We start from the raw sequence: 101,198 nt of genomic DNA, 5'->3' as shown, positions 1-101,198 counted from the left end.
CCTTGTGGAGAAGTCAGTTTCACATTAATTATTTATTTTTTTGAACATTATCGTATGGGAGAGAAACATTTAACTGACTGAACCAAAATATGGCCAGATCAGAAGAATGATTCAAGAGAAAATCGAGCCACGTTTTTAAGAAATAGACTAATTGCCTGTACGCAATAAACTTTAAAAGTATGAAACTCAAACTTAATCACAATTCATAAATCATTAATTATTCTTAATTATTTATTAAAAAAAAACTCTTATCTCATTTTTTTTATTACATACGTATATTTATTTGTCTAATTTTTACCATAATGAACTATATAATAAACTTTTGTCGTATTATGGATAGACTGAATCTTTAGGAATTGACTTTGAGACATTCGTTCCAGTTTGTCTGTTGCATATATAGGCATGGCAATTAAATATATATATAATTATTGTAGAATTTGGTATTAGTTATGTGAAAAATACTTTTATTTAATAAAGAGTTGCTGTTATTAATAAAATTATATCACATAATACATTATATTAATTTGAGATATATTATCCCTTACTATATCAGATTGAGAGAGACACAGAATTATTAGGAATCATTAGTAAATGCAGGAGATGACCCCCCTTTTATCAATTATTGAATCCCAGGAATCGATCTGTCTCAATCAACACAACAAGTCCCATCCATGTGCAACACCTACAAACTGCAAGTTATTGGCTCCATTCAATAATGTTTCGAGATTTTTATTACCGTTGGATGATTGTGTGTTCCTTAATACCGGAGTAATTACATTTAAATTGTAACTAACAATAACAAACGATAATTGTTTCTCGAGGAGATGGTAATAATGGTGATTGGACATCAGTCAATTCCTACTTTTCCTGCTTTTTCTGATATTGAAGCTTTTACATGGATCTTGAGCCAACTCTTACGTGCCCAGTTGCCAACCTGCATTATTGCTTCTCTTGTATCTCCATCAACATATATAGACGAATTAAATGCACAAATAATTATTTTGATTAGTTATATATACTTGTAATCTCTTTCGTTTATACGATTTTGCGGATACGAAGATTGTTTGCACGTTTCTGTCATCCAGTTTTACAGGATTATAATTTATAAATATGTTAATACATGCTATGTGCAAGAGTCACAGAGAAAATGGCAAGTCTGAAAGAAGGCACCAACAACACTGACACTGACACTGTCACTGTCTACGCCGCCCAAGCTCTTCCTCTGCTTCACACTCTTCACCCCCTCCGTCGCACCTTCTTCAACCGCGTGTTTGCTTTGGTTTACGCGTGTGCCATCCTAGCTCTTGTCTATCGCCATGCACAAACACTTCTCAACTGCAAAAACTTGGCTTCTTTCTCTGTAACGCTCTCTTTGTTGCTCGCTGACCTTATTTTGGCCTTCATGTGGGTGGCCACACAGTCGTTTCATATCCGTCCGGTTCATCGTAAAGAGTACCCAGAAAACCTTGAAAAATTCCTGAAACCAAGAGATTTTCCTGCTCTGGATGTGTTTGTTTGCACCGCCGATCCTTATAAAGAACCACCCATAGATGTTGTGAACACGGCCTTGTCTGTTATGGCGTATGATTATCCCACCGAGAAGGTTTCGGTTTATGTATCGGACGATGGAGGCTCGGCACTCACTCTCTTTGCTTTCATGGAGGCTGCTAAGTTTGCAAGCCACTGGCTACCGTTTTGCAGGGAGAAGAATATCATGGTGAGGAGCCCAGAAGTATACTTCAGTACATCAGAATCAAATCATCCTTGGTGCTTGGAGACTCAGAAGATTAAGGTGTCATATTCTTTATTTACAGTTTTTTTTCTTGATGTTCAATTTAATATACTAGTGAACAATTTTTTCCCGGTTTCGATATGGAAACAAAAAAATTCTATACAGTAATATACCAATAAGGATAGTAAGATGGTGATCTAAGCATCACAAGGTCGATATGTCCGAGTAGTTAAGGAGACAGACTTGAAATCTGTTGGGCTTTGCCAGCGCAGGTTCGCAGCCTGCTGTTGACGTACTTAGTTTGTACTTCAACTTATTTTTTCAGCCTTGACTCTGGGAGTATTGCATCACATCTTCATGCATACTAGCAGATCTAAATCAGTATGACTTATTGTCATCTACAGCACAGCTGCCCTATCTTAATCTGATTCTTCGTTAATCTTCTACTGTGATCCGATCCATTATAGGCTTTATAAGATATATATATATGTATGTATGTATATATATGTATGTGTGTGCGTGTATATATATATAGTTCTTGATCAAATTAATGACCTTTAGCTCTTGATCATGTAACAGGCTCTGTATGAAAGCATGAAATTTAGAGTAGAACATGTCGTTGAGACTGGCAAAGTAAGCGATGAGTATATCAATGGTGATGAAGAACGTGAGGCTTCAAAGAAATGGACAGACGGGTTCATTCGCGAAGATCATCCCACTGTTATTCAGGTCCATCTTCATTCAACCCACCTGTATCCATACATTAATTTGTTCTCAGTCTCACACATTTAACATCAACGTACAGGTCTTATCAGAGAATAGCAAAGACAGAGACGTTACTGGACATTTGTTGCCCAATCTGGTTTATGTATCCAGACAGAAAAGCAAAACTTCACGCCACTATTTTAAAGCCGGTGCCCTCAATACCCTGGTATGTTACATGTAAATTAAAATTTATAACATGCTAGTCTAATAACTTTTTGACTGCAGTTCGTTATTGGATTTTGCATCCTAAGATGCGTACGGTATCATCATTTGAGGAACTCGCGAACTATTTTAATAATTGTCTTACTGTTTCTAAGTGATTTAAAATGTCTTACTTCTATATAAATTATATGTCGATAAAATAATTAAATATGTTTAAGTATCTTACATAATTCACTTTAGATAAATATCACATCGATAAAACACAAAAGATTCCATATCGTTCACCTTTAAGAAAAACTCACGTCAACATAACACAGCGATTATATTTAATATTTTTATTATGTTTTAGTTACGGGAGATTTGCCTAAAAGGTTTTATATTTTACATTGTTTATAAATGATATGACAAAATTAATTAAACAACTTGTGAATTATTAACTGCCAAAATATGTTTTAAATTGCAAAACTTACCATAAAGTTAACAAATTACATAATTTTTTCTTACTAAAAGTTTTTTAATTTTTGGGATGCAGCTCCGAGTGTCAACCGTTATGACCAATGCACCAATAGTGTTGACGCTTGATTGTGACATGTACTCAAACGATCCCAAAACACCTCTCCGTGTACTATGTTATGCTTGTGATTCTGCAACTCGATCTGACTTGGCATTCGTTCAGTTTCCTCAGCGTTTTCGTGGACTTAACAAGAATGACTTGTATGCCTGTGAGATCAAGCGTTTGTTTGAAATCAATTTTCTGGGTTTCGATGGGTTAAGGGGTCCAAATTATGTTGGAACCGGAACCTTTTTCCGTCGACGAGCATTCTTCGGTGACCCTTCCTCTATTTGGTCACCTGAAATCCCTCAACTCCACCCAAACCATGCTGTGGATAAATCAATCAGGGCCCCATCTGTCCTGTCATTGGCTCACCATGTAGCAGGCTGCAACTATGAGAACCAAACCTACTGGGGATATAAGGTTAGTAATCCATTAGTCATTCATTTGAGTTTTCTTTTAAATATGAGTGGATTTTATCCGGATCGAATTGAATTTGGGACTGCCTCAGGTTTGGATTAAAGTTATAGTATTTAGTTTGAACTTATTTGAATTGATATATAATATCAATACAAGGTTAACAATGGGATAAACATTATGTTTGATTCGAACCCAAATCAAAGTCTTTGGCTTGTTCTCTCTTTTACAATATCTTTAAACATTTAAATATTAAATTATTTTTAAAAATTTTAAATTATTATAATATGTTTTAAAAGTTAATAAATATTTTATTATTTTTGGAAATAAAAGGGAAGGGTAATAGAAATGTGGACAAAAAGTTAAGAAAAATTTTGTTTACAGTGAAGGGATGAGAATTACCAATCATCCCTATGTTGAAGTCAGATAAAGGTTTCAAAGACATAAATGATAGTATTCCTTCTTTTGTCTTAATACTATTCTTAGTTAATATATTAAATAGTATTGATAATGTGATAAATCATATAATTAAATAAATAAAAAAATTGATTTTAAATTAAATTATTTAAATTCAAAATCAGTTTGGTTGAGTTTAATAAATTTAATCTGAGTGAGCTTGGATGGGATCCAACTGTACTTTTATCAATACATTGATGATTATATCTTTCTGACTTTGTTTCCAATGGAAAGATGGGCTTTCGATATGGGTCATTGGTAGAGGACTACTATACAGGTTACAGGATGCATTGTGAGGGATGGAGGTCCATATTTTGTCATCCTGAGAGGTCAGCATTTTATGGGGATGCACCAATATGCCTTGTTGATTTGCTAAACCAAAACAAGCGATGGGCCATTGGTCTACTAGAGGTCACCTTTTCCAGATACAGTACCTTAATCTTTGGGATCCGCAGAATTGGTCTAATGGGTCTCTGTTATGCTTATTATTCATGCTGGCCCTTCTGGTCCATTCCCATCACTGTGTATGCATTTCTCCCCCAGCTAGCTCTCCTCAACGGAGTCAGTCTCTTCCCGAAGGTATTTTTGTCCATCTGCATTCGCTAAAGAGAAAATAATAACCGAAGGTATCGGATATATTGAACTGTCACATTTTTTCCTATTAAAAAGACCATTGAACTCTCAAATTTTGTGATTGAAAGTTCCATATCCTTTGCTAAAATATCATTTATTAACTTAATGAAAAAATGTCCTGCAGGTTTCTGAGCCATGGTTTCTCTTATATTCATTTCTATTCATTGGATCCTATGCAAGAGATTGCCTAGAGTTTATATTAGAAGGTGCAACTTTCAGAAAATGGTGGAATGATCAGAGGATTTGGATGATCAGGGGACTGACATGTTTCCTTTTCGGGTCCTTTGAGTATTTTCTCCAGAGCATTGGCATTTCTGCAATAGGTTTCAACGTGACCAGCAAAGTGCTTGATGGCGAACAAAGCAAGAGATATGAGCAAGAAATCTTTGAGTTTGGAGTCCCATCTCCCATGTTTGTGACGCTGGCAACTGCAGCAATAATCAACTTCCTCTCATTCTTTAAAGGATTCTTGGACATTATCAGTGGAACCAATATGGAAGGACTGTTTCTGCAGTTGCTTTTATCCGGTTTTCTCATGGTGAATTGCTTGCCGATTTATGAAGCCATGTTCCTGAGAAGTGACAAAGGGAAAATGCCAACCAGAATTACTCTTATTTCGACGTTTCTGGCAGGGGCTCTATATGCAGCAGCTTCTCTCGCTTTTTAGTGACACAATTAAGGCTTTCTTCTTATTTTGCTTACTGCTTTACTTTATTAGCTGCAAAAATTGTATTTTCCAGAAATAATCAGGGGAAATCTACGCTGCATTAGTCTATTACCAATACAATATATTGTTGATTATATATATAAAATATAAAATGTTTTATTACAAAAATTTAGGGGTGGATCATATCTGAATTGACTGACTCAAATCATTGTTTTACTTAAATAAATAGAATTTGAGCTAGAGCTTCAATTTAACAATTCAAATTGAGATTAACTTATTTATTTATGTGATGACATTGTTCATCCAACTAGAATACTATTTATTCTCTCTAACGACTTTATGTATATTGTCGATAATCTTCTGATGACATTATACACCAGTTAGAACGAGCTTAAGTTAGACATTATAGATTTGATATAAGCTTGAGTTGACCCTAAGTTCGGTTCATCTTCGATTGAATCCACCATGAAAAAATCTCATTATTCTCCCGGAAAAAAACAGAAATAAAAATGAAGGAAGATTACATTACCTCTTGTAAAATTGGCAATTGCAAAGACCTATCTAACATTATCAAGGCATGCAGACCATTTGTAAGATTTTTCTTATCCACTATTCCATTAATGTCCTCCGAATAGATGGAGCTTAAAGAATATAATGCATATAGCATAGATCTATGGTGCAAAAGTTCTGTATATCCTAGTCCATCTTTCATTCCCACTTAAGTTCAGGGAAAAATTTTGCTTCAACATTCATGAATTTGTACTATTTAAAGTACTTGATGAGCCTTCAATTCGTATAACTAGCTGCTCTCTACATACATTAGCAATATCTGAGCTACCACCATCACCATCAAGTTGCTGCTGCTGCTGCTGCAGTTGTTCTGATCGGACGTTGGAGTTAGCGTCTTCTTCTTGCTGTTGTGATTCTGATACACCAGGTGTAGCAGCTGGATTGGAAAGCTTGATAATAGGGATGACTGAGCATCTGCAAAGTGGACAAGTTGTGTTTGAATGAAGCCAGTGATGTATGCATTCAATATGAAACAAGTGTTTGCATAATGGAACTTGGAGCAACTCCTCTTTGATCTCAAATTCACCCAGACAAACACAACACCTGTACAAGATTTCAGCAGTTTCAATAAGGTACTCCACCCTGGTCCAAGCATTCATACATAACCAGATAATCTTGATAAAGTAGTAAATATTCTATCAGTTGAACTCTTCAAGCTCTGCCACTTTAGTTTCAATCTTAGGGTGGATTTGATCCGAGTCATTGAGTTTGGGATCAATTTTAGTTTGGATCGAAATTATAACGTCCAATTCAAATTGGAATTTGAATTCATTCAAACTAGTATAATAGGGTGAATAGTATCATCGGAAGGAAGAATAATATTATTGATGAGATGAATATTATCGCTTGATTAACAAATGAGTCAATCTCGAACTGAGTGATAGTTTAAAATCGACTTGTTTGAGTCAACTTAGATTGGATCCATCCTTAGGTACAGTGCAACCCCAACTAAGCCAAGTAAAATGTTTCATTCAATAAGCTGAAAATGTTGATGAGGTAACATTTTCAACTTTGAAACTTGATCTTTGGCACTATAACTTGACAGTAACACACTGTTTACAACACCTAGTTGATTGTTAGAGACTCCCTTCAACTTCAAGTTGAGAGAAGTTTTAGTTGCAGGCTACAGTGAAAGCGAATTATATTGACCCCATATTGATAAGGCATCTTACAAGTGGCCAATTTATAAGAACTTCAAAGCCAAGAACTTGTGCACATGATTTATGTGTTCTTGAAGTTCTAAAGAGCCATAAATTCTTTCTAAAGAATCTTAGACCAAAGGCCAAAACATTGCAAAAAGCACCTTTGGAGAAAATTAGTGGAAGGTAATGGAGATTCTCACTGGCAAGTGAAAAACAGATAGGGACAGGTGGCTTATAACTATGCATGGCTTTTGGAAGATTGCAGAAGTGTGTCTTTATCTGAGGCCAATTTCAATGTCATTTCTTTTCATTAAAATGATCTTGTCAAGTGTATTTAAGAACCTAATTTAACACAAGCATGTGTACACATGTTGTAGGGCATGGCATGCTGCATATTGGCCTTATTGATCTCTGGTAAATTATTTGGAGACAGATTTGAAATGAGAAAAATACAGTTTGTACTTACTGTGAATCCCTTTCCCTTAGTTCTTCATCAAATAAAATAACTGGAAGCTTGCCTTTGATCTCCTCATCCCAACCCATCTGAAAACGCTATTAAAATTATACCAGGAAAACACAGAATTAGATATACATGATGAACATAAAAATTGATGCTTTGTGCCTGTGTTTTTAAGAAGAGCGAGGTCTTACAGGATGAGCATGGATAAATGGAGAAGCCTGATTAGAACTTGTTGGAAGTATTGGAGTTGAGGAGAGACTGGAGGCCCTTCTCTTGAGGTAGAACAAGTAAAACAACAGGAAGAGAATAATGGAGAAGAGTATAGGAATTGAGAAAATGAAAGCCTGGTAAAGTTTAAGTTGCAGGGCTTGAGGATACAGGTGAGGAGTAGTAGTTGGACTTTGAGGCATCCCCATCAATCAGATTTTTCTTAAAGCTTCAAAACACCTGACAGATTTACTCCCCAGGATTTGAAAATTCAAGATAGCAGAGGCACCAAGGCCTTGTTGAGAAAATTTATGGAGACTTGCTGCAGTGGGAGACACAGAAATAATAGTATATAGTTAACCTGGAAACAGGACATATAAATAAACATTTTGTAATGATAAAGAGGTCTGGTCTGCAGTGAGCTTTTGAGATCAAATTCACAATAAGGTATATATTCTTCCTTCTTAGATGATGGGACAAGCTGGAGACTCCCCACTAGTCTATGGACCCTCACAGCCACACACCAAGCTCCATTATGATGCATTTCATATATGAAAACAAAGAGATAGAACTGCTGAAATCAGTTGCTTATTAATAAAATCAGAAGTAAAAATGACAGGGTTTGGTATAGATGTATGTTTCTGTTTGGTGAAGTGTTAGCTAAATCAATTGCTAATTATCCAACTTCTGCAATCTTATTATATCTTGCTTAAAAAACAGTTTGATGGCTACCCCACCTGCAACAGCAGGTTCATTAAACTTCCAGGATAAGGTTGATCTTGTTCAAGTGAGATATTAGTTTCATACATTTGTTGGCAGGTCAGTGGCCTAAAAGCTTTCAAATTGGTATGATTATGGAATTTTCCGAAGTGGGTTTTACTCAATTTCATTGAACTGACAAGTGTCTAACTTACAGGTTGATCAATTTGATTATTTAGGTGCAACAGTTAGGCTTGCATAATTCTTAAAGACCATGAGGTTGAGGGGCCAATTCAAGTTTAGATTGAAGTAATAGTGTTTAACTTAATTTTGTTTGAATTGGTACATATGTCACAAGAGAGTCATTAATGTGTAAACAATATTATCGAACGAGTGAACAATTTCATCTAATAGATAAAAGAGTCGATCTTAACATGATTTATAATTATTTTATAACTTTGACAAATCACCTACTCTTTTTCATATTTCTATAGTTTTGAGAGAAAGAGGTGAAAAAGATAGGCCTTCCAAATAGATTAAAGTGTTTATTAAAAGCCAATTATGTTGTTTTTACCTATACTTACAAATTTCAAAGAACTTGTTCTTGTTGAGAATGAAAGAATGGATTCTTTTTCATATATTACACAAAAGATGATGTTTATGCTTTGAGCTTTTTATCATTACTTTGCTTTAAGTTTAGGCCAATGAAACATTTCTCAGAATGACAAATTAGTACTAATAGAAACCTAAACCTGTTAAAAGATATCGTATAACATATGTTAATAATATATTGTAAACAAAAGTTTTCAACTATCAACCCAAATTAAGTTAAAAATTTGTTGTCTCATTTATTTTCTTATTACTTTACTCATATCATAATGAATCAGAAATAAAGGTTTTATATCCGATCTCAGTATTACTATTATATCCCAATATGCATAAGATTCTGAATTACATAAATTATGTGGTGATAAGAAATCTCATCGACAAAACTCATAGGATTCGCCGTTAATTTCTTTGAATAGTTTGGGTTTATGTTGAGTTCAAAGTTTCTGCATAAGATCACCCATCCACCTCATATTCTTTTATCAACAAAAAGCCAAGGATGATTGATGCTCCAGACAGAAAATTTTAATTATACTTTTTGCTCTTAAAGAAATTCCTGCATTGGGTTAAGTCAGTTTTTCCTGCACCATGTGAAATGAAGTCCAAAATGCTATGATAGCAGGTATTATCTGCAGCAAATGAGCAAAGTGTCTTGTTTTATCAGAACTCAGCTTTCAAGCAGACCAATCAATGATGTAAGCAAGCCAAAATATCAATGTTAACAATGTCTTGATCACCATTATTTGAAACCCACCTGCTTTACTTTTCACTTCACTATTTTAATGAATATCCTTCATTATATAATTCTGCATAGTGCAGCTTGTCCTCTTTTTAATAATTTTTTCCGGGAAGCAGTATGATTTTGGGATGTCTTTTAATTGGATTGAGCAAATCTCACTGCTGGTGGTGGATCATTAAGATAGCTCTCTCACACAAAGTGGGCATAAGATAAGATCTCAAACTGCACCACTATATCAGATTCTCTACATATAAATAAAGTGTTAATGTTCTGTTTCACACATTTTTTTAATTCAACAAAATGCACCAACTTTTTTTATTCCTAGTAATGCCCAGAAATTGGCAGCTGGAGAATGACTTACAGATGGAAAAAGTTGACTCCAAAATTATTACATGGTGACTAAAATCCTGCCATCATGCCTTACTGTATCATGGTTACTTTGATATCATTGGCAGATGGTGACACAAGGACACTTTCATTATCTAACTATTAACTAAATGCTAGTAGTTTATGATTAGTGCTCTCAAGGGAAGATCAAGAATCTTATCAAGATCCAGTTTTGGCTCTGGATAGAGATTTGAGAGTAATCCCAGGCTAGTACCATTGATGCCATTTGGAAGCAGGATCCTGTATTTTTAATGGCCCATCACATGCATCTGTCTTAGCCAACCCACCAAATGAAGATACAAGACTAACAATGGCTGGTATTTGTTGACTTCAGAAGAGACTCAGTGGTAGATTTATTGACCATACAATCACTGGAGAAGGATAAAACTTTGACAAAAGCCGTACCAGACACAGAGAGGGGAAAAGAAAGGTTTAATAATTATCATTCTCGTTAGATCCTAGATCCTACCATCAAGGCTTGATGTAAACCAATGACTCATCTTTCAAAATTGATGAACAGTTCAGATTATTATGAACTCACTGAAGTTCAGAGTATTATAAACACAGCAAGTAAAATGACCACATTTATACAGAAAAGTACCTTCTTCAGATGAAATTTGGTGGCCTTGTCTGGGGAAACCAATACAGATGGTACAGAGAAGCAAATTCATCTCTACTGGGTTTACCCTTTTGAGTGTTAGTAAAGATGAGCCAACATTTTGGTTCAATTTCTGCAGGAAATGGTCAAAGCTAAACAAGCTGGATAATAGATAAAATAATCAGAAAATGTTAACTGTATGCAGCTTTTATAAACGGAAGATTTTCATTCTATTTGCTTTGATCCAATTTTGTGATTAAAGAAACAAATGGAATTCAAATACTCTGGAACAAAACGGTTTCTACCATATGACATTACATTGCCGAAGTTAACTTTTTCTTGATACACAGGATTATAATCTAGCGCTTCTGTTTCCTAAATTTAAAACTGGATGCTCGGATAACATCATCATCAGTGTTCATTGTCACCTCAAGAGCCTTCATGGACTCAGGTTTAGTGAAGTAGGTGAAGAGAAGGTAGATACCATCCAAGTAAGTATTGCTCTCCCCTGCTTTGTTTCTCTTCTTTATACTGTAGGCTAGTGGAATCACCCCTCTATTGAATACCTCCACGTACATGCCACCCCCAGCAACAAGCAACTACAAATAACACTGCTGTTAGCAAAACCTAAAGAAAACTTGCAATGAAATAACAAAAGAATATTCCTGAAACTCGATTGTGCCTGCAACACTCCTTCGGTTTCGCTTTGTACAAACATATTGACGCCAAAAGTTCCTGGCTTAACTCCACATATAATAAAATTAGTAAAAAATATGAAGTTCGCAAACTTGCAATGCAAAATTACATAGTTTTCCAGTTGAATAATTTAAGTCTCATTCTAAATATATATTTACTACATCACAGTTGCATAAGAAATTCAACTGAATCTCCTAAAGCCTCAATGGCAGCTCGAGTTTGAGCTTAAGCCTGGGCTGGAAGAAGAAAGTTACTGCAGAAGAAGAGTAGCCAGGGAAGAAGAGGTCTGGTGTGGCGACACCGGCAAGCCCTCAAGCCCTCAAACTCAGGCCAAGTTGCCAGCTCAAATTTGGCTCATTTGAGCTAAACATGGATTTGAGCCCCTTGTAGAATTCTATATAAAATTAACTGGATTATACAGCAAAAAAGAATTTAAGTGCAGGAAAATCTTGAACTTTGAATAGATTGGTAACTCAGGGACATATATTGCTAGCAATGCAACAGAGTTTCAGGTCAGCAACTTAATCTTTTCTGAGTTCTAACATGTAATATCAATTCATTCGTTTCGAAAAACATTTGAGCTTCAATATAACAATTATAGCATTTGTTTTAACATAAATTTCTCCATTTTAACGATAAGTTTAGTAAGAACAAGAGGATAAGTATTAACACATCATTACCTCCTCGTACTTCTGCGTAAGAGCGAGTCTTTCATCTTCAGACATGTCGGGTCTCAACACCATCATCGTCTCATACTGTCTTAACCCAGGTGGGCATTGGGGCAGCTCTTTCTCTTCAACAGCAGTCGCAGTTCCAAACGACTCGGGTGGCCCGGATTTCGGATCGTCATCTGAACCAAACCCACCACCTTCGAAAAAAGAGCCAGAGAAGTCTACGGTTTGGGCTTTGACAACTAAAGAAACTGAGTTGCCGTTGGGGAGAATGACGGATTTTGTTTTCATACGGAAGGGCTTGAGTATGCGAGTGAAGGAGAGGAGCGCTGGAGATGGAGATTGGGAAAAAAAATGAGGGTAAACTGGGGATTTTGAATGAGGGGTGAGAGTTGACAGTGAAGAGGTTGCCATTTTTTTCACTTCTGCTGGGAGCCGTAGGAGGTTCAGGTCATGAAATTGGGAAACTTGGATAAGGAGGGTAATACTACACATATCGGCGCATGTTAGTATATTTAGTAAATATTTACTATGTTTTAGTGAATATTTATTGGTGCAGAAATATTTTAATTCAAATAAATTCAAATTAAATATAAAATATTTTTTTTAATCTAATTTAAGTCTCAATTTATTAATGTTAAGTTGGATTCAACTGAGTCGTTTATATTTGAATTTGTTGGGTGTGACTAAAATGGAGGAAGAGAAGAGGCCATATTGGGGCATTTGGGCCTTACTTAGAATGCCCCAAATCCAAGTCTGCCCCGTAACCCTTGCAAATCTGAAGCCCAAGGAAAGAAGATACTGAACAAAAGGGAGCACATAAAGCGAATAACACTACAGAGGACGAAAGAGAGATGGATCCAAAACTAACAGAAGTTTCTCAGCTATTCGATCGCTTCAAAGCTGCAATCACCAGAAAAGAATACGACTCGTGTACCGAACTCCTTTCTCATCTCAAGGTTGGTTCATGTCTTGCCCTAAATTTTCGCTTTAATAAAATAGGAAATAGTTTGTGTTTGGTGGATTTTATTTGTAATCGGTGCTTCGGTTAGCGTTGAGTTGATTTGTTTGGTATCTGGATTGTTTTAGAATTGTTCAGGTGCTAGCTGTTTTTGCCTCCATTAAGGATTCAATTTGTTTTTGCTTTGGACATACTCTATATCGATACTTTTAGGTTCCAGTCCAACTATACTGGTAAATTTTTTCTTGCTTCCCTAGTATAGATGCAGGACATTTTGAAGCAATGTAGAATTTTGAACATTGTACGCAAGACTTGTCATATTGAACACAAAATGAGTTGGGTACAAGCTAAAAGTTTCATTCTACAAACACTGAGGTATAATGTATGTCTGCTATTTTAGTCATTTCTCAAATTTTATGACTTAGATTATGTAATTTTCTTAGCTTAAAACAGCGAGCGTAATGTTTGGGTTCTACGATTTTGGGCTTTGATAGGGTTAAGCCTACTTGCTATGTCCTATTTGTTGGTGATTATGAGATATGTGAGGAGCGTATGATGATGACGGAAGCATTTTTTCAGGTTAATATGCTGCTTATTGGTTTTTTCTATCGGTGTGTAACATGGGCCGGCTTGGTTTTCATTTTTTGTAGGTTTTGCTGACCTCCTTCAGAAGCCTTCCACCATTATTTGAAAATACGCCTAACTCAATTCACGAATTGACATTAGCAAGTAATGTACTTGACTTGAGTGAATTCATAATGATTTCTTTATATATATATATATATATATATATTGGATGAAGTTTGGATCTTTGAGACGCTATGCCATAAAGAACATGAAGACACAAGTTTGGAAAGGAAGTATTATGGGCTTAATAAATAGTGAGAACTGTTATGGAACCATATTTATTGGATAACATTTATGCGACCGCTGAAGTAGAATGCTACATGTGCTTTGAAAGTTTGAGCCTGTTCAGAGTAATGAACATAGGGTTAAATTGATGCGAGAATAGAAATGATTCTGTTATATGCATGTAATATATGAAGTACAATGTTCTTCCTTTTCTACAAATCTACGTGTATCAAAAGATTATAGTGAAGGCTTTCTCACTCATGGTGTTCTTGTTACTCTTGATTTCCAGGGGATATATATGAGCATGCTGTTCTCTTAAGTGTGAAGATTGAGGATCAAGATGCATTTGAGAGGGATTTCTTTCAATTGAAGCCTTTTTATACTGATGCTGGGTAAATTAATCTGTTTCTTTCAACTAAAGCCCTATTTTGTGGAAGCCCTGTTTATGTGGTGTAAGTTCTGTTTAAGTTTGCAAATTAATCTGATTGTTTGATACTTATACACTCATAAATATAGAAAATTTAGGACACATGCGATACAAAACTTTTCTGCTACTCGATTTAACCAATATGTTTAATTAGTTGCTGAGGTGTATTCCTACATTTTTGTTTGCTATTTCTAAAGATGATGGTAATGACTTTTCTGTTGATGGAGCAGGAGTCATCTTCCACCGTCCCTTAATGAGTACATGATCTTGGGTCTTAACCTGTTGAGACTTTTAGTGCAAAACAGAATTGCTGAATTCCATACTGAACTGGAATTGCTTTCTTCTACTGCTTTGGAGAACCCTTGCATCAATCATGCCGTGGAGTTGGAGCAATCCTTTATGGAAGGGGCTTATAATCGTGTTTTGAGTGCCAAACAGAATGTACCTCATGAAACTTATGGGTATTTCATGGACCTCCTAGCAAAGACAGTGAGGTAAATTGTTTGACTTAAGTAAATTTGTATAGTTTGATGGATGGCAAAAACTCAGTAACAAGTAGCTGCAAGTAGGAATTGGGAGGTAGTTACATCTAGGAATGAGCTTTGGATTTGGCTGGTGACCTTTGAAATTGTGTTTTGATTGTTATCTTGATTATCCAAATCATTCAGAATTGCATTTTAGACTCTAATAAGTACATAATTTTTTCATACACTCCATCGTTGTTTGTTTCCGAGTACTCATTGTTTTTTGACCTTTTCCTGTAACTTCTAGAGATGAGATAGCTGGATGTAGTGAGAAGGCATATGATTACCTTTCACTTAATGATGCCCGCCAAATGTTGCTGTTCACTTCTGACAAAGAACTTTTGCAATATATTGAGGAGGTAAATAATTGAAACTTAGCTCATGTACTGGCCAATATGTGAATGGATGTGTTTGTCTGTGTTTTACAGTGTGCTTAGGGGTGAATATGACCTAGCCAAGCCTAAACACCCCTGGTTGGAGTTTGTCGCTCAAGTTCGTAGTTCATTGATAAAATGACGTCATTTTATCTAATAATGGGTAAAAGGACGTTATTTCAACAATTGATTGACATGATTTGAATTAAGTCATGTGTCAAACTTGAACCAAATCTAGTCATCCGTTTGGCTTGTGAGTCAAACCTAGCAGAATTTCCTTTAGCTTGAGTCCAGTTCGGTTTAAAAAATGAGCGGACTCTTCTAGCTCAAAATCGGCTCAAATTTAACTTAAACAAATTCTAGTTGCGCCAAATCAAACCAAGTCAAATCGGCTTTTGAGACTAAGCCAACTCAATTCTAGCTCAGCTATATGTGCCTGAATAAAAATATTAAAAAAAAAACAAAACAAAACAAAACAAGTTGTGGATTGTCTTCATTACTGAGATATAAAGATCCTTTTTTTCCTGATCTACGTATGAATGCTTGAATTTGCAGGAGCATCCTGAATGGGAGATAAAGAATGGATACGTATTCTTCCAGAAGGCAAAAGAATCTGCACCTTGCAAGGAGATCCCATCACTGCAACTCATTAACCAGACTCTGAGTTATGCAAGAGAGCTGGAGAGGATCGTGTAAAGAAATTGCTCCAAGGTTGCTTGTGTTGTGTCCCTGTCTTCAACACTGCAAGTTGTTGCTAGCACAATTATTGAAATGTTATTTCTTACACCCATTTAGTATAAAACTTTAAAATTGTTGTTTATTTTTGTACTTCATTTGTCAATTTTCCTTGTTTCACATGATCCCATTTTGGCGAAGGTTCTAATCCTTATTATGTTGTATCCATTCAACTTGATGTTCATTTGTGACTTGTGAAGCAGGTGGAGCCAAACAAGCACGCACTTTTGACTGAGACATTACAGCTCAAATTATAAAAGACCTAATGGCCGACTGTTGAAAAGGGACGATCGATCACAAATTTATTATCATATATAATAATCCAACTGTTTTATAATGAATTCTCAACCACTCTATTCATCTTCTTAAATGCCACACTTCCTGCTCCACTTCAACCAAAACAAGAAAATGTTATTGGCAGCTTTTCTTAAAGTTGTTACCAGAGGAGTTGTATTATTTCAATTGCAGAAACGTCTTGCAGGGGCAAAGAGTGTTACAATGACCACAACTAAAGCCTCAAAGCATGATGTGACTCTTTGGCCGATGTTCATGTATTCATGTTCATGGCAACTTCATTAATATTTGACTGACACTCAGACCATGTTTCAATAACCCTTTTTAATTATTGAGTTAGGGTTATCTTTTTTTCAAGTAATGGGCTTCGTGGTTAGACGCTGGGGATTTATTGTACAGTGACATTGGAAGGTGTGTCTTGAGATTGAAAATGGACTGAATCTATATTCAAATCCAAGTATGAAACCCAAATTGAAACTCTAATTGAACAATTTGATTCAAGTTTGAGAGTATAATTCTTCACCAAAGCAATTCTTATTCAATGATTTTTCTTCTTTTTTAATTCTATTCTGATGATTTTTTTTTTATTCTCTTTCTTTGATGGCTCTTCATTTTTATCAATATCATTGCTCACTATTTGAATGCGCTCAATTTCATTCTTTTAACCCTATCCATCCCTTATTGGCAAGCCATAAAACCTCACAGCTAAAAACTGTCATGATTGTTACTGATGAGAAATTATACAAACAAAATGGAGTTAGTTGTCATGTTATGAGACGCATGCATTGAACTCATTCATGGGAATTTGCATGCTTTCTAGCGACTCTCCATCTACCAAATTCAATCTCTCAGAAACCACAGAAAAACAAAATTAACTCCTCCCTCATCAATTAAAAAAAAAAAACTTGTTTCTTTTAGAAAATGGTAGGTCCCTATTTTGTTGACAATAAGCAAACATAGCGCACGGCTGCCTTACATGTGGCTGATTTTTATGAATTTCATGCTGTTTCATCAACTGTAGAAAAAAAAAAAAAACAATATCTTTCTCTTCTGCTTGCAAAAAAGGAATTGAATTTTGTTTCCTTTGCTTTCAGAAAGTAAAATTGAACATTTTCCTTCAATAGGTAAGCTATGTTCCTGATTTTCCCACCTTTATTATTGTCCCTTGTTGATCCTTGTCTCCTTCCAATAATTATATAAACTATCCCACAAACAGAGACAGGCACACTGCCCTAGCCAACACCAAATAATCTCCTTAAGCATTTGAGTAACCATGGAGACTTAACACTGAGATGTGGCTTCTGCATTTCAGTTGCTACTAACAAGAACGACCGGGTGCCTTTTTCCATTCTACATAGAGAGAAGAAGAATATGTCTTCAGCATCTTCAGTTTCTGGTCCTGAAAAAACTTCAACATATGATGAGTTCTTCATGCAGCAGAGCTTACTCTTTGCGGATACTCTCAAGGTCTGTTTGGTCTTTATTCTCAGAAAAAACTTCTTGTTTTTGCTCTTATTCTATTTAAGATAGATGGGTATTCATTGCATTTCAGGATTTAAAGAACTTGAGAAGACAACTCTATTCGGCAGCAGAATTTTTTGAAACATCTTACAGAAAAGATTCCCAGAAACGAATGTGAGTTCTACAGCTACAGCACAATCTCTTATTGACGATGTAGTAAGAAAGAATTTTTACTTTCTAAATCCTTTCTGTCAATATCTTTTCTCTTCTTCAGAGTGGTGGAGAGTGTGAAAGATTACGCCATCAAGGCCTTGATCAATACTGTGGATCATCTGGGTTCCGTAGCATTTAAAGTCAACAATCTTTTTGATGAAAAGATCGGTAAAGCTTCTGAAACAGAACTCCGCTTGACTTGCCTCGAACAGGTGCCGGACCCTTTTCTGAAAATTTTAAAATTTCTGAAATCTCGAAGTTCGTCTTTTATAATTTGATGTTTCTGGCAAGTTAGAGAGTAAAATCATGCCAAGAGTTCATCAATGGAGGGGGGCTTTCGCAGCAGTCATTGGTGATAATAACTCCCAAGCACCACAAGCGTTACATATTCCCAGGCAAATAAATAATCCTCCTCTGCTCTTCTCTTTCACCGAAACTCTTCAGTTTTTTAGCAGAATGAAGAGAATATTTTAATAAATTTACCTGGTGATGCAGATGAAGAGACCACTGATGATCTGGGACAGAACCCATCAAGCTGTGAAAATAGCAGCGTGAGTGCTGAAGAGGATTCAACTCAACTGAAAACTGGTAATTGATCTCTTCAATTTTGTTCCAACAAATACTGGGAAAAACCTGATAATCTTTTCAATATGTTTGTTCTGTCAGCTGCTCAAGTAACAACTACAGAGAGCCCTTCAACATATCTCAGGTAATCTTTGTTTCTAAGTGCACCTAGAAATAATACCTATGGGGTAATGGCAAAAAAATGAAATTTAGAGATCATATTGACATTTCATTTATATTAAGCTAAAAGAGTCAAGGGATACACAACCCACAGGGCTTTTTAAGCCTCATAGTCATTGCCAGGTCTTTCATTGCAATTAACTCTGATGCAGAGAAGTGCAACACACGTTGCAATCTCCACAGCCTTCCGCGAGACAAGGAACCTTTACTTTCCCAATAATTTCACGCAACAAAACGCCAGGTTTGTGAAAATGAATTTTCTTTATTTATTTATCTGAGGATTGTTGACCTCATCCGCAATGCACATTATCAGAGAGAAGAGCAGCCTCTCCGCTTTACCTTCCATTTGTTCGTTCAGGCTCTCTTCTTAAGAGATCTCCCTCTCCAAACCTTTCTCGTGCCAAACGGCGGGTAAGAACATGCATTAGAGAATTTTATACGTATTTATTCAATATAAGCTGCCCGCGTTTAAATTTAAGTTGAGATGTAACTAAATTTAAATTTAAGTTAGACCATAAACAAATTGATTCAAGCAACCAAGTTAAAACTTGTTCAAATTTGATAAAGTTTAATTATTTTCAAACTAAACTTGAGTCTCGATTCATTGATTTGAAACAACTCTTTTGGATTTAAATTGATTTCCAAAATTGAATTCAGTTGTAACACTAATATACTCTTGCTAAGTTGTTAAGAAAATTTCTTTAATTTCCCAGTATCCATCAGAGCCTCGGAGAACGGTCTCATTAACTACATTTGCTGAAGGAAACATGAACAAAGATTTTGAACAAAATTCTGGGAAAAGCAAAGGCCTCTTTAAGGCCTTTCTTAGCCTGCGCAAGTCCAGAAAAGAAGCCACGTTATACAATTTCTTGGACGAAAACTGAGGATGGATAAATAAATAAATGCATGTTGTTTTAGGAATTTAGTAGCAGTTTCAGTTAAGGCTTATTATTTTTGGTGATAATTTGTATACTGGTGAATTTTGTTTCACTAGTGATAGCTATAGTGCTAGTGCTTTTTTATTGAATTTTTTTCGCAGTTAAGATTCGACTTCTTGAATTTGATTCAATGTTCACAAATGACAGTTAATCAAGTTGGCAATATAGAATCCAACCTGTGTTAGACCTTGATCAAAATCCGAGGTCAAAACTTGGGAATCCGTTTATTTTGGTTTCACTTTCACCCTTAGGCTCTTCAAAGCTGTTTCTTTCACCATCACCAGGGCCATGGGAAACACAGATTTCAACGCCTAAAGGAGCCTGCAAAAAGCAAATTTAGAAGCCAAATCAGCACAATAACACATCAACACTCAACAGGTTTAATAAAGCTAAAACAAACTACTTGAACAGCTAAGAACAAAATAGCGCTGCAGGGTGAACCTGGTCGATGTTTCCAACATAACTGTCCTTGGAGATTAGACTGCCACTACTAGTACTAGTAGATGTTGCTGCAAAATCCAACTGGCATTAGTTTTTTTGTTTTTAATCAGAATGTAGAAAATAGAGAATTTGAAATCCCCACATATAGTGGATTCGGGGTTGAGTACAAATGAAGACCGGTTTAGATTTGATTTAAATCCAAAATGTTTAACTTGAGCTCACAAATTGAATTGACAATAAATTTGCCAAAGAAACTGTTGAAAAATATTAAAAATTCCATAAATTAAAAAAAATGAATCGTTGAAGATGAAAATGAAAACAAAAATCATTAAAAAAGATGAATTTATCAAAAATTTTCTGATAATTTACTCAAATTATATGATAGTTGGAACAAACCTAATTTAGAATTTGACTTGATTTCGCTCAAATCTACCCTTGCACCCAACAGTTAATATTGCCTAAGATTACCTTTAGAAGACATAAGATCGGGACAATTCCCAATGTTCATGTCTTCTTCTGATCTACTTTTGTTCAAGTTTTCATAAGATTCATCTTGTGGCACCAGTAATTCACTATCATCCGGAGCACTTATCACAGCATCAGAAACTTCAACAGTTTTAGTGGACGAAGATTGCCCCATAAGGCTGTTACCAGTCGACCCAGCATCACCGCTTCCTGGAGTCTTTGGTCTTTGGAGAATGGTCAAAATCTGAATGGCTGTATATATAACTTATCAACAGTAGCAGGTTAAAACTATGCAGCTGTAAACCGCTAATATTTGAAGGACAGTTCACTTGATGCAAGTGATGTTTGATAAGATGAGTGAAGAAATTGTTTTTACAGAATGGGACGCCATTGACCATTCCAACATAGGACATTTGCAAAACATTCCGTCTGGAGGAATTGGGAAATCAATACGTAACAAGCATTTTAAAATTAAAAAGCAAAAGGCACTACCCCTCATTGTGCATGAGCCATGACAGAACTTCTTCAAAACAATAAAAAGTTCAGATAAGTTATGCAAAAGTTACTACTATTTACAGACAGTATGTAATCACAATCTCTTAGACGATTTGCTTGGAAGCCAGAAGACAAACGGTATTGACCTTCAATAAAACAAATAAAAAGCTTATGAACCTTGTGCACAGTTTTTTGTGTCTTTTATTTAATATTTATTTGGCAATAAAACTATACACATTAAGAATGATTATTGATTTGTGTACTGACATGATGAATCACTGTATATTGTATAGGTTTGCATTATTTATTTGGCTTGTGGGATGTATTGCACATAGAAACTATATATTTTATATGAAAATGATGGGGGATTTAAACAGAACTGTATATCATGATGCCGGGTAAGCATGGACTCACCATTTCGTAACGGTTTGTTTGTAGGGACACTCTTGCTCCATTTGATTCCGTCTACACTGGAGATGCTAAAAGCTGAACCTGCATTCTCCCTTGAAGAATCATTTTGGAGTTTTCCTGCACAGTAAAGCCATATTATTTCTGGAAGTATCAATCAAGTTTAACAAAAGGATAAAATGGGGCCGTAAAACATGCAATAGTAAAAATTAATCTTGAAAGTGATAAAGAAGATAATGACAAGGAAACCAGAAAAAGCAAAGCCAATTGGTATAACTGCTATTGAAGAGTAAAGCAATTCATAGTCTGTTGTTAGACATTATAGGGCCTAATATAATCTTGACTTGCATGATTCTATATGGCTAGCTTCAGAGTAAGAACCTTCATACAAACAATGTAGAATTTTACCCCATCATTTTTAGCATATCAGTTCTCCCTGTACAGCAATAACCATTACAGACCAACATCAGAATATAAGCTTGTCTTAAATCTAGATTTGAGGGTCCAAGACATATTGAAAAGCTGCTAACTAAAATGAAAACACAAGCTGTTGAAGAGCACGGGATGACACTTGCTTCATAGACAAGAGGAACACAAGAATTTGATAGATAAGAGCAGACGCTATCTAACCTTTTTTAACAAATTTATCAGCTTCGAAACAGTTCTGCTGTTCATGAGTTATCATTGTTCTGCCAACCATGTTGCCATTGTTTCCTTGACCAATCAAATCCATTTGCGATTGATGGTCTTCTTTAGGGTCCCCAATATCCACTAAATAAGCATTAAATGCTATTGTTTCACCAGAACTTATATTTTCATCTTTTTTGAGGAATCTACTATTTAAGAGTTTTCTGCTTTCATCATATAACATGACCTAAACAAAGACCCGAAAGATGAATTATTAGCAGCATTCTTGCTAAGTGGAAAGCAAATAAAACATTTACAGCTTCAGTAATCAATAAATAAAGGAGTGGTAGTATTCATGAAGAAGTGACTTAAGAATTTAGTACCTCACTAAATTTTCAAGATAAAAAGAAAATTTACGATAGTAGAGGCTGTTAAGTTAGATATTAATGAGCAAGGCAATCAGCCATTGGAGAGAAATAAGGAGTGGTGGAAATCAACCTGCCTCTGTAGGGATCCGATAATTGCAAGTCTTAAGAAACCATCATGATACTTCTTGGCTTTCTGAGTCACCTGTGTAGTGTACATGACCTTCCATTCTACATTGAAAGTGGAATTGTTAAACAAGAGAAGGATAAAGTAATAATGAACAGGAGAATAAAGAAGATTGAGCAAAATTAAAAAAAAAAAAAAGCACAATAAACCTCAGGGACCACTGTGATACTTGTCCTATTGTACATAAACCATCGAAGTATAAGAAATAGAAGAAAAGAAAAAGAAACAACGGAGGCAACCCATTCAAGTATTTATATTGTTTCAACTACACTCATTGAACAATCATATGAGCTGTAACATTAAACTAGTCATGTTTGCAAATGGTAAGTTTGCAGATCATATATAATGATGGATTCTGATAGATCACCTTAAAGCTCCTAAAATGCCAATCAATATTATTAGTGTATGTCAAATTGTTTTAATGAATGTCTTATTACTGGAAATGTTGGTTATTAGTTTAATGTTAATGTTCCAGTTGGTTCTTAGTTTAATGTTAATGTGCAGTGTGTATGAGAATAACAATTATGTATCCCTCAGTTACATCTTCATTTACCAATGAAGAAAGTGAGAGATTCAGGCATTATCCAAGAGATATCCATTGGCAATGAATGTCAAGACAATTAATGCAGCAACACATTGAACTCAGCTAGCAGTACAAAATTGTGATTTCCAGGCCATAAATTGCGTAGGTGACTACAAATACTGTCAGAAGAAACAACAATGTCTCTTCATTATTGCATCAAGAGCAACTCAAGTAAATATTACATCATTCATTTTCTTCATCTAATATCATTTATTTACTCCGCATGTAAAAGCAAAGTGTCCGTTTCACTTCAGAAAAATGGCAGCGAAGGCTTCTAATAGTTACAATGTAGCAATGACAATTTTGAGTATGCCCTATCTTCATGTAAGACTAGAGTAAAGAGAATCTAAAGCAGAAAACAGAGAATGGGTACTTACATTTTCAGTTGTTGCAGTGGATTTACAAAATTACCTGTTATATCAGAATTTGAATCTGTACTACCCTGTGGTGCACCACAGCCAGGCCCTTCAATCTTCTTGAACTCTGAAATAATATCGACAGTTAAAATTCCTGTGCAAGGAGAATCATCTGGAAACATATTTTCATAAGACAAATGGAAGGTTGAAAAATGAATCTACCTTTGAGGATCCAAAGAACATAGGAGAGGTAATAGATATAGAATCATGAACAGTTTTAAAATTTAAACCATGAATTCTCACCTTTTCCATTAGATTTTATGCAATTCTGCTGCCTGGGCATCATTTCTGACTTCCAAGCTACGCTGCCATTCTTTGCTTGAACATTCAAATCCTTTAGTGATTCACCATTCTCTTCACACTCTCCAATTTCGACTAAATGACCATCAAATGCTGTTGATTCACCGGATCTTATTACTTCATCTTTCCGAAGGAATCTGCTATCCAAGAGTCTCCTGGTTTCATCGAAAAGGATAATCTGAAGAGAAACCAAATATTAGAGAGTGAGCATTCAAAATTCGTTGGCATAAAAAAGAAATATGATTGAGCTTGGTTGAACAAAGTCTACAGAAATTTAGAAAAAGATACCTGCCTCCCCATGGATCCACTAGTTGCAAGCTGTAAGAAGCCATCATGATATTTCTTGGCCTTTTGAGTTAACTGTGTAGTGTACAGGACCTGCCATTCTACATTTAAAAAAAAAAACAAACAAACAAATGTGAACCAGATGAAGAACAAGGTAAATCAGAACGAAACGAAACTGATCAATCTGCTTTCAACAATTAACAGTAACACATGTGGAAACTGACCTGTACTCCTCGGTTTTGAATTCTCATAATTACTTTTTGGGGTTCCATACTTTTGCAGCTCTCTCTTCTTAAACTCTGAAATGTAAACAGCAGTAACAAGATTGCTACGTTTAATCCTTTAAGGATTCTGAATTATATTCTTTAAAACGAACAAACCTTTTATAATTTTGTGTGACGGACTTCGGCTAGTACCGGACTGAGATTTTTTCTTATATCTTCCTTGATAATTCAAATCAGGTATATGTTTGCAATCGCCTTCTGGATCACCAACATCAACAAAATATGCATTAAACGTCAGTGTTTCACCCGACTGTACAACTTCATCGTTATTCAAGATTCTACATTCCAGTAAATTCTCGCAATCATCATACAGCTTGACCTGTGTAACAAATCTACAAGTAATTAATTACAACCACTTAAAATTTACCAGATATCAATCAAATTGAAGCTCATTTCAATCGCCAACACAGTTTACCAATTCAATTAAAATCACTCGATTTTCTGGTTATTAATAAATAATAAACATAATAATAACAATAATACCTTGTTCGTTGAGATGTGAAGATCTAAGAAGCCGTCTTGATAAACTTTTCTCTTCTGCTTGATATGCTTCGTGAACGTCACGCTCCACCTCTTCTTCGCATCGTCCATTGTTACTCTTCAATCCAAAGGTTAGGAGATTTCATTTCACGGATTGCCAATTTAAAATTCAAAAGAAATTACACGGGCGGGAAAATCGAAAATAAGTTATTCAAGAAACGGCGTCGTCTGAACAATTGCCGACTTATGGTAAACTTCTGACGTGGCAAGATTTGTAGAGAGTGATGTTTATATTAGTTACTTACCAAGAAAAAAGTTTATATAATAACCAAAAGGAGAGATGAAGAACAACGAGAGACTGAGTCTGGACTCGGCGACTCCCCAAAAGGCATAATATAATTTCTAAATTGGTATCGCAGTAAAAATCTCGTAGCTTCAAGCAGCTTTGTGTGATCTTCCCCTGTGTCCAAGTATTCATCAGGTTCACCTGTGAAAATTTCTTTTGGGGGAAATATTTTGAATTTTCTAGGGTTCTTTTTGTTCTGATTATTCGAATTTTAGCTCGATCGTTGATTTGAAATTTGTCAGATTGTTTTAGTATTATTGAGTTGTAGAATCCATGAATTGCGGGATCTGGTGCTTCTGGTGTCAGATTTAATGTATTCGATGGTGATTTACATCTTTACTGTCTTCTCATGTAAATTGAAAGAAATGATTTTTCCTTATGTATGAAAGAATGAACTTCGTTTAAGCTTGTAAATGGTTTTTCTTCAGAAAAATAATCTAGAGATTATAATTGTAAATTCCTCAATTCTTATGTGGAAAGGTTTTTCTAGTTATTGGTGTGCTTTAGGAGTTTCTCTTTTTTTTTTTAAAAAACTGAAGAAAGGGTGATGTTTTTTGATTTTTTTTGTATATTGCTTTGTGATATATTTTGTAAAGGAACTATAATTCGTATTAGTTTTACAAAGTTGATTAGAACAAATCAGGGCATTGAAGTTTTTGCCAAATGGTAAATAGGGTAGATACTTAATGTCTGGTAGTTGTCTGATAAATGCATTTCTTGCTTCCATGGACGACTATGGTTGTTAAAAATTTTTGTAACCTTTGGGCCATTTTTTGAAAAAAAAAAATTCTTTGTTGATCTCGAAGTAATCCCTGTAACATGTAGCACTGTGACATTTTTCTATGCAGATACTGTAAATACTTTTCTAGCTAAACTCATCCTTGCCATCTGCAATTCTTCAACTTCTGTATTTGTTCCTTCATATATATTTTCATTAGTGTAATTTACATTCTAGCTTTTGTTAACTTCAGGAGGCTGTAGCCACAAACACTGCTGGCAGAAAACCACGTGAATAGTTTTAGACTGTCCATGCTGTAGTGTGGAAATCATGGGAGATGGCAACAACACCAATAGCAGAGGTGTTACAACCAGTTCAGGTGCCTCCAACAACAACAGTAGTGAGAAGCCAGAGTGGCTGCAACGGTATAATCTTATAGGGAAGATTGGTGAAGGCACTTATGGTCTTGTGTTTCTGGCAAGAATTAAGTCTCAACGTGGAAAATCAATAGCCATCAAGAAATTTAAGCAATCTAAAGATGGTGATGGTGTCTCCCCCACTGCCATCCGTGAAATAATGTTGCTTCGGGAGATTAATCATGAGAATGTAGTGAAGCTTGTCAATGTGCACATTAACCATGCCGACATGTCATTGTACCTGGCATTTGATTATGCTGAGTATGACCTCTACGAAATCATTAGACACCACAGGGATAAGGTTAATCAGACTATCAATCAGTACACTGTGAAATCATTGCTCTGGCAGCTGTTGAATGGACTGAATTACCTCCATAGTAATTGGATAATACATCGAGACCTTAAGCCATCAAATATCTTGGTTATGGGTGAAGGAGAGGAACAAGGGGTAGTAAAAATTGCAGATTTTGGACTTGCAAGAATTTATCAAGCTCCTCTCAAGTTCTTATCTGAAAATGGGGTTGTGGTAACCATTTGGTATCGTGCCCCTGAGCTGCTTCTTGGTGCAAAACACTATACAAGTGCCGTTGATATGTGGGCTGTGGGATGCATTTTTGCTGAGCTTTTGACTTTGAAGCCTCTGTTTCAAGGGGCAGAAGCCAAAACCACTCAAAACCCTTTCCAGCTTGATCAACTTGATAAGATATTCAAGATCTTAGGGCATCCAACACCAGAAAAGTGGCCAACTCTTGCAAGTCTTCCCCACTGGCAATCAGATTCACAGCATATTCAAGGACATAAATATGAGAGTAATGGACTTTATAATGTTGTTCATCTCCCTCCAAAAAGTCCTGCATATGACCTTCTATCTAAGATGCTTGAGTATGATCCCCGAAAGCGAATAACTGCTGCACAAGCTCTGGAGCACGAATATTTTAAGATGGAACCTCTACCAGGGCGCAATGCACTGGTTTCATCACAGCCTGGGGACAAAGTTGTGAATTATCCTACTCGTCCTGTGGACTCAAATACGGATTTTGAAGGGACAGCAAGCCTTCAACCTCCCCAGCCAGTGTCAAATACGAATGCTATCCCTGGGAACATGGCAGGGCCTCATGCTGTTCCAAATAGATCTGTTCCTCGACCAATGCCTGGAATTGGCATGCAAAGGATGCAACCTCAGGGTATGATGGGATACAATTTCCCTGCTCAGGCAGCAGCAAGTGGAATGAATCCAGGTGGCATGCCTATGCAGCGGGGTATTGCTACCCAGGCCCATCAGCAGCAACAGTTACGGAGAAGAGATCAAGGAACAGGAATGCCTGGATACACTCCACAACAGAGAAGACGCCAATGAGCAAACGACATTTAATTCAGTGTCCCAATCAGATGATTTCTGCAAAACACAATGACTTAAAGGATCTGGACAGGCTTAACAGACTGAATCAACCCAAGAAAGATTGGGGTTTTCTGAGCAGTAGACATGCTGCTTGTAGATATGCCTTTTCTCTCAGGACTCAGTGATCCATGTGTGGCTGGAAAGAATCTTAGAGTGTATACTCATGACGAGGAATTGCAGCTGACTAACCGACCCTGACAGGAAAACATCAATGAAGATTCTTATTCTCGCAGGGATATTGTCATTTTTGTGACTCTGAAAGTGCTTGGGGATAAGAAAAAGATTGAAAGTTGTAGGGATGTGTTTGTACTTGTAACTCTACCTGTGACTCTGTGTGAGTTCATGTATCGTCTTTTGATATTAAGTTTATTGAATTTAATCGGACTTGGTCATTTAAAATTAACATATTATGCTGATCTTTAAGTATATATTATTCATTTTCCTCATTATACCCAGCTGCAATGTAAATATAAAACATTTTCTATTACATTCTGTCAAACCTTTTCGAAATTTGATTAATAGAAATGTGTCACATTAGTCGGGGTTTCAATAAAAATAATAAATAAATAAATTAGTGCAAATTCTTTTTTTCTTCTTTAATCGCTTCTTGGTGAGATATCACCATCATATATCAATGTTTCAAAACTCGGATGGGTTAGTTTAATGGTTTGATTGAGATTTAATCATTAATTTGATTGAGCTTGATATTTAAAGTTTAATTAATCGTTAAGTTAAGATGGTTTTTGAATAAGATAAATCATATCCGTGCATGATTTAACCACGAAACTAATCAGTTTAAGTAATTATACTGACATTGATATAAAATTTTACAATTATTAAGATTTAAATGCATCAAATCATAAATCAATTATTTAGAACTTTAATCAAGTTCATCTAAAATATACATCCTATATCAAAAAATCAAATACTATTTGATTAAATATTATTTTATGGTTTATTTAGTCTGATTTGAATTTAATTGGTGAAAATAATAGGAAATGTGTAATGTGCCGTCTAAACAAACGACGTCGTTTCCCACATTGATATTGTTTTTTGTAGTACGTTCTCCATTTCTCCGAACATCCAGAAGGGGAAAGAAATCGAGACTAAACGCAACAGGAGAAAAGAACAATCAGTTCTATACAGCCCGGATCAAATTCAAAATGGTATTGGATATTTCGTCTATAAATTTATTATTATTATTATTTCATGAATTATCTAAAATTTAAAACTCTTTTTTTTCTTTTTTGAAACAGTCGGCGCTTTTCAATTTCCATTCGTTTTTGACGGTGGTGCTGCTTGTGATTTGCACTTGCACTTATGTGAAGATGCAATTTCCCACTATTCTCGAACAGAAAACTGGGTTCGTATCAGACTTTTTGTAATCAGTATTTTGCTTTTACTATGTGTTGCAGATGAGCGTCACTTTTTGAATGTCCGATTGAATTTGATTTATTAGTTTTTTTTTTTTTTTCAAAATAATTTTCATATAAGAATTTATAAATAGGATCAGTGTATGTGTTGCAGTTTTTTATCATTATTTTTGTATGTCTGAAAAAATAATTTTCATATGAGAATTTATAAATAGGATCAGTATATGTGTTGCAGTTTTTTATCATTATTTTTGTATGTCTGAGTCATTTTTGTTCTCGAGTATTGATTTTTGTTAGAGTTTAGAGATCCAACTCTACATGGAAAGTAACGAAGAAAAGACAAAGTTATAGTTGGTTCTTGATCTTTCGTTCTGGAAGATTGTTAGTAGTTTATCAGCTTTAAAATGACAATTGTGTTAGAATCTGTGAAACTTTTTCCTGTGAATGTGATGCTTCTGTTTCCATGGAAGCCAAGTTGTACCTCTTATGGGGTGTTCTCTTGTGGCAGGTTTCGGGGATTCTTTTGGAAGGCAGCCAGAATAGGTGGGTTTGTAGAGTTTTTTGCAGGCATGAATGCATGATTAATTATTGACAAAATACTCTGTGGTTTTTTTTGCTTTGCCCTTTATGAATGTTAGAGATATTAGTAAAGATCTTCCGCCATGTTACTCTGCAAATGAGGTTGTATATAGCATTGGTAGATATTGAGATTTTTGCATGAAACTTCTTCCATTTAATATGGCCTAACTCATGGCTGAAATTGAAGAATTCTTTCCATTTTCAACCACCACAAACACTGGCATGATGAACAGGGCACATGTGATTTAGGAAAAAAATTTCTCTATCTTTCTTGTTTGATACATAGAAAGTGACATAGAAAGATGCTTATGTTGTCCAAGCCAGGCATGATGACTTTTTAGTCATTGACTGGCACATATGATGCTTTGTCATTTATATTGTAAATATGCATCCAGAGTTTATTACTAGTCTATTCCTAGTTCATTACCTTGTGTAATGATAAAATTGTTGAAAAAGTGTAATCTCTTACATTCAAACCTTGGAATGAGCCCTTTATTCAAAGAAAATTCTCCACCCTCCCAATATCCTGTTTCACAGACAGGACTGGCTTATATAATCAAATAGTCTGACACGTGGATGATTTTATTTGTTTATTTGAAACAGGTGAACGGTTGAGCCCTTGGGTGGCTGCAGGCTGCATTACGATGGGTGTATCGATACTTTTTTTCTGAGTTGGATTTCATTGGTACACTTGAAGTAGGTCCTTTAATCCATTTCACTCATGTGCTGCTGATTGGTTTGTATGATTGTCATTATTTTTTTTAATTTTGTCTTGTAGTTGGAGATGTAATTGCCAAAGGCATCAGACTTGGTTGTTGCACATAAAATGTGCTATTGAAAACACAATTTGTACAAGTGTACTAGTTGTTGCAAATATGGCATAGAACCTCCTTTTTCTAATGGGATTTTGATAGCTTTTTGCTATTACAACTCCACCATATAGATTTTAAACACACTTTATTTGAAGATGTTTGCCTGGTGGTTATCACCTTTGCATTTATGTGAACAGGGTGTAAAGACAAACTGTTGTGTATATTAGGCTTTTGTCCTTCCGGTTTTGTTTTCCAACAGATTACTATAATGAACATATGGAATTCAAAATGGGATCTCTGAAAAGATGGAAGGATTAGGTTGCTGCATCAGATGAGAGTGTTGCTCCAGAGGCCTCTTTGCAGACCATAGCAGTATGATGAGGTAAACTTGTAAACCATTTTAGCTAGGAAGCAGGTAAGACGGTAATAATGTTTTTTTTTTTTTTTTTAAAGATTGGATTAAAATGTTTCTTCAAGCTTTTATGGAGCCCAAGTTTACAGTAAAAACATATTATGAATTTACTGCTGATTCACTCTTGCTATAGTAATAATGAAAGGTAGGTCCCTTTGATTCCCTTTTTTTCTCAAGTTCCTGAAGCTCATTGCTTGGTTCAGATCAAAATATATGTATCGATCACGACATTTAAAAGACCGAACAAAAGAGACCTAACCTTTGGATACTTCTTTTTGCTTTTTACATGTTTCGTCTGGGTTCTTGTCTTATTATGTTTATTGAAGTAATGTGGCTGATCCAACTATGGGCAGCTGCAGCTACAATAACTTTGGTCATGTCTTAAACCTAGAATAAGTTCTGCATTTGTCACTTTCCTCGTACCAAAGAATGTCTTCTCAATTTATTATATTGTTCTGTCGTGGTCAACAGTGATGAAAGTTCCATGAATAATGAACATTAACTAAAGTTTGTTAGCGAGTCTTTGTTTAGGCACTGAATGTTATTTTTTTATGCTGGCCTCCTTTGATGTTTGCTGCTGATGTATATATATTTGTCACTTAATGATTCCCCCATTATATTTTTCCCCTTTATATATTCATTGATTCCGTGCACAAATTCTTCTATATAATCCAACCAAAACAAAAGATTTGATAGGCAGCCAAATGAATCCTTCAGTGAATAAACTGAAGACAAGAATTATATTCAAGTGGCCCTGATGTGCTGAGATTCTAATAGTAATTTTATCAAATTTTTACAGTCATATCGAAGAATTTGCTAATTCCAGCATCAGATTGTTATTAGCTGTATGATATGATCTGGTTGTCAGCACAATCTGTAAATATTCTGTCCAACTTTTCCGCAAAACTAGAACTTTTTGTCCACCATCACTCAGTTTCATCTCCACTATTTCTTTGCTTAGAGCATGAATGAATAAACATTATGTGAAGTTATTTTATTGCATTGTCATTTGAACGGAAGGGTGAAAGTGATGAAGTCACAATTGCTTTTTCTATACCATCAATACGCAAAAGCGAAGTTTCAAGTGGTTGCATATTCAGCCTCAACAATGGCTTCATCTTGGAGACAAGTGGGATTAGTGGATCATTATTTTTCCTTTTTCTATCCAGGGGAGTAACATGTAGTGACACAGATCATTTGATTTTTTCCAACTTGTAGTTTATACTTGCCTTTTTGAAGATTTACTTCTCAACAAAAGGAAAGGGTCATTTAAGCTCTCGGATTTAGCTCTCTTTTAATTTCTTTTGCCCTTTGTGGGCAAATAGTTTATGGTGTTGATGCAAAAAATCCTAGCAACGAGTAGGTAAGATGGTTTGATCTAATGCAAGGGGATGTCGATTGATTGCTCAGTGTTGTGAACTGAATGAATAGGGAGGCAATTTTTAAGTTGTTCAGCTCCATTATTACATTTTTGGGGAATTTCAAGAAAATAACTGTTCAAGTTACAAAAGCACTTCTGAATAAATTTGACAGTGGGATTTTAATCAGCAGATATTTATAGTATGTCACAAACGAAACTTATGGTACGATGATGGTGTGTCGTTTGGTAACATCATGGCTTTGACCCACAGGGGACTGATAGTTGAACAGAAAACTGTTACGGTTAACTTGATAGAACTACCGTCTAAAACGTTCCAGTTTCATTCAGACTGAATTGATAATTAAATCTCAATCAAATCAGTTCAATAGACAAATTTAATCCAATTCGGTTTTCTTAACCATTTCAAAAACAATTTTACTCTGTATTCTTCCCGCTGACGCTGGGACTGTCCTGAGCTCGAATCTTCGGATCCAGCCCAATTTATAGAAAGTTGGAAACCTTCAGCAAACTCCCAGTTTGCCAAGCGACTTCAACAAACAACAGCTTAAAACAAAGTTAAAACAGAAAAAGAAAACAAGAAAAAGGGGGATGTGAGCCCGTAGATGTTGAGTTGATTAATGTTGTAGTAGACAAGGAAGAGCAGGTGAAGAAGAAGACGACAAAAGAGAAGGCCGATTGTTACGATGGAAGGGAGCAGCAGAGGATAATTTATCTATATAATAATTTTGTAGATCAAGCAACAAGTGTAACTGTTATATGAATTGGACTCCATGGCTAATGGAATCACATATACTCTGCAAATTTTTACCAACCCAACTTCATCTCAAGCTTCAACCTCTCTTTCTCTTTCAATATATATCCTCTTCTCTTTTTTCTTAATTTATATATTGGCTTTTAACAACCGGAGACAATGCCCGAACCGGACAAAGATACCCACGTCGACGTTCCATCTTCTGGTTCAAAGGGCGTTACGGTTGTAGCGACGGCAGTTTCGTCCATCATGGACTTGGACGTTGATTTTGATGTTGATAATCCTTGGCCGTTGGATCCGATCGGTTTTGTTTCCAACCCCATGTCTCCCTTTCTTATTGCTTCCTCCGAACAGCCTTGCTCTCCCCTTTGGGCTTTTGCTGACGCCGACAAGGATGATAGAATCACGGGTAATGCCAAATATCCACTCTTTCTTAAATGTTAGTTGAAGAAGTCGATTTTTTTTTTTTTTAATTTTTTAGGTGTTTATTTTCATGGGTTTGTTTCTGTTGAGTTAGCTCCCTCTGAACCGAAAATTTGTAAGTTCCAATATTGACTTCAAAGAACGAGGACTTTTGCTTTAATAAAAGGGTTATCTGGGTTTATTGAGCTTTATTCTTCTGTTGAGAAAGCTCAGAATTTAGGAGCCAGCTTTTTTTATTTCGAATAGAACAATGAAATACGTGATTTTGAGGACACGACTGCTCAGAAAACAGAAATCAACGGCTTTTAAGAGTTTTAATCTTTCGAATTAATTTAAGGGCGACTAAACGGATCATTAAATGTACAGTAAACTCGGTGACGTTGTTTGTTCCTGATCAGCCCGGCTTTAGTTCTAGGATTTTGGTCTCTTCTGGAGCGATATTCTGTGTTCTCTTCCCTTTGTTTATTTGGGATATGGTCATGATTTGAAGGTCTACATTGTTATAACTCAATCATGATTGATGAAGAAATTAACATATGATGCTCTGGATTTCTCTCATTGGTCTTTTTGGTTGAAATGTTACTCATTGCAGGTAATCTGGCTACTGAAACTGAAACCCCGAAAGATAATGACGAAAACAGAAGGCTTTCTAGCCTTCCTTCTCCTTTTGTGGGACTGGTGCCTTTAGAAAACTCAGATGGATATTGTATGATCAAGGAGAGGATGACCCAAGCATTGCGACACTTCAAAGAATCAACTGAGCAACATTTTCTAGCTCAAGTGTGGATGCCTGTAAAAGTCGGGAGTCAGTATGTTCTAACAACTTCAGGGCAACCATTTGTACTTGGTCCCCATAGTAGTGGCCTACATCAGTATAGGATAATCTCTCTGATGTATATGTTTTCTGTGGATGGAGATAATGATGGAGAGCTTGGGCTTCCTGGCCGTGTTTTCTGGCAAAAGTTGCCGGAATGGACACCCGATGTGCAGTATTACTCCAGTAAAGAGTATTCACGACTTGATCATGCACGTTATCATAATGTTCGAGGAACCATGGCTCTGCCTGTCTTTGAACCTTTTGGGCAGTCCTGTGTTGGTGTAATTGAGCTCATAATGACATCACAGAAGATTAACTATGCTCCAGATGTTGATAAATTAGGCAAAGCTCTTGAGGTTGGACACACTATCCCCTTGCATAACGTGTTTAGTGTAACTTCAGTTCATAGTTAATGAGCTAGTAATGATGTATATTAGATTATTTAGGGGAATTTAATTATTTATTCATTCGGAACATGTTGTAGCTTATATAATTAGTATTTTCTTTTTAATTATCATAATTACGTACTTGTAGGGAAAACTTATTTTGAAATCTAATTTGACAAAAATTTTCAGTCACATTATTTCAGTTTTCATGCAGGCTGTAAATCTCAAAAGTTCAGAAATCCTGAATCACACCATTGCACAGGTAAATTATGACCCTAATGCTTGTTGATTCTGATGCTTGTTTTGGAACCAAGAAGATAAATCTTTTGTTGTTCTTTCATTCTTCTCTCTGTTCTGACAGATGCACATACTTTGCAATGCTTTTAAACCAGATTTGCAATGAGGGTCGCCAAAATGCGCTGGCAGAGATTTTGGAGATATTGTCAGTTGTGTGTGAAACTCACAAATTACCATTAGCTCAGACCTGGGTTCCATGCAGGCATCGCAGTGTTCTGGCCCACGGTGGTGGTTTGAAGAAAAGCTGTAGTAGCATTGATATTAGCTGCATGGGACGAGTCTGCTTGTCAATAACTGATGTTGCTTTCTACATAGTAGATGGTCACATTTGGGGTTTTCGAGAGGCTTGTGTTGAGCATCACCTACAAAAGGGTCAGGGGGTTGCTGGGAGGGCATTTTTCTCCCTCAGTTCTTGCTTCTGCAATGATATTACTCAATTCTGCAAATCTGAGTACCCATTAGTACACTATGCACATATGTTTGGATTAACCAGCTGTTTCGCTATCTGCTTACGGAGTGCTTATACTGGAGATGATGATTACATTCTAGAATTTTTTTTGCCTCCTGATATCAAAGACAGTTATGAGCAACGGACTTTGTTAGGCTCCATATTAGCAACAATGAAGCAGCATTTCCAGAGTCTTAAGGTTGCCTCTGGGGTAGAATATGAGGAGGATGAAGGATCAATCGAAATCATTGAGGCTTCTGTGGACCGGAAACTTATTTCAAGATTTGAATCTATTCAATTACAATCTGTGAGATCACCACCTGGCCCTAATGCACTACCAAAAGGGGGAGAGTTGCCACAGCTAGATCTATCGGAGCAGCAGTTACTTGTGAGATTTGATACTAATTATGATGGAGGTAACGTTGTAAGTGTGAGTAGGAGCCACAACCCAGTTTCTTTTCAAGAGAACAAAAGCACAAAAAAGACTTCGGAGAGAAAACGTGGAAAGACTGAGAAATCAGTTAGTCTTGAAGTTCTCCAACAATATTTTTCTGGGAGTCTTAAAGATGCTGCAAAGAGCCTTGGTGGTATGCATATGCACATTTGTGTTCATTTTATTATAGTGTATTTTTGGTGAATTTTATTTTCTTTTTCACTGCACTATTTAGTAGTGATTACAATAGCTTGCTCTGAGAAGGATTCTTTTTTCGCAGTTTGTCCTACAACAATGAAGCGAATCTGCAGGCAGCATGGGATATCTAGGTGGCCATCTCGCAAGATCAATAAGGTTAATCGCTCCCTCTCTAAGCTAAAGCATGTGATTGAATCTGTCCAAGGTGCCGATGGAACATTTGGATCAACTTCTCTCACTACTAATCCACTTCCAGTTGCTGTTGGTTCCATTTCACGGCCTTCCAAACCTATGGGAGAAAAAAGTGACTCTCCCAACCATAGAACATCAGGAAGTGATGATCTCAAGAAACTTATTCATGAGCAAAATGCACTTTTACCTGTTATAGATAAAGGCTCGAACAGTTCCAGAACTGGGAGTGGGTCAAGGGAAGAAAGTGCTGGGACCCCTACTTCTCATGGTTCGTGCCAAGGTAGCCCTGCAATCAAAACTACACCAGCAAAGGATCCACTTGTTTCTGCTATCCACGAGCCCTGCTTTAAAGCTAGGGGCTCCTCTGAATTGGCATTTCAAACGACAGGGGATACTGCAACTGAACCTCAAGAACTGTTTGGAGGAATGTTAGTCAAGGATGCTGGAAGCTCCAAGGACCTGAGAAACCTATGTCCAGTTGCAGCTGATGCCATTGTGGAAGAGCGGTTTCCAGAATCAAGTTGGCCAATACCACGTGTACGGGCTCAGCAGGAAATGAAGAGTGTGACCATAAAGGCAACTTACAGAGAAGATATAATTAGATTCCGAATATCTTTGAGTTGTGGTATCGTGGAATTAAAAGAGGAAGTGGGCAAGAGGCTGAAGTTGGAGGTGGGTACTTTTGATGTAAAATATGTAGATGATGATCAAGAGTGGGTTCTGATAGCCTGTGATGGGGACTTGCGTGAGTGTTTGGATATCTCAAGATCAGTAGGCAACAACATAATCAGATTGTCAATTCATGACTTAATGACCAACCTTGGAAGTTCTTGTGAGAGCACTGGGGACTTGTGATTAAATTGTCAACATGGTAAATTTAGAGCATAATTAATTCTTATAGATTTTGGTTGATGCTACGAGAGTGAACTTCTAGATTTTGGTTCTTTGAAGTCACGGTTTTGCTTTGATGTGAGAAGTGTCACGGCAGGATTTGAACTTCTTCCAACCTTACCGTCTAAGATGTTATCTTCAATCCTTGGGTAAATTTTTAAACACTCGCTTAATGAGAACAAGTGAACGAGTATTGGAATGTTAAAGAAGAAATCTTTTATTACCCACAAAGCAAAAATTGTGTCTTCTCCTTGCTTCTTTTGAAACCTTGTGTTCCTTGAATCTTTCTAATTCTTTCATAATTTTTTAGAACAAGTTATTTAAATTTTTAAATTTAAAATAATTTAATTATATGATAACATATTATCATAAATAATTAACATTTAATTAAGTAATTACAACAAAAAAATCTTACAAAGGTAAAGGGAGAATCCAAGGCAACTTTTTTAATAGTAGAGTTAACAATGACTCATACCAAAATTGATATGGTCTATTGTATTACAAGCTAAATCATGTCCATGATCCATAAATTTTCAAGATTTGACACACGATCTTTAATACAGTAAGTCGTGTCTCCGTAAGTTTTTTTAATGGATAACCCATCAAAAATATAAATGTTCAATTTTAATTATTTTTTATTTTTTTTACGTTATGACGTACAACTCGTGGCTTTCTTGCAACGATTTGACACGGCGAATAAAATCATGCACTCAGACCAAAATTTTTGGATTGTACTGGCCCAGTGCTACCACTATCCAAGAATATTTTTGTGCCCAGTGCTACCAGTATTCAAGAATATTTTTGTAACTTGTATGGTTATATTCCCCAACACTTAGTCATAAAAATAACGATAAAATTATTTGTATATATATTTATATATAATTTAAATATATAAATAATTTAAATAATTAAATAATATTAAATTAAAAATAAAATTATATTTACTTATATAATAACATATAATTTATATATATAAATTATATAAAATATATATAGGATTATCTTAAAAAAAAAACATAAATAAATAAATATATAAATATATATATATATATATAAAAGATTATGCTGAAAAAAAACATAAACATAAAATCCCGAAAGCTACACCTCTTTAAGAACGCATCCCTATTCATTTACCCCATTCATCCAGTTCACAACACCGACAATCAATCGTCATCCACTTGCATAAAATCCAACCCTTGATCTTAGATACGTATCGATGACACAATTTTTTGCATCAACAGTAACATTTAACCAGCCGCAAAGGACGAAAGAAATAAAAAGAGAGCTTATAAATTTTCAGAAGGGAAGTAGAAAGTGACCAACGAATCCTTCTTTTCTCCTAGATGAAGCCATCGTTGAGGCTGAATATGCAACCACTTGAAACTTCATTTTTGTTTCATTTTTGCGTATTCAAAGCAGCCAAAAAAGCAATGGTGATTTCATGACTTTCACCCTTCTGTTCAAATGGCAATACAACAGAATAAATTCATACAAATTGTATTCATTCATCCTCTCAGGTCAGCAAAGCAAATACACAAAAATAAGCCAAATTTTCTGGTGAAGATTGGGCAGTAAGAAACTGAGTGATGGTGGACAAAAGTTCCAGTTTTGCTTACATGTTGGACAGAATATATACAGATTGTGCTGACAACCAGATCATATCATACATGTGTTTAGTCTGTAAGTATTTCCCATGTTTGTTTGATTTCATATTATGGTCAGTATATTTGTCAAGCTGATAGCAATTTTTCTCAGCAAACTGGTAGAAAATCTGATTCTGGCTAACCATATTAAGACAAAACGTCATTAAGATAATTAATAATAACAAAGTAAGACTTGTCAGCAACATTAACTGCATGTTGAATTCACATTCTCGCCATGACCCACCTGTGCCAGACCATGATATCCATGGTTTATCGCAGTGTTTGTTCTGTCGCCGATGGTAAAAATGTGCATACTTTTGTACTGAGCCAAATTTATTATTGAGCTTGCCATACGGCGGGCATATTTTGTATTGTTTCTGATAAAAATAACTTGGTTTTCATTTTCAAACAGTAACTGTTTCTGACATGAAAATTATAACGTAATGGACTTCGGTTGTCACCTACCCACCATAAACAAACTTCAAGGGTTAAAAAAACAACCAGGAGCCTGGCAGAAACCTGTTAAGTTTAAGTTGTGGGGCTGAGAGAAATTGAAGGCAGGCAGTGCCTTCAAAATAAGACCCTTTTCCATCTGTCAATGGTTGGCATATTAGGTCTTCACAACTCTTTACATGTCATCTAGGTTAAAACCAGATAGGATATACTTGCCAAACTTGAATTAGTTTTATCGGATAGACCCGAAGCCAGCCTCTACTCCTTGTATTTGCTGTTTTATAAATTTATGTAGCACTCTCTTCATCTTCATAAACCTACAAATCCCTTTTGCTTTACCTGCAGCAAGCAGCAGTACCTTTCTCTTCTTCTTCTATTACTACTTCCTATTCTTCTTTTTCTCCTTCTTCTCTACCTTTTAAGCTCTCAACTATGGTTTCTGCAGTGGTGAACACTGTTCCAAATGTAGTTGTTATCATAGGTGGGTTTAAGACTCTAATATCTTCCGCTTCTTCATTTCTTTTTGCTCATTGTTGCAGTATTATTTGATTTTGCAATTTTCGTCATCTCAATTGCTCCTTTTGATCTTGTTTATTTGCAGGGAACATCATCTCACTTTTTCTACTCTTGTCACCCGTTTAAGTTTCATTTTATATTTTTTACAACAATAAAAATACCCTTGTCACCATATTTCGGATAGCATCGTTGACATTGCATCATCAATATTCATGGAGAAGACTGCCGTAACTGAAAGTACAGATTAAATAATTAATTTCCTTTAACAAATAGACAATGTTTTTTTTAGGAAAAATAAGATTATCAATCATTTTAGTTCCATTAATTTAACTTTATAATGATCCAGAACCCAACATGAACGGTCAGGAATTTGTGGTAGTAATTTGACTTATAATTTGCAGGCCAACTTTTGTTCAAATAGTGAAGAAGGGTTCAGCAGAGCCATTCTCACCGGTTCCATATCTGGCCACCCTAATCAACTGCATGGTTTGGGTCATTTACGGCTTGCCCATGGTGCACCCCAACAGCATCCTCGTCATAACCATTAATGGCGCAGGAACAGCTATTAAGCTCCTCTACATAACCCTCTTCTTAATTTACTCTGACAAGAAGAAGAGACTCAAAGTTTTACTTGGGATCCTCGTTGAGCTCATCTTCATCGTCATTGTTGCGATTCTGGTTCTAACCCTTCCCCATACAACCAAGCAACGTTCGTTGGTCGTTGGTATCATATGTATTTTGTTTAACATCATGATGTATGCTTCGCCATTGTCGGTCATGGTAAGTTTAAATTTTAACTCTGTCAATTAGTAATTTAGTTGTCATTACAACAAAGAGTGTGGAATATATGCCATTTTTTCTCTCTTTGGCTGATGGTGTTGCCTGGACAATTTATGCTTTCCTTCCTTTTGACCAATTCATCACTGTAATTTCCTAAATTTCTGACCCATTAATTTGCAAATTTTTCACTCTTTAGAAAAATTTCGATATTGGATTTTTTAATTGGCACTTTATTTATTATTCATTACGCTCAATCAGGGTTTTGTTATTTTTTATATCGGATCCCCAATGGGCTTGGCACATTATTTTCCGTGGGCAGCTGATACTGTGCGCACACAGCGAATCATAGCAGAAAGAAAAGCAAAGGTTGCAGAGATAGGTTTGTCAGATGTACTTGTTGGCAACCCAATTCAGAACGGTCGTGCTTCTCGGATCCAGGGGGGAGTCTGACGGACTAGTACTGTGCATTTCCAGATTTTTTTCCCTTTTCTTTTGAAGATAACCGGAATTTCATCATAGAACGAAGTTTTAGCGATTACAAAACCAAATTGCTTGTTTTCTTTGTGTATAGAACGAAGTTCTTCAAGATCTAAAAGAGAAGCCATTAAGCCGACAGTCATGCAGTTCCGGTTTCTATATCGGTTACCCATTAAAAATTAAACTTTCGAATATTAACAATTTAGATTTGGTGGAGTGAAATCAATGTTTTGAGAGTAGGATGAAATGTAGACCAAGTGAGAGGGCTGATGGTCACACTGGTTGACTAATAATCGAATTTGATGAATTATTAATTTAATATTAAAATAATTTTATAAAATTAATCATTAAATATATAATTTGAATTATTATAACATATAATAGAAATACATTATATTAATTAATGGAGTGCTATCTTTAAATTTTAGCGATTACAAAACCAAATCGTAAACCATGCAAACAAAGTACACCTTCAAAGGATCCACTTGTTCCAGCTATCCATTAGCCCTGCTGTAAAGCCGGGGGCTTCCCTGAATTGGTGTTTCAACTGACGGGGGAAACGAGTTTAACAGCTGCATTCTCAATACCCGATGTTCTTGTAACAATTGAACCTCAAGAACCGTTCGGAGGAATGTAAGTCAAGGATGGTGAAAGCTCCAAGGATTTGAGAAACCTATGTCCAGCTGCAGCTGATGCTATTTTGGAAGAGCGGTTTCCAGAATCAAGTTGGCCAATAACAAGAAATGAAGAGTATGACCATAAAGGCAACGTGCAGAGAAGATATGATAAGATTCCGAGCCTCTTTTAGTTGTGGTCTTGTGGAATTAATAGAGGAAGTGGCCAAGAGGGTGAAGTTGGAGGTGGGTACTTTTGATATAAAGTATGTAGACGATGATCAAAAGTGGGTGGCCATGAGTGTTTGTATATTTGAAGATCATCCGGCAAAAACATAATCAGATTGTCAATTCTTGTGAGAGCACTGGGGAGTTATGATTAGACTGAGCATAATTATTTCTTATAGAGTTTGGTTGATGCTAGGAGATTGAACATCTTGATATTGATTTTTTGAGGTCACGATTTTGCTTTGATATGAGAAGTGTCATGACCCGATTTGAACTCCTCTCAGCCGTGCTTCAACTCTTTTCGGCACCTATGTAAGCTTATGGAGAATGTGAACGAAGAGATCTTCTATAACCAGGAAAAAGTAATACAAAAGACTTTTACAAGTTGGATGCTTCTATGAATGATAGGATCCTTGCATGGACCGTATTCTTCCGTGAGTTTTTAGAGTCTTTTTCAACCCTTTTAGTGCCGCCTTCTGAAGGTCTTCGAAAACTTCACGAATCTTTCAAAACCTTTCAGAACTTTTTGGAATATATCACTCAATTTTCATATTATCGACATTTGCTTGACCCGAGTTGGTTATCGGAGCATATTTACTCATTGATTTAAAACCAAAATTGGACTGGTCGGTTGGGTCGGTCTGACTCGGACTTGAGGGCAAGCCCAATATTGAAATAGTAATCGGGTCGTCCAACGACTGGATTTCTCTTATTTTGCGGTTTGATTAAAAAAAAAAATAGTTTTTTTTAGGCTTCGACTATCAATCTTTACATCAGATGCAAGAAACATGGAAAATTGATTTATTGCTTTTTAATTAGATATAAAGTATTTTGTACCATCAAACCAAATTTAATCATAAGTTAAATCAATTTAAATTATATATTTAATAATTAATTATGTAAAATATTTTTAATACTTTATTTAAATAATTCATTTCCAACCACCGTTTGACGCAAAACACCCCACTCACCACATCATCCGCCAGTCTGGCCATGAAAACATCGGTTTCACTGCTCTAAATTGTTAATATTTGTAAGTTTATTTGATAATGGGTTACCGGTACAGTCACAGAAACCAGAACTGCGTTACAAGCAAAACACAGAAAACAAGCAATTTCAGCAGTTCTTATAGATTAAGAAGTTTCCTTAATGTCCCATCAAAATTGTTAGTTATGGCTTACAGAGACATCACCCTGTTGATTCCTGAATTACAGATCACAAAGTAAAACAGAAACCCAAATGGCAAAAACAATTACAGTGCTGAAAACTGCCCATGCCATGATTACAACTTATTTTACTAGTTTCATAGGCATGTTTATGTAAACAAAATACAACTACGCCAAAATATAACAGGATAATAATGCTAGTTATCTTCAAATTAAAAAAAAAGAGACTCTGGAAATTCACAGTCGGTCAGACTCCACCATGAATTCCAGAAGCATGACCGTTCTGAATTGAGTTGCCAACAACTACATCTGACAAACCTATCTCTGCACCCTTTGCTTTTCTTTCTGCTATGATTCGCTGAGTGGATTTGTAAAAACAAGCATACAGAATCAGCTGCACCAGGGAAAATAATGTGCCAAGCCCATTGGGGATCTGATAACAAAAAGAGCGTGAAGAATAATAAATGAAGTGCCAATTAAAAAAATCCCATATCGAAAATTTCCCAAAAAAAAAAAAAAAATTTGCAAATTTTTTGGTCAGAAATGTAGGAAATTACAGCGATGAATTGGTCAAAGGGAAGGAAGGCATAAGTAGTCCAGGCAACACCATTAGCAAAAGAAGCAAAAGAGAGAAAAAATGGCATATATTCCACACTCTTTGTTGTAATGACAAGTTTCTGCATCCAAAAATAAATTATGTAAGTGCTTGAACCATACATAAAAAGTTACCAATTGACAGGATTAAAATTATAAAGCGTACCATGACCGACAATGGCGAAGCATACATCATGATGTTAAACAGAATACATACGATGCCAACGACCAACGAACGTTGCTTGGTTGTATGGAGAAGGGTTAGAACCAGAATCGCAACAATGGCGATGAAGATGAGCTCAACGAGGATCCCAAGTAAAACTTTGATTCTCTTCTTCTTGTCAGAGTAAATTAAGAAGAGGGTTATGTAGAGGAGCTCAATAGCTGTTCCTGCGCCATTAATGGTTATGACGAGGATGCTATTGGGGTGCACCATGGGCAAGCCATACAGGACCCAAACCATGCAGTTGATCAGAGTGGCCAGATATGGAACTGGTGAGTATTGCTCCACTGAACCCTTCTTAACTATTTGTATAAAAGTTGGCCTGCAAATTATAAGTCAAATCACAACCCTAAATTCTTGACCGTTCATGTTGGGTTCTGGATCATTAAAAGGTTAAATTAATGGAACTGAAATGATTGATAATCATATTTTTCCAAAAAAAAAAAAAAGCATTGTCCGGAAATTATTTATTTAATCTGTGCTTTCTGTTGCAGCACTCTTCTCCATGGACACAGATAATATAAAGTCAATAATGCTCTATTTTTTATCCAAAAGTTGGTTATAAGGGTAATTTTATCATTGTAAAATTATAAAAGAAACTTACACAGGTGATAAGAACAGAAACAGTGAGATGATGTTCCCTGCAAATAAACAAGGAGCATCTGAGATAATGAAAATTGCAAAATCAAATAATATTGAAACAACAAGCAACAAGAAATGAAGAAGCTGAACATATTAGAGTGTTAAACCCACCAATGATACCAACTGCATTTCGAACAGTGTTCACCACTGCAGAAACCATAGTTGAGAACTAAAAAGGTAGAAGAAGAAGAAGAAGAAGAAGAAGAATAAGGAGTAGAAGAAAAAGAAGAGAAAAGTACTGCTACTGTGGTAAAGCAAGAGGGATTTGTGGGTTTATGAAGATGAAGAGAGGGCTACATAAATTTATAGAACAGGAAATGCAAGGGGTACAGGTGGGCGGCTTCGGATCTATCGGATAAGACTTATGGCAAGTATATCCAATCTGGCTTTCACCAATATGACAAGTAGAGAGTTGTGAGAAAACCTAATAACACGCCCACCCAAAGACGTAAATGACAGCTTTTATTATGTGAGAGAAACGGGTCCTTTTTTAGGCACTGCCTTCAAGATTCTCGAAGCCCCACAACTCAATCTTAGCAGGTTTCAGTTTCAGCGAGGCTCTTGGTCAGTACTCTTGAAACCGCTACCGTTTGAAAGTGAAAAGCAAGTTACTTTTATCAGAAACAATACAAAATCTGCTCGTTGCGTTTCAATCCAACAAAGAGTATTATATATATAAATAATAAGCGTAATTTTATATATAAATAAAAATATATTATTATTAGATAAATATTATTTTATTATTAATTTAAAATTATTTAATTACATGATAATATATTATTGTTTATATATAAAATAATATTCATTATGTATACATATAATTTTATGGTTTAAATTTGGCTAAAGTATATGCAACATTTTTACAATCGGCTACAAAGCAAACACCAACAGATTACTTTCCAAAGATATATACATATATATAAGCCTTATCATTTGATAAACCATGAATATCATGATGTTGCACAGGTGGGTCATGGCTAGAATGTGAGTTCAACATGTGGTTAATGTTGCTGACAAATCTTACTTGGTTATTATTAATTGTATTAATTAGGATTTATCTTAATATGGTTATCCAGAATCAGATTTTGTGCAGTTTGTTAAGAAATAAATGCTATGCACTTGACAAATATAGAGACCACAGTTTGAAATCTAACAAATACTGCAACTAGTTACAAACCAAACACATGTATGAATCAAGATTTTAGATGAGGATGTGAAGAGATTAGAGCGGTGACTAATAACTTACTTGTAAGAGCCCTAAATCTTCCATAATATCAGAATAAAAAAGGCACAGGTCAAAAGATCAGTATCGGGTTCTTTATGGTTCAATTGAATTTTCTCCTAAAGAAAGGGAGGGTTATGTGGAAGAAGGAGAAAACATTGCATGATTTTGATGAATATTTAGGAGAGTACGTGACAGAATAGTTTTCACCACCTAAATTGCCGTAAGAATAATATAGAACGTAAAAGAGGGACTCTCCAATGAACATGACTGATAAAAGTCGGATTGCCAAGATATGTTGGGGTCCAAACCTTATTTTTTTTAAATGGGAATTATGCATATGGAACATTTAGTTTGAAGTTATGGTTATATTATTGTAAAGAAATAAAAAAACCATCCATGGAATCTCAATCATGGAGTCGAAGGACTCCAACTCTCGTAATTAAAAAAACAAAAATGCCTATGTAAGTGCTTTTTATCTAGTCTTTTCAAGGTTCATCAGAATGCAAAATGTCCATATTGAAATGAGAGGTCTAACATTTCATGATGAGTTTCTAATTAATATGTCCATATTCAAAAGTCTATTGCACATATGTCTAGATGAGAGGACTGGTGGCTTTTGGGTTTCATCACGATAGACTGGTTGGACTCAGTCAATTGGGGTTTTTTGACACAAAGAAAGAAAAATAATAAAGAAAAGATACTAGAGGAGAGGTATAAATGAAGAAAAATTTCTCATCCTAACTCAAGTTTCTAGATCTCCTAATAAAATACAGAATATAATCACTACATAAAAATTTAAATACGTCGAAATAGTAGGAGCAATACTAATATTCTTGATCTGTTCCACTTCATAATGATAAAGATCAATGATTGTTTTATTAATATTATCTAATATTGTATTCAAAGTTTGCATTATTTGGTGTCCTGTGCATATCAAATTTTTTGCCATTTCATGCATTTTGGAACCTAAAATGTCATATAAATTACAAGCAATCGAGTGATTATTATGAAGACACGTGGCGAAATTTTTATAGCAATACTATACCTATTTATTTTTTAATACATAAATAATTATACACTATTAGATTTATTTGCATAAACAAATAAAATTATGCAAATCTAATTCCACAAAATTTATGCACATATTATAAAATATTAAATTAAAACTTTAAGGTTATAAAAATACCTGAAATATTGTATAATTTGAATCTGATTAACCTTTGATAATCACCTTAAAATTAAAAATATTTTATGATTGGTCTTTCACTCCAAAAACATCTTTTATGCTGATTTTCAATGAAAAAATATGTAGAGATTAAATTTTGAAGTGAGAACCTAGCTAACTTATAAAAAAGATTATTTGAACCCTCTCGTCAAAATGTTTTTAATAACTCAAATACCTACACTAAACTATCTACCCAAATTTGTAATATGTAAAATGCATCAGGTTTTTCTTTATTGATCATTTAAGTTCATCTGCAAACATAATTTTATAATTACACGGTTTAATTAAATCAAAATTATAATTAATGTTAACGTATATCGAGAAATCTTCCAACACACATATGATGTGTTATTTTATCTTTAATTTAAAATCACTCAATCATATCAAATATATATTCATTTGAATATTTAAAATGAGTACGTATAATTTTATTAAAATTTTGATGGGGAGGTCAAAAGTTATTATTGTTATTTCTACTTCTTCTTCCTAATTTTTGTGAACTTTGGTTTAAGTAGAACGCAAATCCACTTTGTTCACTGTGATCTTATTCTCCTAAATTAGGCAAAAAGCACATGCTACAAGTCTTTATTAGGGGTTATTCATTTTGGATTGAACAACCACTTCATCTATATAAAGTATCATGTCAACATATGCAAGGTCATGTTGTCTAGTCAATAGTGATGGACCCAAAAATTTAATCTAGAGGGTCAAGATGAATAAAAGCAAAACATAGATGATGAATGAAGAAATAATAAAATATCAAAATTATCAATATATAATTTTAGAGGTTATATTGAGATATTTTACATGTACTAAACTAAATATTTTTCAAAGGGCTCAGTTGACTTTTTTTAACATCGATGGGCCTATCACTAGCAAGTGGTGTTTATTCACCCATTACTCTCTCCTTATCATGCAATAGATAAGGCATTATTTACTGTTCGACAGTATTTGAGCTTTGAGTTTATTTCATGAAGAGTTATATTTTTAGGATTTCTCTGAAGAATAAACATATTATTCTTTTGTATGTGTGCGATAATAATTAAGTAACAAATGCATTTGTTGTGATGAGAATGGAGAAAATATTAAATAATATTGTTTGTGCTGAACTTCCCTAATTTCAGATAAATCATTCTCTTTGCTATTTGCTCATTGAAAATATTAAATAATATTTGCTCATTGATCTCTTACACATTCTCAAATCCATTTTCTATAATTTATGGACACAATCAAATTGGATATGATGCTCAGCCATTAAAATCCCTAAATTATCATTTATAAGAATCCATATCTCAAAAGATTCTGGAAATCAAAATCTCCATCATTTTGCATCCTTCAATTCTTCCATTAATGCCAAAAGAGCTTGACAGAGAGTTGGTAAATGGCTATGCAGGCCAATGTTGTTGTTACAATACATCAAACCAAAGACATATCATCTAGTGTGGAAGGTTTGAGTCTCTATCAATAAATAAGACACAAGGGTAAAATCAAAGTTACACCTTGATTGGCATTTCCGTTTGTTATGAACAAAATATATTCCTCATCACCTCTAGCTATAAGCTATGAATGGCATATACTTATTTGTCCGATTAGCCAAGTCCTGATGGGGACTCTCTGACATTGATGAAGATATGACTTGTGAGAAAGAAATGAAGATGAACTTCTGATCACAACATGCTTTCAAAAGTAGGCAATGGTACCTCTCCACAGTGTGATGCTAAAGCTATTTAACACTTGTAGTGTTTTCAATTATTCGTCATTGTTTCTGTTTTGTCGTTTCTACTTTTCATCTGAATGGGAATATTAATTTGTGGGCACAAAGGAAAAGGCTTTTACTGTTTAATCCTAAGGTGGGATAGTAAATATCAGATCTTTGTACTTTGACACCTGTATGATTCTTCTTTTCAGAGCATAAATTTTCTAGTTGACTTCGAATCAGCTAGTATAATAATTGAGAAATTTGTCATGATTCACTTAATCGATTGATTGGTTGAATCTGCTAAGGAATTAATGCAAGGATTTTTTTTTTTGGGTCAACAGTAAATACTGAAAGCTGACATGGGTTCGGTGGAGATAGCAGCACTTCAATGGTACAAATTTGTCTGGCTAAGAAAGATGAAAGATCACAGAAACATGAGCTGTCGAGAGCTTTAATTCCCATCTTGCACTTGAATTGCAAAATGGTGATAAAGCCAGCGATTGTAATACAGAGATGCCAAATTTTCTATGTGGAGAAATTGTGATACATAATTGTCAAGATAAAGTTGATGCCGAAACTCCACTTCAACCAGTCGGTGTTTCTTTTAAGCCCGAAAGCCATAGATTTGCAGGTAAAATTTTCAAACCAGCTCTTAGTTTAAGGCAATAATTGTTGGATTTGGCCACCATTTTGTAAATGCTACGCTGATCCATACAAGCCTATCCATGAACCCATAAGCGATGTTTAATTACTCACTTTGAGTTTATCTTATTAAGGCCAATCGTTAGAATTCTTTAAAAAGTAAGAATTTTTATAGGACATGATTTAGTGATAAGTGTTCTAATATAATTTAGTTTAGTTTAGTTTAGAAATGATAATCCTAATATGGACAATTTTATGTGTACACAATGTAGTTTTGGATAAATTAAGATAAATAGCATGTGTGTTTTTCCCTTCAGTGTATGATTGTTTGGGTTGGTGATCTTATACACAATATCTATAGAAGTTGCTAATACTCTGTTACATTACAACAGCTGAAGCTCAAGGTAATCAGATGCATGCAAAGACAAAGGCATGTGCTAACAGGGATTTGCACAGAGGAAACAGAGAGATCAAATCATTCTTCTTAAATTTATTCACTCAGATGAATGTTCTTCTCAGCCAATAATTTCAAAGGCACAACACAGCTATTCAATAAAACAATTAAAACAAATGCAGATATCAAAGCTGGGAATCAGAAAACATCACCAGATTACAACTTTGACAATTGACACTATAAATGTTCTTTTATGTTACAGTGCGTGCAAGTCTAAGAGTAAATTGATTGGAACAACTTTTGTATGTTCAAATCCTAAAACCCAAGCCTGGCCATCTCTTTGTCACCTCTTTCTTTGTCCTTCTTGAATTCGGATCGATGAGGTTTTCGAGCGATTTTGCTTTTCTATTACGGGCTCTGCCAGCTTCTTTTAGGAGCTCAGCTAGCCGGTTCTTTTCGTCCTGAAAATCAGGATTTGCGATTCCCAGCTTTTCTTCTCTCAATTTAAGAACATTCTCCAAGATCTCAATGGCATCTTCTACTCTGCAGTTGTTTCATCAAGTGAGGTTCAACATCGGATAAGTATTTGAATTCTGACTTTGTGCAGTGTTTGTAACAAAGTCAAATACATTACAAAGGAGAAATGGATACATGAAAAAGAATGACATTCCATAAGACACTCAAAATACAACATTATTTAAAAACCACTCCAAATCAAACTCACAGTTGATCTTTATGAATTATGACGTTCCTTAGGTAATATATAATAAAGACACAGAAGGACAAATCATGCATCAGCCATATTGATGACATGAGGATACAACTGCATCAGAAGTGAAACAAGTCCAGTCCAAGCCAACTCACAGACCCATATCACAATATTATTCAAACGGTCTATATAGCCGAGGCAACTCTTAAAGAAATAAAGTTTTCTGCTGGGTCCAATTCTTCTACAACTCCACCATGAAAATGTAATGACCTCCCAGCAGATTGTGTCCTGTTGCTGAATATGTAGGGAACTAAGAGATTCAGGCTTGCTACTTTTGGTGACACTATACGATACATATACAATCCTCACCAGGAAGCTAATAAATTAAATTATTTACAATTACTACAAGCTAGGACAAGGCCAATCAATATATTTGATATTGGTAGTCCAGACAAATCAACCAAAAGCAGAATAGTTACCTCCCCATAGCATCATATGTTGCAGCAAGATTGCTATATAATCCAAGAGTATCTTGGTGACATGGTCCACACTCCTGTTCCAGTATCAGTCTTGCTTCTTCAAACAACTCAGCAGCCTCATCTATCTTGAACAGCTGTACGCAAGCCAATCCCATCTGGTTCAATACAACTCCAAAGAAGCCAGACTTCCTCTCTCCATTTGATCTTAGTTTTGCTACAGCACTCTCGAAAGAGCTCCTAGCTTCTTCATACCTCCCAAGCATATAAAACATCACTCCCATCCGAGCTTCAATTCCGGCTATAGTGCTTTGCTGCCCTGGTTTATCCTCCAATAACTTCATTGCCTTCTGCAAGAGTTTCAGTGCCTCCTCAGGCTCATCCACAGACTCATAAATGGCCGAAATTTCTGTCAACCCACCAGCAATCTCTTCAGTTGTAGTTCCAGGCACAGGTTTTGCATATATCCTCAGTGCATTTTCACAATAGGATTTTGACTCACGGAGTTTTCCAGTCTTGTGGTACAGGTCAGCCAGGCGTACAAAGACGCAGGCTACCGAAGGGTGATTGTCACCCTTTGATGATTTAAAAACAGTAAGTGCCTTCTGGTATGAGAAGACAGCCTCATCAAAGCGGCATAGAGACAGGTAAATGTTGCCAATGCTAACATCAATAGCTGCAACCTCATTCTCTTGTCCATTAGCAATCATTGCCATACTGGCCAAGACAAGGTGCTCAAGAGCCAATTCATAATCTCCCTTTGCCTCACATATCAGGGCCATCAGTCGTCTGTCAGCTGCCTCTTCAAGAGATGCTGGCTCGCTGTGAGCACGATGAATTTCAAGAGTTCTCTTGCATAATTCTTCAGCTTTATCAAACTGCATTGCTTGAACATGAGCCTCAGCCAAGTATCTGTCATTTCCAAAAAGAAGATAAGATGTCACCAAAATCTTGTGCAAATCAAATTATCCAGCCCTGACTAAAACATTAAGACATATAAACAGAAACTTTAAGCACAGAAAAGTCATATATATCAAACAGATTTATACACAAATAAATGCAAAAAAGTTGGCGTGGGATTCAGAGCGAAATTCAATTAATAATAAAGTTAAAATTTTGAACATCCATCCATTTTTCCCATAACCAAAGACATGGTAAATGTAAACAAATCTTATACAAACTGTGGTTATAACATGTAATTGCATATTCCCTTGTAGGGATAAGTCATAAGTCCTGTCAGTTTGTATGGATAAGTCATTTGTTACTAAATGTACTTAGAAATACTCTATTTGTATCCTCAATCCCAGAGTGAAATCCGTCTAAATATTTTGGGTTTCTCAAGTTCAGTTCGGTAAAAATCCAACAATTAGAAAATTAAAAAAAAAAAATACAAAAACCTGCAAGTTTCTACAACTCTGGGATCTTTGTCTCCCAAAGCCTCGATCTGAATCTTTAAGCCTTCCTCGTAACAACCAATGGACCGATCCACTTGACCCAACATCGAATACGTGTCACCCAGTTGCATGTACCCGGAATATTTCGCCAGCGCGTGATCCGCACCACGCGCCGTGTCCGGCACTGAAATTGCCTGCTCCAAAACCGGTACAGCTTCTTCAAACCTGCCGAGACTACAATAAATCGCGGCCAGTACGTGCAGGCTCATGGCGTAGTCGAGGCTCGGTTCAGCTTCAGCCGAGGCGCATCGCTCAAACGACTTCGTAGCTCGGATGGCATAGTCCAAAGCCTTAGTGGGACCCTCACCAGAGGCAATTGTGTCACGTGCTAGCTTCAAAAGGAAAGGACCGAGATCCGGGTTGTCGAGGGAGGCGTCGGTAACGTCAGGAGGAGGCTTTTTGTTCCCGGATCGGGTTTGTGCCGGGCTGGGACTCGGCAGCTTTGATCGGGAAGAAGGAGATGGTGAGGGAGGCTTGGAACGGGGAAGTGAAGTAATGGGTGTGGACTGTTCGGCTCGGATCTCGGAAACTGAGATCCGGGGAGGAGGCACGTCCGGTGGAGTCTTGACGGCGACTAAACCGGGCATGGTTCGGCTTGGACAGTTAAAAAATTAACAAAATATGAGAGAAATGAAAAGAGAGTAAAGTGAATTTAAATTATTGAAGAAGGAAGAAGTGTTTCAGAGAAGCAAGAGATTGAAGAAGATTAGAACCTATTGCCATGCTCAACTGACAAGGCCTGGACCGAGTAAGGGGTATTTTAGTAATTCAGTTTCATTTTATGAGTTTCCGTTACGTTAACTGTCAGTCCGTAGGAAACGGTAAAAAGTGTATTAATAACTGTATTAACCGCTCTTACAGTAACTGTTGTTTTTTTTAAATCTACAGCGTTTTAACCCATCTGGCTCTCCTTCCCTCCCTCATGCCAATTTATGATTTCAAGTCGTTATTTATGGAGTTTTTTAACTTAATATTAGTTAATGGAGCCATTCACCCAATTTGAGTTCAATTTGAATATAAAATTATTAGTTTAATTAAGAATATTATAAAAAAAAAAAGAATTATATGAATTCAAAAGAGCAATTAAATAAAGAAGAACATCTCGAACGGCTATTCACCTTTTAGGCAAAATCTGGAACAACATAAATTAACCATGCCAGCCACATCTTTATTACGAGGTGATTAGAAGAAGATCTCTTATTTATAGCACAGTAACAGTATAAATTATCTGTATCATCCTGGAGATAATGGTAGAAGTACAGCTTAAACATACATTAATTAACTTAATGAAGTCATACAATAGAGTTGAAGACGGAGATCAAAGCTTCCTTTCTCACGCAGGAAGGAAGAGCAACATTTATTATCCGTTATAAATCATCAAGAAGCCATTAAAGTTGTTCAGCGACCAACTTTGCCTGGTGGTTGATGGTTTTTATTTGGCCCTGGCTTTTCATAATCCTCCAAGACGGCGTTTAGCTCAATCATCATCTTTCTCACCTTCAAATCAAATTAAACATTCATGTTAATTTACCAAAGGAAAATGCAACTGTAATTTCACATGCATTTAAAATACCTGATCAGTTGCTGGGAATGGCTCAGGATTCGCATTAACAACGTGGCCTACGAGGAGTCTTCTTCCTGTACATGCATAAAAGGTCATGTAATTTGGGAAAATGTGTACAATTTCAAGACTTCTTCATTACTATATGATGTCTACTTAGACAAAAATAAGGTGCACACCCACGTGGGAAGATAACTCCCACCCAAACAGGACAGAGACAAGAGAAAAGGATTTCTTAAAATGGAGAGAGGGATAAATATATGATCGTTGTGTCTCTTTCTTAGCATAATTTATAAAAATATTCATTATATTTTTAAATATTTATAACAATGTTATTGTTATAATAATATTTAAATGATAGAAACAAAGAGGAAGCAAAGAAAGATAAGAGTATAAAGAGAAAATTTTCTTCATAATAAGAGATAAAAATTTTACGTAATTCTCATAACAAAATGAAAAGGTAATAGAACGTGTCTTATTTTGTGAGAACAGGGGCAAGGACAATCATCCTTATCCCTCCTCTTCTTGTTATAATCTCTATTACCTGATTTTGTAGATGATGAAGAGATAAAATTGAGAGATATGATTAGAAGCAAAAGTATGAAAGTTTGAACACCAGGCCGACTCATTTTGTTGAATTAGAAATGGAAGAAATTGAGATGGACGGTGGAAATAAGGGAGTGATTGGTGATTCATATATAGTGAAGTTAGGAGGAAGAAAAAGAAAGGTACTGTTCATATTGCGTTCTACTCAATGCCATTGCAGAATAAGCAAAAGAAAGCTGCATCCATTAACAAAGTCAACTGCACTAACTTCTGCATGTCATCTCATTACGCATGGCTCAAGCTAAGCTAGCCTATAAAAACTTTTCATCATTTTGGGTCTCTTCAATGTATCGTCATAAATGAATAATTTAATAGATTGATAAAGTAATATCTATTTTAACATAAGTTACCTTATCAATCCATAAAATTTAACATAAATTATATCTGACAGTTATTAAAATTATATTATTTTATTTATTATTAAATAAAATAATATGTAATTTATTAATAAATCATCCATAATAACTATATTGGCTCATAACTAGCTCGTTAGCCAAATTTTTATTTATAAATTCAACTCTAGAAGAAAAAATAGAAGCGACCGACTTGTCAATTTCTACAACAGTAGTACTTAAAGGTGTCGCAAGGTCAATCCTCTGCGTTTTCTCCATCTCTTATAGAGAGAGGGAGGCAGCCCCCCATCACAAAGAAAATGAACCCCACTGAAATCATGATTCATTGGATGGTGGGCATCAGAGTCACAGCACCTTATTAAAGTTGACCTCTCAACCTTCCCAACTTTTTCTTTGTAAACTTAAACAAATACTTAACCTTAATTGACAGCTAAACACAAATTAGAATCCTTGCTTATTAACCATTAATTTCTTTTCTGGGACAACAAACAGTACTCCTCCTATTCCAATCCATCAACGACAGTGTTAATTTCAACCAACAGTGTCATGCTATTAAAATTCTATAATACATGAATATTTAGTTGGATTAGATCTTAATTATTCAAACTTGAAATTAACAAACAGTGTTTGTACTAATCTAAATATTTGAATTTAACTTAATTTAAATTAAATCTAAAATTAAATTATTTTTAAATCAAAATTGAGTATACACACACAGAACTTGAGGATTTTTTTTTTTTTTGAATTCAAATTAAACCTTATTCAAGGTAATAAGGTTGTTTATTATTTTTTAATTTTAATCAACAAAGGATTTTTAATCAATGTTTTAAAATTTGAATCAAACCGAGCTGACATTGAATCAGTAAAAGATCTTATTTGAATAATAACTCAAATTAGTTTTAGTCATTGAATTGAATTAACCAGATGAATAATGTCTAATTACAAATCAATAATTAAGTTAGATTAGTTTAATTATCATGTTGATTTCATCATAATTAAAAACATTTTTTAAAATTTTAATTATGTTGAGTTAAAGTTATAGTGATGGATCAGATTAGTTAACCCGGTTTGACCCTAAAACCATAGTTTTTAACTCAAAATTGGCATTACTTATTAGGAATATAAGTTACCGGGGCTTAATGTTTCTTTTATGTAGAACTTGAAGATGAATACATTTGGGATCCTTATAGCGTATAAAAGTTATTGTATCTGCATTTATTGCAGAAAGTATCCAGGAAACGGGGACGCCACCCCAACTAGGTATAATTTAAATAGAGACTGGGAAATGATGTCTAAAGTTTCAAAGCGACATTATTTCACTGGGGCTGAAAATGGGAACCACAACACCAACTTCTTAACCAGCCAAACTATGGTGTGCTGGCCCATGAGTTTTTTTTTTTTTTTAAATAATCGAAGATTCTATCCGTATTTATTGAATAAATAAACTGACACATGAGTTATTATTTCTTCAAATGGTCACTTGAAAGGTTCTTAATACACACACACAATATTTTTAGGCGATTCAATTGCCGATTGATTCAGTCCAATGGCTATTTAAAATTTAATCATCAATCAGAATCAAACTGACCATCAGATCCAATCAAACTGGCTCAACCGATTTTGGGTTTTAAAAGTCTGTCCCTACAAAGGCTTGGGTCATGGGAAAAAGAACAATGCGGCACCTTTACTACACAATTCACAACAATAGATGAGAGTTCATCGAATTATGTATTGGGTATACACAGTCAACCAATGGTATCTTCCTTCCCTAACAATATGAAGAAGCCACTTCAACTTCCATGGCATCTGATGCAGAGGACGCAGATGGCTGTAAATAACCAGTAAAATCTAACGTAGAACGAAAACTTACGGCATCAGACAATTGCTTCACGAAATGAGTAAACCGCATCCAGTTATTGAGTTCGAACAAGCTTATATCCAACCTTGCAAAGTTGAATGAGAAAGGAGGCATTCTAATACCATCTGAGTAATACTTTGACATCTTTACCATCTGTTGAAATGCTCCATTGTCTAAATCAGTAGCAAAATTTTCACCTTCAAGTGGTACCTCGCAGATCCTCGCAGCTAATAGGAGCTGCCTAAGAAAACCCTCAGGGCTACATTGAGGGTTGATATGTTTCACATTTTCATCTTGCATTTCAAAACACGAGCAACACATGGTAAAACCATATCTGGCAAACATGCGAGCAATTGGCATGTACCCATCTCTGGTTGAAGTATTGTAATAGCCAGCTGCTAGCTCAGAGGGGTGAGATTTTGTACCATAATGCCAGTGGATTCCACCAATTTTTGCTGATGTATCAACTCTAGCACCCCGAAAAATGGCCACGGCTTCCCTACACAATCTTTCTCCATGAAGAAGCAGCATGCCTGAATACCACTCAAGGAAAGAATTACCAAATTCTGTATTCCAAGAACCGTCATGGCTTCTGAAAAACTCATTTTTCTCAGGATCTTGCATCAAATTGCCAGCATGAATAGGACCTCCATCTCCCCATTCATGCCTCCCCATCTCTCGAGCACAAGCATTCAGAGAAGCAAGCATATACTGTCTCCATTAATAAAAAAGAAACCACATTACAACAGTGGTTAACAATACTACCAAGGACATTAGTACTCAAAAATACACTAATGAAATAGTACAATGACCATTTCAGTGTAAGTTCAACAATTAATGCTCAACCTTTCCCACCTACCTTATCATAGCACTGAAACTCTCCAATTTCACGTGTGTACCAACCGTGTTAGCTTCTGAGAAGGGCACAAAGGATATCTTAGTTCACCAGCAGGACCCATGCCAACTTGAATTCCCTGTAGAATGAATAATTATCATCAAGCAAACCTGAGACAAACACAGTAATATATCAAACTATGGTAAGTGGCCTCACTGTAATAAAAGCACCAAGAAAAGGTCTGAAGGTGTCTCTAAAGTTCCTCATCAAATCTGTATATGCTTGGATTGGGGATCGCCCCTGCAGAACAGGGAGAGAATCACATCCCAGGGAAATATACTCCATACTTCTTCTCCCAAATCTGTCAGTGTATGCTAAATCTGGATCTTTATCAATCTCTTCAAGCACCCACTTAGGAAGAGAAATCCTTCAATGCACAAAAGGAAAAAGCTTCAGGGCTACCTTTACATTAGCAGAAAATTGCATGAAGATGAAGTACTTCATATTAACTAAAGAAGGAATTGTTCAATATCATTATGAGGGCACCTAGTCCTGGCTAAAGAAGTCAATGAATAGAACCAAAGCTTCAAGTAGTTTTCGTCACTCTGAAAATCAATGAATAAATTTAAAGACAACATATGCAAAACCCTAAAAGCACACACAGTGCTGTAACATCTTTGGATGTATCTCATAATACTTCTTGAAACCAATGAGAAAACCAAAGTGAAACTGTTGGAACTAGATTTATTTTACTTTTTTATTTTATTTTAACACTTACAAAATTAAACCAAACCTCTATATGAGCGGCATTCAATCTCCAGGCGTCTTATACAACTCCATGACACCCAACCAACTGAGAAAGCTAGTAGGCACATTAAAACAGATATATTGGCAGGTGCTAACTTAATATATTCAAAAAGAATACAATATCAATCAGAAACAAAGCTACCCTTCCCAGATTAACAACTTACAACATTAAGGTACTCGTAACATCAGGAATAAAAGGATATTAAGAAATAAGAACCAAACAAATGAGAGCTATAGTAGTCCTTAAATATGTTATTTGCCCACACGGACAGAGCATATGTAAAACATTTTAAGTAGTGCACTCTAACGTATAAATAAACCACACAATATAAACTATTATGTCAAGAAAAATAATATGATTGCATTGCAAGAAAATCCTAAAATTAAATAATTATTTCTTTTTAAGATCAATTGCATAATGAATGCTACTGATTGAAAGTATCAAGAAAAGTGTATTACCATTTACGGTCGCCAGGACCAGTGCCATTCTCATGAAAGGCGAATAGAACTCTAACCTTCAAACCATATTTGATAGCCAAATCAACTAAGTCAAGACAACCTCCCCAGTGATAAATCCCCGGACGATCCTTCTCCACCACTCCCCAATACACCTCCATCACCACGCCCTCCACTCCAGCCAATGCTAGCGTCTTAAAAGCCTGTGTAATGGCCTTTTTGCTTTTGATTGTTCCTCCCGCCCACGTCATATCTTCCGGAAGCTTCACGAACACCGGAGACCCCGTCTGAGGACTCCGCAAAAAGGCTTTGTAATGGTCTTCGTATGCTTCGCTATTGCTGTCGCCACTGTCGCTGTCGTTGTTGCTGTTGTGTTCGGTCGGAGAGACCGAGTTGTTGGATGAGTTCAGACGGGAGACGATGCGGACTCGGCTCGGAAGTTTGTGAGAATGAACTAAAGAGAAGCGAGTCAGTCGACTTGACTCAGTGCGAGTGCAACAGAAACAAGGGGAGAAAGTAGCTATTGCCATTTCTTTAAGACTTGTTTGAACTTGGGGTTAGGATTTCAAATTCAAAGATTCTGCAGAGAAAGAGAGAGTCGGATTCCGTACGTATTTATATGTGAGTTCGTTAAAACGGAACCGAATGAATTATTTCGCATTCGTTGTGAGAGGAAGGAGTCTCGACTCCACAGGAATGGGTAACCGCAATCACAATTTTGTTGTGCCTACGTGGACTATTTCTGTTGGATAAGTTCGGAATTCATTTACTACACTTCGCTTCCCTTAGACTTAGGCATTGAGCACTGTAGAGAGACTGATCAAAAAGGGGCAGCGTCAATTTCCTTAGCTCAAGTAGCTTTCAAAATAATTTATAGTCCACCGCAAAGTATCTACTAATCTAAAGTTTTTACCCTTTAATTTTAAAAATCTCATTCATCTATCTATGACCTTTAAAATTTTTGTCTTTTTTTCTTTCATAAACTTTAAAAACTAAAATTTTTTTTTTAATCTAATTTTTAAAAAATGACAATTCTCTTTTAAAGTTTAGTTTCCAGATCTCTAGCATCATCTCCGGTGTTATTATCAACAACCACTCCTTTCCAAAGCTTTCTTTCTATTCAGTGATCTCTCTCTACTCAGTCAGCGTGGAAGACAAAGAGCTTCGTTGAAAAGACGAAGCTTTTCGTCTTCTCAAACAAAAACAGTATCTTCATCTTCTTAGACAAAGACAGAATCTTTGTTTTTATCTCTCACATTTTGTTGGATATCAATCGAGCGTTCAACTGAGTAAAAAGAGACCACGGGGAAAAAGGAAACTTTGGGAGTGAATGACCGTTGGCAATGATATCAGAAATCTGAAAACTAAACCCTAAGAGAGAATTGTCAATTTGTAAAACTTGGGTTATAAAGGAATTTTTAATTTTTGAAAGTTTAGAGAAAGAAAAGTATACAGAATTTTTTTTTGGGGGGGGGGGGGGGGGGGGGGTGGGTGTTGGGGTGCGTTGGGTAGGTGTGTGGTGTAGAATAAATCCTCTGGCCTAATTTATATTAGAATTCTAAGGGAGTCCCGTGAAATCAAAAACCGTCGCCGTCGCTCCGCTGATCTTTGATTCCAATTTTTTGGGCCTTTCCGCTAAGTTAAAGATTGCTCCAATTTTGGTTAGACAGTAGTTTGACGACTGCAATTGGAGCCGGCTCAAACTCAGATTTCACATGTCGCTTAAATAAACTTAAGTTAGAGCTTCATCTCAAAATCTCGGCTCGAATCCTACTCATTAGTAAAACTGTTTATCCAACCAGCAACCCTTTAATAACACTATACACTGACTTGAACTGAGAATTATGGATTCAAATCAAACTTAAACCAATCAATATACCTGCTCAAACAAGCTTAAATTTGAGTTAAACATCATGATTCAAACCAAGTTTAAATCAACCCTTCAACGAGCTGAAGCTCTAGCTGGACTAAAAGAGACTGCATTTGCACATACATGAGACCAAAATGAAACTCAAAATGTATATTAAATATAATCATATGATGAATTATGACAAATGCATGATCCGAATACCCCAACATTATGTGGCTCCCCCCAATACCACATTAAGAGCAAGTATACAGAATGAGTACAAATGGCAAGAGAAGAACTCTGTGACAATTGTTGACATGTAACAATGCAATCCTTTTTAAGACTCCGAATTTCGGAGAAACGAAAAGAAAGGGGAAAGGAATGTGATTTTTTTTTTTTTAACCGCTGCAGCTAAAAGTGCCCCAATTCCTAAACCAAAATTTCAACACCATTCACTTCATGAACTGTTGGCCATTGTAGACAACACCGGCAGGGTGTGATTGGAATCTATCCTATCTAAATCCTCCCAATTCTAGTTGTTCCATTTCTTCACATTTGTAAAAAAGTCCATCTATTTCTTCCACAGTCAGCAGACAGATATGAAGTCATCAGTGCCAACTGCTTCCATGGAAAAGTAAAACAATTAAATGAAGAAATTGAAAGGGAAATATTCCATCCTGCCGTAGTGAAATACTGACAGCCCAACTGAGACATTTGTGGCCAAAAATGGTGATGACCTGACTAAGGGTATGCAAATCCAAGACCCAACTCAACACACCCAAATGCATGCAAGTAGTAGAATATATGCAGTAGCACTTTCCCTCAAAAAGAAATTGCTTTATTGATGGCCAATTTGGCCCATTCAGCAGATTCCTTAATCATATGATCTTCAGCTGATAAACATTCATTTAGAAATCCTTTGCTTGACACAGATTGCTGAAACAAGGGACCTGCATTACGACCCAGGGTATCTGCTAGATCTCCAAGAACCCCGATTGCTGTCTTAGTCACCACCTCATCCCTAAAGAAAACAAAGAAACATTTCTGCATTGTCAATATAAATTTAAAATTCAGAAAGTAAACGGAGAGTAACGATTCCAGTAATCCTTACATGTCTTTCTCCATGTACAAACCATCTAAGAATTGAACAATATGAGGAGCATAGGGCATCAATAGTTGGGTCTTTGGAGAACCCTTAAAACCTTGAAAGATGCCCGAGTATGCCTCCAGGATTCCATTTCTCAAAGAGTTAGTGTACTCCATCATATCTTCATCAACGCCTGATGTGTGAACAGATAGCTCAGCTGCACTCTGAAGCATGGGCATAGCATACATCAAGTACTTCTCAAAGCTCTCACCAATTGCCAAAGCAACATCGCCAAAGCATGAAAAAATTGGAGGCTTCACAGATCTGTGTAACTGATTGCTTGACAAATCTTTGAGGAGCTGAGTCATAATCCCATCACAATAGGGCAATATTTTTTCCTCTAGAGCCCTGCATATATCCCCCACTACACCTACTGTGATGGCACAAACTTGGTAATCCTCAAAATTTTGTAGTCCCATTTCCAAAAACTTGTAAAACTCCGGCATGTATTTTGCAAAATCTGGACCTGTTACATAGGCAAGAGCTCCAATGACGAGCATAGCCTCCTCATGAGCAGTGGCACTTTGAACAGAAAATACTCTTAAGAAGAGGCCCATCATCTGGTCCGCATACTGCATGAAGATATACTTCGTTTGCTCATTTGATCCTAGCTTCTGTATGATGACCTGCAAGCAGCCACAAAGAAGGCCTTGTATTTCATTTTGCTTCTCCCTCTCATCAGAAGAGAGTTTTTGTCCCTCGAGAGTTTGGTGGAGCTCCATCATAATAAGTGGAACTAGTTGCACCACCATTGGAGCTGTTTCGTCAGTAGAACACCTTACAACTTCGTTCAGAGTTTCATAGGCTGCTGTTCGGAGGCGTGATTCTCCAGCATCTTCCCGGTGTGTTGCAGTAAGAAGAGCCTGAACAATTTCCTGGAAAAAGGGAGTTAGAGAGGAAAATGATGATCCTGCATCCTCATAACCTTGGGCCAGGAAATAAAGAGCACCACAGGCTTTCTCGGCAACATTTGGAACATCTTTCATGCTCTGAAGCAGAACATTAATGATCTGTTGGCAATTAGCTTGCGTAATTATAGGTGTCTCCAAAGTTGACCCGTGAAGAAATTCAAACATTCTTCCAAGAGTCCAAGCAGTAGTGTCCTTCACTTGGTTATTTGGATCTTTCATAAGGGCAGTAAGCATGAAATTCAAAGCGGTGTCAACAAGAGTTACAAGCTTCTCAGGATGTGGGCCTTCCAAAATGGAACCAAATGCATATGTTGCAGCCTCTCTTTGCCTCCAATCTGGTTTCATTATGTTTTCTTCAACAAATGGCATAACAAGCGGGACAATATCATCTCCAACTGTCCGAGCAACCAAACCCAAGCATGTGCCTCCAGCCATTGCAATATTCCATGCCCCTTCATCCTGATCCTGATCCTCTTCCTGCTTAAGTAGCATCTCCAATAACATGGGAACCAGAGCAGGGAGTGCTTGCTTAATAAAGTAAAAGCATGGAAAATCAGAATCCCCACCAAAATCACCTCCATATTCTTCCAATATATCTATTTCCTCATCACATATTGAACTCCAGAATTCAATCGCTTGTAAAGCTACTGGTTCCACATCTTCCCTCACAGCCTTTGCTGTGATGTTGAAAATATCCTGAATGTATGGAGCCAGTTTCTCATAGTAGGTTGACGAAATGGCAACCAAACACTCAAAAGCTGCCTGTCTAATCTTCACGTCAGGAGAAAGAGTAGCCTCACAGACAACTCTCATGATGTAGTCACGTTCCATTTCATTAGAGAAATTTGCCTGAGCAAAACCAAGAGCATTATACAATGCTCGTGTAGCAGCAAGCCTCACATCATTGTTGCTCTCAGAATTGCTCATACCCTGAACTACAGCTGTAAGTATCCTATTTACATGATCCTGATCTACTGCATCTGAGGAAACTTCTTCACAGATATACCCAAGAGTTTCAAGAGTGGCCTGCTTGGTGTGAGCTGGAAGCTGATGAATATTTGACAAAAGAGATCCAAGTAGCTCAGGCCACTGCTTATGGGGCAATTCAACGCCCGCTACCTTCGCAATGACTTGCGACACTGTTGACCGTGCATCATGTGCCGGAGAAGACAGAGTCTTTAGTAAGAATGATTTAATCTGGGCCTTTGAAGAGGGATCCAAGGACAACCATCTTTGCACAAGCTCAAACTTCCGGTGTTGTTCTTTGGCATCCAATGCATTCTTGAGGATCAAACCCGCTAATTTACGACTCTCAACAGGCTTCTCATCATTAGCCAATTCCCCAGCAAGGGCAAGTAAAAAGGCAGGAAGATTTTGCTCCTGGAACTGTTTTAGGTTTTCCTCAGCTTGCTTCCGGACAGTGCCATCAACTGCTTGTGCATTTAAAAGGATTTGAGTGACTTCCGCAGCCATTAAAATCTGAAGTCAACACATTAGATCAATTAGAATAAAAAAAATACATGTAAAATATCATATGAATTCCTAGCATTAGATTCACATGATGAAACATATATTAAGAACACTAGTCTTCTATACAGCATAAGGGAATATAATACCATGTATAGAGCTATAAAATTATACTACATTTCTTCCCTAAAGTGAAATTTATGCTGGAAGCCAGAGAGTGAAGTAAACACTCCAAGCTTCTCTTTCCGTTCTTTTCAAATTGCAAAAGCTCAACTTCACAAAACCAGAAAATCAAATTAATCTCAGTTTGTGAGTTCAGATTTCTTATTTCAATGCCAAGTAAATGAAAATCACAAAACCCAATTGGCTATCATCTTTGCACTGTCTAACAAATCAAACAGGAAACATTGAATTTGTGTTTTTTTCTTGTTGTACGGACTGTGAAAGGTCAACTTCGCCAACCGTCAGTTGAACTTATATAGATTTCACTGCCGCAATTGTAACAATTACAAATCAGGACGTTACTACCATTCATTCATCTTCATTCAATTTAAAATTCTCAGCTCCCAATAGCACACCAATTAATTAGACACTAAACCGATAGTCGAAACTCAAGTCAAACTCATTCTGATCCCAAAAACATAACCAACTTAGTTTGCAACTATTTTCCTAGTTATTTCTGGGTATTCATACAAAACAAAACTAATTTACTAAAAATTAAACCAAAAAACTAAAATAAACTTACTTTGATCTAAAATATATATGTAGGTATAACTAACCAGGTGCAAAAATCAAAACTTCGAGATCAAGGATACTTACACCGAGTTGATGAGTTGACTCGGAAAAACACAGCGAGTGAGCGATCTATCTGAGAGGAATAAAAGGAAGCGGCTACTCCGAAACCCTAGCAGAGTGACTAGAAAAAGCAGATGCAAGCTGCCGCTGGAATGCTAAGAGAATTTGATTCAAAAAAAAATATAATAACTGTTGTAAGACTATCTGGATTTTATAATTGGCTTGCGGAATGGGCCACGAGGAGTTTTCAGAGCGTTGGCGCGTGGATAAATTTCGTGCTAAACAGAAGTTAAGAGCCCGCATGCTGAGAGACTCGATATGTGAAGAGGATGATTTCATTGGTTAAACTTGGTCACGCGCTTTAATGGTCGGTGGGATTGAAGTGAAATTGTTGTCATCACGGTTAATATTACGGCTGTGATTTATTTTCTAGACTGGATTAAAGTGTTCGACCGGGACTCTGAAAAGAGAACATGTATCAAGCAGGGACGGATTGGAGCCCTTCCACTGTCAGTATGATGAGAACAAAGGCCAAAAAGGACTATTTTCCACTTAAGTTTTGATACATTTTTTAAGTTATATATATGAGATTTAAAAAGTTTAAAATCATATTTATTCATTTAAAAACTTAGTTAGAGTTAAAAGTAAAGTCTTCCTTTAATAAAAAAATTTTAAAAACTAAAATTTTATTATATTTACTCCTCTTAGTTTGAAAATCTCACAATTTTTATTTATCAAAAGTTCAAAAAATTAGAATTTCCCTCTTAGGGTTTGTCTTTCCTTTCCAACTTATCTCTTTCTGTCGATCAATTCCTAAACACAAGAAAACATGATTTTCTCCGACGAAAAAGAAATCATCTTTATCAGAGTCTTTATTTCGGATGAAGATGTCCAAGTGTCTTCATTTCGGACAAAGATGAAATCGTCTTCGTTCGAAATGAAGACAATCTGACAAAGACGGTTCCATCTTCTTTAGAGGAAATTAGGTTATTTGGTATTTAAGATTTGATCGACAAGGAAAGATAAGTCAAAAGGGAGAGCCAACGCAACCGCAGACGATGAACTTTGCCTTCTCCGACAATGATTTGCAAACGTTAGTGGAGAAATATTGATTTTTTAAACTTTGGGTAGGGGGATAATTATGAGATTTTCAAACTGAGAAAAGTAAAGATGATAAAACTTTAGTTTTTTAACTTTTTTTGGTTAAATAACAGTTTTACCTTTAACCCTAACTAAGATTTTAAACAAATGAGTGAGACTTTTGACTTTTCAAACCTTACGGTGTCTCTTTATGAACGTACCTGAACTTGGGTGGGAAATAGACCTTCGGCCTGAGAACAAATTTGAAATGCATATGGTTTAGGTTACTTTACAATTTAATTTGAGATAAAGGAATTTATATTGTCAAGCTCAAGTTTTGATGTGTTTAACTTATCAAAATTGTAAATCTGAAAAAATTTGATTTAAATTAATTAAAACGATGTCATTTTGATCAATATGGATAAAAAAGATATTGTTTTAATTGATTTTGAATCTATTACAATAGTATTATACCTAAACTTGAACTCGACTTTTTTCAAACCAAATCAAACTCAAACTAATTTGGGAAGTGTTCTTTGAGTTCAAGCATAGGCTTGGGTTTGACTATTTCAATTTGAGTCAAACTTGAGCCAACCCAGGCTTAAACTTAACTTAGCTTGAATTCATCCTTATGTGCACTCTATTTGAGATGAGTAATATTTGGTTTGAATTCAATTCGATAATATTAAAGCAAAGTTCAAGTTCACTAAACTGAAAAGTTTGTGGCTTAAGTTTAATCTTGAAAAGAGAATAATTGTAACCGCATAATCCACTTTTATGTGTATTTAAGGATGTTTATTGATATTTTATTTAAATTTAACCATAAGTTTACAAAGTGATCTATCAATAATAAGTTTAACTCTCAAATCAAGTCTTATGTGTTATGAATAAAGTTACAAGCAACTCAACTTTTTTCCTTCATTAAACACACTTGTTGATTAAACTAATCAAGACCAAATTTTCTTAACCAAGTCAATACCCGAGAAGGGTAAGAAAACATTAATTTTTGCTAAGTTCATTTCTTGATAATTTTATGAACCATAGGAAAGTAAAAACAAACATGAATTTCATTTTTGATGTGAAATATATCATCAAAGTATGTTTTTGACTAGACTTTAAATATAACGTTAGACTTGTTAGTATTATGTTTGTTCTGAAAGGCCAAAGTACATAATCCCACCCAAGTTTTAGTTCATACTTAAAAATTTATCCATGGGGTTTCAAAAATTTAATTACTCACTCATCGTTCAATTTTCATTAAATTTTTGTGTTCATTATAAAGATAAAATTGTTATTTTATTATGAATATTAAAATAAATAAAATTACATATTATTTTCCTCCTTTATTTTAAAAAACTAATATCCCCCCCAAAGTTTGAAAACTTTCATTTTCCCCCATGTTAGGGTTTGATTATTTCATTTGGGTTTTTCAGTGACCAATCGATCTAGCCATTGACTAGTCTTTTGTGCATCTACCCCCCAATTGGTTTATCAGCATAGAAACCACCAAAAATCCAATCGAATTAGCTAGACAACGTTACACAGATATGTAATTTTGTATTGTCAGCATGATTAAATCGTAAACTACTTGTCTATGCACCGTCCGATCAATGCCTAAAAGGTTGGACGATGCACAAATTCATGCGACAACACCTGACCATTTTGACCAAATTTTGGATGGTTTCTATGCTGGGAAAGCACCGGGTGAAGGAGATGCATGGAAGACAAGCTAATAGTTGGACCGATTGGTTATTAGAAAACCCAAATGAAAAAATAAAACTCTAACAAGGGGAAAATGCAAGTTTTCAAACTTTTGGATGAGAAAAAATTATTGTTTTTTTTTAACTAAAGGGGGAAAATGATATGTAATTTTATTTATTTTAATATTAATAGTAAAATAACGATTTTACCCTTACAACAAACATAAAAATTTAATCAAAATTGGATAATAGGTGGATATTTGAGTTTTTAAAATCTCGTAGGTAGGTATTTGAGATTGGACTAAAACTTTGGTGGGAATAAGTGCTTTGGCCGTTTTGAAATGTTAATTACATGTTGCCATTGACAACCCTAGCTAAGCATATACCCTATGCCAAATTTATTACAAGTACATTTTCTCACTATAATATTTTTTTAGTAACACAAAACCTTTATTTAAACTGGATCTAAATCAAATATATCAAATAGAAAAAAACATCAGATCTAATAATCAATCATACAACCATGACACTATGTAATGTTTATAGTATATTTTGAACTTATACTCTTTTATTTGGATACTCCCACTTTTGTCCCTCTTTTATTTGGATATTCGCACTTTTATTAACTTTATAGTCTTTAGTAAAGTTGTATCACAACTTGGCCCCCAAAACCTTATTGTAAATGGCTTTCGCTTTTTTTTTTTTTTTGTGTATTAATTTTAAGATTAATAATTATAAAAAAAATAAAAATAAAAAGTCATCAACAACTAGCTAATCCAATGCGAACTTAACCTAATTGTATTAAAAATGATGCAACTTCATCAAATTATACTTAGAATAGTGCAATAATGTGCATCACATCTATGATTATGCGATTCAAGTCAGTTTTTATTGGATTACACCTAAAAGCACTATTCTAAATTTCTAACCATTTGGAAGTGTGCAAGTTAAGGTTTTGTGTTTTTCTTATTTTTTTTTATTGAAGATATAAGGTCTACGTGTTATTTTTTGAGTAGGTGAAAAAAATTAATTGACTTGCATTTAAGAACTATAAGTGATACTTAATAAAGTGAAAAAATATCTATTGATCGTTAAAACTAATGTAGGTAGTAAATATTTTTTGTAAACTTCATATATGAGAGTCACATCAAATTATGGTTCAATCATCCAATTAATCTAGTAAAACTAACACGCTAGCATCAATATATTGTCTTGTAAAATTTTATAATTATTAGGAGTATACTCGAATTCCAATAACTATAAAAGTTGATGACACCATACCACTTAAACAACAATTATATTTAGTCATATGTTGTTTTAATTTTTATATAATTTGTCATTAAGGTGGCCGACAAAATTTTACAATTGCTTTGAGTGTACGGAATATACAATGAATGCCATATGACCACCGTTCTATTTAGTTAAATATTGTTCAGTGTTTATCAATTAGCGATCGGATGAACAAAGACCCTCTTATCACCCTTTAAAAAAAAAAAAAAAAGAGAGAGAGAGAGAGAGAGAGAGAAATAGATTTGGTTTCAAACAAATTTTGGCGCTTAAGAGCAATCCTTACTTAAATCCTCAAAATTTAAAACGACATGCCGGTTAGACTTCGGCCCAAAGACGCGAGGAAGTTAGTAAGCTATGTTTTCGGGCCTAAAGAGCCGGTAGAAAAAGTAAGCGGACACGCGAAGATGTGGAAGAACGAACGGCCAGGATCATCCCAACAAGGGATCTAATTTCATTGGCTTCACGCACGTGTTCCCTAAAATTTATTGGTCCACGTCATCAACAATGACATGTTCTCGCGTATCACTTCCATAGGAGCACTCCGTTTACTTGTAAATCTTGATCCTATTCCTATATTAGCCTCAGTCCTCCACGCGCGATAATCCGCTGGAACCAAAAAGCCTTTTGAATCAGAAAACAGCTATCCCAAACACAGCAAAGCTCTGTTTAGATTTTCGGGAGCGAAAGAGAGCGAGAAGGACAGAGGCGGAGTTAAACTTTTGAAGTACGCGATGGCAGGCTCTTGGAGAGCACGCGGTTCTCTCGTTGTGTTCGCTATCGTCTTCTTCGGTTAGTATTAGTTTCAATTTCTGCAAAAATTTGGATTGAAATAAATAGCAATCAGATCTGACTTGTCGTTTTCGTGAGTGAGAAATGTAGTAGATATGGTTTTCAGTTAACGGTTTGAGATTGAAATTGAGCTCGGAAATGGACACGTTGATTGATTTTAGCTATGGTTTAGATCTAATATTTTTTACTGATTTTAATGCAGTATATCTCGAACTGATTGTTAGTGTATTAAACGTCGACGTTTCGTTAGATCTGATAATCTCAGAAGCAGTTCCATATGTTAATTATAGTTTAACGATTAAAAGTTGACATCACAGTTTTTGAGATCAACTTCTGTAATTCAGTTTATGTATTCATGTAAATGTCAGTAATGAATTCTTGATTTATTTTGTAATTGATTATTTAAACAATGATGTAAGTTACTGTTGAAAGAATTATTAAAATTATAACATTATCTTGATAGCTTGTTCTATGATTGAGTAGTGGTAATGTTTTACCTGGTGCAAAACAGGTGGCCTATTTGCCCTTTCCATTGCGAAAGAGGAAGCCGCCAAGTTGGGAACGGTTATTGGAATAGATCTTGGAACAACTTATTCTTGTGTTGGTGTTTACAAGAACGGCCATGTGGAAATCATAGCCAATGACCAAGGAAATCGTATTACCCCATCATGGGTTGCTTTCACTGACAATGAGAGGCTGATTGGTGAGGCTGCAAAGAATCAGGCAGCTGTTAATCCGGACAGGACTATCTTTGATGTCAAGAGACTTATTGGAAGAAAGTAATGCATCATTTTAAATGTGGTGTTTTATGTTTTCATTGATAATTGAAGAATTAGTTATGACTGAGGATCTTTATTATCGACAGGTTTGAGGACAAAGAAGTCCAGAAGGACATGAAGCTTGTTCCTTACAAGATTGTGAATAAGGATGGAAAACCTTATATTCAAGTCAAGATTAAGGATGGTGAGACTAAGGTCTTCAGTCCTGAGGAAATCAGTGCTATGGTGCTGACTAAGATGAAGGAAACAGCAGAGGCATTCCTTGGGAAGAAGATAAAGGATGCTGTTGTTACAGTTCCGGGTTAGTATAATGTACTTGTTTATTGATTAAAATGTGCATTTTGCAAGAAAAACTTGATTGATTAAAATGATGGTTTGTAACTTTACTCATCTTTTTTAATTTGCAGCCTACTTCAATGATGCCCAGAGACAGGCTACAAAAGATGCCGGTATTATTGCTGGACTGAATGTTGCTAGAATTATCAATGAACCAACAGCTGCTGCTATTGCATACGGTTTGGACAAGAAAGGTGGTGAGAAGAATATCCTTGTCTTTGATTTGGGTGGTGGCACATTTGATGTCAGTATCTTGACAATTGACAATGGTGTTTTTGAGGTTCTTTCAACAAATGGAGACACTCATTTGGGAGGTGCGGACATACCTTCTATCTTTTTCATGTTCTTTGTTAGTATTAGAATTTTCTTGCTTTTTGTGACTTCCCTTTATCTGAAGTAATTCTAGAGCTGAGTTTCCTTATTGGAGAATTTTATGTTTTCATGTTATATATGTTAGCTGATTTTATGATTGCATGCTGATGGGTCAATTCTTTTACAGGTGAGGACTTTGATCAGAGAATTATGGAGTACTTCATTAAATTGATCAAGAAGAAGCATGGAAAGGATATCAGCAAGGACAACAGGGCTCTTGGCAAGCTGAGGAGGGAAAGTGAACGTGCTAAGAGAGCTCTCAGTAGTCAGCACCAGATTCGTGTTGAGATTGAATCACTCTTTGATGGTGTTGACTTCTCTGAGCCACTTACCAGGGCTAGGTTTGAGGAGTTGAACAATGATTTGTTCAGAAAGACCATGGGGCCTGTGAAGAAGGCAATGGAAGATGCCGGATTGCAGAAGAACCAGATTGATGAGATTGTTCTTGTTGGTGGCAGCACTAGAATTCCAAAGGTTCAGCAGCTTCTAAAAGATTACTTTGATGGAAAGGAACCCAATAAGGGTGTGAACCCTGACGAGGCAGTTGCTTACGGTGCTGCTGTTCAAGGTGGCATTTTGAGTGGAGAGGGCGGTGATGAGACCAAAGGTATGAACTCTCATTTTTCTGTGCAGCTGCTTATAGTCATGGTGCCCTGATATTAGTAAAAATCATTAACTGACAAATTTTATTGATGTTCTGATTGCAGATATCCTTCTCTTGGATGTAGCACCACTTACTCTTGGTATTGAAACTGTTGGTGGGGTGATGACTAAGCTGATCCCAAGAAATACTGTCATCCCAACCAAGAAATCTCAAGTTTTCACTACTTACCAGGACCAGCAGACTACCGTCTCCATTCAGGTACATGTCTTTGGCGCTTTCTTGCCTTTATGTAGAATGCAGGATTGCTCAAGTTGCATTACTCATGTTTGTTCTGATATCAGGTTTTTGAAGGTGAAAGGAGTCTCACAAAGGATTGTAGGCTGCTTGGGAAATTTGATCTTAGCGGAATTCCTCCAGCACCTAGGTTTGTCCCAACTTTCATTTAGGTTTATAGTAAGTGTTTGATCCAAACGAACCAATTCGGTTTGGCTCAATGTTTGATTAGATTCGAATTGTGTTAAAACTAGAGCTTTAGTTTAAAAATTCAGTTTGATTTTGGTTTGAATATATTTATTTTATTGGTAATACTATTTATCTCACTAACGACCCTCTCCCCCTCATGACATTTCTGGCTAGTTCAAACTAGCCATCATGGATTCAAGTAGAGCTCGAATTTATCTATGTTTGGGTCTGGTTCGAATCCAGCCACATTCATAACCATTCTTTGCTCTGAGCTAATGGCACTATATTCTTCCATTAAACAGGGGAACCCCTCAAATTGAGGTCACATTTGAAGTTGATGCAAATGGCATCCTAAATGTTAAGGCCGAAGATAAGGGCACCGGAAAGTCAGAGAAGATAACAATCACAAATGACAAGGGTCGCCTGAGCCAAGAGGAGATTGAACGTATGGTTCGTGAAGCAGAAGAGTTTGCTGAGGAAGACAAGAAGGTGAAGGAGAGGATTGATGCCCGTAACAGCCTTGAGAGCTACGTTTATAACATGAAAAACCAGATTAATGACAAGGACAAGCTTGCTGACAAACTTGAATCCGATGAGAAGGAAAAGATTGAGACAGCCGTAAAGGAGGCCCTTGAATGGATGGATGACAACCAGAGCGCTGAGAAGGAGGACTACGAGGAGAAGCTCAAGGAGGTTGAAGCCGTTTGCAACCCAATCATCACCGCCGTATACCAAAGAAGCGGTGGAGCTCCAGGTGGTGGGGCATCGTCGGGGGATGATTCAGATGATGAGTCGCATGATGAACTCTGAGAAAATAGTTAGTTTAATTGACTACCACTGCCAAGAATTAATTTGACGTAGGGTAATGTGAGGGAAGTTACTGTAATTTTTCTTATATCATGGGAGAGGAATTTCCCCTTCGCTTTTTTTCTTTTTTTCCTGAATATGAAGAATATTTTTTTTAAGAGATCCTTTCATCTTGTTCTTACAAGTGTTTCATCTTGTTCTTACAAGTGTCTGTTTTAATATCAATTTTCTTCTATGAAATACTGATGTGTGCATTTGGATGTAACTTCCCTTTACTTCTACGAACCCATACTGGTCGGTTCGGAATTTTGGCGTTTCTTATGTGCGGGAATTTCTGACAACGAACAAATATTTAAACATTTTAGAAACCATCATATTTAACCAAATTTTGATTTGGTTAACTTAAATTTGAACCCCGTGCTGGCTTAAGTTGCTGAATAATAATTTTGAATAAGAAAGAAAATTGTCAAAAAAGATATATATAATTATCAAAAAAATAATCATAAAAAATTAACCAATCAAGTTTTATCATAACAAAATGTTAATTTTATACTGAATTCAAATTTGAGTAAAGAAAGAAGAATAATTGTCAATAAAAAATAATCATTAAAAAAAAAGAAAAACAATGATTCAAGCTCTAGCATGACAAAGTGTCAATTTTACAATAAGTTCGAATCCAATATGTTAAAACTTCTTCAACTTAACCTAATCTCAATTTAGCCATGAAAAATGTCTTAAGGTCCTTCCTGTTCCCATCAATGAAATATTGTCATTTAGTAGTCCTAAGTTAAGTTGGGTATTACATTACATATTCAAGTAAAGTGATATCTTACGATGCGAAGTTATTACATATTTGACTATACAAGGTTTAAAAAAATCTTTTATTTAATTATATAGAGGTTAAATTATACTTTATCATGTAGAGCTAAATTAATTATTTTTAAATTTTGTATCCGATTTTTTTTTAAGTATACTTATATTTATGAAATCTAATAAAATTTGGAAATTGCTCATTAATTAGGGTTGAATCCAAATCGAATCAGTTTAATTTAACTCAAATTTGTATAATTTGAATTTGAATTGAATTTAAATTAAAAGATTTAATTTATTTTGAAATTGATCCAAACTTAAGTTAAAAAATGTTTAGTTTGAATTTATTATTCAAATTGATAATTTAAATTTATAGCTTGGTTTAACTTAAATTTATATTTTGAATTAATAATTCGAATTCATGATTCGATTTAATTCAAATTAATGTTTTTTTCTCTTGTATCCTAAAATTATTTTTTATAAGAAAATAAATAAAATTAAATCAAATTTTATGATGCATGCTTTATTTAAAAAAAAAGGCCAAATAAAATTTGAAACTATCCATTTAAAAAAAAAAAATCTTAAAAAAGAAAAATTTCAAATTGCTGAATAAAATGAAATAGAAAACAACCACCACCGGGAGTGGTGAAATGGGTGTTCAAAATCACCCATCTTCAACTGCCAACCCTGTCACTTCTTCTCCTCGTTGTCTTTCATACTATTGATAGGCCCGATGACGGAAGTGGCCAGCTCAGTGGTGCATGAGGTTCTCGGCCGGAGAGCCCTGGACGTGGACCAGCCGATTATTGATTACATCTTCAACGTCCTTGCGGACGAGGACTTCGATTTCGGGGAGGACGGCGAGGGCGCTTTCGAAGCCATTGGGGAGCTCCTCGTCGGTGCCGAATGTGTCACCGACTTCAATGAATGCCGCTTGGTTAGTTTTATTGTATCCTTTTATAATTTCGATTTGCTTTGAGGATTTTGATGACCGATCATTAACAGTTGATTTTTGCAATAGGTTTGTCGTAAACTGACTGAGAAGTTTGGGAAGTATGGATTGGTAAAAGCGAAACCAACTGTGCGGAGCCTCACGGCGCCTTTAAGAATGAATGATGGAATGGATGAGGAGGTTCCGAAGAAGAAGCCTGAAGTAATAGACGGTCCAGTTTTGACTGAACGTGACAAAGCCAAGTTAGAGAGGAAAAAGAGGAAAGAGGAACGCCAAAGAGAGGTGAATGTTTGATATTAATTTATGATCAATCGAAATTTTTGTTCTGAGGAAAATTTAAATAAATTTACAATTAATTTAACAGAAATAGTAAACATATGTATATTCAGCAATCTATATTGTTCCATGTAATTTACGTACGATTGATTTGTTCCATACTTGAGAACAGGATATGATAATCAAGTATTTTAGATGAAATTTTAGCATTAAATAAAAGTTAATGAGTTGAGATTTGAGGGAAGTTTATTTAGGGATGTGGGAATTTTTGGTCACAAAGAGGATAAGAAATTTGGTTTTTCGGGTATATTAATCAACAAAGGGAATAGGAAAGGAGAGGATTGAAGCCTTGAGTTTTGGAAAAGTTGATAATAATAGTTATATTCTAAATTGAAAGTAGAGGTATATTTGTAATAGTCAATAAGGGTTTTTCCTAAGTCCAGAAGGGTCAATTGATCCTCTTGGACTCTACTTCACTCTGTTCATGCATCAACATAGTAGAACATATGTTATTTACATTTAAATACTTTTTCCATATTTTGGTTGACGAATTATTACTACATTTATATACATTCAGAGGAAATTTATACTGCGATTATTATAAATGTTATTGAACTATTTTGTGCAGGCCCAGTACCAAATTCATCTGGCTGAAATGGAAGCGGTTAGAGCTGGGATGCCTGTGGCATGTGTGAATCATGAGAGGGGTGGTGGACCAGCTGTGAAGGATATACATATGGAGAACTTTAATGTGTCTGTGGGTGGACGTGATCTTATTGTAGATGGTTCAGTCACACTTTCTTTTGGAAGGCATTATGGTAGGTTGCTTCCCATTTCATGTTGCAACTGTTTATAGAAGATAAAAACAAAAATACGAAAGTGCTTACGGTTGCTTTTACAATTGAGATAATAATTTGATGGTTGATTGTTAAAGTATTATACTACTTTTTTATTTATGTGCAGGTCTTGTTGGAAGGAATGGTACAGGAAAAACAACTTTTCTTAGGCACATGGCTATGCATGCTATTGATGGTATTCCACAAAACTGCCAGATATTACATGTTGAGTAAGAAGTGGTAGGGGATAATACATCTGCCTTGCAATGTGTTCTTAATTCTGATATTGAAAGAACTCAGCTTTTGGAAGAAGAAGGAAGCCTGCTTGCTCAACAGGTGCAATTTATGCTAGTCTATTCCATAGAAAATTTTTTTATCAGTTCTTGGCCTCTTAGCTTTTTATTTCTTGTAATATTTTGTATTGTCTGTGTAGTACTATGGCCTTTTGAGTGGTCTACTGATAAGTTAAACCATTGCTTTTCAGAGAGAATTGGAGTTTGAGGATGCAACTGAAAAGAGAAATGGTTCAATGGACAAAGATTCTATTGCTCAAAGTCTTGAGGAAATATACAAGAGACTTGATGCCATTGATGCTTATTCTGCAGAAGCACGTGCAGCTTCCATTCTTGCTGTAAGTTCACAAATCTTTTGTGTTGTTGCTGAATGAATAACTCTTGTGTGTTTTGAGCTTGCAATTATATATGAGATCTTTGCCACTCGATGATAGTGGTATTGCTTAAACAAGCTTTGGCTGTATGAGAAACTTATGGTGACAGTTGGCTGTGGATCATGATAAAGTAAAACGTACTTGTTTGGATAATAGACAATGAAAACGTAGGAAAATGATGTCTAATGGAATTAGACGAGGAAATTGAGGGGGTTATAGATGTTCTATCCTCAATTTGAGTGTAAATGATTCAAATTGTGAAACTGCCATCATTGATGATAAACTTTTCCTGATCCTAATAGTTATTTGTATGCTTCCTATGATCCAAAGATCCTTCATAATTCGATGGCCGGATCCTGCTGCTTAAGTAAATTTTGTTGGCTGTGAAGTTTTGAGTAAATGTTGATTTTTAATGGCCATGCAAAATATCAAGATCATGCATGTGGAGCTACTTGCACTTCATTATAAATAGCTGCTTCATGATTATGATTGTTGTGTTGCACTTTCTAATTTGAACTTTATCTTACTAACCCAGAAAATTTGCAGGGTCTCAGTTTTTCTCCAGAAATGCAAAAGAAGGCAACAAAGACATTTTCTGGAGGGTGGCGAATGTGAATTGCTCTGGCTCGTGCTTTGTTTATAGAGCCTGATTTGTTGCTACTCGATGAACCCACAGTGTGTCACATATATCCTCTTTGGTATGTACATTTTCCTTGAAGTTTTCTACGTCCGTAGATTAACAGTTTGTATATTATTTAATTATTTGCAGAATCATCTTGATCTTCATGCTGTTCTCTGGCTGGAATCATACTTGGTGAAATGGCCAAAAACATTTATTGTTGTTTCTCATGCTAGAGAATTTTTGAACATGGTAATACTGATGAAACTGTGTGTTTTTTTCTGATTCAGGGAGCTAATTATTCTTGAGTTGTATACTTATCTTTGTTGTGCTTTTCAATCTATTGTTATTTTCAGGTGGTCACAGATATTCTTCATCTACACGGACAAAAACTGAATTCTTACAAAGGGAATTATGATACCTTTGAGAGGACACGTGAGGAACATATTAAGAACCAACAGAAGGCATTTGAGGCAAATGAACGATCAAGAGCCCATATGCAGGTTTTCTTTGTTGAACCAATATTTTATCTTTGATGATGTATGTTTTGAATAGATTTAAGTTAGTCCTGTTGGTTTATTTGTATTCCTTACTATATTATTTGTTGTATACCTTTTCACTTTGTTTTGAGCTTGTAGGATAGTTTGGATACTGAGATGCAATTTTGTCTGTAATTATTGCTAAACCCAGTGCTCAAAGCATCTTTCTAGCTCTTACATGAGTTCTTCTTGTGCTCACTGTGAACATCCAAGATGCTTGCTGATAAGCAATCCATTCTAGCCTTTTCATTGAGTGTTATAAGCAGACCCGATTATCTGTCAAAAAAACTGTCTCAACACTGTTATGCTACCCACTTAGCCTTTGTTTCATTTTCATATTTATTCTTAGTGTGATGAAGAAATATGTTTGGATATATAGCACATCATCCAAGTATCTGAAAGACCATTTTTGATACAGTTTGTCTCATTTTTCTTGTTTTCCATATTATAATAATTGTACTGACATGCAAATGTTTTTCTTGTACCCTGTAGGCATTTATTGATAAATTCCGCTACAATGCTAAGAGAGCATCTCTTGTTCAGTCAAGAATCAAGGTGCATATAGTCATCATACAAAATGACTTTGAATTCATGATAGCCTCTACTTAATTCCTGGACCATCTATTTTCACAATATATTTTGCTTATATTTACCTTTGACTTTGTCAGGCATTGGACCGGATGGGTTATGTAGATGAAGTTGTTAATGACCCTGAGTAATCTTCTCCTTTAACACTTTTGTTTGCCTAAACAGTCAAATTTAGAGATTGAAATTTTTTTGTCTCTTATTTCCTCTTTTAGATTTACTCAGCTACCTTCTTTATTTGTACTGCAGCTAAAAGTTCAAATTTCCAACCCCAGATGATAGACCTGGGCCTCCTATAATAAGTTTCAGGTTTGGCTTTGCTGCTCTTTCAGAGGAATTTTGAATTGCTGTGTTTTTTAATGATACCCTTTTTCTTATTGATTAAAAAAACCCTTTTATTCTATTGTGTTCCAATTAAATTCCATCTTTGCATTTTTTTTTTCCCAAAGACTGCAAGTAGTATGAGTTTTGTGCTTTGTGGCATCGTTTCTTTTCAATTAGTGGCATCTGCCTACAAGTTATAGCAATTTTCTTCGAAGGGAACAGAATCTAAATTCATAAATGACTTAGATCCAAAGCTCATTGGATAATATTGACTTTTCTTGGGTTTGATTCCAGCGATGCATCATTTGGTTACCCTGGTGGCCCAATATTGTTTAAGAATTTGAACTTTGGGATTGATCTTGACAGCCGCATAGCAAGTAAGGATCCTTCTCTCCTAGTTCTTTTCTTTTTTCTTTAAAAAAACTTAGTTACTCATAATAGATAACTGGTTTTTTTTCACATCTATTAACATTTGTATGTACAAGCACATTGTATTATGAAAATGAATATTGCAAAATTTGGTTTATTTTTGAGAGAATATATGCCTTCCATTCCATGGTGGGCTTGATTATGAAATATGAGCCATGATATGGTCGTTATTTTATCTGGGTCTACATGTTTTGCAGTGGTTGGGCCAAACGGCATTGGTAAATCAACTATCCTAAAACTAATATCTGGCGAGCTACAGCCAAGCTCTGGAACAGTTTTCCGTTCAGCTAAGGTATTATCTTGTTCAAACAAACTTTAAAAATGACAATTCTGCGTAGTTTCTAGAATTTTTGCTTGATTGCATTTCCGTGATAACTACCGTCTTTCCTGTGAACCGGGTGTTAGATTTCCTTGAAATCTCACTAAACTTTAAAAATGACAATTTTGGGGATGTAGAATTTTTGCTTTGATTGTATTTCCATGATAATTACCCCCGTTCCTGTGAGCCGGGATTTCCTTTAATTGTCACTGCTTTGTTGACATAGTTCTTCATTAAAGACCTGTCTTAATATCATGGAAAATTTGGGCTGGATTTATTTTCTTTAATCTAATGGAAATCAATTTTGTTATGTGAACAGGTTCGCATAGCTGTTTTCAGTCAGCACCACGTTGATGGGCTTGACCTATCTTCAAATCCACTGTTATATATGATGCGCTGCTTCCCTGTAAGTTGCATCTTTCCATCTGTGATAGACTAGGCTTTTAAGGAACAAATGACTACTGAGCTCTCACTTTAGTTGCTCATAACTAATGTGGTCATTATGCTTTGTCAGTCTTTCCACCTAGGCTAAAATTTTCCTCTGGGCCTTAGCCCATCTTTGAGTCTTCTGCATTTCTAGTCCATTTTGTCTCACGAAATTTCCTATTTTGGGGTTTTTGGGTGGGATTTGGTTAGACAATTCTATAATGCTTCAAAGGCTTTCTGGCAGACATCTTGTTATTTTGCAATTTAGAATATCCATTCCTCAAAGAACATTGTGTAACTGTATCTGTATATCTCTTGCAGGGAGTGCCAGAGCAGAAGCTTCGAGCTCACTTGGGTTCTTTTGGTGTAACTGGAAATTTAGCACTTCAACCAATGTACACTTTGTCTGGTATTCTTCCTTATGTTCATCTGTCACTGATACTGTAATGTTGACATTTGAAACAACTTTAGGGACCGGATTTCAATTTTTTTTTTTCTCAATAGAATTTACATAGTTGGGTTTATGGTTTGACATGACAAGAATGCAAACCATTTGTTTTCTAATTGCTCTGCTTGCTATACTAGGTGGTCAGAAAAGTAGAGTTGCATTTGCAAAGATTACCTTCAAGAAGCCACACATAATATTACTTGATGAGCCATCGAATCATCTTGTAAGTTGTTATCCTTTCCTTTTCCCCCCTTTTGTAGTTAACAAGAAAGGGGACCAAAATTGTTTAGAAATAGAATTTTCATTTGACTAATCAATGGTTCACATGTAGGATTTGGATGCCGTGGAGGCGCTAATTCAGGGACTTGTTTTGTTCCAAGGAGGAATTCTCATGGTATTATGCTTGTATCCTCAATTTTTACAATAAGGAAACACCATTTAAAACTAAAATGATTGATTGGGTATTTAACCTTTGTTTCTTATATACTTGCAGGTTAGTCATGATGAGCATCTGATATCTGGAAGTGTAGAAGAGCTATGGATTGTATCAGAAGGCAGGGTGACGCCATTCCACGGGACATTCCAGGATTACAAGAAGATACTTCAGTCTAAATAGAGATAAGATTTGGGATTACATTAAATATATTTTCGTTTAATTGCTAATCTTAGGGTTGAATTCGATTCGAATTTGAGTAGTTTAGATCGAACAAACCGAATTTGAATCGATCTAAATATTCAAGTCGAGTTAGCTTGAATTGCATCAAAAATTTAGTTGTTATTGAGTTAAGTTGGATTCTCAGTTTGTTGATCTTGAATTGACTCTTTTAAATTTGAGTCAATCTTGAGTTAAATTTTGTTTGGACTCCACTCTGATTGAATCCAACCTATACGCTATATGTTATAAATTTTCCAGTTTTGAGGAAAGGGGATTGTTATTTGCATACTTTTGCAAAGTGTATGAATCATACAAAAAGGATATATTTTTTTTTAAAGGAATGCGGCAAGGCTAATTTATAATTTGTTATGAAGTCCTGTTTGCTGCTTCCTTGCTTTCGTAAAGTGTATGAGAGTCATATATTTAGGATTTTTTTTTTTTCCTTCTCTTTTTGATGGAAATATCAAATGGCTTAAATCATTTCATCATAAAATGAGTTATATTATTAAAGTTGAATGATTAGATCATGGAATGAGCTGAAAAATATGTCATTAAAAAATAATTTTCTTTTTTGAATGAAAATAATAATAATAATAATAAAAAGAAGAAAATTGTCTCAAGAGATTTGAACACTGGTTAGTGAGTAGGGTTGAATTTAGCTTAAGTCAAATCTAAATAAGGATTAGTTTGAGTTTGATTTGAATTTAAAATAATATAATTAAATTTAAGATTAATTCGATCAATTAGTGAATAGTGATGTCAGAGGAAAAATGATGAGCCATTGAAAAATAAGAGTTTTACCTTTTGGTGTAGAGATATTGGTGAATTTTCAATCTTAAGTTAAGTTGAGGAATAGGGTTTTAGCTCAAGATTGATCTTTCAAGTTAAATATATGGATTTGAATTGCTAGGGCTGGTACTATGCTACCCTACCAAAAGCATCCTTTTTCATCTTAGCAATATATTTTTTATTTTTATATTAAGAAAGAAAGAGCTTAATTTAGTAAAGTGGAAGACTAAAATTAATTAAAAAAATATAGAATTTCGAATTTTTGTTCTGGTAACTGATGAAGGTATACTTGACAGAGTCATAGGCGGCAGGGGCATTCTTATGGAAAAAACTCAAAAAAAAGGCCGAAAGACTTATTCCCACCCAAGCTTTGGTAAAAATCCAAATATATACTTACTAATTTTAAAAAACTCAAATATATATTTGTATGTTGGATTTTACTGTTATTATCAGAAGTAAAATTGTCATTTAGAAATTTTATTTAAACTTATATTTTAATAATACGTTAAAGTTTTGAAATTTTATTTTTGCTCTCTAATCTTATATTTTTTTCAGTTTAAAAGCTGACCTTCCCCCCTCCCTCCTTCCTAAAGTCTAGGGTTTCGATCTTCTATTTTTTTCTTATATATAGTTCCCTCTATCTTTTGAAAAATCATAGTTTCACCCCCTCTTCAACATAAGTTTCTAGATCGGGTCTGATATCGTTCTCTCTTTGTTGTCGACATTCTCCTCTGTTGAGACCTAGCTATCATCACATCCTCCTTTCATCAACGCCTATTTCTCTCTCGTTCAGCATAAAATCTGATCAAAATTGAGCAAGCAATCTCGCTCAATTTCAACCCAATTCATGTCGATGTTGACGCAACAGGGAGGAAGGTGATTTGTTTCTATCATGTCGATGTCGACACTTCATCGCTCACTTTCATATGGAAAAACAACTTTGTCATTGGTTATCTGAAAAAAATGAATTGTTGATATATAAAAATTTTCTAGGCGAATCGTCGGTCTCCAGACATAGAATGGAACGACTTCTCATTGGTCGAGAATGGAATGAGATTGACAGAGAGCAAGGAGGGAGAGAGGAGAAGGTTGTTGCTGTCTTTGGCCGTTGGTAGCATGGTTGGAAAAGCCTTTAGGGGAAAATATTTGTTTTTCAAATTTTGGGTGGAGAGAATTTATTAGTTTCTAAACTTAAAGGAAAAAATAAGATAAATTTTTAGTTTTTTAAATAACAATTTTATTCTCTGACAATAATAATAAAATTTTACATATGAATGAATATTTAAGATTTTAAAATTTCACAAATATGAGTTTAGATTTGTGCTAAACCTTGGGTGAGAATAAGTTTTCGGGCCAAAGGACTATTTCACCTCTAAGTTTTAGTGCATTCTCAAAGTCACATACATGGGGTTTGAAAACTCAGAAGTTCCATCTATAGACTAACTTTCGTTAAAAAAATAAGAATAAAATCGTTATTTTATTAATTATATTAAAAAAATATAAAATTATTATATTTCCTCCCACAGTTTTAAAAACTAACAACTTCACTTCTACCTAAAGTTTTCTAACTTTCAAAAGTAACATTCTCCTCCCCCCCCCTACCCAAACTTAGGGATTATTTTTCAGATGTTCTCCGACCACCATCTCTGACAACCGATGACAACGCTTTAACCCACAATTCGTCGACCACCAGATCTTTACTCTTTCCGATGAAAGAAGAAGCGACAAACACGTGTCTTCGTTGATTCCAGACAAATTGACAAAGACGCATTGATTCGTTTGAATCGACGAAATCTTCGTCGATTCTTCTAGAATCAACAAAGACCCTTGTCTCTATCGATTCATCTAAAATCAACGAAGATGAGTCTTTGGTATATCATCTAGAAGCTTCAGAGGTGGTTGGTGAGATGGTAGGTTGAAGCTCTTTCTCTGGTGCCCAGAGATGGTGGTTAAAGAACCTCTGAAAAATAAACCTTAGGTTTTAGGGGGGGAGAATGTTACTTTTAAAAGTTAAAAAATTTTAGACATGAATAAATTTATTAGTTTTTAAAACTATAGGAGGAAAACATAATAAATTTTATATTATTTTAATATAATTAATGAAATAACGACTTTACCTTTACTGTTTTAACAGAAGTTAGTTCATAGGTGAGACTTTAGGTTTTTCAAACCTCATGGGTGTGACTTATAAAATACTAAAACTTGGGGGTGAACTAGACGTTTGGCCTAAGTTTTCAGCAAAAAAAATATTTGAAGACTGGATAGACGAAACTCTCCCTCTTTTCGAGTCCTATTTGTATCTTTTTTAACAATTGAGTCCCTCCTTCCTCTTTCCTTTTCATTCCTTCAATTCGGCTGTAATTGAATCTTCTACAATTAAAAATCCCTAATCGAATTTGTGAATTGTGATGGAAGAAAACAATCCGAATAACGGCATCATTTCTTTCGTGAATCTCAGCAACGTGGCCAGCTGGGTCAGCACCACCGTCATCTCCGCCTTTTTTGCCTCCCTCGAGCGTTGCTCTTGTGTCAACCTCACCACCACCGATCCCGACGACGACGAGCAGGAAGAAGCCAAGGACCGCCCTCTCACCCTCACCTTCACCACCAACTCTCAGTCTCCCGATCACATGGTTTAGTAGCTACCATCAGCTTCCTCGGTATCTTATTCTCGTTGTCTTTCTTATTTTTCTTTACCTTCAAAATCAGGCGTTGTTATGCCAATTAACTGATATTAGTCAATATGTAATAACGATGTTATAATTGTTGTTGATTTGTCTGTTTGTGAATGTGGGTTTGCTTTATTTTGTAAGGAAATTATGTTTTTAAAATCGTAAGGCTTTTTGTTTATCTTAGATTTTATGTATTTTGAATCAATAGCCTGCCCAAATCATCATTGATATACCTGGATCCTAAAAGTCTGGCAGATGATGTTCTCATTATGTTTGATATTGCGCCTTCATTTGGTTCTCTTGAGTTATGATGATTGAGGGAAGCTGAATGTGCTCTCAAAGAAGGTGCTGATCCTTACTCAATTTAATGTTCTGATTAATTGGTTTATGTGGATATCATTGGAATGCGATTTTTTGATATAGTTATTTGGAGTTTCTGTTGTTGAATTTTTTCTAGGAGCAATTCTGCAAATTCAGTCTTGTTGCCTCTTATTCATTGGCTGAGATTCAATTCCCTTTTTGAAGGGTTCTGTTTATAATTGCTTATGTAAATTGCTTAAAGACACTACCTTGTATATGCTAATGGTACAGAATAGGAAATTGTATAGATTTATCTACTTAGTGTGATGCATAAAAATAACAAGTTTTGATGAGGGAAAATATTTTAGTTTATTTTTCTGTTCTTGTAACTAGGAGATCTTCCAGGTACCACACTAAGCTCACTGTTGGTTGTCCACAATCGGAACCTTATTCCTTAGATTTGGTTTAGAATTTAGCCCATCTGGGTTTTAGTAATTATCAAGAGGCTTTGTGAGGATTGCCATTGATGTACTTGAAGCCTTGTTTACTTTGAGTGTCTTTACCAGTCTACTGTAGCTTATGCTTATAAATTTAGTTAGAAATGTAATCTTTCCTGTTTTTGATAATAAATCTGATTGTGATACTTTAGGAAATTGGATATTAGCCTGGAAGCAATTTTTCCAAGTATATTTTGTCTGCTAGTGACCTTTACTGGTCGTTATAATAGTTTGATCTCAATGTTCTTGGCATGCATAAACTTAATATTAACTAAAATAGAAGGTCTTATATCATTAACCCTCATAACCAAAAGGAAATGTAGTCTCTAGTCAGGCCCATGGGCCTCTACTCCCTTGCCTATGAAGTATTGCTGGAAAAAGCTGTAACTTATGAATACTTCTAAGGATGGCAAGTTGGCACTAAACTTGATAACCGCTTTTGGGCCATGGACCAGAGGGAGCTCAACTTAAGCTGTTGGTATTGATGTTATTCTTCCCCTCTGATCCTCCTATAAGGTGTGCATGTTATGTGTTGAAATTAATAAATACTTAGAACACAACCATGCTGCCAACTCTTTTTCTTTAATCCAGTATGTTATTGCATTTAGAGGAAGTGTGGATAATGACATTTTAGTTTGTTTAGGATTTGTTGTTGTTTTGTTAGGAGCATTAGGAAGCTTGCAATCCTGCTTATCTACAATATAAATGAGTTGACTGATGAGATAATAAAAGAGATCTGTAGTTTGTATTTCCTTTTCCTTAAAAAAATTACAGCAAGTACATTACCTTGAGTTTATCTTCTTCTCTCATTTTATTCTCAGCACCCTCTTTCCTATAAATACAAGACTACAAGAGTTATTCTACACCTAGTATAACATCACCATGGCATAAATGATATGATATTACCGGGCATTATTCATCTCCATCCTGCCGCCAACAGAGAAGCATGAATATGCACCGACGGATAATGTAAAACCTTGCTTTCTTTTCCTTTAGAGATCCTTTCTTTTGTACCCGAACTCTGTCTTGCTTTGGCTGGAAAGTAGGCATCTCAATGACCTTAACTCCCTCTTGTGTTTACCTTCTGCTGCTACACCTTGTAACTTCTGAGATGATGAGTGCTTTCTCTTGTGGAATCTTTTGTAGAAGTTACTAGTGTTTATTTCAGTTGTTTTTGTATCAGTGAGTAAATGGTGAAATTAATATAGTTGAGGCCTAAAGCCTTGACCCTGCAGTCAAACCAAGAAGCTGGTTTTATGCTTCCAAAAGCTGTCTTCTGCTACAGTGATTGAATATCCGGACTTCCAGGTTAATTGTCCATTGACCGACCAAATTATGTTCTGCTCCCAGAATTTATTGTCCAAAAGACACATGGACCACTTAGATCAATAATAAAATTTGTGATCATTTATAACTCCTCTCTTGCTGAAAACAATTCATAATTATTGTAACTGAAACACACATTGCATCATTCTTTTTTATTTTTTATTTTTTTGGTTGAGTTTGCAAAGCATGAGAATATAAATGTTTCTGATGACCGGGTAACTGGCGGTAAATTTGTCTCTTGTCCAAGAAAAGAGAAAAATCCATCCATGTCATGGCTCAGGTAAGGCCTCTATCCTGCTGTGCATTGTGTAACATGATATCAGATTTCAGGTAATTTTGGTCAGTCAAACTTGGTTTCCAATGCAAACATAAGCAGAATGGTTATGAGTTTTCATTATTCTGAGTATTACTAATATTACTTATAGAAAGCTAGGATCTGGCACCAAAGAGATTGTTTGAATCACAAAAGGGAGACACTCAAGTAGTAAGCCGTGAGTTGGAAACTCATTAGCAACATATCAATGGTAAACTCCGATTACTATCCCTTAGGTTTGGCTCAAATAGGTTTCACATGTTTGACCTAGTCAGCTAGGTTGGTCCCCCTCCAAGTAGTGGGCATGGAAATCTTGGAACTGTGACCTGGACTATATCTGTCTCAAATGCTAGAGCTCTGCTAAATTTGACTGTGTCTGGGCTGCCCTAGGCGTTCATTGCTGAATGAAATAATTGGTTGAGCTTTGGATTTTATCATAATTATCTCAGAAATAAGTTATTTTCTCCGTCGTTTCTGATTCTGAATGTAGCCTCGCAAGTTCAGTGTGTGTAATCTTAATCCAGACAAAACATTGTCCACAAAATAATGTGGATCCTGCCCAGATGATAAATTGTCATTCAACGGCCGGGATCTTCCTGCTCTGAGCTCAAAACCGTAGCTTTATATATAAAAACAAAGCGCCCTCCTGTGTCATATTAAAACCATTCATGATTTGGGGTTTTTGTCAGCCCCCAAAATCCCGTACATTTGCTCCTGTGATGAGCAATTTATCACATCGTTCCAATTTCTGAAGCTCTATCGGTTGGGAGCTTTTCACATGTGGAACTGAAGAAACTCTGAGGAGCATTCACCACGGATTTTTGCCCCTTTCATATTCTTCTTATCGAGGCACCATTTAAAAGAACCCATTTGCCAAATCGCTTAAATTTTTCATCTTGCTAAAACAAAAACTTTCTTTTAGCTTGAATTAATTGAAATTGGTGCTCAAAGAACTCAGTGAATCCTCATTTCTTAAAGGTCCAAAATGTTTATAAGTTTGATATCAGTCAAAATCGGACGATACACCATTTTTTAATTGCTCAGATCGATGCTATGGCGTATTGCCAGTACTATATTAATTGCAGATGCATAAAAAGTTATTCTTTCCCACTCGTTCCTGCAAGGATTGTAATTCAGTTTGACCCTTTCTCCTTGTCTTTTTGGCTTGCCAAAAGGCTCAGTCTCCATGGCCGTCGGACCAACATGTGTAGCATATGTGGGAATTAATTCTTAGTGGTTTTCGTGCGGACTAGTTTGACCTGACCTTTGAATCAAGATTCGATGCGATCCACCTTGTTTAATCTTAAATCAATTTAGTTAGATAATTAAAACAAGTATTTATTTTGATTTAAATTTCATTTTGTTATCAGTTTTAGTTAAACTGATCAATCTGATCTAAATTTTAAAACACTTATCATATTATGAAAAGTTAGTTATATTTAAATAAAAATAATATTATGTACATAAATAATAATGTGTCATCATATGATTAAATAATAGTTAAGAATTAAAAATAAAATAATATTTAATCATATTATAATCTATCATGTTTCTGCACAACATAATATTATTAATATTATTGTTTAAATAAATATGTGAAGTGCTTTTTGTTTTCATGTTTTCAAACAAAATGTTGAATATATAGATATTTATCAAAACATTTTTAGATAAATTGAGTTCACGGGCTCTTTTTGTTTTTGTTTTTTTGGATAAGTATATTTGAAGGTATTAACTTTTTTTTTTAATTATTGAAAATGTCAAAATTGTGTGGTTTCTTTTTTAATAGAAGGTATTAAATTTTAATATTTTTATATTGAAGGATCAAATTCATATTAATTTATGAAATGTCAAGCTACCTCATGGAAGTTAGTTAGCTATCTTATTTTTTAACTAAAACAAGACAACAATTTCAGTTGTTTTTGTTTGTTCATCGTATTTAATAAAACAATAAAATTTTGTGTATCTACTTTGGATACATAAATATATACACATTTATATATGTTATCATGTGATTGAATGATTTTGAATTAAGAATAAAATAATAACCATTCATATGATGACACATATGAGTGTGTATATATTTGTGTACCTAAAATGGATACACATAATATTACTCTTAATAAAAAGTGTTATTATTCGGATTTTAATTTAATCTAAAATAAGGGTTTCACCTCAAAAGAATATATATTTACAAATGGGGTATATAAAATCAATATTTTCTTTCAAGTCCACGAAGTATGTAAACTATCTTCAAGCCCACTCCCGTGTCGAGGCCGATCCCAAAACTTACATAAATCTACAATGAAGTCCCCGAATCGTCACTCTCTGCAACTGTCTAATCACTCGTAGTCGTATGAAAGCTATGAGCCAACAGAAAACTCTTCTTAACCCGTACTGTCACTGAGGTAATCCTGTATTCAGTCTTTTACATTTTGAGATTTATCAATCAATAATCTGCAATATATCTTAAATCTTGTTTATAGATTCTCGGTTTTCAAATTATTGTTGAAATAATTAGGGTTCTAAGCTACCAGCATATAATTTTGTTTGTGTTAAATATTGATTGTTTGATTTCATGATAATTTGTTTTTTTTGGCTAAATGCGGAAGCAAATTATCCTCGATCAGGATCCAGCCATGGATGATGCACCTTTGGAGAAATGTATTTTTCTAAGTTGTATTACCTTACTGTTGTTGAGCTGCAATTTTGATTTTGACCTTTTTGGGTAATATGATTGTTACAAATCCATGTGGAAGGTAGGAGAGAGATACACATCAGAAATTATGGGGCTTTGGTGTAGGGTTACATGACTTTTGACTCTCTAACCTCAACAACAAGCTTTGGAGGTGTGGTTCTTTGGAGGTTTGCATAGACTTCTGGTGTGGGGTTCTTCCAAATAAGAAGAATAGAATTTCATGTTTTCGCAATTACTTAAGCTTGAAATGATGCTGGAAAAAGCCGAGCAGAATGTCAACATTTGGCTGCTTCTGCTGTTTTAGCATATGAATTTTAAATCCCTGTTTTGAATTTTTTTAATTTGTTTATCTATTAGCTAGTCTTGAATGTTTTTGTATTTTAATTTCTATTATGTCAATATATTTTTAAATTCTTATCATTCAATGCATTTTTAGGATGAAGAAGCACTTTCTAACCACCCATTCCTCATTTGCGGTTCTCCTTTTAAGTCATCTTAGTTCGTGAGTTCTATATTTATTCAATCCTCTGGGTAGCATGACATTTGTTACCCAAGAAAAAAACAAAAAGGGCATCATATGAGAGAGTATCTTATTCTCTCTTTCTCTTTATGACTGCCATTGATCCATGTGCATTTGGTGTGTGGTTATAGACACACCTGGAGTACTAGGAATGACTATTAACTTGATGCATATACCTGTGAAGGAGGGCTACACCACATAAAGAGATGGTTTTCTAATTATATCATTTGGCGAAAAAGATACTCATTGTCAAGCCTTTACATGTCCTCCGTATTTCATAAGTGGAGATGTTAATAATTGTTGCATACAGATTGCTGACATCAAGAATGTGAAGAAATTTTGAATATTTTGTTTTTGGTTTTGAGAACTTATATGTATCTCTTCAGTTCTTTGGCCTAGGCATTGCTATATAATGGGTGATTTTGCAATTCATATTAGTGCAAACCTTGTCAATCGACTTGCTGAGGATGGTCAGAAGTTGAAGAAGAAAACAAAGAACACTAAAACTAAGACATTACATGAACCTCAGCTGTCCCAAATTAAGGTAAATCAGAAGCAAATATTGGATGACTCTAAAACACACCAGGGGAATGTGGCTCCTGAATGGCCTCTTCAGCCTCTGTTATTCATGCCAGTAAATCTATCTGCACAGTATGGGGAATTAGATGCTATCAGATCTGTTCTTCAAGACAGTGAGAGGGTTTTGGAAAAGTTACACAAGCAGGAAGAGAACATGGTGCAGGAAGTAACAGAAAGAGCAAAACATCTCCATGATCAGGAATTTCAGCTTCCTTACCAGAAACCTTTACCCTGTTTGGCAGAGAAAGATGCTTGTGAGGCTTGTTACAAGAACTTTGTCAAGGATCCCCTGAAATGTAGCCAGGTGCTTAGAAGTTATGCAGATTGCTCCCGTAAAGCTAGGCAGCTAGTAAATGCTGCAGATAAGTAGAGTCGATGGAAATTTCTAAGTCATTTATGTAAGCACAAGCTAATTGTCTTTTTGAGCAACACTTGGATTTTTGCTGTGAAATCAAACAAAACACTAATTTGTTGTCACCATTATCGGATTGCATGCTTTATTCTCATGCTTTCTTTTGCTGCTTTTCTGAGCTGTTCAATTAAGACATGGTTTTCACCGATCAAGCTTTTGAATTTTGTAATTCATGTTCTCTATTTGATGCCAGACTTGTTTCATTAGCATAAAGATCCTGTTAAATTCAAAATATAAGCTCTGTTATTGTCGTATTAGTTCTGGATCATTTACAATTCTGATATCTTTCATGAATTTGTTTTATCGGATCACTGCTATATTTTTATTTTGTATCTAAAAGCTTCCAAAATCCAGAGTCACTTTGGCCTGGTGGCAATTTTTGTGGGTGAATGAAAGTTTGTTGATTATCATTCCGCTCTAGTTGCTGAATAATATAATGTGTAAGTGAATATATTTGAATCTAGCTTGAGCATGTGGCTGGCTTGAAATCAGATTGAACAGAAAATGCCCAGTTCAAATGAGCTTGAGCTTGTTTGAGTTGCTGTACAATATCACCAGAGGGCTGTCACAGGAGGAATAGTGCTTCAGAGTGTTGAATAGTATTTTTGATGGTATAAACTATGTCGCCAATTGGATAAATGAGTTGATTTTAAGTCGAGTTGTAAAGTTGGAGCTCCAACTTAAGATTGGTTTGTTTAAGTTAAACTGTGGATTTAAACCGAGCTAACTTGGATTAGATCACCCCTCATTGAGATTATTTTTTAGCGCAGAAGTCTTAATCTTCAACTAAATGTCGTTACCAATTATGAAAAATGCAGTAGCTTTGTTGTTCCTGAAAGCAGTATCAAATTCAAGGTCTGCCTTTTTATGGAGCCTGGCAAAACAAGGTTCATCTATTTATTCGTGTCAAAAATTCTCCTAGTTGATTGATTATTATTATTATTATTTTACTGCTTCTCTTAAGATGTTAAGGGTTCAATTTTCCTGGCCAACTCTCAAAATGCTTTCTGGTCAACCAAAGTCCTAAAATTTGAAGCATCGAGATATTACCCACTCTGATTAGAACAAACTTTAAGATAACATGGGCAGATATTCGAGCTGTTTCATCTCTTATGTGAGTTTGGATAAAATGAGTCAATTTTGAGTATAAGGATTAATTGATTCAAATATTTGAGTTTGAATTGATTTGGATTAAATTTAAAATTAAATTATTATTAAACCAAATTCGAGTTTTGCTTGTTAATCTCAAACCAACTGTTTTAAATTCGAATTAATCTTAAATTGGATTTTTTTAAAGCTTGGTCCAATGGAAAGTGTTCAGTGTGAACTCATTTGAATTGATATAAAGTGTTGATAACTAACATGATTGGTTGGACTGGAAAACCTAACAGTTAACTTACAATTTAATACTATTTACCCAGTTCAACTCTAAGTCAGTGACATCAGTTCCCAACCAAACCGGTATAGGTTTAAAAACAGTATTGTGGATTATGACAAAGCAGTCCTGGAGCTATGCTCTAGAAGCATCACTGATCATTGAGAACAGATAATGGTAGCTCAGTAATGTTCCAAAGCTGGTGGAGTTCGTAGTATAATTGTTAATATTAAGTTTATGTCACCATCTTAACTAAGCAAGTGACAACAACAGATTAAGCTGCTCAGACTCCAACTATATATCATTATAGACGCATTCCATCACTACAAGATCTTGGCCCTACTTCATTAGTGGGTGACGGTGGTAGGTCATTTTTATAAGATCCTCTTTCTTTTTAACAAGCCTCTCATAGGTATCCTCTAATCATACACGAATAATACTCTAATTAATTCAAGTGTGATCCAGATTTTCTTTCATATCTAGTTTGTTTGTTTCCTGAGAAAATTTATAATGAGAACGAAAGAAACAAAGCCAAATTTTATGCATCATCCACCAAGTGTTGAATATGGATTCCCATTCGTGTATGAGTTGATACCATTTGCATTCGGCATGCCCCATTATTTAAATTTGATTTAATTTTTGTGCAAGCTATGTATGAAAACTCAACTCATCTCAACTCAATCATGTTGATTAGCATGCATGATTAATTTATTAAACTTTCTATATTTGTGTACCACTTATAAGTGTAGATTTGATTCTAATTAAGTTTAAAAAAGGTTAAACTCAAAATCAATTCAAATTTAAAAGAGTTAATTTGAAATCAATGAACAAAAATTTCAACTCAGTTAAAAAAATAATTTAATTTTAAATTTGAAAATAAGTTCAATTTTTAATATAAACTCAATTTATTCCATCCAAACAACTGTATACAACCCTAAAGCATGCTTTTCTTGCATCAAGTTTGAATATTCGAAGTCTATCATGACAAAAGAAATTGAAGGCTATATGGATCCTTATCTCTCAAGAAACCCATTATTCAAATCTGAGGAGGGGGAAGGATGATTAGTCACATCATCGAGCCACAAAGAAAGGTTAAATTAATTAAAAATAATCAAGAGAATGTAAATCATGCATGATAAAAACCTAATTCAAGATTCGGAGTTCCCACACAAAAGATTGGCAATCATTGATGAAGAGTGGCATTATTCAATAGGGCACCATTCGTATATGTGTGTGTATGCTTTTGATAAATAATAATTAATTGAAATATGGATTATTAATTTAGATTGGGAAATGAGTGAGTGGGCAGTAGTGACCAGATGAGCAATTGTGCAAATTTACAAATAACATAACTTGATCTCTCCCAAAGCTAGCTAGCTGCATTCTTATTATTAGTCAAACAGACTTGCCTAACTAATCATTTAAGCTCTATTTAAAGTCAATGAATCAAATTTTAAAGATTTAAAATTTTATGGATATTATAATCACTATGTATGAGCCATGTCACGGATAGCTCTCGCAACTGGTTTGACTCTTCATTTTAACCACTGTTTATTACCAAGTAGTAGTAACCCATGATTAATTACACTTTTAAGTACTAAATGATTCATTTATTCATGCACGTTGGCCGTTGCCTTCTCTCTGTTATCTTTCTATATATATTTTCTGCACATAGAAAGTCTGCTCATTAATACGATTTTCTAGAAGGTGGCACAGGCTTATTACGGTGAAGGTGATTACTACAAAGATAAGAAAATTAATGCACATATTTTAATTAGATTAAATAATCGACATTAACTGATGAAAAACCATATAAATTTTTTTTTTTTGAAAGCAAAAAAGGGAATTAAAGTTATGTAAAAGGGTTTCTGAATACACAGACATATTATAAAATTATAAAATTATATTAATCTTATAACATAAATGAAAAGGAAAGAACACTGACAAGTGTAAGCATGCACGAGGAAGATGATGTTAATTACCGTCTACCAATTAATTTCTGTCCTTAATTTAGCAAAGGAAAAGACTAAAAAAAAAAAAGTAGAATACTTGAGATAAAATATTGGAGGAGTTGAAACTTGATAAAGTGGATTTGATGAGTCAACCTTGAATAAAGGATAGTTTGAGTTTCGTCTCAAATTTAGAATGCTCAATTTCATTTTAAGTTTGAGTTAATTTAAATAGTATATAATGACATGATAAAAAAGTAGAATTATAAAAAAGAAAAATTTGTTTTTAAAAAAAAGAGTTTTAATATAAAAACACTGTCGAATCTTCAAACTAAAATCAAACTGCACGTTAAATTGAAACTTTAATTCGAGTAATAAGGCAAATCGAAACCACCCCTGCTTGGTGATAATTTAAAGTAATCAGAGAGGAAGAAGCGTCTCTATTAGAAGAGAAAGTGTAGGGGCTGATGAACTGGGCGTTGCAGAGATTAGGATCTGAGTTCGGTGTACTGCACCAAGTTTCTGCCTGGTGGAATCTATCGTTAGGTCAATATCTTTCCCATGTGCCGCTTTGAACAAACTTCAATCTCAACTGTGGACTCAAAAAGCCAACCATTGAACTATTTCTTTTCTCTTTTTCATTTTTTATTCATGTTATTCTATTCATTTCTTCTTAGAAGCTAGTAGAGATAGACCTGATCCTCCCCCAGCCTGGTTTTATTATTTCATCAACTTCTCTTTTGGGATTTTTTTTTTCTCTGATGCATATATTTTGTGAACCGATAAAGAAAATGCCCGACGTCCCAACAATATATTATGAAAATACAGATATATAGCTTCTCCATCAAATCTCTGAATATATATAAAAATATGGCGCATCACTTCACAGGCAAAAATGGTCAAAGATTTTTAGCATCCTAATATTTTGTATACGACAAATAGCAGATTACATATAATGCACCGCTTTTCATCTTCCTTTGTTCCCATACCAGCTGTAAACTTGATAAGAAATGAATTAGGTTTCTAACCCTACAATTTTTGAAATGGTCTCCCCATTATTGGTTTCACCATTTCTACGTGCCCCACTGTCCACCTTTCTCCCTTTTTCTTTTTTTTTTTTTGGGGTCTCTGAAAATGATCTTTTCCATTTTCCAATACATCAAATTCATAGTGATCCATTTAAAGCTACGAAATTAATTCAAGCTCTTATTTTAACTTTTCATTGTTTGTCGATTTTGGTTGACAAAATCTCACATGAAACAAGACTTTAGAGAACTTTAGATTAATATAAATTTATTGTCACTTTTGCAAGATGCTTTTTTTAAATGTAAAACTGTGGCACAAATTATACCTCGCAATTTTAAACAATCTATTATGTGAGGATCAAAATAACATCAATGGTTCTACCATTTGTACAAATAATTCTAGATGACCCTTTTCAAGTCCTTCAATTAGGTTATATTGATGTAAAATTTTTTATCTTAACTAGGAGTTAAAGTTCTTTGGTCAATACACATTTTAAAAATAAAATCGTAAGACTACGAAAACTGAAAAAACAATATCTTATAACTTTAAATGATTTGTTACGTATATACGAATTGAAACAATATTAAAATGTGTCTTGTCAATGTTGTCATACTATCGAATGGATGAATAATATAAGCAAACATTTTAAACGAGGAACATGCCACAAATCGAATAAGAGTTCAGTAGAAAAGGTCAGGTGAACCTAGCCAACAAAGCTTTGTGTCATGCTTGATAATAAACAAAGAAGAAGAAGAAGAAATTAATTTGTGATGTGGAATTTGATAATTTGGTGTGATTTCGGCCCCTCCGCATGGGGCACGGGGACTGTTACAAGTGCTTCATAAAGCTAAATTTTCGTGCCTTCTTTTTTCCTTTATACATAATTAATATTAACCTTTTGGCTCTTCACGACCCTACTAAACTTTTCTTCTAATAATAACTTATTTATTTATCCTAACTAACCTTAATTAATTTCATGTTTATCATTTTCATTTTAGAGACGCTAGCAATTATATCATGCATTTTATTTATGTAGCTGGAATAATAATAAATATTGTATCTATGAATGATTGAAAGATAATATTTAAGCTAATTATGGTTTAATAAAAATAAAAATTAGGTTTATTATCCCACTTAGACATCTGTGTCTAATCTTTAAATCCAGTTCGACATTGCCTTGATCAAGCTACCAATTCAGATTTTAATTATTTCCACTAATGATATATTAAATAACAATAAAACTATGTGTACCCACTTTGGGTACATAAATATATACACATTTATATGTATCATCATATGATTGGATGATTTTGAATTGAGAATAAAATAATAACCAATCATATGATAACACATATGAGTGTGTATACATTTGTGTACCCAAAATGGGTACACATAGTATTACTCTTAATTTCGTGACAGATGAAATAAATGTTAAAATAATATATATTCAAACAAAATCCAAAATATTACATGTTAACACAATCATGACATATTAATCAAATTGATTTAGTGGTTGAATTACAAATGGATATGATTATTCTAATTCAATTGCGGGTCGATATAGTCCCATGACTAATTTTAAAACAATGGTCTAATCTAAGTTTCATTTTCTAAACTAGTTAATTACTTTATAATATGACTAGTGAAAAGTTGGAAAGTGTATCAGTTATGGTAGATAACTAATATAATTATGGAATCTATGGTAAGGTTTGCGTATTTATAGAATTGCCAAATATAATTTGTGATATTAATATAATTATGGAATTTATGGTAAGCATAACTAGAAAGTTGTTTTTTTTTTTCTTTTCTAATGTGATATTTTATTTCCTTAAATGATGGATCTTCATGCCTAAATGAGAAACAAAAGAGAAAAAAAAAATGAGGAAGGGATAAAGGAGAGAAACCGATTTATAAAGCCAAAGCGTTTGCTTGTATAATTTTATCATCAGGTATGTTTTCTTAATTGAATATTGCGAGAATTTCATTTGTTTTTATTCCTATTTTACGAAGCTTTTCTGCAATTATGTTATGTATGGATATTCAAACAATAGAATTTTAATATGAATCAAATAAAAAAAAATGTGGAGTAAGATATAAAACCTAAGAGGGTTAATGTGATCATAATCAAATATAAGAGGTTTACGAAAAAGAATGAAATCAATGAGTTTGAACACAATGAATGATTGACCGTGTAAGTAAACTTGAAATGCCGCATTCTAGGCCGTAGGATTTGACTGATCTGTAGATACTGGCATCCTCACGTGCGATTATCTCCTCCCTCTCATTCCTCTTTTCATTGATACCCGTGCTATGGACTTTTTAATTTCATTAATCGCCGACTCAGTTTCATACACTTGTCAATCACAAATATGGTATTTATTAGTTTAACCGCAGTTAGAAAATGAATTTAGAGGTCAACGAATTATTGAGGAGTCAAATCTACAATAATATCTACTATTATATGTTTACTATACAATATAATAAAATTGTATATATTTATTTAAAATATATAAATATATATTATTATATAATTAAATAATTTTAAATTATAAATATATATATTTATATATTTAAAATAAATATACATAATATTACTCTATATAATTATATCTTTTGTTAGATCTAATATCTATTATGAAGGCAAGGTAATGGGACAATATAAATGTTATCGCTTGAAAATAAAAATAGATTCAAATCAAATTTCAGATTTAATCACAGACAAACTCAAGCTCAATTTCTTGATTTTTATTATTATTCATTGATTAGACCCCATTGGCGCTAAAAAAGATAATCCACCCTTATCATGAATCATGCACATAAGTTTAATCTTAATCAATCAATGCCAAACATGTAATTCTGTATCTTTTCTCTTTTATTTCTCTTTATTGATTAATCTTGGCCACCAATCGCCATTATAAAATCTCATCTCAACCCTGTCTTTGCCTTTAGTTCTTAACCACATTTTCACTCTTTCATTGATTATTATCAGCTTTCAGCTTTCCCGAGCAAGGCTTACCATTACTACTACTGTATCTGTATCACCATATTTTCCAGTCTCTCTTTAATGTAAAGCGGCGTTGGCTGCAAAATCTGACAACATCCCACTTTTTATTTGATTCCTTTTGTTCATTAGTCAACTTAGCCAATTAATCTCTCGCAGCTCGCCCCCAAGAAAGAAGAACCCAAGATGCTCGACACTGTGAAGTACCTTATCGGCGCCGCTGGCGCCAGTGGCTACGGCTCCAAGTCCACCGCTGAGCAAGTCACCGAAAACTGTCCTGATTTACGATCCTTTACCGTCATCATTACCGGTAAGATCACCTCTACTTTCATGGCTTATATATATGATCAATCAGGATGATCGGCTGAGAGGATTTTTTTTTTTTTAATTTTCTTTTTGAAATTTGAACTAGGTGCCACTTCGGGGATAGGAGCCGAGACGGCTCGGGTGTTAGCCAAACGAGGCGCGAGACTGGTGCTACCAGCTCGGAGTCTCAAAGCTGCTGAGGAGACCAAGGCGCGTATCGCGTCCGAGTGTCCCGCTTCGGAGATTGTCGTTATGGCTCTTGATCTTAGCTCTCTCAAATCCGTTAGAAAATTCGTTGCAGAGTTCGAGTCTCTGAAGTTGCCACTCAATCTCCTCATGTAAGCATCCAAAGTTCCGTTTCGTGTTCTCTTTCGTTCATTATCTATCTGCCCATTTTTATTGTGTCTGGTTGATCCAGAAACAACGCTGGCAAGTTTGCACACGAGCATGCAATCTCTGAAGACGGTATCGAGATGACCTTTGCCACTAATTATCTGGGTAATTAATTATACAGAAGAATCAAATGTATTAAAATAGTTTTATAAATTATCAGTTTGGTGAATTATGGCTGAATTTGTTTTTTAATGAATTTTCAGGTCATTTTTTATTGTCTAAACTGTTACTGAACAAGATGATTGAAACCGCAAAACAGACGGGCGTTCAAGGCCGAATCGTGAATGTGTCATCTGGCATCCACACTTGGTTCACCGGCGATATGATCCGATATCTCGCACAGATATCGCGAAACAAAAAGTGATAGGATAAGAGGATTTGACTTCTATCTGTTTCCTGTTTTTGTTTTTATATTGACAATTTTGACTCCTGTGTCTCCAGTCACTATGATGCAACACGTGCTTATGCTCTCTCGAAGCTCGCTAACGTTTTGCACACCAAGGAGCTTGCTCAGAGACTCAAGGTATACGTCGATTTTTTCTTGTTTTATTTATTTAAAAAGCGAATTTTGTTGTTTTCCCATTAATTTTATTGATGATAATTAACATTTTTCCTTTGGCATCCCCAGCAAATGGATGCCAACGTGACTGTGAATTGTGTTCATCCTGGGATCGTGAGAACCCGACTCACCAGAGAACGAGAAGGCTTTCTCACAGATCTTGCATTCTTCTTGACCTCAAAGCTTGTAAAGACCATTCCTCAGGTACTTTACAAAGTTTCAATTTGTTCTTTTTCTTCTGGTTTTTGCGTTGCTAGAAAATAAATATTTGGTGTATGGTTGCTGTACATAGGCTGCTGCTACGACATGTTATGTTGCAACTCATCCCAGACTTGAAAATGTTTCTGGGAAGTACTTTGCCGATTGCAACGAAGCTTCGACGTCAAAATTGGGATCAAACTCAAATGAAGCTGCACGATTATGGTCTACCTCTGAGCTTCTAGTTTCTAGAGACCCTAAAGAAGTTCTTGATATCAACGCAAAGTCCTGAATTTAACAAGATAAGACACTTAAATTTAGAAACTACGCGAGAGAATAAAGTCTTAGCTGTACATGATGAAGCTGGAGATCAGCAGAAGCAAGAAGGAAGACAGATCATAAATATATATATGATTTAGATAAACAAAATGTATACAAATATTTAGATGAGTATGGTTAGTGAGGAAGGTTAGAGATAATTAGGGGTTTGATTCAATCCAAATTCTTAGAGCTTGATTTCGGGTTCCGATTGAATCCAAAGTGAATTTGTTTCTTAATCAAGTTTGATTCTTTGCTTCTCAATTTCGAATTAGTCTGAGCTAGATAATTTTATATTTGACCTAATTTCAAGCTAGGCTATGTTCGGATTTGATCAAAATCAAATCCAGTCCGAGAGATAATTAATTATTTAGATTATATGAAGTTGAGTTGGTGGTTTTGTGTTAGATTATATATAGTATATAATTATACAATGTTTATGGAGTAGTGTTTTGTGATGTGTTCATAAAAATTGGAAAAAGTAAGTACATGGAAACCCTAATCCAGATTATTAATAGGATGAAATTGATTATAGTTAAATAAGAACATGGGGCATGTGGTGGTTGATTATAGAAGAGTATCTTTTGTGTTAAGTGGTGTGGCTGGCCCTACTAACATGCGCGAGGAAGTTTGGTGGTGGGAGGGAAACATGCGTCCAAAGGAAAGAAAATTTCAATATCATCGACGTCATACTATCATTACTCGGTATTTTTTTTTATCCGTCAATGCAACGTTAATCAGTACTCGGTCTATTTTGACTCCCCCAGTTG

The 101,198-nt window shown here is 35.1% G+C and overlaps 17 protein-coding genes and 2 pseudogenes across 24 annotated transcripts; 12 read left to right on the top strand and 7 right to left on the bottom strand.

The window, feature by feature from the left end:
* Nucleotides 1–859: 859 nt before the first annotated feature.
* Nucleotides 860–5,500, top strand: LOC123211230 (cellulose synthase-like protein G2). Its single transcript, XM_044629823.1, has 6 exons — nt 860–1,792; nt 2,312–2,461; nt 2,538–2,663; nt 3,192–3,635; nt 4,320–4,664; nt 4,843–5,500. Exons 1-6 carry the CDS (start codon nt 1,121–1,123, stop codon nt 5,383–5,385), a joined length of 2,280 nt encoding a protein of 759 aa, XP_044485758.1. The 5' UTR covers nt 860–1,120; the 3' UTR covers nt 5,386–5,500.
* Nucleotides 5,501–5,834: 334 nt separating this feature from the next.
* On the bottom strand, nt 5,835–8,430 carry LOC123211229 (probable E3 ubiquitin-protein ligase RHA4A). 2 transcript variants are annotated; one of them, XM_044629822.1, is made up of 3 exons: nt 7,749–8,430; nt 7,564–7,649; nt 5,835–6,369 (listed from the first exon to the last, which is right to left on the bottom strand). In XM_044629822.1, the coding sequence occupies exons 1-3, from the start codon at nt 7,971–7,973 to the stop codon at nt 6,135–6,137; spliced, it is 546 nt and encodes a 181-aa protein (XP_044485757.1). In that variant the 5' UTR covers nt 7,974–8,430; the 3' UTR covers nt 5,835–6,134. The 2 variants fall into 2 exon arrangements, with proteins under 2 accessions (XP_044485757.1, XP_044485756.1); XM_044629821.1 differs by having other exon boundaries at nt 5,835–6,498; nt 7,749–8,428.
* A 2,569-nt stretch (nt 8,431–10,999) lies between these two features.
* Nucleotides 11,000–12,635, bottom strand: LOC123210478 (30S ribosomal protein S6 alpha, chloroplastic). Its single transcript, XM_044628855.1, has 2 exons — nt 12,170–12,635; nt 11,000–11,392 (listed from the first exon to the last, which is right to left on the bottom strand). The coding sequence occupies exons 1-2, from the start codon at nt 12,572–12,574 to the stop codon at nt 11,153–11,155; spliced, it is 645 nt and encodes a 214-aa protein (XP_044484790.1). The 5' UTR covers nt 12,575–12,635; the 3' UTR covers nt 11,000–11,152.
* A 329-nt stretch (nt 12,636–12,964) lies between these two features.
* LOC123210374 (26S proteasome non-ATPase regulatory subunit 8 homolog A-like) lies at nt 12,965–16,217 on the top strand. The gene is made up of 6 exons (XM_044628696.1): nt 12,965–13,119; nt 13,772–13,850; nt 14,263–14,365; nt 14,631–14,894; nt 15,172–15,283; nt 15,854–16,217. Exons 1-6 carry the CDS (start codon nt 13,015–13,017, stop codon nt 15,992–15,994), a joined length of 804 nt encoding a protein of 267 aa, XP_044484631.1. The 5' UTR covers nt 12,965–13,014; the 3' UTR covers nt 15,995–16,217.
* A 1,174-nt stretch (nt 16,218–17,391) lies between these two features.
* LOC123211442 (protein ABIL3-like) lies at nt 17,392–19,788 on the top strand. The gene is made up of 9 exons (XM_044630172.1): nt 17,392–17,794; nt 17,880–17,962; nt 18,063–18,213; nt 18,297–18,396; nt 18,497–18,589; nt 18,668–18,710; nt 18,898–18,986; nt 19,059–19,156; nt 19,459–19,788. The coding sequence occupies exons 1-9, from the start codon at nt 17,699–17,701 to the stop codon at nt 19,627–19,629; spliced, it is 924 nt and encodes a 307-aa protein (XP_044486107.1). The 5' UTR covers nt 17,392–17,698; the 3' UTR covers nt 19,630–19,788.
* Nucleotides 19,350–25,233, bottom strand: LOC123211440. Of its 3 annotated transcripts, XM_044630168.1 has the most exons (13): nt 25,023–25,233; nt 24,636–24,858; nt 24,480–24,554; nt 24,259–24,356; nt 23,914–24,148; nt 23,666–23,737; nt 22,618–22,715; nt 22,123–22,366; nt 21,499–21,612; nt 20,593–20,853; nt 20,125–20,192; nt 19,860–20,004; nt 19,350–19,575 (listed from the first exon to the last, which is right to left on the bottom strand). In XM_044630168.1, exons 1-12 carry the CDS (start codon nt 25,128–25,130, stop codon nt 19,876–19,878), a joined length of 1,725 nt encoding a protein of 574 aa, XP_044486103.1. In that variant the 5' UTR covers nt 25,131–25,233; the 3' UTR covers nt 19,350–19,575; nt 19,860–19,875. The 3 variants fall into 3 exon arrangements, 2 of the variants coding, with proteins under 2 accessions (XP_044486103.1, XP_044486104.1); XM_044630169.1 differs by lacking the exon at nt 19,350–19,575 and having other exon boundaries at nt 19,854–20,004; nt 20,593–20,841; XR_006501411.1 differs by lacking the exon at nt 19,350–19,575 and having other exon boundaries at nt 19,940–20,004; nt 20,521–20,853.
* Nucleotides 25,234–25,356: 123 nt separating this feature from the next.
* LOC123211441 (cyclin-dependent kinase E-1-like) lies at nt 25,357–28,301 on the top strand. Of its 2 annotated transcripts, none has more exons than XM_044630171.1 (2): nt 25,357–25,489; nt 26,337–28,301. In XM_044630171.1, the coding sequence occupies exon 2, from the start codon at nt 26,414–26,416 to the stop codon at nt 27,854–27,856; it is 1,443 nt and encodes a 480-aa protein (XP_044486106.1). In that variant the 5' UTR covers nt 25,357–25,489; nt 26,337–26,413; the 3' UTR covers nt 27,857–28,301. The 2 variants fall into 2 exon arrangements, with proteins under 2 accessions (XP_044486106.1, XP_044486105.1); XM_044630170.1 differs by having other exon boundaries at nt 25,363–25,500.
* A 545-nt stretch (nt 28,302–28,846) lies between these two features.
* Nucleotides 28,847–33,024, top strand: LOC123211217 (protein kish-like). 2 transcript variants are annotated; one of them, XM_044629804.1, is made up of 5 exons: nt 28,847–29,064; nt 29,155–29,261; nt 29,780–29,814; nt 30,454–30,546; nt 30,922–33,024. In XM_044629804.1, the coding sequence occupies exons 1-4, from the start codon at nt 28,897–28,899 to the stop codon at nt 30,519–30,521; spliced, it is 378 nt and encodes a 125-aa protein (XP_044485739.1). In that variant the 5' UTR covers nt 28,847–28,896; the 3' UTR covers nt 30,522–30,546; nt 30,922–33,024. The 2 variants fall into 2 exon arrangements, with proteins under 2 accessions (XP_044485739.1, XP_044485738.1); XM_044629803.1 differs by lacking the exon at nt 30,922–33,024 and adding an exon at nt 30,629–30,750 and having other exon boundaries at nt 28,848–29,064.
* LOC123211216 (protein NLP7-like) lies at nt 30,922–37,368 on the top strand. 2 transcript variants are annotated; one of them, XM_044629802.1, is made up of 5 exons: nt 30,922–31,044; nt 34,222–34,802; nt 35,047–35,094; nt 35,225–36,164; nt 36,291–37,368. In XM_044629802.1, exons 2-5 carry the CDS (start codon nt 34,338–34,340, stop codon nt 37,253–37,255), a joined length of 2,418 nt encoding a protein of 805 aa, XP_044485737.1. In that variant the 5' UTR covers nt 30,922–31,044; nt 34,222–34,337; the 3' UTR covers nt 37,256–37,368. The 2 variants fall into 2 exon arrangements, with proteins under 2 accessions (XP_044485737.1, XP_044485736.1); XM_044629801.1 differs by lacking the exon at nt 30,922–31,044 and adding an exon at nt 33,156–33,615.
* Nucleotides 37,369–39,819: 2,451 nt separating this feature from the next.
* LOC123209955 (bidirectional sugar transporter SWEET7-like) lies at nt 39,820–41,006 on the top strand. Its single transcript, XM_044628067.1, has 5 exons — nt 39,820–39,868; nt 39,989–40,025; nt 40,305–40,687; nt 40,722–40,829; nt 40,966–41,006. Exons 1-5 carry the CDS (start codon nt 39,820–39,822, stop codon nt 41,004–41,006), a joined length of 618 nt encoding a protein of 205 aa, XP_044484002.1.
* Nucleotides 41,007–43,100: 2,094 nt separating this feature from the next.
* LOC123210595 (bidirectional sugar transporter SWEET7-like) lies at nt 43,101–45,002 on the bottom strand. Its single transcript, XM_044629054.1, has 5 exons — nt 44,739–45,002; nt 44,590–44,626; nt 43,929–44,307; nt 43,726–43,845; nt 43,101–43,601 (listed from the first exon to the last, which is right to left on the bottom strand). The coding sequence occupies exons 1-5, from the start codon at nt 44,785–44,787 to the stop codon at nt 43,416–43,418; spliced, it is 771 nt and encodes a 256-aa protein (XP_044484989.1). The 5' UTR covers nt 44,788–45,002; the 3' UTR covers nt 43,101–43,415.
* Nucleotides 45,003–49,882: 4,880 nt separating this feature from the next.
* On the bottom strand, nt 49,883–53,183 carry LOC123211404 (protein KINESIN LIGHT CHAIN-RELATED 1-like). Its single transcript, XM_044630104.1, has 3 exons — nt 52,395–53,183; nt 51,001–51,909; nt 49,883–50,355 (listed from the first exon to the last, which is right to left on the bottom strand). Exons 1-3 carry the CDS (start codon nt 53,036–53,038, stop codon nt 50,121–50,123), a joined length of 1,788 nt encoding a protein of 595 aa, XP_044486039.1. The 5' UTR covers nt 53,039–53,183; the 3' UTR covers nt 49,883–50,120.
* A 3,348-nt stretch (nt 53,184–56,531) lies between these two features.
* Nucleotides 56,532–59,788, bottom strand: LOC123210822 (annotated as a pseudogene).
* A 1,144-nt stretch (nt 59,789–60,932) lies between these two features.
* LOC123211516 (importin subunit beta-1-like) lies at nt 60,933–65,382 on the bottom strand. Its single transcript, XM_044630291.1, has 3 exons — nt 65,121–65,382; nt 61,888–64,313; nt 60,933–61,797 (listed from the first exon to the last, which is right to left on the bottom strand). Exons 2-3 carry the CDS (start codon nt 64,305–64,307, stop codon nt 61,599–61,601), a joined length of 2,619 nt encoding a protein of 872 aa, XP_044486226.1. The 5' UTR covers nt 64,308–64,313; nt 65,121–65,382; the 3' UTR covers nt 60,933–61,598.
* A 4,360-nt stretch (nt 65,383–69,742) lies between these two features.
* On the top strand, nt 69,743–73,499 carry LOC123211801 (luminal-binding protein 5-like). Its single transcript, XM_044630706.1, has 8 exons — nt 69,743–69,955; nt 70,467–70,734; nt 70,821–71,035; nt 71,142–71,384; nt 71,570–72,049; nt 72,150–72,304; nt 72,388–72,470; nt 72,811–73,499. The coding sequence occupies exons 1-8, from the start codon at nt 69,898–69,900 to the stop codon at nt 73,316–73,318; spliced, it is 2,010 nt and encodes a 669-aa protein (XP_044486641.1). The 5' UTR covers nt 69,743–69,897; the 3' UTR covers nt 73,319–73,499.
* A 1,238-nt stretch (nt 73,500–74,737) lies between these two features.
* LOC123209968 lies at nt 74,738–81,569 on the top strand (annotated as a pseudogene).
* Nucleotides 81,570–84,259: 2,690 nt separating this feature from the next.
* LOC123210384 lies at nt 84,260–84,844 on the top strand. Its single transcript, XM_044628710.1, has one exon. The coding sequence runs from the start codon at nt 84,398–84,400 to the stop codon at nt 84,626–84,628; it is 231 nt and encodes a 76-aa protein (XP_044484645.1). The 5' UTR covers nt 84,260–84,397; the 3' UTR covers nt 84,629–84,844.
* Nucleotides 84,845–89,325: 4,481 nt separating this feature from the next.
* LOC123210250 lies at nt 89,326–91,371 on the top strand. 2 transcript variants are annotated; one of them, XM_044628500.1, is made up of 2 exons: nt 89,326–89,502; nt 90,712–91,371. In XM_044628500.1, exon 2 carries the CDS (start codon nt 90,725–90,727, stop codon nt 91,259–91,261), a length of 537 nt encoding a protein of 178 aa, XP_044484435.1. In that variant the 5' UTR covers nt 89,326–89,502; nt 90,712–90,724; the 3' UTR covers nt 91,262–91,371. The 2 variants fall into 2 exon arrangements, with proteins under 2 accessions (XP_044484435.1, XP_044484433.1); XM_044628498.1 differs by having other exon boundaries at nt 89,333–89,502; nt 90,699–91,371.
* A 7,190-nt stretch (nt 91,372–98,561) lies between these two features.
* On the top strand, nt 98,562–100,688 carry LOC123210991 (short-chain dehydrogenase TIC 32 A, chloroplastic-like). The gene is made up of 7 exons (XM_044629490.1): nt 98,562–98,964; nt 99,067–99,298; nt 99,379–99,458; nt 99,557–99,713; nt 99,795–99,876; nt 99,982–100,116; nt 100,205–100,688. Exons 1-7 carry the CDS (start codon nt 98,841–98,843, stop codon nt 100,400–100,402), a joined length of 1,008 nt encoding a protein of 335 aa, XP_044485425.1. The 5' UTR covers nt 98,562–98,840; the 3' UTR covers nt 100,403–100,688.
* The last annotated feature ends 510 nt before the right edge of the window (nt 100,689–101,198 follow it).

This window comes from Mangifera indica, chromosome 3 (genome assembly GCF_011075055.1).
Source record: "Mangifera indica cultivar Alphonso chromosome 3, CATAS_Mindica_2.1, whole genome shotgun sequence".
NCBI lineage: Eukaryota > Viridiplantae > Streptophyta > Magnoliopsida > Sapindales > Anacardiaceae > Mangifera > Mangifera indica.
This window is presented reverse-complemented; position numbering and strand designations above follow the sequence as displayed.

Excerpts from the sequence above, each read along its gene's own strand:
- LOC123211230 (XM_044629823.1), top strand. The coding sequence starts at position 1,121 with ATGCTATGTGCAAGAGTCACAGAGAAAATGGCAAGTCTGAAAGAAGGC. Across the intron at positions 2,462-2,537 it reads ATCATCCCACTGTTATTCAG|GTCTTATCAGAGAATAGCAA; the intron begins GTCCATCTTCAT and ends ATCAACGTACAG. Across the intron at positions 2,664-3,191 it reads CCGGTGCCCTCAATACCCTG|CTCCGAGTGTCAACCGTTAT; the intron begins GTATGTTACATG and ends TTTGGGATGCAG.
- LOC123211229 (XM_044629821.1), bottom strand. The coding sequence starts at position 7,973 with ATGGGGATGCCTCAAAGTCCAACTACTACTCCTCACCTGTATCCTCAA. Across the intron at positions 7,650-7,748 it reads CATTTATCCATGCTCATCCT|CGTTTTCAGATGGGTTGGGA; the intron begins GTAAGACCTCGC and ends TAATTTTAATAG. Across the intron at positions 6,499-7,563 it reads CTAAGGGAAAGGGATTCACA|GTGTTGTGTTTGTCTGGGTG; the intron begins GTAAGTACAAAC and ends AATCTTGTACAG.
- LOC123210478 (XM_044628855.1), bottom strand. The coding sequence starts at position 12,574 with ATGGCAACCTCTTCACTGTCAACTCTCACCCCTCATTCAAAATCCCCA. Across the intron at positions 11,393-12,169 it reads TTACGCAGAAGTACGAGGAG|TTGCTTGTTGCTGGGGGTGG; the intron begins GTAATGATGTGT and ends TGTTATTTGTAG.
- LOC123210374 (XM_044628696.1), top strand. The coding sequence starts at position 13,015 with ATGGATCCAAAACTAACAGAAGTTTCTCAGCTATTCGATCGCTTCAAA. Across the intron at positions 14,895-15,171 it reads CTCCTAGCAAAGACAGTGAG|AGATGAGATAGCTGGATGTA; the intron begins GTAAATTGTTTG and ends TGTAACTTCTAG. Across the intron at positions 15,284-15,853 it reads TTTTGCAATATATTGAGGAG|GAGCATCCTGAATGGGAGAT; the intron begins GTAAATAATTGA and ends TTGAATTTGCAG.
- LOC123211442 (XM_044630172.1), top strand. The coding sequence starts at position 17,699 with ATGTCTTCAGCATCTTCAGTTTCTGGTCCTGAAAAAACTTCAACATAT. Across the intron at positions 17,795-17,879 it reads TCTTTGCGGATACTCTCAAG|GATTTAAAGAACTTGAGAAG; the intron begins GTCTGTTTGGTC and ends ATTGCATTTCAG. Across the intron at positions 18,987-19,058 it reads TTCACGCAACAAAACGCCAG|AGAGAAGAGCAGCCTCTCCG; the intron begins GTTTGTGAAAAT and ends GCACATTATCAG.
- LOC123211440 (XM_044630168.1), bottom strand. The coding sequence starts at position 25,130 with ATGGACGATGCGAAGAAGAGGTGGAGCGTGACGTTCACGAAGCATATC. Across the intron at positions 20,854-21,498 it reads AAACAAACCGTTACGAAATG|TTATATATACAGCCATTCAG; the intron begins GTGAGTCCATGC and ends ACTGTTGATAAG. Across the intron at positions 20,005-20,124 it reads ATGTTGGAAACATCGACCAG|GCTCCTTTAGGCGTTGAAAT; the intron begins GTTCACCCTGCA and ends TGCTTTTTGCAG.
- LOC123211441 (XM_044630171.1), top strand. The coding sequence starts at position 26,414 with ATGGGAGATGGCAACAACACCAATAGCAGAGGTGTTACAACCAGTTCA.
- LOC123211217 (XM_044629804.1), top strand. The coding sequence starts at position 28,897 with ATGTGTAATGTGCCGTCTAAACAAACGACGTCGTTTCCCACATTGATA. Across the intron at positions 29,262-29,779 it reads ATTCTCGAACAGAAAACTGG|GTTTCGGGGATTCTTTTGGA; the intron begins GTTCGTATCAGA and ends CTCTTGTGGCAG. Across the intron at positions 29,815-30,453 it reads TTGGAAGGCAGCCAGAATAG|GTGAACGGTTGAGCCCTTGG; the intron begins GTGGGTTTGTAG and ends TATTTGAAACAG.
- LOC123211216 (XM_044629801.1), top strand. The coding sequence starts at position 33,366 with ATGCCCGAACCGGACAAAGATACCCACGTCGACGTTCCATCTTCTGGT. Across the intron at positions 33,616-34,221 it reads CAAGGATGATAGAATCACGG|GTAATCTGGCTACTGAAACT; the intron begins GTAATGCCAAAT and ends TACTCATTGCAG. Across the intron at positions 36,165-36,290 it reads TGCTGCAAAGAGCCTTGGTG|TTTGTCCTACAACAATGAAG; the intron begins GTATGCATATGC and ends CTTTTTTCGCAG.
- LOC123209955 (XM_044628067.1), top strand. The coding sequence starts at position 39,820 with ATGGTTTCTGCAGTGGTGAACACTGTTCCAAATGTAGTTGTTATCATA. Across the intron at positions 39,869-39,988 it reads AAATGTAGTTGTTATCATAG|GGAACATCATCTCACTTTTT; the intron begins GTGGGTTTAAGA and ends GTTTATTTGCAG. Across the intron at positions 40,688-40,721 it reads GCCATTGTCGGTCATGGTAA|TTGTCATTACAACAAAGAGT; the intron begins GTTTAAATTTTA and ends TTAGTAATTTAG.
- LOC123210595 (XM_044629054.1), bottom strand. The coding sequence starts at position 44,787 with ATGGTTTCTGCAGTGGTGAACACTGTTCGAAATGCAGTTGGTATCATT. Across the intron at positions 44,627-44,738 it reads AAATGCAGTTGGTATCATTG|GGAACATCATCTCACTGTTT; the intron begins GTGGGTTTAACA and ends GTTTATTTGCAG. Across the intron at positions 44,308-44,589 it reads TTTCTGTTCTTATCACCTGT|GCCAACTTTTATACAAATAG; the intron begins GTAAGTTTCTTT and ends TATAATTTGCAG.
- LOC123211404 (XM_044630104.1), bottom strand. The coding sequence starts at position 53,038 with ATGCCCGGTTTAGTCGCCGTCAAGACTCCACCGGACGTGCCTCCTCCC. Across the intron at positions 51,910-52,394 it reads AGAGTTGTAGAAACTTGCAG|ATACTTGGCTGAGGCTCATG; the intron begins GTTTTTGTATTT and ends TGGAAATGACAG. Across the intron at positions 50,356-51,000 it reads ACATATGATGCTATGGGGAG|AGTAGAAGATGCCATTGAGA; the intron begins GTAACTATTCTG and ends AAACAACTGCAG.
- LOC123211516 (XM_044630291.1), bottom strand. The coding sequence starts at position 64,307 with ATGGCTGCGGAAGTCACTCAAATCCTTTTAAATGCACAAGCAGTTGAT. Across the intron at positions 61,798-61,887 it reads TTGTACATGGAGAAAGACAT|GGATGAGGTGGTGACTAAGA; the intron begins GTAAGGATTACT and ends TGTTTTCTTTAG.
- LOC123211801 (XM_044630706.1), top strand. The coding sequence starts at position 69,898 with ATGGCAGGCTCTTGGAGAGCACGCGGTTCTCTCGTTGTGTTCGCTATC. Across the intron at positions 69,956-70,466 it reads GTTCGCTATCGTCTTCTTCG|GTGGCCTATTTGCCCTTTCC; the intron begins GTTAGTATTAGT and ends GGTGCAAAACAG. Across the intron at positions 71,385-71,569 it reads TGGAGACACTCATTTGGGAG|GTGAGGACTTTGATCAGAGA; the intron begins GTGCGGACATAC and ends ATTCTTTTACAG.
- LOC123210384 (XM_044628710.1), top strand. The coding sequence starts at position 84,398 with ATGGAAGAAAACAATCCGAATAACGGCATCATTTCTTTCGTGAATCTC.
- LOC123210250 (XM_044628500.1), top strand. The coding sequence starts at position 90,725 with ATGGGTGATTTTGCAATTCATATTAGTGCAAACCTTGTCAATCGACTT.
- LOC123210991 (XM_044629490.1), top strand. The coding sequence starts at position 98,841 with ATGCTCGACACTGTGAAGTACCTTATCGGCGCCGCTGGCGCCAGTGGC. Across the intron at positions 99,299-99,378 it reads TTGCCACTCAATCTCCTCAT|AAACAACGCTGGCAAGTTTG; the intron begins GTAAGCATCCAA and ends TGGTTGATCCAG. Across the intron at positions 99,714-99,794 it reads CAGATATCGCGAAACAAAAA|TCACTATGATGCAACACGTG; the intron begins GTGATAGGATAA and ends CTGTGTCTCCAG.